This window comes from Coturnix japonica, chromosome 33, assembly GCF_054131305.1.
Source record: "Coturnix japonica strain WE chromosome 33, WE-NBRP24, whole genome shotgun sequence".
NCBI classification, from domain to species: domain Eukaryota; kingdom Metazoa; phylum Chordata; class Aves; order Galliformes; family Phasianidae; genus Coturnix; species Coturnix japonica.
The window spans coordinates 2,109,655-2,253,833 of record NC_140695.1 but is presented as its reverse complement, the minus strand read 5'-3'; the positions used below and the strand labels follow the sequence as shown (position 1 = coordinate 2,253,833).

The window sequence follows — 144,179 nt, the reverse complement described above, 5'->3', positions numbered from 1 at the left end:
GAATTCTTCAAGTGTTCAGGAGTAAAGATCCATGACAGTGAAGATGTCTTCCTTTTGAAAGTCTCTCCAAAGTCTCTGCCACACTCCCTGCCACTCAGTATTCTCTGGTTCTGGGGAAGACTTCCTCCGGATGTTATAAAACCAGATACTGAATGAGATTAATAAAATAACCAACAGTAAGTTCAGGAAGATTAACACAATTGACAGTGTGGTCAACTGGTCCAATTGGTCATTCAAAAACTGCGTAAAAGATGCAAAAAAAGAATGAGGAGAATGATCAAAAACCACCATTTCTGTAAAATTAGTTGCTCCCTTTGGTCTTTATACTGCTCTATATGCTGGTACCAGGTACCACACCCTCAAGGAAAAATTTCACAAGGAAAAACATTATTTATTTATTTGTTTGTTTGTTTGTTTTCTTCAATGGAGTAGGAAAAAAAAGAAAAAACAGAGCTCAACAATGTTTACAAAATATTCTGGGGTATTGGCAGTCCGCCTGGACTTTCAAGGTCAAGCTCGCAGGTGCAGAAACATAAACCTAAGATAGCTCCTTAACGAAAAAAAAAGCAAACTCGTAGCTCTGTAAAGAGCTAAAAGAGCAGCAGAAGGAAAACAAAAAAACAGCAACTAATTGCCCACATTCTCAACCAAAATCTGTCACAGGTAAACCAAGAATCTACCTGCACCCGTGATAGGGGGGGTAGCTGACCTGCAAGGGCCGCTAGCCCAAAAGGAAAAGGGAAATGTTAATTAGGAAAAGAAAACAGCGGCAACAATCTAAGGAGGCACACTTATTTACTAAATATTATATCGAAGTACAGGAAAACACAACATAAAACAAAATAACTGAAATTAAGGTTAGTAAATCAAGCAAAATAGGAGAGAGAATGAGTCCCAAAACCGAGAGGCCTACTGTAACTTTAGGCGAAATGGCTGGAAGGCTCCCACATGCTCCCATAGATGCCAGGACACAAAGAAAGGTCAGTCCAGCCTGGGAGTGAGATAATATTGTGTTTTGGTCCTGTGACTTACCTCTGACCGTGAGGTTCTCTGGGATATGTAGTCTTCTTCTGTAAGCTGAACATTTGACACAAGTTTTATATGATGTTGTGATATGGAATACTGATAGCAAAATAACAAAATTATAAAACCATGACACCTCCGTTCAGCTGCAGCTCATCCCAGTTCTGCCATGCCATGTGCAGGGTACCCTCCATCCAGATGCAAATATACCCAATGCTGCCATGCCATGTGCAGGTTGCCCTCCATTCATCTGCACCTCAACCCAATGCTGCCATGCCATGTGCAGGGTGCCCTCCATCCAGCTGCAGCTCAACCAAATAAAGCCATGCCACGTGCAGGCTGACCTCCATACAGCTGCAGCTCAACCGAATGCTGCCATGACATGTGAAGGGTGCCCTCCAACAAGCTGCAGCTTGAACCAGTGCTGCCATGCGATGGGCAGGATGCCTTCCATCCAGTTGCAGTTCAACCCAAAGCTGCCATGCAATGGGCAGTGTGCCCTCCAGCTGCAGCTAAACCCAAAGCTGCCATGCCATGGGCAGGGTGCCCTCCATCCAGCTGCAGCTCAACCCAATGCTCCAGTGCCATTGGCAGGGTGTCCTCCATGCAGCTGCAGCTAAAATCAGTGCTGCCATGCCATGTGCAGGGTGTCCTCCATCCAGCAGCAGCTCAATCCAATGCTGCCTTGCCATGTGCAGGCTGCCCTCCATCCAGCTGCAGCACATCCCATTGCTGCCATGCCATGTGCAGGCTGCCATCCATTCAGCTGCAGCTCAACCCAATGCTGCCATGACATGTGAAGGGTGCCCTACATCCAGCTGCAGCTCATCCCAATACTACCATGACATGGGCAGTGAGCCATCCACCCAGCTGCAGCTCAACCCAGTACTGCCATGCATTAGGCTTGGTGCCCTCCCTTCTGCTGCAGCTCAAAACAATGCAGCAATGAAATGTGCAGGGTGCCCACCATCCAGCTGCAGCTCAACCCAGTGCTACCATGATATATGCAGGTTGCCCTCCATCTAGCTGCAGCTCAACCCAATGCTGCCATGCCGTTGTCAGGGTGCCTTTTATCCAGCTGCAGCTCAACCCAATGCTGCCATGCTATGTGCACGGTGCCCTCCATCCAGCTGCAGCTCAACCCAGTGCTGCCATAGCATGTGAAGGGTGCCCTCCATTCAGCTGCAGCACAACACAATGCAGCAATGAAATATGCAGGGTGTCCTCGATCCAGCTGCAGCTCAACCCAATGCTGCCATGCCATGGGCAGGATGTTCTCCCTCTACAGCTCATCACAATGCTGCCATGCCATGTGCAGGGTGCCCTCCAGCCAGGTGAAGCTCAACCCAATGCTTCCATGGCATGTGCAGGTTGCCCTCTGTATGGGAGATTGGTAATCACAGCCTGAACCACTGATTAATCAGCTGAGGCAAGTGTTGAGCACAGGTGAGAGTAATGTAGCTGTGCTCCCGGAAGGGGTGGAGCTCGACTCCACCTCCTCTGATATCTCATTTAATGGCTGGCCTCACTGAGGCAGCATCTGTTGGAGATTGCTCATCAGTGAAGATCACCCCAGCTTCTTTAGCAAAGGCATCACCACTGGTGAGTTCCTCTCTTGCTTATACCTTCTGTACATTTGTTACCATCCTTGTTAACATCCATATGGTTACCACCTATACATTTGGCGAGCCAGCCAGGAGTCACTGACTCAGCACCTATAAATATAAGAGAAAAAATGTCTTTTGTCTTGAATATCTTTAGTTGGTTAAAGGGGGAGAAGACCACCCCTTTAGTAAAGATCCTCCCTGGACAAATCCCAGGGTTTGAGGCATCCCCATATTATCAACTGGCAACAATTATTGAACAACGGAACTCTTTACGAGTAACAAATAATATGGGCCCCTATCATCTAACTGCATATTTCCAGGGACTGCAAAAAGATACTTTGATTACAAAAGAAAGAAGAATGGCTGCGTCTTTGGCAGCTTGGCCACTACTAAATGCCTTAAATCAGGCAGAGATAAAATCAAAACAATATTGATCATGAAAATAAATTATTAAAGGCCCACATTGAAAAACTGGAGGGTGAGATCAATCTGTTGACGGGGAAGAATCCGTCATTTTTTTTCATCCAACCCTCAAATTAGATATATTTCATTAAATGATGATCAGGATCCTGAAAGAACAGATCAAAATAAGATTACTAAATCTGACCTAGAGGAGCCACCTAAGACAGACTTACTAAAGTCCATCCGGTAGTAACTCAGAAAACAAAGAAAATTCAAGACTGACCAGCAGGGGTGCCCCCCGAACAATGGCCCCCTGCTGAGTCTTATTTACATGTAACTGCCCGTCCATACACACCCACCGAACTCATGGGCCTAGTGCAACAATTCAGGCAAAGGCCGAGGGAAAGTGTTCCAGCTTGGTTATTACGGTTATGGGATTCGGGGGCAGAAAGTGTACTGGTTAGTGGCCCCGAAGTATCCAAGCTGGCAACGATAACAGTCCATCCTGCCCTTAGGCAGAGATTGTATGCAGGGACCCAGCTCCCTGAGGAAAATCATTCAATCGTAGACTGGTTAATGGCTGCCTGCTGCATGGTGTGGCCAAATAAAATGGATATGCCAGTAAATATGGGGATGTTGTCTTCTATGGAAGACCTTATAAACTATATATGAGAATTAGGCATTTGAGAGGCTATCTACGAAGACACATTTGATAGCCCTGATATGGTAAGATTCTCCGCAGGAATGAGGGACTTAATTTTACAACAAGCTCCCTCGCATATGTATGGAACACTGGTTTTCATACTCAACCCATTAGTAGCCACAGAAGCAGCAGTCCAACAAGCTGTCCAATCGGTAGCAGACCTTGGGGAAACTGAGCGCCTACGAACTAAGCACAATATCAGGGTGACTGAAGATGCTGAGGCTTTTCCAATAGTGCAAGCCAGAAGATCGGCCCCTCAGACTCCTCGGGCAGGACCTGTTAGAGTGTCCCGAAAACAAATGTTCAATGATCTACTCTGAGCAGGTGTTCAATTTTCAAGAATTGATGGTCAACCCAATCATGTTCTCCTTCAGCTGTGGAAGCAGCTGAAGGATGAACAAAAATTTCAGAACAACCCCAAAAGACCAAGGATAAGACTTACAGAGCGGCGACCAACAACAACATGGAATTTAGAAGACTTTGTAGTTCCGAGTAGGAAAAAGAAGCCGCCTCAGGTGCCTCGGGTCACGATACCAGAGGCATCAAAGGTATAAGACTTGAACCTGGCTCAGTTCATGGTGTGACGAGGGACGTCAGTCCCCCTAGGGCCTCTAGATGGGACTGGAGGCCCTACGTAGAATTGACGATATTTTGGTCCCGAAAGAATGTACAGAAGGTTATGGCCCTAGCTGACACTGGGGCAGAGACATCTATAATATATGGAGACCCAACCAAGTTCAAAGGTAATAGAGTGATGATTGGAGGTTTTGGGCGACAGACCATTCCAGTCACCCAAACCTGGGTAAAATTGGGGGTTGGGTGCCTCCCACCACGGGAGTACAAGGTATCCATTGCTCCAATTCCGGAGTATATATTAGGAAGTGGTATCTTGTGGGGTCTCGCTCTCCACACAACGGTGGGAGAGTTCCAGCTGCGGCAGAGATGCATTGGTATCTGGGCAATTCAGACAATACTGAAAGGCCATGCAAAACATGAGCCTATTTGTCTGCTGAAGCCGCGCCAGATTACTAATGTAAAACAGTACAGACTCCCGGGTGGACAGGATGAAATAACAAAAACGGTGCAGGAATTAGAAAGAGTGGGTATTATAAAGCCTGCACACAGCCCATACAACTCCCCAATATGGCCAGTGCGAAAGCCGGATGGAACATGGAGGATGACAGTAGACTACAGGGAATTGAATAAGGTCACGCTGCCCGTTCATGCGACTGTACCCAATATTGCCTCCCTAATGGACACATTAAGCAGGGAAATTAAAACATATCACTGTGTCCTAGATTTAGCGAATGCATTCTTCAGTATTCCAACCAATGAAGAATCGCAAGATTAGTTTGCATTTACTTGGGAAGAGAGGAAATGGACTTTCCAGGTCCTACCACAAGGGTACGTGCATTCGCCCACCTTTTGTCATAATTTAGTGGCACGTGATCTGGCTAAGTGGGAAAAGCCAAATAATGTCAATTTATATCATTATATTGATGACCTCCTGTTAACATCCGATTCATTAGAGGCAGTGAGACAAGCAGCAGATTTGTTGGCAGCTTATCTGCAGAAAAGAGGGTGGGCTATAAACCCACAGAAGGTGCAAGGTCCGGGGTTATCTGTAAAATTCCTGGGAGTAACTTGGTCCGGGAAAACCAAAGTACTACCCAGTGCGGTAGTAGATAAAGTCCAAGCATTTCCAGTTCCTACAACATCAAAACAGCTGCAAGAATTCTTGCGTACATTGGGGTATTGGCGCTCCTTTATACCTCATTTAGCTCAGCTATTGAGGCAATTGTATAAGCTTATGAAGAAAGGTCAATCATGGAATTGAGGGAAGGTAGAACAGGATGCTTTCCAACAGGCAAAACTGGCAGTTAAACAAGCTCAGGCATTGGGTATATTTGATCCAACCCTCCCAGCTGAACTAGATGTTCATGTTACCCAGGATGGTTTTGGCTGGGGCCTGTGGCAACGCCAGAGTTCTGTTCGAATCCTAATTGGATTCTGGTCTCAGGTTTGGCACGGAGCAGAAGAAAGATATAGCATGATTGAGAAACAGTTATTGGCTGCCTATTCAGCGTTACAAGCGATAGAACCGATAACACAAACGACAGAGGTCATAGTTAAAACTACATTACCAATCCAGGGGTGGGTAAGAGATTTGACTCACCTTCCTAAGACAGGGGTGGCCCAAGCACAAACAGTAGCACAATGGGTCACCTATCTAAGCCAGAGAAGCAGCCTGTCTTCATCTCCACTTAAAGAAGAATTACAGAAGATCCTAGGCCCAAAGACATATCACAGTGATACACCAAAAGAACCGATGGTTGCTCCACCAGAGAAGAGTCCCATTCAGGAAGGAAGATATCCTATTCCTGAAGATGCCTGGTATACGGATAGGTCCAGCAGAGGCAACCCGAGCAAGTGGCGAGCAACAGCATACCATCCCTCTACTGAGAACATCTGGTTTGATGAGGGGGATGGTCAGAGCAGCCAATGGGCAGAATTGTGAGCCGTGTGGATGGTCATAACTAAAGAACCTGGTGACGGCGTCCTGAATACCTGTACAGATTGTTGGGCTGTGTACCGGGGGCTCACTCTGTGGATTACACAGTGGGCTACCTAGGAATGGACTATCCACGCCCGACCGATTTGGGGTAAAGACATGTGGGTAGACATTTGGAATACAGTCAAACACAAGACAGTATGTGTCTACCATGTCTCTGGTCATCAACCCCTGCAGTCACCAGGAAACGATGAAGCTGACACACTGGCCCGAATCCAATGGATTGAAAATTCACAATCTGAAAATGTTGCCCATTGGTTACATCAAAAGCTACGGCATGCTGGACAGAAGATAATGTGGGTGGCCGCTAAAGCATGGGGGCTGCCTGTACAACTATCTGATATCATCCAAGCATGTCAGGATTGCAACGCTTGCTCAAAGATGAGACCAAGACCATTGCCTGAAACAACATCCCACATTGCTAGAGGATATAGTCCTCTTCAGAGACGGCAGGTCGACTACATTGGGCCCCTCCCTCAGTCTGAGGGGGCGAGATATGCCCTGACCTGAGTTGACACCGTAAGTGGACTGCTGCAAGCCTATCCTGTACCAAAGGCAAATCAAGCGTACACAATTAAGGTGCTTACTAAACTGATGTCTGTGTACGGGACACCTCAAATTATCAAGAGTGACCAAGGGACTCACTTTACTGGAGCGATGATACAGCGCTGGGCAGAAGAAAACAACATTAAATGGCAATTCCACCTGCCATATAACCCAACAGGGGCAGGCCTTATTGAACGCTACAATGGTATCCTTAGGGCTGCCCTGAAGACAGACTCTCAGTCCCTGCAGGGGTGGATGAAAATATTATATGAAACCCTGCGGGACCTGAAGACCTCGGGATGGCAGACCCAGTGACCTGAAAATATTACAAACTATATGGGCCTCCCCACTTAGATCCAAATTACAGGTACTGATAATGAGGTAAAACCGCAGGTTGGTAATGAAAACAATCTTCTGCTCCCTGCCCCTGATAATTTAAAACTGGGAATCCGTAAGATAAATTGGCCCTGGAAGGTGCAGGTAGGACCCAAGTGGTGTGGCCTACTTGCACCTTGGGGGAGATTATTGGAGGTGGGAGGTTCAGTCACCCCCTCGGTGATAGGTACGTGGCATACTGACATCGTGGTCAATACTCCGGTCTTTATTGCTAAAGGGACACCTATCATGTCCCTATGGCAGATCAAGACTCCTCCTCTGGTGCCAAATATAGTTATATAGCCGCAGATATCTGGCTAGAGGGTATGGTATCGGAGGCCGGGACACAATACAGTACAAGCAGAAGTATTGACCCAAGATAAGAATACGGCCTGTATCTTGCCCTGGAGGGCGGATCTTCCTCTCCAGGTATCTTTGAAGCATTTGTATTATTCTCCTTAAGATTCTAAGCCTCTAGGACCATCAGAGAACGATTCCTTTGGACTGATGAAATGCAGATGGACTTGCACCTTAAGATGGTGTTTCTGTTGGGTTTGGGGTAGGGTTGGTTTTAGGATTGGGGTTTAGGGTTTGTGTCTGTGTGTGGTTTGGGTTTGGGGTGGGGTTGGTTTTAGGTTTGGGTATGTGTCTATGTTGGGTTTGGGTTCTTTAGGGTTTGTTCTAGGTTTGGGATTTGGGTTTGTGTCTCTGATGGGTTTGGTTTCTTTTGGGTTGGTTTTAGGTTTGTGTTTTGGGTTTGTGTCTATGTTAGGATTGGGTACTTTAGGGTTGGTTTTATGTTTGGGGTTTGGGTTTGTGTCTATGTTGGTTTGCTTTTGGTGTATGGTTGGTTTTAGGTTTGGGGTTTCAGTTTGTGTCTATGTTGGGTTTGGATTTGGAGCAGGTTTGGTTTTATGTTTGTTGTTTAGGTTTGTGTCTATGTTCGCTTTGGGGTAGGTTGGTTTCAGGTTTGAGGTTTGGGTTTGTGTCTCCACTGGGTTTGGGTTTTGTCTTGGTTTGGTTTTAGGTTTGGGGTTTGGGTTTGTGTCTCTGTTGGGTTTGGGGTTGGGTTAGTTTTAGGTTTTGGGTTTGGGTTTGTGTCTGTGTTGTTTTGGTTTTGGTGTAGTGTTGGTTTTAGGATTTGGGGTTTAGGGTTTGTGTCTGTTGGGTCTGGGTTCTTTAGAGTTGGTTTTAGGTTTGAAGTTTGTGCTTGTGTCTATGTTGGGTCTGGGTTCCTTAGGGTTGTTTCTAGTGTTGGGGTTTTGGTTTGTGTCTATGTTGGTTTGGGTTAGGGTTGGTTTTATGTTTGGGGTTTGGTTTTGTGTTTATGTTGCATTTGGGTTCTTTAAAGTTGGTTTTATGTTTGGGGTCACATTGGTTTTAGGTTTGGTGTTTGTGTTTTTGTCTATGTTGTTTTGGGTTTGGGGTTGGGTTAGTTTTAGTTTTGGGGTATAGGGTGTGCTTCTCTGATGGGTTTGGGTTTCAGGTAGAGTTGGTTTTAGGTTTGGGGTTTGGGTTTGTGTCTATGTTCGTTTGGGTTCTTTAGGGCTGGTTCTAGTTTTGGGGTTTGGGTTTGTGTCTATGTTGGGTTTGGGTTCTTTAGGGCTAGTTTTAGGCTTGGGGATTTGGTTTGTGTCTATGTTGAGTTTGGTTTCTTTAGGGTTAGATTTGGGTTTGGGGTTTGAGTTTGTGCCTCTTTTGGGTTTCGGTTCTTTACAGTTTGTTTTAGGTTTGGGGTTTGGATATGTGTTTCTGTTGGGTTTGGTTTCTTTAGGGTTGGTTTCAGGTTTGGGGTTTGTGTTTGTGTTTATGTTGGGTTTTGGTTAGGCTTCGGCAATGAATTAGGGTTAGGGTTTGATGTAGGGTTTGGGATAGCGTTTTGGTTAGGTTTAGGGTTGTGAATCAAGAGAGCAGCTGTTCTACATTTTGAGAACAGCCTCTTGCACAACTTAAGCAGATACAGCTTGGGGGACAAGGGGCTGGTGTGAATGTCAGCTAAGGAACAGAACTGGGAGTGGGTCGCAGAGTTTGCTGTCAAGGGAAGATTAGAAAGCAGAATAGATGTGCTGCTGTTGAAGATAAGATGGCAGAACAGATGCCTCAGCTGGACGCAGCATCAGTGAAAACCAGCCTGGGCAGCCCCCCTTAATTGGTTGGGCATTTATAGCGAGAATGGCTATTAGCATTCATCCCACCACCACCAGAGATGTTAATTAATGCTTAGAATTTCTGCCCATGTCCTTGGAATGAATGACCACGGATAAGCTATGCCTATCAATGGAATGAATGACCACAAATAGGCTATGCCTACCTATGGGTATTCGCTTTTTCTCTGGGTGTGTGGGTTGCTGCAGCGATCCCCATGCACCCAGCGCCACAATAAAGGGAGCAGAATCCATTGGCGTGTCACATTCCTGTGTTGGTTTTCTCAGCTGCACTATGACCATGGCTTTAGGGTCATTTGGGGGCACTTATGGGGTCATTTTTGGGTCATTTAGGGTCTTTTGGGGTCATCTGGGCGGACTTGGGGTCACAGATCTTCTTCCAAAGTCCCTTATTTTAAAGGAGATGTCACGATCCAATGAGAGGAGTTGCTGAGCTTCTTTTACCTCAACTGGCTATCTGTATAGGAAGAAACAATAATTAACGTGTGTTACATATACACACACCTATATGCATATATATTCATGGAATCACTGACGGCACTCCCCCAGCATCAAATTCCCTTGTGGTACACACTGGACGTCCCTGTGTTTCTCCAGCACACACTGAGTGCACCCAGCTCCTTGCGCGAAAGCAGTTCCATGGAGAGATTTGCCCTTTCCAGAGGCTGGAAAGTCCCAAACTGCTTTTCCCAACATGTTCTTTACATGCACTACAGGGACCTCATCTCCCTCTGCAGTATGCAGGGGGCTGGATTGGGTTGGATCATCACAAGTGACAGATCCTCTAGTACTGACCTACCAAGTGGCTTCTGACCAATGCTTCTCCCAGTGCTTCAATGTTCCACCACCTGTTGTTTTCAACATAGCTTTCAACAACCCATTGTATCATTCAACTTTACCAAAGGCTGGTGCATTGTAGGGGATACGATAAACCCACTCAATGCCATAATTTTTGGCCCAAGTTTTTATAAGGGAATGTTTGAAAGAAGACCCATTATCAGACTCAGTTCTTTCTGGGGTGCAATGTCTTGTTTCTTGTTTCTCAAGACCCAATATGGTGTTTTGGGCGGTAGCATGGGGTACTGTGTATGTTTCAAGGGCGTATTTCTTTTCTAGTAGTTCACTGAATGGTGGGGCCTCTTTAGCATGTGACACCGCTTCTGCTGGTGATATTCCAAATTTTTTACCTTCAGGCCAGTCCATGATCACCTCTAATATTCTCTGAGGTCAGTGCAAAGCAAGTGGATGACACTTGGTAGCAATTTCATATGAAATGTTCTCCTCAGGAAACCCACTTGGTTCGTTTGATGACATCTAAAAAGAAATACTCAGGCTTTTGTAACAGTCAAACTCTGAGCAAGTGAAATGTAATGAGGTCTGAGTTCTCTGGCTGCTCAACCAACAGCCTCCCCTGCAGAGATCTCCCCATCATGGCATCATTTATGTTAGAAGTGACCTCTCAGGCCATCCAACTTTTAAGTCAGATAAGATCTGCTGTGGGAATACAAAAAAAGCTGTTCAGAGCAGCAGCTGTGGAGCAAGATAAACAGCATGAGAACCAAGGACACCTCTGCAAGGAGAAGAGTCTCACAGCTCTCATTGGATATGTGCCTGCACGGACAGTTGAAAAGTGTTTTGTAGAATGCTTTGTTGACATGTAAAGGTGTTTGGGAAAGTTGTAAGGGCGGATGGGAAAGTTAGAAAATAACAACTTGTGAAGGTATATAAGGGATGTGAGAACTTGTAATAAACGATTTGGATTGTTCACATCTGAGTCCGTGCCTGAGACGCTGCAAATGGCGCCCACAATGTGGGGCAAATCAACCCGCGGCTGAGCGAGCCCGGTCCGGCAGCGTCGCCTGACTGAACTTCGGAGAGACTGTTTCGTGCGCACCCGCCCCGTTCTGCAGGACAGAAGGTGAGCAGTAGGAACTATGGGGAGCTCACTAACGAGGGAGCAATGAGTACATCTCGAAGTATTACGGTCAGTGTTACTGTATCAGGATAAGACTGTGTTTACTTCAGCATTAGCTACTCTTCTTAAATGGATAAGCAAAAATGTCCCTGAATTTCCAAAAACTGAGTTCTCTCTCGATGGAGAACTTTGGGACAAAATCGGCTCAAAACTCTATGAGGCTTCTCTCGCTAAAGACAGAACGGCTGCTAAGCTGTTGCCCGTTTGGAGCCGGATAATGGAAGGGATTAAGCAATCACGACGGGAAAGAATTTCTTCAGACCATTCCCTGCCGCCCTCCGTCCCAATCCCGCCGCTGCCTCTCGCTGCGGGAAGCGGCCTGTGCCCGGATCTCACTGGCGGCTCCAACCCCCTCCCCCCCCCGATTCGGGGAGACGAAAAGCCGCAAAACCCCCCCCTCGCACTCCCGCCGTTCGCTCCTCCCCCGACGTTCGCCGCGTTGCCGCCCTCTACGGCGCCCCCACCCTTCGCCTCACCTACGACGTTCGTTGCGCTGCTTCCGCCTCCCGTTCCGCCCACGACGCTTGCCCCGCCCCCGCCCGTCGCTCCGCCTACGACGTTCGTCACCCCGCCCCCGCCCTCTGCTCTGCCCATGACGCTCGCCGCGCCTCCGCCCTCCGCTCCGCCCACGTTATTCTCTGCGCCTCCGCCTTCCGCCCCCCCCCACGTCGTGCGCTGCAGCGTCTGTGCAGCTGACGTGTAACGTGATTAAAGACACGGATGGATCAAAACCAGGGGATCGTTTTGACACTGGTCCAGTATATCCGGAATGTTAATCGGGCACATTTCCTCCTGATGATAATTTGAAGGGAGCAGTAACGACAAATTTCCCTACAGCGTACTGTGGTGTCTTAGAGCAGTGCAGAAAAGAAGCAATATTAAGGGGTGATGCTGACACGTTGCAAACCTTTCCTGTGTTGTATCAGCCGAATCAGGTCCCCCGTTAGGAATCCCTGCCTTATGAGGCAGTGAAAGAGCTAAGGAAGTCAGTGAGAACATACGGAGTTCAGTCTACCTTTACATATAATCTTTTGGTTGCAATTGGTGATAGTTATGTTATGACCCCTCATGACTGGAAAAGTGTGTTACGAATGATCCTCTCTCCCATGCAATACACCGTGTTCATGACTGAATACCGGGAACAGGCTGCCGTCCAGGCCTTGAATAATTTGAACAACCTAAATCATATTGGCCTAGAGGAACTCATGGGGGAGGGGGCCTGGGCACCACCTCAGGCACAGGCACAGCTGGACAGGCAATGCCTGGAGCAAGTTAAGACTTTGGTGTTGCATGCTGTCCGTCAGGTTCCTGATATTAATTCACCCGATGCTTCATTTACTTCAATTAGGCAAGAGGCTACTGAGCCTTACATTAAATTTCTTGACCATTTATAAAATTCATTAGAGAGACAAGTAGAAAATGAAGCTGCCCGAAATGTCTTGCTTAAGCAATTAGCAGTAGAAAACGCAAATGCAGACTGTTGAAAGGTTTTACAGTCCCTAAAGAATGCAGACCCATCAATTGCTGACTTGATTAAAGCCTGTCAAGATGTAGGCACAGAAAGTCATAAAATGGCCCTGCTAGCAGATTCATTGGCAACCCAACTTGATGCAGGGACAGCTCAAAAAGTAAAGTGTTACAATTGTGGGGAACCAGGTCATGTCCAACAGGACTGTAAAAAGCCCAAGCGAGCAAATAACAATGCTTCTGCTGTTCCAACTTGACCCTGTCCATGGTGCAGGAAGGGGCTACACTGGGCTAGAGACTGCCGATCCAAACTTCCTGTTGCTGCACAGCCCTGCGATCTGCTGGGAAACAGCAAGAAGAGAGTGAGACCGCACGCTATGACAGCAAATACGGTCCCGACTCAGCCAGATGCTGTCTGGCTAGCTCACTCAGACCAGCCACCGTTGGCAGCGCAGGAGTGGATTTGTCCACTGCCCAGTCAGTGACACTGACTGATAGCACCGTGACTCTCATTCCAACAGGGGTAATGGGTCCCCTTGGGTACGGGTGTAGCGCCCTCTTGTTAGGACGTTCTTCTGTTACAAGGATGGGACTTTTTGTTTTACCTGGAGTTATAGATGCTGACCATACCGGGGAAATTAAGATAATGGCATGGACACCCTCACCCCCCTGTTTTATTCCAAAAGGCCAAAAAATAGCACAATTAGTCCCTTTTCATTCTATGACCAAACCTGGTATTAGAGATCGAACCGGTGGATTTGGGAGCACAGATAAACCTGTTGTGCTATGGACCACACAACTGTCAAAAGACAAACCATTATTACCATGCTTAGTAAATGGCAGACAGTTATTAGGACTAGTGGATACTGGAGCTGATGTTACCATCATTAAGTCCAGTGGTTGGCCCTCTGAGTGGCCACTAAGAGATCCTAATTCTGCTATTGTGGGGGTTGGGGGCCTACAGCAGCCAAAACAAAGTGCCCAAATTTTATCTTTTGAAGGGCCTGATGGTCGCATTGCTCACGCTGCTCCTTACATTTTGCCAATTCCCTGTACTTTGTGGGGTCGTGATCTCTTAAGTCAGTGGGGTATGATTTTGCAGACCAATTTTCAGTGAGGGCCATTGATCGGCAGCAACCTATACCCTTAGCTTGGAAAACAGAACAACCTATTTGGGTAGATCAGTGGCCCTTAAAAAGAGAAAAGTTGCTGCACTTACATGAGTTAGTTCAAGAACAGCTAGCTGCTGGTCACATAGTGCCTACTACCAGCCCTTGGAATACTCCGGTTTTTGTTATCCTCAAGAAGAGTGGAAAATGGAGACTTTTACAGGACTTGCGTGCTGTCAATGCAGTAATTGAGACTATGGGAGCGTTGCAGCCTGGCCTTCCTTCACCCTCAATGTTACCTTCGGATTGGCCTATAGCAGTCATTGATTTGAAAGACTGTTTTTTTTTTACCATTCAGCTTCATCCAAAAGATGCACCACGATTTGCTTTCTCAGTGCCCTCCATCAACCTACAAAGCCCTGCTCAGCGGTATCATTGGACAGTGTTACCACAAGGAATGCTTAATAGTCCAACGATATGTCAATTGACTGTAGCAAATGCATTACAACCAGTACGAAAGGCTAGACCTCATGTCCTTATTTATCATTACATGGATGATATTTTAATAGCAGCAGAACAAGAAGAGGGTCTAAAGGACGCTTTACTGCTCGTCCGGGAGGCAGTCCAATCTATTGGCTTACAAATAGCAGAAGAAAAAGTGCAACTTAGTTCTCCATGGAAATATTTAGGATGGAAAATTGCATCTCACGCTATCCAGCCACAAATCCTCAAAACAGTACCTCACGTACGGACATTAAACGATCTGCAAAAGTTATTAGGAACCATTAATTGGTTGCGGCCACTTTTGGGAATTACTACTCAAGAGCTGCATCCTTTATTCAAACTACTGAAAGGAGACCCAGATCTAACTTCTAAAAGACAATTAACACCAGAAGCACAACAATGCTTAGACTCTGTAATAACATCAGTGCAAAATCGATATAGCCATCGTGTTTGTTTATCACTTCCAGTACATCTCATAATAATATCCAACTTCTATCGGCCATATAGCTTGTTATGTCAATGGGATACCTCAAGAAAGGATCCTCTCATTATTCTTGAATGGGTATTTTTACCTCATACATTTTCAAAAACTATTACATCATGAGTGGAAATGTTTGCTATGCTAATACAACGAGGTCGACATCGTCTACAAATTCTACGAGCTCTTGACCCTGATTGCATATATGTACCTGCTACTAAAAAAGATTTAGATTGGATGCTTGCGCAGTCACTTGCTTTTCAGGCTGCTATGGCAGACTATACTGGACAATTGTCCACTCATCCTCCCAAACATCAGTTACTACATAATTTGGCTGATATCCCCATTGCTACTAATACTTTACTTTCACATGTTCCAATACCTAATGCTGTTACTGTATTTACAGATGGCTCTGGCAAGACACACCAAGCAGTGATTCTCTGGCGTGAGACTGCTACACAATGGCAGTCAGACGTACATGTTGTTGACGGATCACCTCAAGTTGTAGAACTCGCTGCAGTAGCTCGAGCTTTCCAAATTTTTTCAGACCAAAAGCTTAATATAATAACTGACTCTTTGTATGTTACAGGTATCATTCAGCAGATTGAAGGATCCTTTCTTAAGGAAGTTAATAATCCGGTTTTGTTTGTACAGCTCAAGCGAGTCTTGCATTATGTTTCTCACCGTACTCTTCCTTATTTTATTATGCACATTCGATCGCATACTACATTGCCTGGTCCTTTAACTGAGGGCAACCATAAGGCTGATCAAGCCACAGTTGCTTTTGCTACTCCTCAATTATTTGAGCAAACACAACTCTCCCATCAATTTTTCCATCAGAACAGGAGAGCATTACAAAAACAATTCCAACTGACAGTGGATCAAGCCCGTAACGTTATTCTAACATGCCCAGACTGCCAGGCAATTGCCCCTTTGCCTCAAACTGGGACAAATCCACGTGGAACAGCCCCTCTTCAACTCTGGCAGACAGATGTCACTCACGTTCCTGAATTTGGCCGTCTAAAATACATACATGTAACGATAGATACTCATTCTTCTTACATATTTGCCACAGCACATACAGGTGAACGCAGTCGCGACGCCCGTAAACACTGGTTATCTGCTTATGCTGCTATGGGAATCCCTCATACGATAAAAACAGATAATGGGCCCGCCTATACCTCTAAGGCCACTCGAACTTTCCTTCAAGAATGGGGGGTTAGACATATTACAGGTATCCCTCATTCTCCCACTGGACAAGCTATCATTGAGCACACTCATCAAACACTGAAATCTGTTCTTAATAAACAAAAAAGGGGGAATACGGGAGACACACCACAAGAAAGATTATGTAAGGCTTTGTTTGTGCTGAATTTTTTGAATCGTGATCATACAAATACAACTCGTGTGGATCGTCATTTTGGGGCCTCTCCAGTGCTCAAGGAACGGCCAATGGTTAACATTCGAAATATGGCCACAGGGCACGGGGAAGGTCCCTTACCATTGATAACCTGGGGTTGTGGATATGCTTGTGTTTCTACAAGGACTGGCCCTACATGGGTTCTGGCAAGATATGTTCAGCCTCATCTCAAGGCAGAAAATAACACCCAGCCTTAATAATGCTTGTGATTATACGCCTTTTACTTCATTGATATTGCTTTGTAATTTGTTGTATTGCAAATAATAATTTTAGTAATGGTAAGACATAGCAGGTAACTCTTCCACATTACTGGTATAAATTTAAGAATTAGAATTATTAAGCATTATTTAGATTATTGTGTGTCTTCCCTATTTTGGCAGTAGATAGAATATAAGTTAAATAGGATTTGATGTTACCAATGCTGGAAATTATGGGAATAGCTCTTTTAGTGTATTAGTAATGTTCAGTTATGATTTTATTAGCCTATCAACTAGCCTCTTCTCAGTTTGTAAGAATAAGACCCTGGAAAAGAATCCTGGACAAATGGATGATTCTTAAACATAACAATTATTAACTCTTTTTCATCTCACTAATTGGGATTTTCAAAATATGACCATGCATCAATTGAAACAAAGGTGCTTGCTAAAAAAGCTAACCTCGGCAATTTATTCTGTTTTGAAAGCAGGTGTTCCACTTGGGCTCTGTTCCACGCACTGGCCATGCGGATGCAGTGTACAAATGGAAAATACCATTCAGACCCTGAGTAGGAAAAGAGCAAGAGAGAATCCGTGGTGGATGAGAAAGGGAAAGTGCACCTTGAAGAAGGGGACGCCCTACTGGCACTGCCTATCGCATCCACCGCCAACATGATCCTTCTCTCTCCTTTTCTGCAGTTTTCTGCCTCTCCAGGGACAATAAGTAATAATGTGCTAGCTTAGGGGGTATTTGCTTCATGCTAACGGGATGGTCTAAAATGGATAACACAAAATTGAAGTCTTTTCTAACCCATTTCAGATTTACACAGAATTGGATTCTCAGGGATTCTTTTCCAGGTTGTAGGAACTTAGGCCGCAGGCAAAATGCATCTGATATTTTAGTGGATTTAACCATATATTTTGTCATTTGCCTTATCTCCTTTTTCATTTTCAGAATATTGTCAATCGAGGCCTTGATTGAGTTATAATGATTTTTATTAATATAATTAGTGTTATTATTTTATAGTATGGTAGTAGCTTGTCAATAAACAAAAAAGGGGGAATTGTGGGAATACAAGAAAAGCTGTTCAGAGCAGCAGCTGTGGAGCAAGATAAACAGCATGAGAACCAAGGACACCTCTGCAAGGAGAAGAAGAGTCTCACAGCTCTGATTGGATATGTGCCTGCACGGACAGTTGAAAAGTGTTTTGTAGAATGCTTTGTTGACATGTAAGGTGTTTGGGAAAGTTGTAAGGGCAGATGGGAAAGTTAGAAAATAACAACTTGTGAAGGTATATAAGGGATGTGAGAACTTGTAATAAACAATTTGGATCGTTCACATCTGAGTCCGCGCCTGAGACGCTGCAATCTGCTTCAAATGTAATGCCCCCTCTTCTATTACCTGGGCCATAAGGTCAGAGGTGGATGTAGGAGATGTGGCTGTAGAGGTTGTGACATGTGGAATCAAACTCTGTATCCAGAATTAGGTTATAAAGCAGGTACGTGCTTATTCAGCACTGGGCACATGGGGATCACTCCTCCTATCATGCGCATCAGTGGACAGAAGTGTTAGAAAGTTACAGAGCAAGCATATACATATTTAACAGATTTCCAAGATATCATTATCACATTCATTGTTTTTCTGGGAACTCATTTACATGCTGTCCCTCCTACTGACACGTGCGCAGTCCACAGTGGGGGTCTCACTCTGGTGGTCGTTGGGATGAAGTCAGGTTGCTTTCCTCAGGTTGCTTTGACCCAGCTCCTCCACTCAATCAGTCAAAACCAGTTTCTTTGGCTACCTTTCCTTTATTTATACCCAGCTGTATTGTCTTAACTATAGACTCAGCTGTATTGTAACTATAGGAATGTTGACGTGTCCCACTGGTCCTTTTCTTCTGACATTCCCCAAAGCCTAGGATACTTAATCTTCAAGAAAGGCCCCTATTAACCTGATTCCTACTTTTATACGGATTATGGGACAAAGAAATAAAGTAGATGTCACTGTGGGAGTCTACTATAAGCTGCTCAGCCTGGACAACGATACCAATTATTCTTAATTCTTTAAAGGAGTATCTCAAGAAGACCCTCACTTGCCCTAACATTTCACCAGCTTCCTAGAAATTGACATGGTGTAGCACACAGACAGTGGGCTCCGTGGTTTTTATGGCCAACTGAGTGTATATGAAAAACTACAAAATGAGAAGTTATTCAAGGAGTGTCTGGTGTAACTTACTACCCTTCATCAACAGTAGCAGTAGAAAGCGTGAAGGTCTGACATTAACAAACTTCTCTTCGTACTTTGCCAACTGAGAAGAGAGAATAGCCAACAACATCACAGTCAAACCAGGTGTGATTGCCAGGCTACCATCTCTTGGTGCTGTGCTCATCATCTTGAACTGAAGTTTATAGCCCACTTCCCCATAGTAGTGGTGCTAAGCAAAAAGATGAAGGCCTGCCTGTAATCACAGCCTCCAGTTATCTGCTCTAATATGGCTGTAGGGAGGCTTTGTTGGTAATGGTTCCACAGGGACCAATTGCAGCTCCAACACTCTCGAACATTTCTGAACAACATTTTGACTGCACCTCCATCATTTGCTTACAGCAGTCTTCTCTCGGCCCCCAAAGTTCACGTACACCACATACGCTGTGGGTCTCATTACTGTGCAGAAAGACCTAACGAGCCATTTCCCTCAAGTCTTCAAGGCCTGAACTGCTCCTTAGGGAGGTCTCAGTGTTGCAGATTGAGGTTTCAAAGACTGCTATCCAAAAAAGGAGATGTCCTCTTTAAGGGTATTTTGTCTTACAGCAGTCACTGAGATGTCACCAAGTGCAGCACAACCCGTGTGACACAGATGGCAGCTCTGTCAGGGAGAGGGAGGTACAGCCAGCATGGGGGTAGCATTGGGGATCCAAGAGGGAAATGTACTCAGTGAGAGCTGATAACTGGAGAGTGACTGCAACAGGCAAAGATGGGAATGAATGGTGATGGAGGAGAAAGAAGGCTGTGCAAGAGGAGGGATGCAGGGGAGCAGTTGCTTGTGGCCAGATATGTGGTCAGTGCTGGTCCAACTGGGTGTGTGGGAGGCATGGGAGGGAGCTGAGTCCCCTCCAGGAGCCAGGACTACAACCTCAGGATAAGATGCCTGAATGGATTCAGCTGAATCCCTTCCCTATGGAAGTGTAAAGGTGTCCTGCAGAGCCAGGATCCGTGCATCCCAAGGCAGTGTGCTGGGTCAGGGACTCAGCAGCCAGCCAGGCTTGGCACTCAGCCTGCCTGGGGAGCTGCCCAGGTAGCTGTAGGGAGATGCAAGGGGGGGGGGAGGGGGGGGAGGGGGGAGGAGCCCCCAGTCTGCACAGAGGCCTTTTGCTGCTCAAGGTGCTGCATGAGGCTGGAGGCTCACAGCAGCACTGCATGCTCGGGGCATTGCAGAGAGAATTTTAAAAAAAAAAAAAAAAAAAGAGGACCAAACATGGGAATTCCTGCCCTTTGTTCATTTTCCTACTGTTAGGGTAGGAATGACCGGAGAAATGGGAGACAAGCTGTATATATTAACATAGCACTGAGACTGCTGTGCTGTAGCTTTGGAGATGAGTAGGTTTGTGAGCAGTATCCTTGTGTTCCATCATCGTTTCCTGGCTCGATGGACAGAATGAACATCAGCTTTGCTTATCCCATTAAGGTTTGAACTGCCTCCTCTGCAGCCAGAGCTCCAGCAGAGCAGAGCTGCATCTCTCCAGGCATGAGCTCATTTCCTTCTGCAGCACACGGTCTGAGAGCGGCTGCTCAGGGCTGTGGACAACACATTCTGTGCGGCTGAAAAACTTGCTGAATTTCTTTTAATGAGACTCCATCATTAGGACACTTGTCTCTCTCTCAGAGAGATGTCCTTCCAAGCTGTGAGCTGCCCTGTAGGATGCAAATCTTTGCCTTAGCATCTCTCTGTTACCTGAAAGCCCAGGGAGATGATGTGGTGAGATGCTAAGAGGCATGTCACATTCTACAAGTAAATCTGAGCACTCCTGCCACTTTACAGTGTACCCACCTGGGTGGCTCAGGATCACCTTCTCCAGAGCCCACGGGCAGAGGTCTCTCCTCTTCCATCCACATTCCAACTCATGACAACAATCTTAGGCTGTGGATCTGAACCAATATTACCCTCAGAGGAAGAGAACGGATAGGATTATACGGCAGGAGGAAGGTCACCAAGGAACAGTACAGGTTTGTGCTAAGAGAACTCTCACCTAACTTGACTTTCTTTCTCCTGGAGTGATTCCTCATGTCCAGGATCAGTAGATGCCCAACAGCAGCTCCATCAGTGAGTTCCTCCTGCTGCCGTTGGCAGACACACGGCAGCTGCAACTCCTGAACTTCTGTCTCTTCCTGGACATCTACCTGGCTGCCCTCCTGAGCAACGGCCTCATCAGCAAAGCCGTAGCCTGCGACCGCCGCCTGCACACCCCCATGTACTTCTTCCTCCTCAACCTGGCCCTCCTCGACCTGGGCTGCATCTCCCCAAAGCCATGGCCAACACCCTCTGGGACAACAGGGCCATCTCCTACGCAGGATGTGCTGCACAGGTCTTTTTCATTTTCTTCTTCCTCTCCGTGGAGTATTCCCTTCTCACCATCATGTCCTATGACCGCTACGTTGCCATCTGCAAGCCCCTGCACTACAGAACCTTGATGGACAGCAGAGCTTGTGCCACTATGGCAGCAGCTGCCTGGGGCGCTGGGGCTCTCAATTCCCTACTGCACACTGCCAGTATGTTTTCACTGCCTCTCTGCCATGGGAATATTTTGAACCAGTTTTTCTGTGAAATCCCCCAGATCCTCAAGCTCTCCTGCTCAGCCTCCTACCTCAGGGAAGTTGCGCTTATCATTTTTATTGTCTGTTTAGTCCTTGGGTGCTTTGTTTTCATAGTTGTGTCCTATGTACAGATCATCCTTGCCGTGATGAGGATGCCCTCTGAGCATGGACGGCACAAAGCCTTCTCCACGTGCCTCCCTCACCTGGTTGTGGTTTCCCTAATACTCAGTACTGCCTTTTTTGCCCACCTGAAGCCTCCCTCCATCTCCTCCCCCTCTATGGACCTGATGGTGGCAGTTCTGTACTCCGTGGTACCTCCAGCAGTGAACCCCCTCATCTACAGCATGAGAAACCAGGAAGTCAAGGATGCAGTGAAAAAAGTGATGATCAAATGTGTTTCAAAAACACTGAGCTGCCTATCTTTTGGAATTCATGGTATGTAATGCAGGTTTTACTGATGCATGCTCGTGTTGTTTTGTTTTGTTCAGTTTTTATAACTGAAATGTATTAAATCTCATTATTATTTTTTTAAATATTGTAATGTTTTTCACTAAAATATCATTACACATACCAATTCTTCTTCAGCTTGTAACTTTGTAGTGTAGCGCAGACGCACTGTACATAATGAACTAGACTCTCTGTGAACCTTAACAGAATAAAGGATGTGCAGTCACTCTGTCTTTCCTCCTTCTTGTGAGACATTTCTAAAGCTGTTGGGGTTGGATGTTCTCAGAAACACACAGTCCAGCAGGAAGCCCATGGCTGATTGTCAAACTGTCATGGTTTAATAATTTTGTAATTTTGCTATCAGTATTCCACATCATAACATCATATAAAGCATGAATAATTTTACTGAATCTGCTACTTACAGAAGAAAACTACATCTCCCAGAGAACAACACGATAGGTCACGGGACCTGGACTCTATATTAACTCGGTCGCAGACTAGACTGATCTCTGTCTTTCGAGTTCTGGCGTTCAGGGGAGTGTGTGGGAGCCTTCAGCCGTTCGCCTAGATTCACAGTAGGCCTCTCGGTTACGGGACTCATTCTCTCTCATATTTTGTCTGATTCGTTAGCTCAATTTTCAATTATATTATATTATATTTTATTATCCTGTATTTCGATATAGTATTTAGTAAATAAGTGTGCCTCCTTAGATCGTTGCCGCTGTTTTCTTTTCCTAATTAACTTTTTTTCCTTTTGGCCTAGGGCCCCCGCGGGGCCCACGGCCCCCTGTCACAGGTGCAAGTAGATTTTTCGTTCAAACCGTGACACAAACTGTGAGCTGACTTCAGCTTGCAACAGTTGACTGGCCATCCCTGGGCTCCTGGCTGGGGTCTGTGCTTTCAGGCTCACATCTGTCAGTGCCTCTGAGAGGCCAGCAGCTGCAGCTGGTTTGCACGATGATTGTCAGGTTCCCACTTACTCATTCCCTGTGTGACTCTGAACAGGACAAGTTCTTGGATATGAGTTATGAGGACAGAAGTGTCCAAGCTTCCTTCAGGGTGTCACGGTTTGAACTAAAAATCCACCTGCGTCCGTGACAGGGGCCGTAGGCCCCGGAGGGGCCCTAGGCCGAAAGGAAAAAGTTAATTAGGAAAAGAAAACAGCGGCAACGATCTAAGGAGGCACACTTATTTACTAAATACTATATCGAAATACAGGATAACACAATATAATACAATATAATTGAAAATTGAGCTAACGAATCAAGCAAAATAGGAGAGAGAATGAGTCCCGTAACCGAGAGGCCTACTGTAAATCTAGGCGAACGGCTGAAGGCTCCCACACACTCCCCTGAACGCCAGAACTCGAAAGACGTCAGTCTGTTCTGCGACAGAGTTAATATAGAGTCCAGGTCCCGTGACCTATCGTGTTGTTCCCTGGGAGATGTAGTCTTCTTCTGTAAGTTGCAGATTCAGTAAAATTATTCATGCTTAATATGATGTTATGATGTGGAATACTGATAGCAAAAATTACAAAATTATTAAACCATGACATTCCACCCCTTATTCTACATCATTACATTATGTTTATACATACATACACACTCATATGTATAATTGTGAATAATCAGCAACCTTATTTTTCTCAACAATTTATATTTATTCCATACAAATCCCTAAGTTGAGAACAAAACTCTATAACCTAACCTACTATTTATTAATTTTGAGAAAATGGCAAAACTGCCAGAAAAAGGAAAACATGTCAGCGGTAGAGGGGAAAGGCAGCGCTAGCAGGGCGTCCCCCACATCAAGGTGCACTCATCCTTTCCCAGCCACCACAGCAGATTTCCTTTTGACTTATACTTCTTTCCATGTGTGCTCTACACATGCATGGCCAGTGCAGGATATAGAGTCCAGATGGAAAAACTTGCTTACAAAATGTCCAATTAAGGTATATAGAGAAAAGTGTTTCCTTAACATTAATCCACTCTATCTTAAGTCCTATACCTAATTGAACTATTCTGTACCTAATTGAAATATTTTCTGAGACTCTACCTATATATTTACAGGAAAATCATTGGCTGCACTCCCAACATCAAATTCCCTTGTGGTACACATTGAACATTCCCATTTTTGTCCATCACCCACCATGTGCACCCAGGTCCCTGGGCAAAGACAGTACCCCGGAGAGGTTTGCCCTTTCCAGACGCTGGAAGGACCCAAACCGTCTTTCCCAACACGCTCTTTATGTGTACTACAGGAACCTTATCTCCCTCCACGGTACGTAGGGAGCTGGATTGGTTAGGACCATTGCGATTACTAGATCCTCGAGTGTTGACCAACCAGGTGGCTTCTGCTAAATGGTTCTCCCAATTTTTATACGTTCCGCCACCCATTGCTTTCAACATAGTTTTCAACAACCCATTGAATCGTTCAATCTTACCAGAAGCTGGTGCATGATAGGGAATATGGTAAATCCACTCAATGCCATGATTTTTGGCCCAAGTGGTTACAAGGGAATTTTTAAAATGGGTCCCATTATCTGATTCAGTTCTTTCTGGAGTGCCATGCCGCCACAGGATTTGCTTTTCCAACCCTAATATGGTGTTTCGGGCGGTAGCATGGGGTACTGCGTATGTTTCGAGCCACCCAGTGGTTGCCTCCACCATGGTGAGTACATAACGCTTACCATTGCGAGATCGTGGCAAGGTGATATAATCAACCTGCCATGCCTCCCCATATTTATACTTTTGCCATCGCCCTTCCCCCCAAAGAGGTTTCATCCTCTTGGCTTGTTTAATTATGGCGCATGTTTCACAATCATGAATAACCTGAGCAATAGCGTCCATAGTAAAGTCCACCCCTCGGTCTCTGGCCCACTTATATGTTGCATCCCTTCCTTGATGACCTGAAGTCTCATGGGCCCACCGAGCTAGGAATAATTCACCCTTGTTCTGCCAGTCCAAGTCAATTTGAGCCACCTCAATTTTGGCAGCTCGATCAACCTGATGGTTATTTTTATGTTCTTCAGTAGCCTTACTTTTAGGCACATGAGCATCTACATGGCGCACCTTTACAACAATGTTCCTTATTCGGGCAGCAATGTCTTTCCACAGTTCAGCAGCCCAAACAGGTTTACCCTTTCGTTGCCAATTATCATCCTCCCACTGTTGCAACCACCCCCATAAGGCATTTGCCACCATCCATGAATCAGTATAAAGATGAAGCATTGGCCACCTCTCCAGTTCAGCCACATCTAAAGCCAGCTGAACAGCCTTTACCTCTGCGAATTGACTTGATTCTCCTTTACCTTCAGTGGCCTCTGCAACTTGTCGTGTGGGGCTCCATACAGCAGCTTTCCATCTGCGATGCTTCCCTACAATACGACATGATCCGTCTGTGAATAGGGCAAATTTCTTTTCGTTTTCTGGTAGCTCATTGTATGGTGGTGCCTCTTTAGCACGTGATACCTCTTCTGTAGGTGGTATTTCAATTTTTTTACTCTCAGGCCAGTCCATGATCATTTCTAGAATTCCAGGACGGCTGAGTTTTCCCATTTGAGCTCGTTGAGTAATTAATGAAATCCACTTACTCCAAGTGGCATCAGTAGCATGATGGGTGGAGGGAACCTGTCCTTTAAACATCCAGTTTATTACTGGCAAGCGAGGTGCTAGAAGAAGCTGAACCTCTGTCCCAACTACTTCAGAAGCAGCCCGAACCCCCTCATACACGGCTAAGATTGCCTTCTCAGTCGGAGTGTAGCGCTCCTCAGACCCTTTATATGCTCGACTCCAAAATCCTAGGGGTCGGCCTCGGGTCTCTCCTGAGGCTCTTTGCCACAAACTCCAGGTGGGACCTTTCTCTCAAGCAGCAGTGTAGAGGATGTTCTTCACATCCTGTCCCGTCCGTACTGGCCCCAAGGCCACGGCACGGGCTATTTCTTGTTTTATCTGCTCAAAAGCCTGCTGCTGCTCAGGACCCCATTAGAAATTATTCTTCTTCTGTGTTACCTGATAGAGGGGGCTCACTATGTGGCTGTAGTTTGGGACATGCATTCTCCAAAAGCCCACTACTCCAAGAAAAGATTGGGTCTCTGTTTTATTTGTGGGCGGAGACATAGCAGTGATTTTGTCAATCACATCTGCTGGGATGTGACGACGTCCATCTTGCCATTTTATGCCTAAGAACTGGATTTCCTGGGCAGGCCCCTTCACCTTGCTGCGCTTAATGGCAAAACCAGCTTTCAAAAGAATTTGGATTATCTGTTTCCCTTTCTTGGAAACCTCTGCTGCTGCATGGCCCCACACCACAATGTCATCAATATACTGCAAGTGCTCAGGAGCATCACCCTGTTCCAAAACAGCTTGGATCAATCCATGGCAAATTGTTGGGCTGTGCTTCCACCCCTGGGGTAAACGGTTCCAGGTATACTGAATACCTCTCCAGGTAAAAGCAAACTGTGGCCTACATTTTGCAGCCAATGGGATGGAAAAGAAGGCATTAGCAATGTCAATGGTGGCATACCACCTAGCTTCTTTTGACTCCAATTCATACTGGAGTTCTAGCATGTCTGGTACAGCAGCACTTAATGGAGGTGTGACTTCATTCAGGCCACGGTAATCTACCGTCAGCCTCCATTCCCCACTGGTTTTACGCACTGGCCATATGGGGCTGTTAAAAGGCGAGTGCGTTTTGCTAATCACTCCCTGATTTTCTAATTGGCGAATTAGCTTGTGAATGGGGAGCAATGAGTCCCTATTGGTGCGGTACTGCCGTCTGTGAACCACTTTGGTGGCAATTGGAACCTCTTGGTCTTTTACCTGGAGCAACCCCACAGCAGAAGGATCATCTGACAGACCAGGTAAAGTTGACAGCTGCTTAACACCATTTGTGTTTACAGCAGCTATCCCAAAGGCCCATCGATACCCCTTGGGATCCTTGAAATATCCCATCCTAAGGTAATCGATTCCCAGTATACATGGAGCCTCTGGACCAGTCACAATAGGGTGCCTTCGCCAGTTTTTACCAGTGAGGCTTATTTCGGCCTCCAACATAGTCAATTCTTGGGAACCCCCAGTCACTCCATGGATATATATTGGTTGTGTCCCTTGGTGACTTGAGGGCATTAGGGTGCATTGTGCACCAGTGTCCACCAAGGCTTTATATTTCTGTGGTTGAGATGTGCCAGGCCACTTAATCCACACAGTCCAGTATACTCTGTTGTCCCTTTCCCCCCCCTGGCTGGGGGCAGGGCCCCTCTATTGTTTACCTCGTTGACTTGCAGCAACTGGAACTCTCCCCTTCTTGGAAGAGTTCACCTTGGTAGTTGTTTCACCTTGTAATTCTTTCACTCGTGCCTGAAGTGCAGAAGTGGATGAATTACACCACTTCTTCATGTCCTCCCCATGACTACAGAGGAAAAGCAACAAGGCAAGACGTGTAGTCTCATTGTTGATTCGAGGTGACTTATCATCGTCATTTGCTTGAATACGAGAACGTCTCTTTTTAATGGTTGAGATTTTCGATGATACAGGTGGAGAGGAACTCATGTTGTTTAGCTTCCTCAATAGGCGATTGTGGAAATCCTGGTTTCCATCATCTTGTACCACCGTGGATTCATCTACATCAGGCACATTAGCCAATTTGTCAATAATATCATTTTGTGTTCCCTCCACTTCGTTTAACCTTTCCACAATTTTGACAATGGCTGAAGTATACAGATTAACTTCTGTGGCGCTTATAAATAATTCAAGTTCCTGAAGTCTGCCAATTAGTTCATTCACAAAGGGTTTCCTGTCCCCTTTGCCATATACTAATGCAAGTGCACTGGCATGCTTTTCTGGAGCTGCTTTTGTAAAGTCACGCCACATTTGTTGTGGAACGCGGACTGCTTCGGGATCATGTAATTGGTCTGGATCGTTACGATTGAACTCGCGGCTGTATAGCATTTCCACCAGAGCATTTTCTCTCAAAAACTGGATACCTTTCTCAATATCAGTCCATTTCTTTCTCTCAGGCTCCAAGTCCCGTTTAAAGGGGAATCTATCTCTTACCGCTATCAACATCCGCTTCCAGAGGGTGTAGGACCGATTTTGGCATGTGCCAATACCTCTGTCCACACGTGGGTCCCTGGAAATGCTACCCAGTTGGCGAGCTTCACTGCCATCGAGCCACGCACTGTTGGCACCATTGTCCCAGCAGCGAAGTAACCAAGTGACCATATTTTCTTTTGGCTGACGTGTGTAATCCTTTCTTAGATCTCGAATTTCACTCAGTTTAAAAGATCGATCAATAATGGTCGTAATACTTTGCTCACCTTTTGCTCTATCAAGAGTCCCAGGTGTTGATGATGGCAACTGTGTTGATGAGGCTGCCCCATCTACAAGTTTGGACTTGAGAAATTCTCGTAAAGAAAAAGTAGCTTTTGGCTCCTCTTCTGACTCTGACCCTGACCCTGATGCTTGTGTTATTTCCTCCAGGTAACCCTCCTTTTTTTTCCTCTCTCCTAACTTTCTCTGCTCCTCTAACTTCTTCTGCTCCTCTATCATCTTCTGCTCCTCTATCATCTTCTGCTCCTCTATCATCTTCTTATACCCCTCTAACATCCTCTGCTCCTCCAACTTCTTCTGGTCTTCTGACTCCCCCTGCTCCCCTGAGTCTCCTGAGTCCTGCTCTCCTAACTCCCTCCGCTCTTCTAACTCCTTCTGCATTTTCTCTAACTGAGTTGAAACTTGTTTTGTCTTTCGCCCTCTTACAGGGGCAACCAACATTGTATCTGGTGTCCCAGATGGTTGGTCCAATTGGACTACCTGTGCCCCCTGTGGCTGGTCAAATTGGACTACATGCGCCCCCAGTGGCTGGCCAAATTGGACTACATGTGCCCCTGGTAGTTGGTTAAATACATTCAACTCACCCTGGAGGGCACATAGCTGGTCTCGGAGAGCGTTCCGCTCACACTGGACAGCACCAAGCTCAGTCTGGAGGCTGTTGTAGTTGGACTGGAGAGTGTTGTACCCGAACAGGAGGACGTTACGCTCGGCCTGGAGGACAGTTTGCTCAGTCTGGAGAGTGTTGAGCTTGGTCTGGAGGGCATTGTGCTCGGTCTGAAGAGCGTTATGCTCGGACTGGAGGGCATTATGCTCGGACTGAAGAGTGTTGTGCTCGGTCTGGAGGGCATTGTGCTCAGTCTGAAGAGCGTTATGCTCGGACTGGAGGGCATTATGCACAGACTGAAGAGTGTTGTGCTCGGACTGGAGGGTGTCGCAGTTGGATTGGAAGGCATCATGCTTGGCCTGGAGGGTGCCGCACTCAGACTGGACGGCGTCATACTTGGACTGGAGAGTGTTGTGCTCGGTCTGGAGGGCATTGTGCTCGGTCCGGAGGGCATCGCGCTCAATCTGGAGAGTGTTGTACTCGGACCGGAGGGCGCTGTGCTCGGACTGGAGAGTGTCGTGCTCGGACCGGAGGGCATCGCGCTCAGTCTGGAGAGTGTCATGCTCGGACCAGAGGGCGCCGTGCTCGGACTGGAGAGTGTCGTGCTCGGACCGGAGGGCATCGCGCTCGGACTGGAGAGTGTCGTGCTCGGACCGGAGGGCGCTGTGCTCGGACTGGAGAGTGTTGAGTTGGGATTGCAGGGAGCTTTTCTCATCCCAAAGTTTTTCTGCGTCAGCTCTAAGATTCTCTTTCTTGTACCAGATTGAGTCTCGTTGGTACAGGAGATCTTTTCTCTCAGCTTCAAGAACTTTTTCTCTCTCTACCTTCTCATCCCAAAGTTTTTCTGCGTCAGCTCTAAGACTCTCTTTCTCGTACCAGATTGAGTCTCGTTGGTACAGGAGATCTTTTCTCTCAGCTTCAAAAACTTTTTCTCTCTCTACCTTCTCATCCCAAAGTTTTTCTGCGTCAGCTCTAAGACTCTCTTTCTCGTACCAGATTGAGTCTCGTTGGTACAGGAGATCTTTTCTCTCAGCTTCAAAAGCTTTTTCTCTCTCTACCTTCTCAGTCCAAAGTTTTTCTGCCTCAGCTCTAAGACTCTCCTTCTCGGCCCTGAGACTCTCTCTCTCAGCTTCAAAAACTTCCCTCTCAGGAATGGTATTGACTAAGGCCCGATAAGCATTAGCTAGGCCCAAAATCATTTGTGCCTCCTGAGATCTGCCTGAGCCACAACATTCCTGCCTCAAATATGCAATCAAACTCTCAGGATTCTTCAAGTGTTCAGGAGTGAAGCTCCATAACACTGAAGATGTCTGTCCTTTGAGAATCCCTTCAATTCCCTGCCACTCAGTATTCTCTGGTTCTAGGGAAGACTTCCTCCGGATGTTATAAATCCAGATACTGAGTGAGATTATTACAATAATCAACAGTAAGATCAGGGAGATTAAGAGTGTGGCCCACTGATCATTCAAGAACTGCATAAAGGATTCATAGAAAGAAAAAGGAGCACGCTTAAAAATCACCATTTCTGTATAATTAGTTGCATTAGTTGCTCCCTCTGGAGCTGTATACAGATACGAAGTGAGCATTGCTAACCATGCTTTCAATCCATTATACAATTGTATAGCTCCATAAGAAAAAGTGGCTAGCTTAAACATGACCCAATATGTTCGGAGCGTCTCAAAAAAGGAACCAATGGCACACAGTCCCTGGTAAAACAAATTTAGTAGAGAAAACATATTTTTTCCTCCAATAGAGAGAAAAAAGTAAAAGAAAACAAAGCTCAGCAGTGTTTATAAAATATACTGGAGTATTGGCAGTCCGCCTGGACTTTCAAGGTCAAGCTCGCAGGTGCAGAATCGCAAACACGAGATAGCTCCTTAACAGGGAAAAAAACTCGTAGCTCTGTTAAAAGCTAAAAGAGCAACAGAAGAAAACACAGAAAAACAGCAACTCAATTTGCCCGCATTCTCCACCAAAATCTGTCACGGTTTGAACTAAAAATCCACCTGCGTCCGTGACAGGGGCCGTAGGCCCCGGAGGGGCCCTAGGCCGAAAGGAAAAAGTTAATTAGGAAAAGAAAACAGCGGCAACGATCTAAGGAAGCACACTTATTTACTAAATACTATATCGAAATACAGGATAACACAATATAATACAATATAATTGAAAATTGAGCTAACGAATCAAGCAAAATAGGAGAGAGAATGAGTCCCGTAACCGAGAGGCCTACTGTAAATCTAGGCGAACGGCTGAAGGCTCCCACACACTCCCCTGAACGCCAGAACTCGAAAGACGTCAGTCTGTTCTGCGACAGAGTTAATATAGAGTCCAGGTCCCGTGACCTATCGTGTTGTTCCCTGGGAGATGTAGTCTTCTTCTGTAAGTTGCAGATTCAGTAAAATTATTCATGCTTAATATGATGTTATGATGTGGAATACTGATAGCAAAAATTACAAAATTATTAAACCATGACACAGGGCTTCTTCCATTTTGTACACAGAGTTGGTCGCTGCCTCCAGGATGGTCTGTGGCAGAGGAGTCCTGCACAAAGGTCTGATAAAAGTTACCCAGCACCTACAGGAGCCATTCTGGAGCATAGGCTGTTAGGCAGAAAGCTGCCCCTAATGAGATGACTGATATGAGGAGGTCAGGAAAAGGAAACTCTTCCAGCTGGCTGCTCCCCGGGCAATTTCCAAAGTAAACATTCAAGTGTTGTTCTCAGAGCTGACCTACAGCAGCTCTCCTGTTTATGGCAAATGCCCCCTGAAAGCTGTGACCAGCTGGCTGTTCTGTCAGATGAAGCACTTCAAATTGGCATATCGTTTTTCCTTTTAGAATCCTTGAGTTGTTTGTAGTTCTAAGACATTTATCAGCATGTCCAGCCTGGCCTTGATGGCCCCATCTACAAACTTCCAGGTCCCTGTCAGCAAGCATCTCCAATTTGGCCGCATGTCCCCATTTCCCCATATCTCCATGATGTCTCCGTACTACCATGATATACTCATATCCCCATGATGTTCCCGTATCTTCATGTCCCCATATCCCTGTGACCCCTTGTCTTCGAAGTATCTCTATAATTTCATCACTGCCCATGTCCCTATTAGTCTTTTACCTCCCAGTGTCCCCAAATGCTGTGCCACAGTTCCCCAAAGGATCAGCATCACACTGTGCAGCCTCACAGGACTGGACAGGACTCAGTGATGAGTCCTTGGACAAAGCCTTGATATGGGGACAGTGTCATCTCTGGGTGGTCCTGGAGGACAAAAAGTCCATGTGTGCTGAATGCTGGGACCTGGGGGCTTTGGGCTCAATGCCATTGGGATCCCAGCACTCAGTGTTCTTCCTCTGATCCCTGGCTTCCTCCTGTTTCCCTTGGCCAGGGCAATGGATGGCTGCATGCCAGGGCTCAGTCCATGTCATGGGAGTCTGCCAAGCCCAGGGGCATCTGGGGAGTGGGAGGGGCTCTGGAGGATAAATGCAGACCTTGCCTCCTGCAGCCTCACCCAGCTCCCAGAGCACAGAGGAAGATGAAGGCAGCTGTGCTCAGCCTCGTGATGGTCCTCGCTGCCCTGTGCTGCACAGTGGAAGCTCAGGTGAAGCATCCGTGGGGGATGTGGGCTGGGGCTGGAGGTGATTGGCCATTGGGGATCCCCGATGCGAGCATCTCTCTCACGCTCTCTCCTACTCCTCTCCCCACAGCCACTTGTGCAATTGCCGGACTCAGATGTTGCTGTGGTGAGTGTCCAGGCAGCCATGCTGATTGTGCTCAAGGGTGGCCCTCAGGCAGCTCTGCAGGAGTAGGTGGGGTCTGTCCCTGCCTGGCAGAGGCATCCCCTTTCTTCTCCTTTCTTTGGCAACCCAGTTCTCACATCTGTTTCGGTCCCCAATCCCTTGTGTTTCATTTTCCCCCATTCTCTGTTCCTCCCTGATTAGCACCCCCAAGACTCTTGGCACCCCTATTCCCCTCCTTTGGGCCACCCTACCCCTACCCCGTCCCTATACCCAAACACAACACTGGGCTCCTCCATTGGAGAGGCGCACAAAGACCTTGGCAACCCTGAAGTTGGGGGCATGACCATGGCATTGAGTGGATTTATCATATCCCCTATCATACACCAGCCTCTGGTAAGACTGAATGCTTCAAAGGGTTGTTAAAAAAAGTGTTGAAAGCAATGGGAGGTTGAACATTTAAGAATTAAGAACATGGCTAGTTAACACAAGTGGATCTGTCAGTAGAGATGGTGCTACACAATCCAGCTCCCTACATAATGTAGAGGGAGATAAGGTCCCTGCAGTGCATGAAAAGAACATGTTGGGAAAAGCTGTTTGGGTCCTTCCAGCCTCTGGAAAGTGCAAACCTCTCCTTGGAACCATTTTTGCCCAGGGTGCACTTGGTGGGTGATGCAGAAAGGTGGGGATGTTCAATGTGTACTACAAGGGAATGTGATGTTGGGGGATTGAAGACAGTAATTCCATGACTATATATGTATACAGACTTGTGTGTGTAATGCATTTTATTTATTGTTTATTTGTACACAGATATGTTTTCTAAGTATGATATAGTGATATACAATTAAGGGTGGAATGTCATGGTCTTGTAATTTTTCCTATTGGTATTCCACATATCACAGCTAGTAAAACAAGTTTTCCTCCTTAGGTCTTTGCCGCTGCTATGTTTGTTTCCTAGAGCCGAGCTCCCACTTCCCTACCCCTTTCCCTTTTCCCTTCCCATTTGTTTGGGGCCAGGCGGACCACGGGTCTACTGCCCCCTCTGTCATGGACATAGACTAACCTAGATAACTCAATGACAGTGCCAGCAAGGAAAACCAGCCCTGACACAGCCATTCATATTGCTGGCTACTGACTGCTGTCCCGGAGTGCTGCTGTAGAGGCAACAGGACTGTTGTCAGACACACAAGACCTTCAGGCCTGCACAGATGCGAGGACCTGAGAGCACTGTGGCAGTGTAAATGAAGCCAGAATGAAAAGAGCACATTGTGCTGCTGTCTGTGTCTGTACCTCCCCCAGACCCAGACAAGGTAGGAAGAGAGAAGAGCTAAGGAAAAGTCTATTTTTAAAGCTTTTTATTTATTTCTTAACCTATTCAGGCATTCTGGTTCAATGTTTACACAAGCTCTTGGTGTAAGAAAGTGGAAAGTATGTAGGAAAGAAGTAGTGAAATAAATAGCAACATATTTACAGATTAGAGTATTAAACAAAATCAAAAATACAAACAAGAATAAAACATAAAGAAACATCACAGTGAATTGTGTGATGAAGATGTGCAGTTTATGAAAGCTGAAAGTGCGTATTGCAATAACTTCCTGAGAGCCTGCTTGATCTCCCTGTTCCTCATGCTGTAGATAATAGGGTTCAGTGTTGGAGGCACCAGTGAGTACAGAAGTGCCACTGTCAGATCCAGAAGTGGGGAGGAAAAGGAGGGGGGCTTCATGTAGGCATAAATGACAGTGCTGACAAATAGGGAGACCACGGCCAGGTGAGGGAGGCACGTGGAGAAGGCTTTGTGCCGTCCCTGCTCAGAGGGCATCATCTGCACAGCAAGGAAGATCTGCACATACGACACCACTATGAAAACAAAGCACCCAAAGGCTAAACTTACACTAAAAATGAGAAACACATCTTCCCTGAGATTTGATTCTGAGCAGGAGAGCTTGAGGATCTGGGGGATTTCACAGAAAAACTGATTCACAACATTCCCATGGCAGAGAGGCAGTGAAAATGTACTGGCAGTGTGCAGCAGGGAATTGAGAACCCCAGTGCCCCAGGCAGCTGCTGCCATAGTGGCACAAGCTCTGCTGTCCATCAAGGTCCCGTAGTGCAGGGGCTTGCAGATGGCAATGTAGCGGTCATAGGACATGATGGTGAGAAGGTAATACTCCGCTGAGAGGAAGAAGAGGAAGAAAAAGAGCTGTGCAGCACATCCTGCGTAGGAGATGGCCCTGGTGTCCCAGAGGGCGTTGGCCATGGCTTTGGGGAGAGTGGTGGAGATGAAGCCCAGGTCGAGGAGGGCCAGGTTGAGGAGGAAGAAGTACATGGGGGTGTGCAGGCAGTGGTCGCAGAGTATGGCTGTGCTGATGAGGCCGTTGCACAGGAGGGCAGCCAGGTAGATGCCCAGGAAGAGCCAGAAGTTCAGGAGCTGCAGGTGCCGTGTGTCTGCCAACGGCAGCAGGAGGAACTCGCTGATGGAACTGCTGTTGGGCATGTGCTGTTCCTGGGCTTGGAGTCCTGTTCAGAGTGCAGAAGATAATGACAAGTCCAGACCATTCTCAGAGACACTCCTTCTGCTATACTATAGATGTTGTCCTTTCTGCTTTCTGCTGTATTGTAAAAGATTTTCTTTCCCTTTGCAAAATGTTCATTTAACTCCAGAATTTGAAGTTATTTTCATGAGCTTCGCCATCCCTTAAGTAGCAGAAGTTGAGGGAGCTCTAACTTGCTTCTCCTTTCCTAATCATATCAAAGCCTCCTGGATATTTTCCTGTTTAGCCCAACTGCTTTTCAGGACTCCAGCCCCTATCTCTGTGCACTACAACTTCTCATAGAGAAGTCAGCCTTTTTGCAATATAAGTGAACTATTAATGTCTGCAGAAAAACACAAGAACTGAATGTGACTGTATCCTTTTAGGAAAGAGAGGCTGAAAGCACAACTTGTGTGACTGTTCACAAAACAACTGATGGACTGAAGAAATTCCGGGGAGTCTCAGAACTGTGTTTTAAATTTTACAGCCCATATTAGATTCCTGCCTCCAATCCTTTTTCCTTCCCTAGGAACAGGACATGGAAAATCCCTGCCTTGACTCTGCTCTTGCTGAGAACCCTTACAAACATTCTGCTGTGCAGTGGAGCTGTGATCCCCCTGCCCCAGGCAGCAGCTGTGGCAGCACACGCCCTGCCGGGGGGCTCCTTCCCCCCACACCACACGTCTCCCCGCAGCACCCTGGGCAGCTCCCCAGGCAGGCTGAGTGCTGAGCCTGGCAGGCGGCAGAGTCCCATACCTGGCACACAGCCCCTGAGGCACAGCAGGGACCCTGCTCTTCAGGACAGCCCTGGGCACTTGCCTGCAGCCCTGGCTGCACAGCCTGCAGCCATGCTGGGACACGCAGCCCTCAGGGCTGTGTTCTGACGCTGAAGCACAGAAGCCCTCTTTTAAAGCAGAAGTCTTTATCCACAATAAAGAAACATGCAGTTCTTGCAGCCATGTCTTCTATGGGATGTCCCACATTAATATAACCCTCTATTAAAAGCAGCTTCATTACCTACTGCAAGAGACTTACTGTGGCATGATCTGTGTACAATGTTCCAGCAGTGATCTCACAGCTCAATCACACAGTACACATCCTGTAAGCTCACTCCAATTTCTCTCCTCTGCTTCTGTCACCTGCAGGCTGTGCTGTGCACAAGAGCTGCTCCTGGGCACAGCTGTCTCTCTGCAGCTCTGCCCACTTTTATGAGCTCTCTGTGTCCCAGGAGCCCAGCCCAGCTTGGTAGCAGATGATGTCATTTTTATCCTTCCCATTCATGTCCCCTGACACGTCCCTGGGTCTTCAAGGCCAACAGCTCCTGAAAGACAACGGCATTAATGACTGTGCTTTGAAATTTGATGAATTAACCATCCAGTGATAAGTGACTAATTACAGATACCTGGGGCTGAAATGGAATTCAGTTCCCCACGGACCCACAGGAGATGGGATTCCTCTATTTCTGCTCAGATGTGCACAAGGAGATTCCTGCATGTGAGCTCCTGCTCTGAGTCCTTGACCCATCAGCAGGGAGTTGCACACACACAGACACTGCGTGATGTCCAAGGTACCTGGGGTGCTCCTGGATGTGTGTCAGTGTTTGTAAACTGTGTGGGAAATCCCTGAGATAGACACCTCCATCCTGGGCATCAGCTGAGGATCTGAAAGGGGAAAGACCTATTGTTGGCCATTCTAATGACAGCAGATCCCAATGTTTAGGGCACGGCAAAGTGCCTTTGTCACCCATCTCCAGGGAGCATGCAGAATTACACAGCTGACTGAATGGGTGAGCTCACAAAAGAAGAGCCAGATCTTTCTCTGTTCTCCACCTGCTGCATATTCTGGAGCAGAAGGCAATACAACGCTAACACACATAAATGGACATAACCATAACCTCAGTGTCATGGTTTAATAATTTTGTAATTTTACTATCAGTATTCCACCTCATAACATCATATAAAGCATGAATAATTTTACTGAATCTGCAACTTACAGAAGAAGACTACATCTCCCAGAGAGCAACACGATAGGTCACGGGACCTGGACTCTATATTAACTCTGTTGCAGACTAGACTGACGTCTTTCGAGTTCTGGCATTCAGGGGAGTGTGTGGGAGCCTTCAGCCGTTTCGCCTAGATTCACAGTAGGCCTCTCGGTTACAGGACTCATTCTCTCTCCTATTTTGCTTGATTCGTTAGCTCAATTTTCAATTATATTGTATTATATTGTGTTATCCTGTATTTCGATATAGTATTTAGTAAATAAGTGTGCCTCCCTAGATCGTTGCCGCTGTTTTCTTTTCCTAATTAACTTTTTTCTTTTGGCCTAGGGCCCCTGTGGGGCCCACGGCCCCTGTCACGGACGCAGGTGGATTTTTAGTTCAAACCGTGACAGATTTTGGTGGAGAATGCGGGCATATTGAGTTGCTGTTTTTCTGTGTTTTCTTCTGTTGCTCTTTTAGCTTTTAACAGAGCTACGAGTTTTTTTTTCCCTGTTAAGGAGCTATCTTGTGTTTGCGGTTCTGCACCTGTGAACTTGACCTTGAAAGTCCAGGCGGACTGCCAATACTCCAGTATATTTTATAAACACTGCTGAGCTTTGTTTTCTTTTACTTTTTTCCCCTCTATTGAAGAAAAAAAAAAGAAAAATGCTCCCTTTCCTAAGTTTGCTTTATAAGGTACTGCATTTCATTAGTTCCACTTTTACGATGCTCCAAACATACTGGACCATGTTTAAGCTAACCCTTTTTTCCTATGAAGTTATAGGAATGTATAATAGATTGAAAGCATGGTTAGCAACGCTTACTTGGTATTTGCATGCAGCTCCAGAGGGAGCTATTAATGCAACTAATGCAACCAATAGTACGGAAATGGTGGTTTTTGAGCGTGCTCTTCCTTTTTTCTTTGCATCCTTTAAGCAGTCTTCGAATGACCAGTTGTCCCAGTGGACCACACTGTCAGTCGTATTAATCTCCCTGAATTTACTGTTGGTTATTGTAGTGATCTCACTCAGTATCTGGATTTATAACATTAGGAGGAAGTCTTCCCTAGAATCAGAGAATACTGAGTGGCAGGGAGTGTGGAGAGACTTTGGAGAGACTTTTAGAACATCTTTAGTGTCATGGAGCTTTACTCCTGAACACTTAAAGAATCCTGAGAGTTTGACCGCATATTTGAGACAGGAATGTTGTGGCTCAGGCAGATCTAAGGAGGCACAAATGACTTGGGGCCTAGCTAATGCTTATCGGGCCTTATTCAATACCATTCCTGAGAGGGAAGATTTTGAGGTTGAGAGAGAGAGTCTCAGGGCCGAGAATGAGAGTATCCAATCCAAACTCGACACTCTCCAGTCCGAGCATAACGCCCTCTGGTCAGAGCACAGCGCCCTTCGGTCTGAGTGTAACATCCTCCGGTCAGAGAACAACGCCCTCTGGTCCAGCTACAACATTCTCCATCCAAATACGACGCTGTCCAGTCTGAGTGCAGCACTCTCCAGCCCAAGCACGATGCCTTCCAACCCAAGTGCAACACCCTCCAGTCTGAGCACAACGCTCTTCAGTCCGAACATAATGCCCTCCGGACCGAGCACAACACTCTCCAGACTGAGCACGATGCCCTCCGGTCCGAGCACAACACCCTCCGGTCTGAGTACAACACTCTCCAGTCTGAGCACAATGCTCTCCAGACTGAGCACAATGCCCTCCGGTCCGAGTACAACACTCTCCAGACTGAGCGCAATGCCCTCCGGACCGAGCACAACACTCTCCAGTCCAAGTATGACGCCCTCAAGTCTGAGTGCGGCACCCTCCAGGCCAAGAACGACGCCTTCCAACCCAACTGCGATGCCCTCCGGACCGAGCACAACACTCTCCAGACTGAGCACAATGCCCTCCGGTCCGAGCACAGTACTCTCCAGACTGAGCACAATGCCCTCCGGACCGAGCACAATGCCCTCCAGACTGAGCACAATGCCCTCCAGTCTGAGTACAACACTCTTCAGACTGAGCACAATGCCCTCCGGACTGAGCTCAACACTCTCCAGACTGAGCACAATGCCCTCCGAACCGGGTACAACACTCTCCAGACTGAGCACAATGCCCTCCGGACCGAGCACAATGCCCTCCAGACTGAGCACAATGCCCTCCAGTCTGAGTACAAAACTCTCCAGACTGAGCGCAATGCCCTCCGGACCGAGCACAACACTCTCCAGACTGAGCACAGTGCTCTCCAGTCCGGGTACAACACTCTTCAGGCCAAGTATGATGCCCTCCAGTCTGAGCACGGCACCCTCCAACCTAAGCACGATGCCCTTCAACCCAATTGTGACACCCTCCAGACCGAGCACAACACTCTTCAGTCCGAGCATAATGCCCTCTGGTCCGAGCATAACGCTCTTCAGACTGAGCACAATGCCCTCCGGACTGAGCTCAACACTCTCCAGACTGAGCACAATGCCCTCCGGACCGACCATGACACTCTCCAGACTGAGCACACTGCCCTCCAGGCCGAGCATAACGTCCTCCGGTTCGCGTACAACACTCTCCAGTCCAACTACAACAGCCTCCAGACTGAGCTCGGTGCCGTCCAGTTCAAGCGGAATGCTCTCCGAGACCAGCTATGTGCCATCCGGGGTGAGCTGAATGTATGTAACCAACTACCAGGGGCACGTGTAGTCCAATTTGACCAGCCATTGGAAGCACATGTAGTTCAATTTGGCCAGCCACTGGTGGCGCATGTAGTGCAATTTGACCAGCCACCGGGGGCACATGTAGTTCAATCTGACCAGCCACCGGGGACACACGTAGTCCAATTGGACCAACTATCAGGGACACCAAATACAATGTTGGTTGCCCCTGTAAGAGGGCGAAAGACAAAACGAGTTTCAACTCAGTTAGAGAAAATGCAGAAGGAGTTGGAAGAGCGGAGGGAGTTAGTAGAGCAGGACTCAGGAGAGCAGTGGGACTCAGGAGAGCAGGGGGAGTCAGAAGACCAGAGGAAGTTGGAGGAGCAGAGGATGTTAGAGGGGTACAAGAAGATGTTAGAGGAGCATAAGAAGTTAGAGGAGCAGAGGAAGTTTGGAGAGAGGAAAAAGAAGGAGGGTTACCTGGAGGAAATAACACAAGCGTCAGGGTCAGGGTCAGAGTCAGAAGAGGAGCCAAAAGCCAGATTTTCTTTACGAGAATTTCTCGAGTCCAAACTTAGAGATGGGGCAGCCTCACTGACACAGCTGCCACCATCAACACCCGGGACTCTTGATAGAGCAAAAGATGAGCAAAGTATTACGACCATTATTGATCGATCTTTTAAAATGAGTGAAATTCGAGATCTAAGAAAGGATTATACACGTCAGCCAAAAGAACATATGGTCACTTGATTACTTCGCTGCTGGGACAATGGTGCCAACAGTGCGTGGCTCGATGGCAGTGAAGCTCGCCAACTGGGTAGCATTTCCAAGGACTCACGTGTGGACAGAGGTATTGGCACAAGCCAAAATCGGTCCTACACCCTCTGGAAGCAGATGTTGATAGCGGTAAGAGATAGATTCCCCTTTAAACGGGACTTGGAGCCTGAGAGAAAGAAATGGACTGATATTGAGAAAGGTATCCAGTTTTTAAGAGAAAATGCTCTGGTGGAAATGCTATACAGCCCCCAGTTCAATGGTAATGATCCAAACCAATTACATGATCCTGAAGCAGTCCGCGTTCCACGACAAATGTGGCGTGACTTTACAAAAGCAGCTCCAGAAAAGCATGCCAGTACACTTGCATTAGTATATGGCAAAGGGGACAGGAAACCCTTTGTGAATGAACTAATTGGCAGGCTTCAGGAACTTGAATTATTTATAAGCGCTACAGAAGTTAATCTGTATACTTCAGCCATTGTCAAAATAGTGGAAAGATTTAAAAAAATGGAGGGAACACAAAGTGATATTATTGACAAATTGGCTAATGTGCCTGATGTAGATGAATTCACGGTGGTACAAGATGATGGAGACAAGGATTTCCACGATCGCCTATTGAGAAAGCTAAACAACATGATTTCCTCTCGACCTGTATCATCGAAAATCTCAACCATAAAAAAGAGACGTCCTCGTATTCAAGCAAATGACAACGATAAGACACCTCGTATTCAAGCAAATGACAACGATAAGACTACACGTCTTGCCTTGTTGTTTTTCCTCTGTAGTCATGGGGAGGACATGAAGAAGTGGTGTAATTCATCCACTTCTGCACATCAGGCATGAGTGAAAGAATTACAATGTGAAACAACCACCAAGGTGAACTCTTCCAAGAAGGGGAGAGTTCCAGTTGCTGCAAGCCACCGAGGTAAACAATAGAGGGGCCCTGCCCCCAGCCAGGGGGGGGAAAGGGACAATACAGTATATTGGACTGTGTAGATTAAGTGGCCTGGCACATCTCAACCACAGAAATATAAAGCCTTGGTGGACACTGGTGCACAATGCACCCTAATGCCCTCAAGTCACCAAGGGACACAACCAATATATATCCATGGAGTGACTGGGGGTTCCCAAGAATTGACTATGTTGGAGGCAGAAATAAGCCTCACTGGTAAAAACTGGCAGAGACAACCAATTGTGACTGGTCCAGAGGCTGCATGTATACTGGGAATCGATTACCATAGGATGGGATATTTTAAGGATCCCAAGGGGTATCGATGGGCCTTTGGGATAGCTGCTGTTAACACAAACGGTGTTAAGCAGCTGTCAGCTTTACCTGGTCTGTCAGATGATCCTTCTGCTGTGGAGTTGCTCCAGGTAAAAGACCAAGAGGTACCAATTGCCACCAGAGTGGTTCACAGACAGCAGTACCGCACCAATAGGGACTCATTGCTCCCCATTCACAAGCTAATTCGCCAATTAAAGAATCAGGGAGTGAATAGCAAAACTCACTCGCCTTTTAACAGCCCCATATGGCCAGTGCATAAAACCAGTGGGGAATGGAGGCTGACGGTGGATTACCGTGGCCTGAATGAAGTCACACCTCCATTAAGTGCTGCTGTACCAGACATGCTAGAACTCCAGTATGAATTGGAGTCAATAGAAACTAGGTGGTATGCCACCATCGACATTGCTAATGCCTTCTTTTCCATCCCATTGGCTGCAAAATGTAGGCCACAGTTTGCTTTTACCTGGAGAGGTATTCAGTATACCTGGAACCGTTTACCCCAGGGGTGGAAGCACAGCCCAACAATTTGCCATGGATTGATCCAAGCCGTCTTGGAACAGGGTGATGCTCCTCAGCACTTGCAGTATATTGATGACATTGTGGTGTCGGGCCATACAGCAGCAGAGGTTATCAAGAAAGGAAAACAGATAATCCAAATTCTCTTGCAAGCTGGTTTTGCCATTAAGCGTAGCAAGGTGAAGGGGCCTGCCCAGGAAATCCAGTTCCTAGGTATAAAATGGCAAGATGGACGTCGTCACATCCCAGCAGATGTGATTGACAAAATCACTGCTATGTCTCTGCCCACCAACAAAACAGACACAATCTTTTCTGGGTGTAGTGGGCTTTTGGAGAATGCATGTCCCAAACTACAGCCACATAGTGAGCCCCCTCTATCAGGTAACACGGAAGAAAAATAATTTCCCATGGGGTCCTGAACAGCAGCAGGCTTTTGAGCAGATAAAACAAGAGATAGCCCGTGCCGTGGCCTTGGGGCCAGTACGGACGGGACAGGATGTGAAGAACATCCTCTACACTGCTGCTGGAGAGAAAGGTCCCACCTGGAGTTTGTGGCAAAGAGCCTCAGGAGAGACCCGAGGCTGACCCCTAGGAATTTGGAGTTGATCATATAAAGGGTCTGAGGAGCGCTACACTCCAACTGAGAAGGCAATCTTAGCCGTGTATGAGGGGGTTCGGGCTGCTTCTGAAGTAGTTGGGACAGAGGTTCAGCTTCTTCTAGCACCTCGCTTGCCAGTAATAAACTGGATGTTTAAAGGACAGGTTCCCTCCACCCATCATGCTACTGATGCCACTTGGAGTAAGTGGATTTCATTAATTACTCAACGAGCTCGAATATCAAAACTCAGCCTTCCTGGAATTCTAGAAGTGATCATGGACTGGCCTGAGAGTAAAAAAAAATTGAAACACCACCTACAGAAGAGGTATCATGTGCTAAAGAGGCACCACCAAACAATGAGCTACCAGAAAATGAAAAGAAATTTGCCATATTCACAGACGGATCATGTCGTATTGTAGGGAAGCATCGCAGATGGAAAGCTGCTGTATGGAGCCCCACACGACAAGTTGCAGAGGCCACTGAAGGTAAAGGAGAATCAAGTCAATTTGCAGAGGTAAAGGCTGTTCAGCTGGCTTTAGATGTGGCTGAATGGGAGAGGTGGCCAATGCTTCATCTTTGTACTGATTCATGGATGGTGGCAAATGCCTTATGGGGTTGGTTGCAACAGTGGGAAGATGATAACTGGCAACGAAGGGGTAAACCTGTTTGGGCTGCTGAACTGTGGAAAGACATTGCTGCCCGAATAAGGAACATTGTTGTAAAGGTGCGCCATGTAGATGCTCATGAGCCTAAAAGTAAGGCTACTGAAGAACATAAAAATAACCATCAGGTTGATCGAGCTGCCAAAATTGAGGTGGCTCAAATAGACTTGGACTGGCAGAACAATGGTGAATTATTCCTAGCTCGGTGGGCCCATGAGACTTCAGGTCGTCAAGGAAGGGATGCAACATATAAGTGGGCCAGAGACCGAGGGGTGGACTTTACTATGGACGCTATTGCTCAGGTTATTCATGACTGTGAAACATGCGCCATAATTAAACAAGCCAAGAGGAAGATACCTTTCTGGGGTAAGGGCGATGGCAAAAGTATAAATATGGAGAGGCATGGCAGGTTAATTATATCACCTTGCCACGATCTCGCAATGGTAAGCGTTATGTACTCACCATGGTGGAGGCAACCACTGGGTGGCTCGAAATATACGCAGTACCCCATGCTACCGCCCGAAACACCATATTAGGGTTGGAAAAGCAAATCCTGTGGCAGCATGGCACTCTGGAAAGAACTGAATCAGATAATGGGACCCATTTTAAAAATTCTCTTTTAACCTCTTGGGCCAAAAAACATGGCATTGTGTAGATTTACCATATTCCCTATCATGCACCAGCTTCTGGTAAGACTGAATGATTCAACGGGTTGTTGAAAACTATGTTGAAAGCAATGGGTGGCGGAACGTATAAATATTGGGAGAACCATTTAGCAGAAGCCACTTGGTTGGTCAACACTCGAGGATCTAGTAATCGTAATGGTTCTAACCAATCCAGCTCCCTACGTACTGTGGAGGGAGATAAGGTTCCTGTAGTACACATAAAGAGCGTGTTGGGAAAAGCAGTTTGGGTCCTTCCAGCGTCCAGAAAGGTCAAACCTCTCCGGGGTACTGTCTTTGCCCAGGGACCTGGGTGCACATGGTGGGTGATGGAGAATAATGGGAATGTCCAATGTGTACCACAAGGGAATTTGATGCTGGGGGAGTGCAGCCAATGATTTCTTGTAGGTATATAGGTAGAGTTTCAGAAATTTTTGACGAATGTCCAGTTAGGTACAGGACTTAAGATAGAATGGATTAATTTTAAGGAAACACTTTTTCTCTATATACCTTAATTAGGCATTCTGTAAGCAAGTTTTCTATCTGGACTCTGTATTGTGCAATGTCCATTCATGTGTAGAGCACACATGGAAAGAAGTATAAGTCAAATGGAAATCTGCTGTGGCGGCTGGGAAACAATGAGTGCACCTTGATGTGGGGGATGCCCTACTAGCGCTGCCATTCTCCTCCACCGCTGACATGTTTTCCTTTTTCTGGCAGTTTTGCCATTTTCTCAAAATTAATAAATAATAGTGGTTTAGGTTATAGAGTTTTGTTCTCAACTTAGAGATCTGTATGGAATAAATATAAATTGTTGAGAAAATAAGGTTGCTGATTACTCACAACTATACGTATGAATGTGTATGTATGTATAAGCAGAATGTAATGATGTAGAATAAGGGGTGGAATGTCATGGTTTAATAATTTTGTAATTTTGCTATCAGTATTCCACATCATAACATCATATAAAGCATGAATAATCTTACTGAATCTGCAACTTACAGAAGAAGACTACATCTCCCAGAGATCAACGCGAGCAGAGAGATAGGTCACGGGACCTGGACACTATATTTACTCTGTCGCAGGCTAGACTGATGTCTTTCGAGTTCTGGCGTTCAGGGGAGTGTGTGGGAGCCTTCACCGTTTCGCCTGGATTCACAGTAGGCCTCTCAGTTCCGGGTCCTCGTTCTCTCTCCTATTTTGCTTGATTTGTTAGCTCAATTTTCAATTATATTGTATTATATTGTGCTATCCTGTATTTCGATATAGTATTTAGTAAATAAGTGTGCCTCCTTAGATCGTTGCCGCTGTTTTCTTTTCCTAATTAATTTTTTCCTTTTGGCCTAGGGCCCCTGTGGGGCCCACGGCCCCCTGTCATAGACGCAGGTGGATTTTTCATTTAAACCATGACAGCAGTGCTGTGGAGAGACAGCTGTGCCCAGGAGCAGCTCTTGTGCACTGCACAGCCTGCAGCTGACTGAAGTAGGGGAGAGAAATTGGAGTGAGCTTACAGGATGTGTACTGTATGATTGGGCTGTGAGATCACTGCTGGAAAATTGTACACAGATCACGACACGGTAAGTCTCTTGCAGTAGGTAATGCAGCTGCTTATAATAGAGGGTTATCTGTATGTGGGCCATCCCATAGTGCCACAGGCACTACATATTTCTTTACTATACAAAAAGCTTTCTGCTCCAGCTGAGGGCTTCCGTGCGGCAGCACCAGAGCACAGCCCTGAGGGCTGCGTGTCCCAGCATGGCTGCAGGCTGTGCAGCCGGGGCTGCAGTTGGGTGCCCAGGGCTGTCCTGAAGAGCAGGGTCCCTGCTGTGCCCCAGGGGCTGTGTGCCAGGTATGGGACTCTGCCGCCTGCCAGGCTCAGCACTCAGCCTGCCTGGGGAGCTGCCCAGGTTGCTGCGGGGAGACGTGTGGTGTGGGGGGAAGGAGCCCCCCGGCAGGGCTTGTGCTGCCAAAGCTGCTGCCTGGGGCAGGGGGATCACAGCTCCACTACACTGCAGAATATTTGTAAGGGTACTTTGCTAGAGGAGAGCCAAGGCAGGGATTTTCCATTTCCTGTTCTGAGGGAAGGAAAAAGGTTTGGAGGCAGAAATCTAATACACGCTGTAAAATTTGAACACAGCTCTGTGGCTCCCCGGTATTTCTTCAATCCATCAGTTGTTTTGTGAACAGTCACACAAGTTGTGCTTTCAGCCTCTCTTTCATAAAAGGGCAAACTGATAGAGTAAAGCAGTTAATCTGAGTCAAAAGTTAGGTACGTGGGCCAATAAACAAGTAGGATGTGTTGTTAACATAAAGGAAGAACATCCTGCTTACTAAAGGGAACATTGCCCAAGAAGCCGTCCAGGACCAGACTACCTCTATCAAACATGACAGGGTTAAAAGGACAGAGTGAGAAAGACTTTGAGCCTTTGCGAAAAATATGTCTTACTTTATCCCCACGTCCACTGGAGGGAGACCCCCCACTACAAACTGTGCATTTGCCAGAGGGAGAGGTGGTATGTAAAAGTGTTACTGGAAACAATGAATAAGTAGTTGGGTTCCTGAAAATTTATTGAATACGTATGAGCTTGGCTTTGAAATATGTAACGCTTTGGCTTGCTGGTGTGCAAGACAGAAAAAGTGATCCTCCTTGAACCCAGCATTGAATAAATGCATACCTGCTTTATAATATAAAAACTGGGTTATGGAGTTTAATTCCTCAAGTCAATTTAGCGGCCCAGATGAGACCAGCTCTAATTGGCAGCTGGACCAGCTGAGAAGGGGAACACTTTTGGTGCACCCTGAGATTTCTCTGAAGGACTCCCTTCCTCACCTGATCACTGCAGAGACAGACAAGGACCATCCATACATGGACCAAGTATGCGTATGGTAAGGGGAACTCATAAGTCCCAAGGAGACATCTTACACAGTTTACAGCCATACGTGCTGCTCCTAGGGAGGTGAGCTCATGGCTTTGGTTGCCAGCTGGGGTAGGAAGACTCCTTGGGTGAGTTCCTAGGAAAGCGAACTGTCTGTCATATGAATGGAAACAAGAGCGAGAACTCTCTCAGAGGTGGTTGGCAATAGGACAGACCTAGGTTGGACTCTCCTACGGGTATGGGATATAATGGATATCCTGTCAAATGGTAACCTGAGTTCTCCAAGTTGTAATCATGGGGTTTATAGGTTGCATGTCCAATGTTATCATCTGCTGTAAGTGTTTGGTACCGTGTGTCAAGCTGACTCTGGAAAAAACCTTAAAGTTTGCAACTGGTTGACCAGGGTAACAGGCTGCCCAGGGAGGTGGTGGAGTCTCCTTCTCTGGAGATATTTAAAACCCTCCTGGACGCCTACCTGTGTGACATGGTGTAGGGAGATTGCTTTGGCAGGGGGGTTGGACTCGATGATCTCTAGAGGTCCCTTCCAACCCCTACAACTCTGTGATTCTGTGATTTTGTAATTCCAGCTAGAAGACGTTGTCAGCATTGTGTGTTATGAATAAACCATGGTTTTTGATCTAAATGTCAGAGTGAGTGTAGTGTGAGTGAGACACAGAACAGCTGCAGGGCGAGTGCCGAGTCCTGATCCATATTTCCTTCCTCCTGTGAGGGAAATGGCCAGAGATGGACAAAGTGAGAGACCCTGTGTTGTCTGTCCACTCATATGTGCTTTCTGCTTGTATATAAGAAGATGGGAATTTGTACTCTATAGATTAGGAAGAAGGTCCTGAGGAGAGGTGTAGATTCCACCCAAACAATGAGTGTCAGCCCATTTATGTCATACTATGTACTGCTTTCAAGGAAGTATGAGAGAGATGTTGGCCAAACAATGCTGGTTCTGTGGCGAGGACTTTATAACTGAACAATACAGATTGTGAATAGAAAGATATATGGTATTAAGGGTGTTTAAGGGAATTAAAGAACTGAATTGTTTGACAAACCGTTTTGAAGGTATAAGAAAGTGTAATTGTTAATGGCATATGGAAGTTTACTTGATGATATGTGGAAGTGTAAATGAGGGTAGAAGTAGTGCAATAGTGGAAACTGGCTTTGACTGATGGAGTACAGGAGCTGGGTCAAAGCAACCCAGAAGTCTGAGGAAGACTTCTGGCTTCATCCCAACGACCACTGGGGCAAGACCCCCCACTACGGACTGTGCACGCATCAGTAGGAGGGACAGCATGTAAACAAGTTCCCAGATAAACAATGAATATGTTAATGATATCTCAGAAATTTGATGAATATCACAGTATCACAGTATCACAGTCTCGTGCGGGTTGGAATGGACCTTAGAGATCATCGAGTCCAACCCCCAGGATTTGAACCTCCTGTGTAGCAGAGTGGCACTTCTACCACCTGTGCCACAGGGGGGATTCGAACCCAGGCTCCAGTGTTGCAAAGCAGCATTCCTACCACTGTGCCACCGGGGCACACATATGTATACACTTGCTATATAACTTTGTAACGCTCCTTCCTTTCGGTGTGCATGATAGGAGGAGTGATTCCCCATGTGCCCAGTGCTGAATAAACACATACCTGCTTTATAACCTATCTCTGGTTATAGAGTCTGATTCTGCATGTCAGTTTTGGTGACCCAGATGGAACAATCTCTGCTTGGCTGTGGGACCAGCTGAGAGAGGGAATGCCTTTGGCATGCCCCGAGATTTCTCGGAAGGACTCCCCTTCCTCACCTGATCACCACAGGAGCAGACAAGGACCATCCATCGGCAGAAAGGTATGTGTATGGGATAAGGGTAGCCCGTAAGCTGTAAGGAGACGTCCTACGCGGGATATAACAAAGCGGTTGTTGCTTCCCCTGGCCGAGTGAGCTCACAGATTTGGTTGGTTGCCAGCTGGGGTAGGAAGACTCCTTGGGAGTTCCTACAAAGGGACCCATAAGTCGTACATGGGGAACATAAGTCGTATGTGTGGAACATAATTTGTACGCAGGGAACATAAGTTGTATGCAGGGAAAAGGCATCTTGTGGAATGATTTGTGAATTTCTGGGACCATAGTAGTGGGAGCTACAGGTTGCCTTATTACTGTTATCATCAGTGAAAATTATAAAGTTGTTATTGCTGCTATTACCACCTATTGTTTGTGGCCAGTTACCGTGTATTTGAGTAACTGCTATCAAAGCGCTAGTAAAAGGGTCTGCAGCTCTGACTCAGTGAAGTGTGAAGCCGGCAGTGTATGTGATTGAGAGTATGAAATACATGGTTGTCTGATTGTTTGTTTACATATGATAGATAAAATTGCTGCTAATACTCATAATAGTTTGCATACAAGTGTGAGTGAGTTGGAGTTCTTGCCTTGTAAGTTGGTTTTCCCGTAAGAGAAATGGTTGGCGTGTTTTAGGGAGGAACTGAAGTGATTGTGTGTGTTATATGAGTAAATGAATTATTTGGAGTAGAATGAGAATGGAAGAGTATAGTTTATAAATTATAGTGACAGACCAGAGGAACAGTGTCATTTTCACAGAACTAGAGAGTGTTATCCTGTATACGTGATAATTTGTTTAGTCTGTACAGAAATATATTAAGGTTGTTGGTGTCATTTGTACCCAGAGTGCAGGTGCGACTGGTGGAACGAGTTTGCAGAATTGTTTTGGGGAAATTTTGAAGTACGAGGAGTTATCTGTGGGGACTCCTAGAGGATAGTGAACCAACAGAGGAGCACAATGTGGAGTTTGCAAGGAAAGGACATACCTGAGAAAACTCCCCTCAGGTGTATTTTAGCACACTGGCAAGAAATTGCAGGAGAGCCAGGGGGTAGCCTGAGTAAAAAGACGCTGATAAAGTACTGCAATCAGTGGTGGTTATTGTGTGAGTTAGAATATGGGGAAAAGTGGCCCCTGAATGGCACTTCAGATTAACAGCATTGCAGGAGGTGGGGCCAAGGGCAGTAAGAAGGCTGCTTGAGAAAGAACAGTGTGCCATCTGTAGGGAAAAAAAAAAAAAAAAAAAAAGGACAGTGGAAAAAGAATGCCCACAGAAAAGGGAGGGGGCCTGGGTTAAGATCCAAGCCCCAGTGAAAAGGGACTGACATGAACCTGGGGAATCTACCCTAGCGGATCCACTGGATAAAATAAAGCTAGGGAATGAAAAACAAAGAGGAGAATTTTTGGTGCATACAGGAGCTACTTATTCTGTTTTAAATGAATCCTCAGTGACACTGAGTGAAGATTTTGTGATGGTAAAATGGGCCACAGGTCAAACAGAAAGGCATATATTTCTAAACTATTGAAGTTTGACTTGGGAAAACAGATGGGAATACATAGATTCCTATATATGCCAGATTCACCAAAATGTCTTCTAGGGTGAGACTTATTGGAACAGCTGGAAGCAGAAGTGAAATTTGAAGAGGGGAAAATAACATTTAAAGTAAAGGAAGAGCCTGCAATAGAACTACTTAGCTTGGCCTTAATAACTACCCCAACAAGTACAGAGATACCAGAATAAGTAAGGGACCAGGTTTACCTAGGAGTATAGGAAGTTGAAACCCTAGGCCAAGCTAAAAATGCATCCACTGTAGTAATAAAAATCAAGCCAGGGAGTCAGCTCCCACGAATTAAACAATACTCCCCAAGGACAAAAGATAGAGAGGGACCAATAATTGACCGATTCATAAAGCATGGCCTGCTGGTAGAGTGTGTAACCAATGTTACCAGTCAAAAAGCCTGATAGAAGTTATAGAATTGTCCAAGACCTAAGGGCAATCAATAAAATAACAGAGGACTTATACCCTCTGGTAGCTAATACATATACTCTGCTCACCAAGTTATCCACTGAACTAATACATGGTTTACTGTCTTGGATTTGAAGGATGCTTTTTCTGCTTACCACTAGCCATGGAAAGCAAGCTGTTATTTGCTTTTGAATGGGAAAATCTGAGTACAGGACAAAAATCGCAGCTTGCATGGACTGTGCTTCCACAAGGATTTAAGAACAGTCCTGTGATATTTGGGAATCAGTTGGCAAAGGACTTGGAGCAGTGGGAGCGCCCATCTGATGCAGGGGTATTATTACAATATGTGGATGATCTTTTAATAGCTACAGAAACAAAGGAGTCATATCTGAAGTGGACAGTTAGTTCGTTGAATTTCCTTGGACTTAACCAGTATCAAGTTTCCCCACAGAAGGCACAGGTTGCTCAACAGCAAGTGACGTACCTGGGATATGAGATGGCTGCAGGGATGCGGATGCTGGGACCTGCCCGGAAGGAGGCTATTTGTCAAACCCCTGAGCCACACACCTCCAGAGAGTTGCGGACATTCCTCGGAATGACAGGATGGTGCTGTTTATGGATACCTAACTACGGAATAACGGTAAAGCCGCTCTACGCGATGCCAAAATCTTTCCCAAAGGATCTGATTTGGGATGGGGAGGCCAGAAGTGCATTTCAGCAGTTGAAACAGGAGTTGATGAAGGCCCCAGTATTGGGACTCCCAGATGTCACTAAGCCCTTTCTGCTATACTCCTATGAAAAACAGGGGATAGCCTTGGGAGTTCCAGCCTAAAATCTTGGACAATATCGGAGGGCAGTAGCTTACTTCTCTAAACAGCTTGATAAAGTAAGCAAAGGATGGCCTGGAGTCCTAAGGGTTGTGGCTGCCTTGGTAATCAATATCCAAGAGGAACGGACGTTTCCAATGGGGCAGAAGATAACTGCATTGGTATCCCACATGGTCTCTACAGTGCTGGAGGTAAAAGGGAGACATTGGCTTTCCCCTCAGAGATTTCTGAAATATCAAGCCATTCCAGCAGAACAAGATGATGTAGAAATAACAGTAAAAAATATTGTAAATCCAGCTGCTTTTCTTAGTGGAATTACAGGAGAACCCATGTCTTGCAACTGTTTAGAGACTATTGAAACAGTATATTCCAGTCGCAGAGACCTGAAAGAAGAACCATTGGAGGATGCGGAAGACACCTGGTACACAGACGGGAGCAGTTTTGTTCGGCATGGAATTCATAAAGCAGGATACGCAGTAACAACCATTGATAAGGTAATAGAGGCTATGTCCTTGCCTCCAAACACCTCAGCACAGAAAGCTGAAATAACAGCCCTCACAAGGGCCCTAGAATTGGCAAAAGGGAAAAAGATAAACATATGGACTGATTCAAAATATGCCTTTAGTGTTGTTGATGCACATGCAGCGATATGGAAAGAAAGAGGACTGTTGTCAACACAAGGGAAAGGTATTAAACACGCTGAAGAAATACTCAGACTCCTGGAGGCAGTACAACAGCCAGAGAAGGTTGCTATAATGCACTGTCGATCCCACCAAAGGGGAGACAGTGCTGAAGGAATGGGAAGTGTACTGGCCGACAGAGAAGCAAAGCGAGAGGCAGAGGGTGAGGTGGTGGAGGCTTCCTTGATTCCAGATGGTAAAATTCAGGTGGATGGTGAGCCAAAGTACTCAAAAGAGGATTGGAACTTGATAAACGATTTGGAAGGGCACGTAAAAGAGGAAGTATGGGCCTTTACACCACAAAGGAAAAGTAATTATTCCAGCAGCCATATTATGGGCTGTGGTGATGACTGAACATAGGAAAACTCACTGGGGAGCAGAAGCATTATATAAATATCTTGTTCAACGAGTGGTCACCCGAAATTTGTATACTACCATCAAAGAAGTGACCCAACAATGTGAAGTTTGTTTACAAAATAATCCTAAAACAGGCCATAAAGTTCAGTTAGGGCAAATAGGAAGAAGAAATTATCCAGGACAACAATAGCAGGTGGATTTTTCAGAGCTCCCAAGAAATGGGTGGTACAGATACATGTTGGTTTTAACAGATACCTTTTCAGGACGGCCTGAGGTATACCCCTGCCAAGCTAACAAGGCTAGGGAAGTAACAAAGGTTTTGTTACAAGAAATAATTCCAAGGTTCGGGGTGCCAGGAACAATCTCTTCTGATTGAGACCCACATTTTATTGTTAAAGTGGTTCAACATATCAGTACTTTATTGGGAATCAAGTGGCAATTGCATACACCTTATAGGCCACATTCAAGTGGCCAGGTGGAAAAGATGAACCACTTGATTAAGCTGCAAATAATAAAACTTGACAAAGAGGCTGGGATTCCATGGCTGCAAGCACTGCCTCTGGATCTTCTGAAAATTCAAACTAAACCCCGAACTGAGGAAGGATTAAGCCCGCATGAAATTCTCTATGGGCGACCTTATGCTGTACAACAGGGAATCTCTGCACAGGTGGGGGATGAGGTGTTAGGACAAATATGTGATCAGCCTAACAAGGCAAATAAAGAGAACTGAAAGAGTGGTATTTGGTGCTAGAGCACGGTGCCTGGACGGGCCAGTACATGATGTATTACCTGGAGATTATGTTTATGTTAAATCCCTCTCAGATTCACCTTTGGAACCGAAGTGGGAAGGACCCTACCAAGTGCTACTGACTACACATACAGTGGCTAAGGTGGAAGGACTGATCCCATGGATACACCACACTCGCCTGAAGAAGGCTGCTTAACCATGGTGGACTGCTGAAGAGAAAGAACCTCTTAAGCTTAGGCTTACGAAGAAAACATGAATGTATTAGTTTTTTGTATATATATAGGAGTTGCTTTAGCTTGGCAGGATAATGCTTTTATACAAATGACAGAAAATCTTACTTGAATTATGAATATTTCAGATTGCTGGGTATGTACGGCCTTGCCAAGGGATGGAGGAATGGAACTCCCTCAATATGGGATTCCGTCCACCAATTAGACATTGTGGAAAGGAGCAGGAGGTAGACGTAAGTGTATGAATGAGAAAGTAACTTCAGAAATACAGGGTATTAGGTAGAAAAACCTAAGTTTGAGTTACAACTCTTGGCAAAACATATCATCACAATGCTTAGGAGATGTGGTATAGGTAGACCAGTAAGTGTAGGGGAATTTAATGTGTTCCTATGGAATGGAGTACAGTTTTGTAATCTTGAGAGCCCCAGACAAAGTGGGAAAGATGACCCTTGCTATAATATCACCTTTTATAAACGATCATAGAAGTGCCCCTTAGGACCAGGGTTGTGGTGGCTTTGTGGTGATGGACAGGCAAGGAAGACTTTACCAAGTAAATGGAGGGGACATTGTGTAGGGGGATATTTGGTACCACATACTTCATTTTACAACAAAACTATTCTCCCTCCTGGGATACTAAGAACTCCTTGGAAGAGGATGAAGTGTGTAAATAACCCCTTTATAGACAGGCCAACTGGCTTTCATAGTTTTGTTAGATGTTTCTTTCCGAGCTTAGGCATAAGCAAATTTAGAGAAAGCAATTATTAATATTTCAGCTATGTGGGAATACAAGAAAAGCTGTTCAGAGCAGCAGCTGTGGAGCAAGATAAACAGCATGGGAACCAAGGACACCTCTGCAAGGAGAAGAAGAGTCTCACAGCTCTGATTGGATATGTGCCTGCATGGACAGTTGAAAAGTGTTTTGTAGAATGCTTTGTTGACATGTAAGGTGTTTGGGAAAGTTGTAAGGGCGGATGGGAAAGTTAGAAAATAACAACTTGTGAAGGTATATAAGGGCTGTGAGAACTTGTAATAAACAATTTGGATCGTTCACATCTGAGTCCGTGCCAAGTCGCTGCACAGCTACATTAGAGATAATAGAAAATGCAACTACTGATGCAATACAAGCGCTAAAAGTAGAAGTTTCAATGTTAAGTAAGGTAGTACTGCAGAATAGAATGGCACTGGACTTAATAACATCAAAGGAAGTTTGTGTAATGATAAATCAGAGCTTCCGGGCTTATATAGATGAGATGCAAAGAGTAGAGATTCATTTGCAGGCTATGTGGGAACGTACTAGAGTGCTCCATCAGGTTTCATTAGATGATACATCCCTTGGTTTTACAGGGTTGCTGGAAAAGTTAACTGATTGGTTCCCCAACTTTGCCTAGTTAAAACAATTGTTTCTGGCTTGCGTTGCAATATTGGCCTTGCTTGTTTTGATGTGTATAATGTCACGATGTGTGATGTGGCTTTGCAAAGATACAGGAAATAGATACGAGGATTGGAAAAGACATAGATTATGGCAGAAGATGGAAAATTGAAGTTATTTTAGAAATTCAGTTTCTAGAAATGGAATCATTTAGTACAAGATTTTGCTAGATTCAAGAAAAGGGTGGAATTGGAAGTAGGGATCAGGTAAATAGGGGTCTTTCATGAAGATTATGTATCCCAGGCTTTAGAAAATGTCAGAAGAAAAGGACCAGTGAGACATGTCAACATTGCTATAGTTACAGTACAGCTGGGATAACGAAGCTGGGTGTATAGTTAAGACAAAACAGTTGGATATACATGTGCCGGCAGGCCGGCTTTTGGCCTGGCAGGGCCCACTCGAGCCACCCGGTTGGCATTTGACATGGTATGGCGCTACTTTGTGGTTATGGAGTTTGATACCATCATGAATCATATGTCATAATTATTATCCTTTTCTTTTTCTCTGTCTTACTAAATAGCTTTAACCGAGTAAATTCTAATCTGGAGTAGTGCGCTGATTCCCTTACAGATCTCCTTGGGACGCTTGAATCTGACCCAGTCACGCAGTGAATAACACGAGGAGATCTCAAGACCTTCTCAGGGAGCAGCTCCTGAGGTATATTCCTTACACCAGCTTTGGAAGAGACCTCCAGTTCTCTGGTCCTGCTCTGAAGGGGCCCTCCTGTTATGGCAGTGCCAGCAAGGAGACCAGCTCTGACACAGCTGTTCATATTGCCGGCTACTGACTGCAGCCCCGGAGTGCTGCTATAGAGACAACTGGACTGCTGTCAGACACACAAGACCTTCCGGTCAGCAGAAATGAGAAGACCTAAGAGCACTGTGGCAGGGTAAATAGAGAAGGAATGAAAAGAGCCCATTGTGCTGCTGTCCATGGCTGTACCTCCCCCAGACCCAGACAAGGTAGGAAGACAGGAAGTGAAAAAGATATGTCTACTCTGAAAGCCTTTTATTTATCCCTTAACCTATTCAGGGAATCTGGTTCAATGTTTATACGAACTTTTGGAATTAGCAAATATAAAAGAGTTAGAAAAAACTATGAAATCATATGCAACATTTTTCTGCAAATTTCTGTATCACACAAAATCAAACCGTCAATGTCACAGAGTTCTCTCTAGAGCTCACTCCGGGACAGTGGGAAAAAACCCGGGGGAGCAGGAACAAAAATCCCCCCTCCCCCTTTTCTCTAGCGGCACTGTACGGCACTGCGCGGCACAGCCTGGCCACGTGCGTTTAGGAAGAGGGGAAGGGAAGGGAGATTGCGATTGAGTCTAACAAAAAATGAAGGAGAAAAACGTGATCTGAGAACGAACGGCAGTTTAATAACCTAATAACGCTAAACAACAACAAGAGAGTTTCAACAAAGAGAATACCAAGTCCCCAATCTCACTGATGGAGCTGTGGAAGGCAGGAAGTTCCGACCACGTTGTCTCCTCGCAGGGAGCCGGGGCAGCAACCCCATCCCCTTCCCCACTTCCCTTCCGGTGTCCCTCCCCACATGCCCATTTAAGGCAGACCACAGAAAAAAAACTTGTTCCCTTTACTCCCATTATTAGGCGTGGTGTTCTGATGTGGAATACCAACACCAACCAAATTGCAAAACCATAACAATCAAATATGCATAAAAGATAAAGAACCACCACAGGGAACCATATGAGGATGATGAACACTTTATGGAAGCTGGAATAGTGCTTATTACAACACCTTCCTGAGAGAGTTCTTGATCTCCCTGTTCCTCATGGTGTAGATAACAGGGTTCAGAGTCGGAGGAACCACTGAGTACAGAACTGCCACCATGAGGTCCATGGATGGAATGGAAAAGGAGGGGGGCTTCAGGTAGGCATAAAGGACAGTGCTGAGAAAGAGGGAGACCACGGCCAGGTGAGGGAGGCACGTGGAGAAGGCTTTGTGCCGTCCCTGCTCAGAGGGCATCCTCAGCACGGCCATGAAGATCTGCACATAGGACACAACTATGAAAACAAAGCACCCAATGACTAAACTGATAGTAAAAATGAGAAACACAACTTCCCTGAGGTAGGAGGCTGAGCGGGAGAGCTTGAGGATCTGTGGGATTTCACAGAAAAACTGATTCACAACATTCCCATGGCAGAGAGGCAGTGAAAACGTACTGGCAGTGTGCAGTAGGGAATTGAGAACCCCAGCGCCCCAGGCAGCTGCTGCCATAGTGGCACAAGCTCTGCTGTCCATCAAGGTCCCGTAGTGCAGGGGCTTGCAGATGGCAACATAGCGGTCATAGGACATGATGGTGAGAAGGGAATACTCTGCTGAGAGGAAGAAGGTAAAGAAAAAGAGCTGTGCAGCACATCCTGTGTAGGAGATGGCCCTGGTGTCCCAGAGGGCGTTGGCCATGGCTTTGGGGAGAGTGGTGGAGATGCAGCCCAGGTCGAGGAGGGCCAGGTTGAGGAGGAAGAAGTACATGGGGGTGTGCAGGCAGCGGTCGCAGGCTATGGCTGTGCTGATGAGGCCATTGCCCAGGAGGGCAGCCAGGTAGATGCCCAGGAAGAGCCAGAAGTGCAGGAGCTGCAGCTGCCACGTGTCTGCCAGTGGCAGCAGGAGGAACTCGCTGATGGAGCTGCTGTTGGTCATCTGCTGTTGTTGGGCTTGGAGTCCTGCTCAGAGTGCAGAAGATAATGACAAGTCCAGACAGTTCTCAGAGACACTTGTTCTACTGTACAATGAAATGTTTTCATTCTTTTATGAGAATGTTTATTTAGCACAACAAATATAATTGAATTTCATTAAGTTCAGCATTCTGTAAGTAGAAGAGCATATGAAGCTTTAACCTTGCTTTCCTCTTCTAATCTTATCCCATCTCCCTGTATTATTTCATCTGTTTCGTGTCTCATATCTTTACCTTCACTGCTCTTAAAGCCCTCAGTCCCAACCTTTGTGCCCTTCACTTTCTGTTCAGGAAACCTGCCTATTTGCAATGTAAGTGCATTATTCTTGTCAACAAAAATGATAATTTCAACTAGTTCCACCCTTAGAAAGGGTCCTTTTCGTGAAAGGAGTGGCTGAAAACACGTCACTTGTGACAGTTCACAAAACAAGCAATTGACTGAAGAAGAATTGGGAGTCTCAAAGCTGTGTTTATATTTGACAGCCCCTTTTAGATTTCTGCTTCCAATCCTTTTCCCTTTCTTCCAAACAAGAAATAGAAAATTGCTACTTTGGCTGCCCACTTGCAAATGGCCCTCACAAATATTCAGTTGTGCAGTGGAGCTGTGATCCCCTGCCCCAGGCAGCAGCTGTGGCAGCACAAGTGCTGCTGGGGGGCTCCTTCCCCTCACACGTCTCCCTGCAGCACCCTGAGCAGTTCCCCGGGCAGGCTGAGTGCTGAGCCTGGCAGGCGGCAGAGTTGCATACCCAGCACACAGCCCCTGGTGCACAGCAGGGACCCTGCTCTACAGGACAGCCCTGGGCACCAGCCTGCAGCCCCAGCTGCACAGCCTGCAGCCGTGCTGGGACACACAGCCCTCATTGTTGTGCTCTGACACTGCAGCATGGAAGCCTTCAGCTGGAGCAGCAGGCTTTTTCCACAATAAAGAAACTTTCAGTGCCTGCAGCCAGATCTGCTATGGGATGTCTAAGTTTAGTTAACACTCTATGACAAGCAGATCACGGTCAGCAGTGACACTTACCATGTCTTGGTCTGTGAGCAATGCTCCTGCAGTGAGCTCACAGCCCACTCACACAGTGCACATCCTGCAAGCACTCTCCCCTTTCTCTTCTTTCCTTCTGTCACCTGCAGGCTGTGCTGTGCACAAGAGCTGCTCTTGAGCACAGCTGTCTCTCTGCAGCTCTGTAATCTTTTATGAGCTCCCTGTGTCCCAGGAGCTCAGACAAGCAAGCAGCAGATGATGTCATTTTTATCCTTCCCACTCATCTCCCCTGACACATCCCTGGGTCCTCATGGCCATCAGCTCCTGAAAGACAACAGTTTCATGAGTTTGCTTTGAAATCCGCTCAATTAACCACCACATGTCCAGTGGTCCATGACTGATTGGAGACATATGGGGAGTGCTACCAGAGATCGTTTGATAAAACACAAAGGGCACCCAGACAAGGACAGGGAGGGTTGGACTTCCCCTGTGCAGGGCAGTGATCCAGCTGAGGCAGTACAGGCACCTCGTCCCCAGATGGAAACCCTGGGGCTTAAATGAGATTCAGTTCCTCACAGACCCACAGGTGCTGGGATTCCTCTCGTTCTGCACAGATGTTCACAAAGAGTTGTACAGTGCTGCTTTAGTATCTTCTTTAAACCCAACTATAAATAAACAGACAATAAATGTATTTTGGATTCTTCCTCTTTAAGCTCTCTCCAGATACCTCTGCATTTTGATGAACAAGTTCTGAAAACCTGAAGAAGAGAACAGGAAGGCACAAGGCACAAGAGGCTCATTAGGTTATAATGGGATCCAGGGCACATGTGATGCTGAGTCCATCAACCTCCAGTGCAGAGAGAAGTTTACACAGAGTACTCAGCAAGACAAAGTCAGAAGTAACAGTGAAGTTTCTTGGAGTATTAATGGGCCCACTGAGGAACATTACCAAGCAAGCTTCCCAAGGGACTTGTTAGAGCAGATAATTGGAAGCCATGACTACAGGCAGGCAAAGGCACTGGCATGGTGGCTCTGATGTTAAGAAACCCCTCCTTTCTCTTACAATTCCTGACCCCCAGACCCTTGGTAGGGAGATCTGGTCTCTCATGTTGGCTCAGGACCCTTCCTGGGGCAGTGGGATGGAGCTGTGTATAATGTTAAATGAAAGACATGGGGACAGAAGATCCCAGGCTCTGCATGGGGTGCAAGGATGCTGTGAAGTTCATGTCCCATGTGTGCCCTGTTTCTCATCACAGGATGTGGGATGTGAGAAAGGCTCAGTCTGAACAAGCAGTCAATCCCACTGAAACTCTGAACTTCAGATCTCTCAGTTCCAGTGCCCTCTTTTGCACACCATCCCATAGTTTGATGTCCTTTCTATTCTGTGGTGCCCAGAAGTGCACCCAGTGCTCCAGGTGAGGCTGCAGCAGTGCAGAGCAGACAGGGATGATCCTTTCCATTACCCACCTAGCAAGAACTTGTTTCCTGTGCTCCCAGTCCTTTCCAGTCAGACTTCTCTCCAGTGTTCCATATCCAGTCAGTGTGTATGTCCAGGGTTGCCTCTACCCAGGTGCACAATCAGGCACTTGTTCTTGTTATGCTTTATGTACCAACTCGTTCTCACTTCTCTCTGCAAGTCCTCTCTACCCTTGTCATGGTTTTGTCATCTTTGCTATTGGTATTCTGCATCATAACACCATGTGGAGCTCAGAGAAGAAGAACTAGACGTCCCAGAGGACCTCACAGTCAGAGAGGGAAACACGTCACGGAAGTGTCGCTAGCTCTCTCTCTCTCTCACTGACTGGCAGCTAGTGGGAAACCTCTCTCTTTCTCTTTTATTTCGCTTGATTGATTAGCTTCAATTTCAAATAGATTGTAATTAGTCAAATAAGTTTTCCTCCTTAGATCATTGCCGCTTCTCTGTTTGTTTCCCTGAGCCCAGCTCCCATCTCTCTACCCCTTTCCCTTATTCTGTTCCTGTTTGTCAGGGGCCGGGGGGCCCACGGGTCTACTGCCCCCCGTCACGGACAGAGACTGATCTAGATAACACCGTGACACCATGCAGTGTTCTCAAAGGTGATTCAGTGTATCGAGAACTTTCCACTCAAGCATTTCCAAACCAGTTCAAATGCTGAGAGATAGAAATGCTGGTTTGTAAGTTCAACAACTGTGGTGGTCTGCTGAACTTCTCAAAGGGCAGTGTGTAGGACACCCCACGGTAAGAACCATCAGGGGGGTAATCCCACAAACACACACATCTCTTACCAACACTCAGACCATTTCCAACAGCCACGTTTTGGATGCTGCTCCTGGACTGATGTGACACTGAACAGCGACAGTGCCAAGGGCTTTACGAAGCGCTTCTTTTCTGAGCACACCTAACAGATATCAGGTGGGTCCCTTGGCTCATTTCCCAGTTGGTTGGCAATTTGGAAGCACCGTGGATGAGTTCCACCCAAATCATCACCTGTTTGACCAAAAGGGGTGACAGAAGGGCTCAGAAGGGATGGTGTCACTGTGCAAAGAGCACTGGAAAGACAGGATGAGCTGAAAACACCCTGAGCCCAATGGTGGAGTTGAGCAGATGCAAGGACTGATATAAATCACAACCCACAACCACAACAAACCAAGATATAATACTATGACACCAGAACATGTGACACAGAGGTATATTCAAGATTCCGGCACGGTCAAATCTTTGGTTTTTCTGTCACAACACACAAATGGGTAAAGGCAGCTCTCAGCCATTCTGTGTTCAGTCAAGGTCCCGCGGGGATCTTCTTTGAAATAGAACAAGACCCCAACTCGCCCTTTTGGGGGCTTTGTTCATATGGTTAAAATGAGGGAATAACCCAGCAAGTGTTAATTTTAGATTCCTTTTTGGGGGTGTCCTGAGCCTCCCAAGGGTATTTGTTAAGGGATTTCATTAAGGCGAGGGAAGCTGGCCTCAGGTTGGCTGGATCAATCCACACAGGCTGGCCAGGGAGAGAAGTGTTTCCCTGGCTTCTCAGCAACTGGATGGTAGCTCACGGGGGCAAATGGCAAGGGTGTTTTATATATAAAGTATATATATATATAAAGTTTTATAAACTTTAAATTCCTGAATCTGGGCGGATGGCCAATACCTCGGATTATTAGTAAACACTTTTGAGCTATGTCTTTTTACTTTTTTTCCTCTATATTGGAGAAAAAAAAAAGGAAAAAAAAAAATTATTTTCCTCTATTAAATTTTTTTTACAAGGGACTGCGTCTCATTAGTTCCTCTTTTGAGATGCTCCAAACATATTGGATGTTGTTTAAGCTAGCCACTTTTTCCTATGGAGCTATAGAAATGTATAATCGATTGAAAGCATGGTTAGCAATGCTTACTTGGTATCTGAATACAGCTCCAGAGGGAGCAACTAATGCAACTAATAGTACAGAAATGGTGGTTTTTGAGCGTGCTCCTCCTTTTTTCTTTGCACCCTTTAAGCAGTCTTCGAATGACCATTTGGCCCAGTTGAACACACTGTCAATCTCCCTGAACTTACTGTTGAATTTTTAACTTATTGGTTCTTGGATTTATTACATTTGTTACATCAGGAGGAAGTCTTCCCTAGAATCAGAGAATACTGAGTGGCAGGGAGTGTGGAGAGACTTTGGAGAGACTTTTAGAAGACAGACATCTTTAGTGTCATGGAGCTTTACTCCTGAACACTTAAAGAATCCTGAGAGTTTGACCGCATATTTGAGACAGGAATGTTGTGGCTCAGGCAGATCTAAGGAGGCACAAATGACTTGGGGCCTAGCTAATGCTTATCGGGCCTTATTCAATACCATTCCTGAGAGGGAAGATTTTGAGGTTGAGAGAGAGAGTCTCAGGGCCGAGAATGAGCGTATGCAATCCAAACTCGACACCCTCCAGTCTATGCACAGCACTCTCCAGTCCAAGCACAACACTCTCCAGACTGAGCACAATGCCCTCCGGACCGAGTACAACACTCTCTAGACTGAGCACAACACCCTCCAGTCTAAGAATAACATCCTCCAGTTCGAGTGTAAAACCATCCAATCCGAGTGCGACACCCTCCAGTCCAACTACGACAGCCTCCAGACTGAGCTCAGTGCCATCCAGTATGAGCGGAACACTCTCCAAAACCAGCTATGTGCCCTCTGGGGTGAGCTGAATATATTTAACCAACTATTGGGGGCACATGTAGTCCAATTTGAACAGCCACTGGGGGCACATGTAGTTCAATTTATCCAACCATCGGGGGCACCAGATACAATGTTGGTTGCCCCTGTAAGAGGGCGAAAAACAAAACGAGTTTCAACTCAGTCAGAGAAAATGCAGAAGGAGTTAGAAGAGCTGAGGGAGTTAGGAGATCAGGGGGAGTCAGAAGAGCAGGGGGAGTCAGAAGAGCGGAGGAAGTTGGAGGAGCAGAGATGTTAGAGGAGCAGAGGAAGTTAGGAGACAGGAAAAAAAAAGAGGTTTACCAGAAGGAAATAATAGAAGAGTCAGAGTCAAAAGAAGAAGAGGAGCCAAAAGCTACTTTTTCTTTACGAGAAATTCTTAAGTCCAAAATTTTAGATGGGGTGGCCTCATCAACACAGTTGTCACCATCAACACCTGGGACTCTTGATAGAGCAAAAGGCGAGCAAACTATTACAACCATTATTGATTGATCTTTTAAAATGAGTGAAATTCAGGATCTAAGAAAGGATTTCACACGTCAGCCAAAAGAACATATGGTCACTTGATTACTTTGAAGCTGGGAAAATGGTGCCAGCAGTGCGTGGCTAGATGGTAGTGAAGCTCGCAAACTGGGTGGCATTTCCAGGGACTCACGTGTGGACAGAGGTACTGGCACATGCCAAGATCCTACACCCTCTGGAAGTGGATGTTGATAGTGGTAAGAGATAGATTCCCCTTTAAACGGCACTTGGAGCCTGAGAGAAAGAAATGGACTGATATAGAGAAAGGTATCCATTTTTTGAGAGAAAGTGCTCTGGTGGAAATGCTATACAGCTCCCACTTCAATTGTAGCGATCCAAACCAATTACATGATCCTGAAGCAGTCCGTGTTCCACGACAAATGTGGCGTGACTTTACAAAGGCGGCTCCAGAAAAGCATGTCAGTGCACCTGCATTTGTATATGGCAAAGGGGAAAGGAAACCCCTGGTGAATGAACTAATTAGCAGATTTCAGAAATTTGAATTATTTATAAGCGCTACAGAAGTTAATCTTTACACTTCAGCCATTGTGGAAAGATTAAACAAAATGGAGGGAACACAAAGTGATATTATTGACAAATTGTCAAATGTGCCTGATGTAGATGAATCCATGGTGATACCAGATGATGGAGACAAGGATTTCCACGATCGCCTATTGAGAAAGCTAAACAACATGATTTCCTCTCGACCTGTATCATCGAAAATCTCAACCATAAAAAAGAGACGTCCTCGTATTCAAGCAAATGACAACGATAAAACACCTTGTATTCAAGCAAATGACAACGATAAGACTGCACGTCTAGCCTTTGTTGTATTTCCTTTGTAGTCATGGGGAGGACATGAAGAAGTGGTGTAAATTCATCCACTTCTGCACTTCAGGCATGAGTGAAAGAATTACAATGCAAAACAAACACCAAGGTGAACTCTTCCAAAAGGGGGAAAATTCCAGTTGCTGCAAGCCGCAGAGGTAAACAATAGAGGGGCCCTGCCCCCAGCCAGGGGGGGGAAAAGGGACAATAGAGTATACTGGACTGTGTGGATTAAGTAACCTGGTGCATCTCAACCACAGAAATATAAGGCCTTTGTGGAAACTGGTGCACAATACACCCTAATGCCCTCAAGTCACCAAGGGACACAACCAGTATATATCCATGGAGTGACTGGGGGTTCCCAAGCATTGACTATGTTGGAGGCAGAAATAAGCCTCACTGGTAAAAACTGGCAGAGACAACCAATTGTGACTGGTCCAGAGGCTCCATGTATACTGGGAATCGATTACCATAGGATGGGATATTTTAAGGATCCCAAGGGGTATCGATGGGCCTTTGGGATAGCTGCTGTTAACACAAACGGTGTTAAGCAGCTGTCAGCTTTACCTGGTCTGTCAGATGATCCTTCTGCTGTGGGGTTGCTCCAGGTAAAAGACCAAGAGGTACCAATTGCCACCAAAGTGGTTCACAGACAGCAGTACTGCACCAATAGGGACTCACTGCTCCCCATTCACAAGCTAATTCGCCAATTAGAGAATCAGGGAGTGAATATCAAAACTCACTCGCCTTTTAACAGCCCCATATGGCCACACCTCCATTAAGTGCTGCTGTACCAGACATGCTAGAACTCCAGTATGAATTGGAGTCAAAAGAAGCTAGGTGGTATGCCACCACTGACATTGCTAATGCCTTCTTTTCCATCCCATTGGCTGCAAAATGTAGACCACAGTTTGCTTTTACCTGGAGAGGTATTCAGTATACCTGGAACCATTTACCTCAAGGGTAAAAGCACAGCCCAACCATTTGCCATGGGTTGATCCAAGCCGTCTTGGAACAGGGTAATGCTCCTGAGCACTTGCAGTATATTGATGACATTGTGGTGTCGGGCCATACAGCAGCAGAGGTTTTCAAGAAAGGGAAACAGATAATCCAAATTCTTTTGCAAGCTGGTTTTGCCATTAAGCGTAGCAAGTTGAAGGGGCCTGCCCAGGAAATCCAGTTCCTAGGTATAAAATGGCAAGATGGACGTCGTCACATCCCAGCAGATGTGACTGACAAAATCACTGCTATGTCCCTGCCCACCAACAAAACAGACACAATCTTTTCTGGGTGTAGTGGGCTTTTGGAGAATGCATGTCCCAAACTACAGCCACATAGTGAGCCCCCTCTATCAGGTAACACGGAAGAAAAATAATTTCCCATGGGGTCCTGAACAGCAGCAGGCTTTTGAGCAGATAAAACAAGAGATAGCCCGTGCCGTGGCCTTGGGGCCAGTACGGACGGGACAGGATGTGAAGAACATCCTCTACACTGCTGCTGGAGAGAAAGGTCCCACCTGGATTTGTGGCAAAGAGCCTCAGGAGAGACCCGAGGCCGACCCCTAGGAATTTGGAGTTGATCATATAAAGGGTCTGAGGAGCGCAACACTCCAACTGAGAAGGCAATCTTAGCCGAGTATGAGGGGGTTCGGGCTGCTTCTGAAGTAGTTGGGACAGAGGTTCAGCTTCTTCTAGCACCTCGCTTGCCAGTAATAAACTGGATGTTTAAAGGACAGGTTCCCTCCACCCATCATGCTACTGATGCCACTTGGAGTAAGTGGATTTCATTAATTACTCAACGAGCTCAAATGGGAAAACTCAGCCTTCCTGGAATTCTAGAAGTGATCATGGACTGGCCTGAGAGTAAAAAAAATTGAAACACCACCTACAGAAGAGGTATCACGTGCTAAAGAGGCACCACCAAACAATGAGCTACCAGAAAATGAAAAGAAATTTGCCCTATTCACAGACGGATCATGTCGTATTGTAGGGAAGCATCGCAGATGGAAAGCTGCTGTGTGGAGCCCCTCACGACAAGTTGCAGAGGCCACTGAAGGTAAAGGAGAATCAAGTCAATTTGCAGAGGTAAAGGCTGTTCAGCTGGCTTTAGATGTGGCTGAATGGGAGAGGTGGCCAATGCTTCATCTTTGTACTGATTCATGGATGGTGGCAAATGCCTTATGGGGGTGGTTGCAACAGTGGGAAGATGATAACTGGCAACAAAGGGGTAAACCTGTTTGGGCTGCTGAACTGTGGAAAGGCATTGCTGCCCGAATAAGGAACATTGTTGTAAAGGTGCGCCATGTAGATGCTCACGTGCCTAAAAGTAAGGCTACTGAAGAACATAAAAATAACCATCAGGTTGATCAAGCTGCCAGAATTGAGGTGGCTCAAATAGACTCGGACTTGCAGAACAAGGGTGAATTATTTCTAGCTCGGTGGGCCCATGAGACTTCAGGTCATCAAGGAAGGGATGCAACATATTAGTGAGCCAGAGACCGAGGGGTGGACTTAACTATGGACGCTATTGCTCAGGTTATTCATGATTGTGAAATATGCGCCATAATTAAACAAGCCTAGAGGATGAAACCTTGTTGGGGGGAAGGGCGATGGCTAAAGTATAAATAATGGAGAGGCATGTCAGGTTGATTATATCACCTTGCCACGATCTCGCAATGGTAAGCGTTATGTACTCACCATGGTGGAGGCAACCACTGGGTGGCTCGAAACATACGCAGTACCCCATGCTACCACCAGAAACACCATATTACGGTTGGAGAAGCAAATCCTGTGGCGGCATGGCACTCCGGAAAGAATCGAATCAGATAATGGGACTCATTTCAAAAATTCTCTTGTAACCACTTGGGCCAAAAATTATGGCATTAAGTGGATTTACCATATTCCCTATCATGCACCAGCTTCTGGTAAGACTGAACGATTCAACGGGTTGTTGAAAACTATGTTGAAAGCAATGGGTGGCGGAACGTAAAAAAATTGTGAGAACCATTTAGCAGAAGCTACCTGGTTGGTCAACACTCAAGGATCTAGTAATCATAATGGTCCTAACCAATCCAGCTCCCTACGTACCGTGGAGGGAGATAAGGTTCCTGTAGTACAACTAAAGAGCGTATTGGGAAAAACAGTTTGGGTCCTTCCAGCATCTGGAAAGGGCAAACCTCTCCAGGGTACTGTCTTTGCCCAGGGACCTGGGTGCACTTGGTGGGTGTTGCACAAAAATAGGAATGTTCAATGTGTACCACAAGGGAATTTGATGTTGGGGGAGTGCAGCCAATGATTTCTTGTAGATCACAGAATCACAGAATGTCACAGAGATCTCTCTAGAGCTCACTCCAGGACAGTGGGAACAATCCTGGGGGAGCAGGAACAAAATTCCCCCTCCCCCCTCCCCTTTTCTCTAGCGGCACTGTACGGCACTGCGTGGCGCGGCCCGGCCACATGCGTTTTGGGAGAGGGGAAGGGAAGGGAGATTGCGATTGAGTCTAACAAAAAATGAAAGAGAAAAACGTGATCTGAGAACGAACGGCAGTTTAATAACCTAATAATGCTAAACAACAACAAGAGAGTTTCAACAAAGAGAATACCAAGTCCCCAGTCTCACTGATGGAGCTGTGGAAGGCAGGAAGTTCCGACCACGTTGTCTCCTCACAAGGAGCCGGGGCAGCAACCCCATCCCCTTCCCCACTTCCCTTTCGGTGTCCCTCCCCACATGCCCATTTAAGGCAGTCCACAGAAAAAAAACTTGTTCCCTTTACTCCCATTATTAGGCATGGTGTTCTGATGTGGAATACCAACACCAACCAAATTGCAAAACCATAACATTCCACCCCTTATTACACATCACCACATCATGCCTAACTTTTATCAACATATAAACAGAACAGTAGTTAACATGCATTACATATGTACATACAGATATATATATATATATACACACACATGGAATCACAGGCTGCACTCTCCCAGCATCAAATTTCCCTGTGGCACACACTGAACATCCCCATCCTTCTGCATCACCCACCAGGTGCACCCAGGACCCTGTGCAAAGACAGTTCCACGGAGGGGCCTCCCCTTTCCAGAGGCTGGGAGGACCCAAACCGCTTTTCCCAGCATATTCTTTACATGCACCACAGGAACCTTGTCTCCCTCCACAGTTTGCAGGGAGTTGGATTGTGTAGGGCCGTCTCGGTTGGCTGATCTTCGGGTGTTTACCAGCCTGGTGGCTTCGGCTAGATGTTTCTCCCAGTTCTTAAATGTTCCACCACCCATCGCTTTCAGCGTGGTTTTCAGCAAACCGTTGTGGCGCTCGATCTTACCAGCGGCTGGTGCGTGATAGGGGATGTGATAGATCCACTCGATGCCATGTTCTTTGGCCCAAGTGCTTACCAGTGAATTTTTGAAATGAGTCCCATTGTCTGATTCGATCCTCTCTGGGGTGCCATGTCGCCACAGGATTTGTGTCTCTAGGCCTAATATGGTGTTTCTGGCAGTGGCATGGGGCACCGCATATGTCTCAAGCCACCCGGTGGTTACCTCCACCATGGTGAGTACATAATGCTTACCATTACGAGTCTTTGGCAGGGTGATATAATCAATCTGCCATGCCTCCCCATATTTATACTTTTCCCATCGCCCTTCCCCCCAGAGAGGTCTCATCCTCTTGGCCTGTTTGATCATGGCACAGGTGTCACAATCATGGATGATCTGCGCAATAGCGTCCATTGTTATTTCCACCCCTCAGTCTCTAGCCCACTTATGTGTTCCATGTCTGCCTTGATGGCCTGAGGTCTCATGGGCCCACAGAGCTAGGAATAACTCTCCCTTATTCTGCCAATCCAGGTCTATCTAAGCCACCTCAATTCTGGCAGCTCGATCTACCTGGTGGTTATTTTGTTGCTCCTCTGTCGCTCGACTCTTGGGCACGTGGGCATCTACGTGACGCACCTTTAGGACCATGTTCTTTATTCGGGCAGCAATGTTCTTCCATAGTTCAGCGGCCCAAATAGGTTTACCTTTCCGCTGCCAGTTGTTTTGCTCCCATTGCTGCAACCACCCCCATAAGGCATTGGCCACCATCCATGAGTCAGTATAGAGGTAAAGCACTGGCCATTTCTCCCGCTCAGCAATGTCTAGGGCCAGCTGGACAGCCTTTACCTCCGCAAATTGACTCGATTCTCCTCTTCCTTCCGTGGCCTCTGCAACTTGTCGTGCGGGGCTCCACACTGCAGCCTTCCATCTGCGATGTTTCCCAACAATGCGGCACAATCCATCAGTGAACAGGGCAAACTTCTTTTCGTTTTCCGGAAGTTCATTGTATGGGGGAGACTCTTGGGTGCGTGACACCTCTTCTGCTGGTGGTGCTTCAAACTTTTTACCTTCGGGCCAGTCCATGATCACTTCTCTGGATCCCTGGACGGCTGAGGTTCCCCATCTGGGCCCACTGTGTGATTAGTGCAACCCACTTGCTCCATGTGGCGTCTGTGGCATGGTGAGTGGAGGGAACCTGCCCTTTAAACATCCAATTCAGCACTGGAAGTCGAGGTGCTAGGAGAAGCTGTGTTTCGGTGCCAATTACCTCAGAGGCAGCCCGGACCCCTTCATATGCGGCTAGGATCTCCTTCTCAGTTGGAGTGTAGCCCTCTTCCGACCCCCTGTATGCTCTACTCCAGAATCCTAGGGGTCGGCCTCGGGTCTCATCTGAGGTTCTCTGCCACAAGCTCCAAGTGGGACCTTTCTCCCCAGCAGCCGTGTAAAGGATGTTCTTCACATCCTGTCCCATCCGTACTGGCCCCAGGGCCACAGCACGGGCTATCTCTTGCTTGATTTGCTCAAAGGCCTGCTGCTGTTCAGGGCCCCACACGAAGCTATTCTTCTTTCGGGTCACCTGATAGAGAGGGCTCACAATGAGGCTATAATTTGGGATGTGCATCCTCCAGAAGCCTACTACACCCAGGAAGGACTGTGTCTCTTTTTTGTCAGTGGGCGCAGACATTGCAGTAATTTTGTTGATCACGTCAGTTGGGATGTGGCGACGCCCATCTTGCCATTTCACCCCTAGAAACTGGATTTCTTGGGCAGAACCCTTCAATTTGTCTCGCTTAATAGCAAAACCAGCAGACAGGAGGATTTGGATTATCCATTCTCCTTTTTTAAAAACCTCCGTCGCTGTATCAACCCACACAACGATATCATCTATATACTGCAGGTGCTCTGGAGCACCGCCCTGTTCCAACATGGCTTGGATCAGCCCATGGCAGATGGTCGGGCTGTGTTTCCACCCCTGGGGCAAACGGTTCCAAGTGTACTGAACACCCCTCCAAGTAAAGGCAAACTGTGGCCTACACTCTGTGGCCAAAGGGACAGAGAAGAATGCATTGGCAATATCAATGGTGGCATACCATTTTGACTCTTTTGATTCCAGTTCATACTGGAGTTCCAACATGTCTGGCACTGCAGCGCTCAATGGGGGTGTGACCTCAAGGCCACGATAGCCCACTGTCAGCCTCCATTCTCCACTGGCTTTGCTCACTGGCCATATGGGGCTATTGAAAGGTGAATGGGTCTTACTAATTACTCCCTGACTTTCTAGTTGTTGAATGAGCTTATGGATAGGGAGCAAGGAATCCCTATTAGTACGGTACTGTCGTCTGTGTACTGTTCTCATGGCAATTGGTACCCGTTGTTCTTCCAGCCATAGTAACCCCACAGCAGACGGGTCCCCTGATAGGCCAGGCAAATCAGACAGCTGCTTAATGTTGTCTGTTTCTATAGCAGCTATTCCAAAAGCCCATCGGTATCCTTTAGGGTCCTTGAAATGTCCCCTTCTTAGGTAATCTATTCCAAGTATGCAAGGAGCCCCCTGGCCAGTCACTATATGATGTTTCTGCCAGTCTCTACCAGTGAGGCTTATCTCGGCCTCCAACACAGATAGTTCCTGCGAACCCCCATGTATATGTATCCGTTCTGTTCCTTTGAAACCTGAGGGTATCAGAGTGCACTGCGCACCGGTATCCACCAGTGCTTTATATTTTTGTGGTTCTGATGTGCCAGGCCATCGAATCCACACAGTCCAATACATTCTATTATCCCTCTCCCCTCCCTGGCTGAGGGCAGGGTCCCTCTATTGGTTGTCTGAAGCGGTAGAGGCAATCTCAGTAGTGGTTGACCTCTTTTGTAATTCTCTTACCCGTGCTCGCAGTGCAAAATTGGGTTCATCATGCCACTTCCTCATATCCTCTCCATGGTCACACAGGTAGTTCCACATGGCGCCACGTGACATAGGCTCACTGCGGTCATTCACTCGGACAGGTGTGCGTTTGCGTCTGACGACTCAGACTGCCACAGGTTCACTGTGGTTCCTTGCTGCAGACCAGCTCTTCTGCATGTTGTCTTGTTTTCTCTCCATTCGGTCCAGTCTATCCACCATTTGACAGATGGCTGCGATGGTGGTACGGTGTGGCAGTAGTGTGTTTTCGGTATTTTGCAGTGAAAGGATGAGCTCAAAAATTGCAGGTCTTCTATCCAGATCATCATACCTGTTAGAGTTCGTTAACAGTATACTGGAATACTTCCCTGGTGCTGACCGTATGAGTTTCTTGCATATTTCCTGAGTACAGCTCACCTTTTCTGGGTCATGGCCATCCTCTGGGTCCCCAGGGACAAACGTGGGATCGAACAGCATTTCTGCCACAGCCATTTCTCTCAGGTACTGGATACCTTCCTCAGCTGTACTCCATTTTTCCAGTACAGGCTCCAAATCACTTTTGAGAAGACAGGTTGCCTTTACAGCTGATAGCATCCTCTCCCAGAGAGTGGCGACTCCATCGAGACATCTGCTGATCCCTCTATCAATAGATGAGTCTCGAGCAATGTTTCCTAATTGACGAGCCTCATTGCAGCTTAGGGACATGCAGGCGGCCCCATTGTCCCAACACCGGAGCAGCCAAGTGACAAGGCATTCACCTGGGAGTCGGGCAAACTCCCTTCTCGTACCTTGGATTTCAGTAATTTTAAGAGGTTTACGAGTAGAGGAAGCGGTGACTTTTCCCTCATCATCACTATCCTCTCCGTGTCTGTTAGTCTTCCGAGTTGCCTTCCTTGGTGGTTTTGGGGAGGGTCCCTCGCCAGGATCTTCCTCTACTTCCTCCATCCGTTCCAGACGTGAGGACACACGTTCCCATCTCAGGCCTTCCACTGGGGTGACTGACACTGATGCTGGTGCTTCCTGTGGTCGGCTGAGATTAACTTGGCACCTTCCCTTTACGGTTTGGATCTCATTCTCGAGACTCTCTATCTTTTTCATAAGCCGTTCGTTCTGAGATCCCCCTGATCTCCCACCCTCACTCACCAGTTCTTTTAATCTCTCATTCAAAAGTTCTATTAATTTCCCAAGGTCCCTCTGGTGTTCAGGGGTGAGATTACCTGATACTGGGGGTTCCGATGCTTCTGTCCCTTTTCCTGAGTCTCTCTGCACTATTCTTTGCAAGTCTCTCCGCACGTTATAGTAAACTACTACAATTAGAGAGACTAACAACACAGTATCCCATTTGACACTCCAGTCATACTTAAGGAATTCAGAGCATTCGTGAGCCAGTTCGAGCACAGTGCCTGTGATGTTCGTTAGTCTGGAAGGGAGCCAGGCAGGTATCTCTATCCCTGCCAGCCGTCGGCTTAATATATCTACCCCTACCCCCATCATCAGGATGTTCTGAAGCCAGGACCTAAGGAACCTAAGGACCTTCAGTCCTACATACAGGGCTGTTGAAAAAAGCCACCTAATTACTGCCCAAAACTTTGCCCGGAGCATTGCCCGCATCCTCCACCAAAAATGTCATGGAGTTCTCTCTAGAGCTCACTCCGGGACAGTGGGAACAAACGCGGGGGAGCAGGAACATAAACACCCCCCCCCCCCTTCCTTTTCTCTAGCGGCACTGTACGTCACTGCGCAGCGCGGCCCAGCCACCTGCGTTTAGGGAGAGGGGAAGGGAAGGGAGATTGCGATTGAGTCTAACAAAAAATGAAGGAGAAAAACGTGATCTGAGAACGAACAGCAGTTTAATAACCTAATAACGCTAAACAACAACAAGAGAGTTTCAACAAAGAGAATACCAAGTCCCCAATCTCACCGATGGAGCTGTGGAAGGCAGGAAGTTCCGACCACGTTGTCTCCTCGCAGGGAGCCGGGGCAGCAACCCCATCCCCTTCCCCACTTCCCTTCCGGTGTCCCTCCCCACATGCCCATTTAAGGCAGACCACAGAAAAAAAACTTGTTCCCTTTACTCCCATTATTAGGCATGGTGTTCTGATGTGGAATACCAACACCAACCAAATTGCAAAACCATAACACAGAATGACCCAGGTTGGAAGGGACATCAAAGAGTATGCAGTTCCAACCCCCCTGCCTATCAGGGCCACAAAACATACACCTTTACTAGATAAGGTTGCCCAGGGCCCCATCCAACCTGGTCTTGAACACCTCCAAGGACGGGGCATCCACAACCTCCCTGGGCAGCCTGTTCCAGGACCTAACCACTCTCCTAGTAAATAACTTCCCCTTAACATCCAACCTAAATCTTCCCTCTTGTAACTTAAAACCATTTCCCCTAGTCCTGCTATTATCAGCCCTTTCCAAGAGTTTACTCCCCTCCTGGGAGTAAGTTCCCTTCAGGTATTGAAAGGCTGCAGTGAGGTCACCCCGCAACCTTCTCTTCTCCAGGCTGAACAAACCCAACTCCCTCAGCCTGTCCTCATAGGGGAGGTGCTCCAACCCCCTGATCATCTTCGTGGCCCTCCTCTGGACCCTTTCCAAAATCTCCATGTCTTTTTTTTACTGAGGGCTTCACACCTGGACACAGTACTCCAGATGGGGCCTCACAAGAGCCGAGTAGAGAGGGACAATCACCTCCCTATCCCTGCGGACCACCCCTCTCCTGATGGATCCCAAGATCCCATTTGCTTTCCGGGCTGCCAGAGCGCACTGCTGGCTCATGTTAAGTTTCTCATCTATCAGGACCCCTAGGTCTTTCTCTGCCAAGCTGCTCTCAAGGATTACTCACGGCAAAGTGCAAGGTTTTGCACTTGGGCCAGAAGAACCCCAGGCACCTGTACAGGCTGGGAGGAGTTGTCCTCCAATTTGGAGATGAGGATGTGATGGGAGACCATGTCAAAGGCCTTGCTCAGGTCCAGGTTAATGACATCAGTCGCCTTCCCTTCGTCCACCAACGCTGTCACTCCATCATAGAAGGCCACAAGATTAGTTAAGCATGACCTTCCCCTAGTGAAGCCATGCTGGCTGTCTAGGATTACGTGCTCGTTCTTTATGTGATCAAGCATGTTGTCCAGGAGGATCTGTTCCATCATCTTCCCAGGTATGGAGGTGAGACTCACCGGCCTGTAGTTACCCGGGTCCTCTCTGCTCCCCTTCTTGTATATGGGAGTGACTTGACCCTTCCTCCAGTCATCTGGGACCTCACCTCACAGCCACGACTTCTCAAATATGATGGAGAGCGGCTCAGCCTCAGCCAGCTCCTTCAGCCAGCTCCTTCAGGACCTTGGGATGCACGCTGTCTGGCCCCATAGACTTGTATTCATTCTGTCTAAGGAGGCACTCTAGGACTTTCTCTACCCTTACAGTGGGGAGGGATTTACCTCCATGGTCCCCACATAGAGGTATGGGGGTGCAAGACTTAGGGACGTGAAAAAGACTAGAATCCTGGCCACCAGTGAAGACCGAGGTGAAGAACTCATTCAGCACCTCAGCTTTCTCTTCATCTGTTGAAGCCATTTCTCCTTTTAAATTTACCAAAGTAGGTACGCCCGTTTTGACCCGTCTCTTCTGGCCAATGTACCTGTAGATGGTTTTCTTATTGTTTTTCATGTCCCTTGCCAAGTTCAGTTCTGCCTGCGCCTTGGCTTTCCTGATCCCACGTCTGCAAGTCTGGATGGCATCCCTGTATTCTTCCCAGGTGACATAGCCTTGTTTCCAGAGCTTGTACACCCCTTTCTTGGCCCTCAGTTCTCTCAGCAGGTCCTTGCTGAGCCATGCTGGTTTTCTATCTCTCCTGCCCACTTTCTTAATCAGGGGAATGGAGACCTCTTGTGCTGCCAGGAGGGCATCCTTGAAGAGCAGCCAGCTCTCCTCAACGTCCTTGTCTTTGAGGGCAGCACACCAGGGGAACTTGGCCAGCAATCCATTGAGTAGCTTGAAGTCTGCTCTTCTAAAGTTCAGTGTCCTGGTCCTGCTCTTTGCCAGGCCCACATCGCTTGAGATCACAAACTCAACCAGGGCATGATCGCTGGAGCCCAGGCATCCTCCAACCTTGACGCCTTTGATGATCTCCTCAGCGTTGGTGAGCAGCAGGTCCAGCAACACTTCACCTCTGGTTGGTCTGTCCAATACCTGAACCAGAAAGCTATCATCAATGGATTTCAAGAGCCTTCTGGAGCTCTTGCAGCTCGCCATGTGGTTTTCCCAACAGATGTCCGGATGGTTGAAGTCCCCCACCAGGATGAGAGCCCGTGAGCCAGATGCCTCACGCATCTGGAGCAAGAAAGCCTCGTCAACAGCTTCCCCTTGATCAGGTGGCCTGTAGTATACCCCAAATACCAGCTGACCTTTATTAGTCCCATCTCTAATCCTAACCCACAGGCTCTCAACCTGTTCTTGACTGTTTCTCATGGGGAGCTCCTCACAGTTTATCCAATCTCTGACATAGAGAGCGACTCCCCCACCCTTCCTACCTCGCCTATCTCTCCTAAATAGTCTTTAGCCGTCGATGGCAGTATCCCAATTGTGGGAGTCATCCCACCATGTTTCTGTGATAGCAACAATGTAATAACTTTCAGAGTGTATCACAGTTTCCAGTTCCTCCTGCTTGTTCAACGAATGAACCGTTCAACCCCAGTAGCCCTTATTTTGCCCCCTTCCCCCTTCGTTCCTAGTTTAAAGACCTGTCAATGAGTCCCGCTAATTCTTCAGCTAATACCCTCTTACCCGTCAGGGACAGGCTGCTTGCATCAGCAGCCATCATGCCAGGTGCAGTGTAGATTGCCCCATGGTCAAAAAAGTCGAAATTCTTGTGTCTGCACCAGCTCTTAAGCCATCTATTTAGGAGTTGGTTTTTTTGGATCCTCCCTGTACCTTTTCCTGACACCACGGGTGTAGAAGAAAAGATCACCTGCACCCCGGCTCCTTCAAGTATTCACCCCATTCCCCTGAAGTCTTTCTTGATGGACCTCAGGCTTTCCTTGCCAACTTCCTCGCTGCCAGCCTGAATTATTAAAAGTGGGTAGTAATCTGAAGTCTGAATCAACCTAGAAATTTTCTTTGAAATGTCCCTGACCCGTGCCCCAGGAAGGCAGCACACTTCTCTGCGGGTAGGGTCGGGCCGGCATATAGGGCCTTCTGTTCCTTGCAGAAGGGAGTAACCTACAACAATCACCCTTCTGTCCTTACGTGTAGAAGCAGTCTTGAGGCTTCAGGGTGACCGCTTCACCTGAGGCAACCTCATGGGTGAACCTGTCTCCACACTCTCACTAGTCCCCCCCTCAAGTTCCAGGGCCTCAAACTGGTTTCACAGAGGCACCTGGGGAGCCGGGGATGGTCGGGATGGGGGATGCCCCTTCCGCCCAGCAGGTACCCGTTTCCATTCCTCATCCCTTCTCAAATTGCTGCTGGGGGGAAGAGAGGACAGGGGGCTCACTGCAGTGCTGCCAGCTGGCTGGTTACCCTTTACCACCTGTTTGTGAGGTGGCAGGGGCTGACATGCTCCATTAGGAGCCTCGGCTGTATGCTGAGAACTTGAGGCTGAGAGGGACTGACACCACAAGTCAATCTCCCTCTCACACTCTTTTATAGTCCACAGCCTCTCCACTTCCTCCTTCAGGTCAACTACGAGGCTGAGCAAGTAGTTCACCTGGTCGCAGTGAACACAGTCACTGCCTCCCTCACCCAGCACTGCAAGGGCCAGGCTCTGGCACTCAGTACAGCCAGAGACCTGCACACCAGCATCACGGGTTGGGGGCTCAGTCTGAGTCTCCTCAGACATTTTGGCAGCAGCCTTCCTATAAGGCATGTGCAAGACCTCAGTCTGGGTCTCTGCAGTCTTCTTGGTTGCTGTCTCCCATTTCTGAGGGATTGGGACCCTTGTCTGGGCCTCCTCAGTATTTCTGGCAGCAGCCTTCTGCCGGGGAGCAACCATGTCAATCGGAATACTTACCAGAACTAAAACAGGAAGTCACGAGGTGCACGAGCCCTGCCTCCTCCTGTCCGTCTACTGGTGGGCAGCGACTAGTTGCTGCCCTCTCTGTGCCCATTTAAATCTCCCTCCGTAGCCAGGGAACACCCACACTCTGCGTCAGCGGCTGCATCAGCTGCTCCCGTGAGAGCTGCCAGGCTTCTCCTCTACCCAGGGGTTTCCTGGTTGAAGGAACCGCCCGAGATCCCCCTTGAACCACGCGGTCAGTCACTGCTGATCGGTCCGGGACGGCTCCGAGTCAGGCGACTTCGGTGATCAAAAGGATGTATCAGAAAGCTTACAACAAAAGGAGAAGATCCTCGATCTAACACCTTCTATCCCACCCTTGCCACTTGCCCCTGTGAGTCACCATCCAGTTGATCCAGCCAACCTGAGGCCAGCTTCTGTCACCTTAATCCCTTATCAAATACCTTTGGAAGGCTAAGGACACCCCCCAAAAGGAATCTAAAATTAACACTTGCTGGGTTATTCCCTCATTTTAACCATATGAACAAAGCCCCCAAAAGGGCGAGTTGGGGTCTTGTTCTATTTCAAAGAAGATCCCCGCGGGACCTTGACTGAACACAGAATGGCTGAGAGCTGCCTTTACATATTTGTGTTTTGTGACAGAAAAACTGAAGATGTGACCGTGCCGGAATCCTGAATATACCTCTGTGTCACATGTTCTGGCGTCATAGTATTATGTCTTGGTTTGTTGTGGTTGTGGGTTGTGATTTATATCAGTCCTTGCATCTGCTCAACTCCATCATTGGGCTCAGGGTGTTTTCAGCTCATCCTGTCTTTCCAGTGCTCTTTGCACAGTGACACCATCCCTTCTGAGCCCTTCTGTCACCCCTTTTGGTCAAACTGGTGATGATTTGGGTGGAACTCATCCACGGTGCTTCCAAATTGCCAACCAACTGGGAAATGAGCCAAGGGACCCATCTGATATCTGTTAGGTGTGCTCAGAAAAGAAGCGCTTCGTAAAGCCCTTGGCACTGACGCTGTTCAGTGTCACATCAGTCCAGGTGCAGCATCCAAAATGTGACTGTTGGAAATGGTCTGAGTGTTGGTAAGAGATGTGTGTGTTCGTGGGATTATCGCCCCCCCCCCCCCCCCCCCCCCGCGACAGTTCTTACTGTGGGGTGTCCTACACACTGTTTTGTGAGAAGTTCAGCAGACCACCACAGTTGTTGAACTTCCAAACCAGCATTTCTATCTCTCAGCATTTGAACTGGTTAGGAAATGCTCGAGTGGAAAGTTCTCAAGACACTGAATCACCTTTGAGAACACTGCATGGTGTCACAGTGTTATCTAGATCAGTCTCTGTCCATGGCAGAGGGGCAGTAGGCCTGTGGGCCCCCCGGCCCCTGACAAATGGGAAGGGAATAAGGGAAAGAGGTAGAAAAATGGGAGCTGGGCTCAGGGAAACAAACAGAGAAGTGGCAATGATCTAAGGAGGAAAAGTTATTTGACTAATTACAATCTAATTGAAATTGAGGCTAATCAATCAAGTAAAATAAAAGAGAAAGAGAGAGGTTTCCCACTCGCTGCCAGCCAGTGAGAGAGAGAGAGCTAGCGTCACTTCTGTGACTTGTTTCCCTCTCTGACCGTGAGGTCCTCTGGGACGTGTAGTTGTTCTTCTCTGTGCTCCACGTGATGTTATGATGCAGAATACCAATAGCAAAGATGACAAAACCATGACAAGGACTAAAAGATGTTCTGAGCAAGTTTGCTGATGATTCCAGTTTAGGAGGAGCTGTTGCCTCCACCAAGGGTGAAGAAGACTTGCAGAGAGAAGTGAGCACCATTTGGTCCATAAAGCACAACAAGAACAAGTGCCTGATTGTGCACCTGGGTAGGGACAACCCTGGACATACACACTGACTGGATATGGAACACTGGAGAGAGGTTTGACTGAAAAGGATTGGGGATCCTGGTAAACATCAAACTGAATGTGAGTCAGCAGTGTGCCAAGGCAGCCAGGAAGACCAACGGTCCCAAGGAGGGCATTAAGGAATTTATTGCCAGCTGGGTGAGGGAAAGGGTTGTCCCTGTCTGCTGTGCATTGCTGCAGCCTCACCTGGAGAACTGGGTGCACTTCTGGGCACCACAGAATAGAAAGGACATCAAACTATGGGATGGTGTGCAAAAGAGGGCACTGGAACTGAGAGATCTGAAGTTCAGAGTTTCTGTGGGTTTGACTGCTTGTTCAGACTGGCCCTTCTCACATCCCACATCATGAGATGAGACACAGGGCACACGGGGAAAGTGAACTTCACAGCATCCTTGCACCCCATGCAGAGCCTGGGATCTTCTGTCCCCATGTCTTTCATTTAACATTATGCACACATCCATCTCATCACCCCAGGAAGGGTCATGAGCCAACATGAGGGACAGGATCTCCCTACCAAGGGTCTGGGGGTCAGGAATTGTAAGAGAAAGGAGGGGTTTCTTAACATCAGAGCCACCATGCCAGTGCCTTTGCCTGCCTGTAGGCATATCTTCCAATTATCTGCTCTAACAAGTCCCTTGGGAAGCTTGCTTGATAATGGCCCTCAGTGGGCCCATTAATACTCTTAGAACCTTCACTGTTACTTCTGGCTTTGTCTTGCTGAGTACGTTGTGCAAACTTCTCTCTGCACTGGAGGTTGATGGACTTAGCATCAAATGCGCCCTGGGGCCCATTATAACCTAAAGAGCCTCCTGTGCCTTGTGCCTTCCTGTTCTCTTCTTCAGGTTTTCAAAACTTGTTCAGCGAAATGGAGAGGTATCTGGAGAGAGCTTAAAGAGGAAGACTCCGAAATACATTTATTGTCTATTTATTTATAGTTGGGTTAATAGAAGATACTAAAGCAGCACTGTACAACTCCTTGTGCACATCTGAGCTGAACCAGAGGAATCCCAGCTCCCATGGGTCTGTGGGGAGCTGAATCCCATTTCAACCCCTGGGTTTCTATCTGGGGATGAGGCACCTGCACTGCCTCCTCTGGATCACTGCCCTGCACAGGGAAATCCAACCCTCCTTGTTCGTGTCTGTGTTCCCTTTTTGTTTAATCAAACACTCTGTGGTAGAACTCACCTCATGTCAGGAATTGACTGGTGGAAAATTGAGCAAATTTCAATGAACAGTTATGATATTGTTGTCTTTCAGTAGCTGATGGCCATGAGGACCCAGGGAAATCTCAAGGGACACGAGTGGGAAGGATAAAACTGACATCCTCTGCTGCTGAGCTGGGCCAGGCTCCTGGGACACAGGGAGCTCATACAAGTGGGCAGTGCTGCAGAGAGACAGCTGTGCCCAGGAGCAGCTCTTGTACACAGCACAAACTACAGCTCCCAAAATGAGAGTAGAGAAAGGGGAGAGAGCTTCCAGGATGTGTATGGTGTGAGCAAGCTGTGAGCACACAACAGGAGCATTACTCACAAACCATGACAAGGTAAGTCTCACTACAGACCATGCAGCTGCTTTTCATAGAAGATTAACTTAATCGGGAACATGCCGTAGCAGATCTGGCTTCAGGCACTGCATATTCCTTTGCTGTGTTAAAAGCCTTCAGCTCCAGCTGAGGGCTTCCGTACTGCAGTGTCAGAGCACAGCCCTGAGGGCTGCGTGTCCCAGCACGGCTGCAGGCTGTGCAGCTGGGGCTGCAGGCGGATGTCCTGCAGAGCAGGGTCCCTGCTGTGCCCCAGGGGCTGTGTGCCGGGTATGGGACTCTGCTGCCTGCCAGGCTCAGCACTCAGCCTGCCCGGGGAGCTGCCCAGGGCGCTGCAGGAAGACATGTGGGGGGAAGGAGCCCCCCAGCAGCACTTGTGCTGCCACAGCTGCTGCCTGGGGCAGGGAATCACAGCTCCACTGCACAACTGAATGTTTGTGAGGGCCCTTTGCGAGTGGACAGACAAGGTAGCAATTTTCTATTTCTTGTTTGGAAGGAAGGGGAAAGGATTGGATGCAGAAATCTAAAAGGGGCTGTCAAATATAAACACAGATCTGAGACTCCCAAACTCTTCTTCAGGCAATTGCTTGTTTTCTGAGCTGTCACATACGATGTGCTTTCAGCCTCTCCTTTCATGGAGAGGAACATTTCCAAGGGTGTAACTAGTTGAAATTATCAATTTTTTTGACAAGAATAATGCACTTACATTGCAAATAGGCAGGTTTCCTGAACGGAAATTGAAGGGCACAAAGGTTGTGACAGAGGGCTTTAAGAGCAGTGAAGGTAAAGATATGAGACAAGAAACAGTTGTAAAAATCCAAAGAGATGAGATAATTTTGAAGATGAAGAGAAGGTTAAAGCTCCATATGCTTCTTCTAATTATAGAATGCTGAACTTCATGAAATTCAATTCTATTTGTGGTGCTAAATAAACATTGTCGTAAGAGAATGAAAACATTTCATAATACAGTAGAAACAGTGTCTCTGAGAATGGTCTAGACTTGTCATTACCTCTGAACAGGACTCCAAGCCCAGCAACTGCAGATGCCCAACAGCAGCTCCACCAGTGAGTTCCTCCTGCTGCCATTGGCAGACACGCGGCAGCTGCAGCTCCTGCACTTCTGGCTCTTCCTGGGCATCTACCTGGCTGCCCTCCTGGGCAACGGCCTCATCAGCACAGCCGTAGCCTGCGACCGCCGCCTGCACACCCCCATGTACTTCTTCCTCCTCAACCTGGCCCTCCTCGACCTGGGCTGCATCTCCACCACTCTCCCCAAAGCCATGGCCAACGCCCTCTGGGACACCAGGGCCATCCTCCTACGCAGGATGTGCTGCACAGCTCTTTTTCTTTGTCTTCTTCATCTCAGCAGAGTATTCCCTTCTCACCATCATGTCCTATGACCACTACGTTGCCATCTGCAAGCCCCTGCACTACGGGACCTTGATGGACAGCAGAGCTTGTGCCACCATGGCAGCAGCTGCCTGGGGCACTGGGGTTCTCCATTCCCTGCTGCACACTGCCAGTACATTTTCACTGCCTCTCTGCCAAGGCAATGTTGTCAACCAGTTTTTCTGTGAAATCCCCCAGATCCTCAATCTCTCCTGCTCAGCCTCTTACCTCAGGGAAGTTGTGTTTCTCATTTTTAGTGCCAGTTTATTCTTTGGGTGCTTTGTTTTCATAGTGGTGTCATATGTGCAGATCTTCATGGCTGTGCTGAGGATGCCCTCTGAGCAGGGACGGCACAAGGCCTTCTCCACGTGCCTCCCTCACCTGGCTGTGGTCTCCATGTTTCTCAGCACTGGTGCTTTTGCCTACCAGAAGCCCCTGACCATTTCCTCCCCACTCCTGGATCTGACAGTAGCAGTTCTTTATGCAGTGGTTCCTCCAACACTGAACCCTATTATCTACAGCATGAGGAACAGGGAGATCAAGCACGCTCTCAGGAAGGTGTTGCAGTACACACTATTCCAGCTTCCATAAAGTGCACATCTTCCTCACAGGATTCCCAGTGATGATTCTTTTTGTTTTATGCATCTTTGATTGTTTGATATTGCGTGATAAAGCAACCTGCAACAAAATGTTATTGAACTTATAAATAAAAAATAATTTCACTTCTTTCTTACCTAATTTCCATTTTCTCACTCCTAGAGCTCATGTAAACATGGAACCAGATTCTCCGAATAGGGTAAGAGATAAATAAAAAGCATTCAAAATATGCTTTTCCTTAGCCCTTCTTTTATCCAACTTTGTCTGGATTTGGAGGAGGTACAGCCACGGACAGCAGCACAACGTGCTCTTTTCATTCCTGTTCTATTTCCAGTGCTGCACTGCTCTCAAGCCCTCTCATTTGTGCAGTCCTGAAGCTCTTGTGTGTCTCACAACAGTCCTGTTGCCTCTACAGCAGCACTCTGAGGCTGAAGTCAGTAGCCGGCAATATGAACGGCTGTGTCAGAGCTGGTCTCCTTGCTGGCACTGCCATAACAAGAGGGCCCCTTCAGAGCATGACCAGAGAACTGGAGGCCTCTTCCAAAGTTGATGTAAGGAATATACCTCAGGAGCTGCTCCCTGAGAAGACCTTGAAATCTTCAGGTGCATTTCACTGACTGGCAGGGATAGTTTCAGATGTCCCAAGGAGATCTGTAAGGGACTCAAGGCAGTGCTGAGGTTTAGAATCTGTGGTCTAAGGTCAAGATAAAAAGAAAACGATTATAAATATGATGTATGCATATATACATATATATATAGTATATTTTCACATGTATGCAATACAGGCAGTTGCTAACATTTATGCATATACTAATACACATACATATCATACATAGATGATAATAGCTTATATGCATATCTGTTTGCAAGTCCAGGACTAGTTGCAGGGGTTTTAACAGCCTCAAGTTTCACTGTAGGAACTGGAGAGGCTGTTTTCCTATTACAGGAGTTGGAGCAACTGCAGAGCTCATTGCCAGAGCAGGAATCACCGCAGGACCTGTGATTGAAGTTGGAGCACCCACTGGGCTCATCGGAGGGGTTGGAGTGACCACAGGGCTGTACCTCCTGGCACAGTGCACCTCCCCTGGGAGGCATTTGTTTCATTTTCTTGTAGCAATAATTGGAACAGCTACAGGACCTGTAGCAGGAGTGACCGCAGAGCTCCTTATGAGGAGTGGAGTGACAGAGGGATCTGTCCAGAGCTTGGAGCAACTGCAGGATGTCTATCAAAAACTTGGAGCTATTGCAGGGTCGGTGCCGGAGTTGCAGAGGCTGCAGCACTGTCAGCAGATCCAGCTCTCTTCCCCTTGATGATGTTGAAGAGTGTTGAACACAGCTCAGTAGGTGTGGGCCAGGCCCTGGCACACTGCAGTCATTTGTGCCTGTTTAGGATTACCAGTGCTACAGCAGGCCTGTCTCCAATATTCTACCAATTTCTCAGGATCCTGCAGTTGCTCGGAGATGAAGTTCCAAAGCCCTGGGGGTGCCCACCGCTCCAGGCAGCTGCCCAGACTGTCCCACACCCCCTGCCATGCAGAGCCTTCTCACCTTGGGGCAGATCTCTCACTGATATTCCTGAATAAATGTTTAATCTCAGTCATAGATTCATAGAATCACCAATGTTGGAAAAGGCCTAAAAGATCATCCAGTCCAACCGTTCACCTATTACCAATAGTTCCCAATAAACCATGTCCCTCAACACAACATCCAGTCACTCCTTGAACACCCCCGGGCTCACAGGGGCGACACTGTAAATTGTGTAATTCCTAATCATACTGACAATATTACTTCTAAAACCCAAAAATGGCCACAGAGCTGAAAGTGCACAGAACTTCACTTTGTCAGCTGCCAATTTTATCATGGTACAAACTGAGGTCAAACAGCATAGCAAAATAAATACCCTAATCCAGCATCCAAGCACAAAGGAGCTGTGCAGTGAAGCTTCATGAGAAGACTCAGCAAGCTCCACAAATAGGGAAACAATCAGCATCATGGCCAGCACTTTTCCAACTCCCACAAAGCCCTCAGAGTTATCTCACTCTGGACAGTTGTGCTGTTATCTCAACCCTTGGAGCCTCACATCGGGCACCAAAATGACAGTGGTTGTTGAACCCAACATGTGGCTCAGCAGCTCACAGTGCTTGGTGCACTGCCCTATTCCCAGTGGGATGGGGAAGAGAACTGGGAAAAAAAGTACAACTTGTGGGTTGTAACAAAGCAATTTACTAAGAGAGATAAAAGCAGACGTGTAATAATTATCACTATATATCTGTTGATATGGAATTGTATGTAACAACTGATGCACAAGCACTTGCTCAGCACCACCAGACTGATGCTCAGTTGGGCACTGGGAAGAGAAGAGAGTGAGATGAACTCCCACCCCTTTCAATACAATTTCTGCTTGCTGTCAGCTGATAGAGAACGTCCCTTTGGCCACTTTCAGTCAGCTGTCCTCACTCTGTTCCCCCCCAGCTCCACGTGCCCTCCACTGACCATGGCCTTGGCTCTGTACAGCACTGCTTAGCAGCAGCTGTAAACATCAGAGTGTTATCAATGGCTTTCTCCTAGAACTAAAACACTGCACCATAGCGGAATGTCTGAAGAAAACAATTCCATCTGAGCTGTAACTCAGATTCCTGCCTGTCCTTCTCCTCTTGTTCTTCCTGATCAGGAAGCAAGGAACAGAATCTGCTGCTCTCCTCTTTGTGCCTTTTCCATCAGTTCTCAGCTGGCTCCTCTGCCATCCCCAGGCAGAGCTCAGTGCACTCTCACAAAGGGCAGCAGCTTTTCCTCATCTTCCTTGCCCATCCGTCATGAAGTGTCAGTAAATAGTGAAAAAGGACCCCATAGTAGATGAAAAGGGAACACTTTGCTACAGAAAGGGAAAGGGGGCCTCACTAAGGCAAAGTTCAGTTACAGATAGATAGTTTATGTTAAGGGGGTCAGAGAGAGGGGGAATTGCAGACAGTTTGATCCATTGCTGGATTGACTGGAGTCCCCCACGTCCTGGTGGGACACGGAGGCCGACAAGTCCCTCCTCATCCGGGTCTTCAAACACGGTATTTTGGGTCTGAAAAACAGAGACTTTGGGTCATCACGGGGTGTATTTTGGGATTAAAAACGGGGTCTATGGGGCTTTTTGTGGGATTCAAATATGGTTTTTAATATGAAGGGGGAGGGTGGATTTTGGGCTTAAAAACGGCATTTTGGGGTCTTTTTTTGTGCTTCAAAAGGGGTTATATAATATAGGGTGGGGGGGCAATGGATTTGGGGCTTAAAAACGTGTTTTGAGGCCTGTATAGGGTCTATGGGTCTTATATGCTGTTGTGGGGCCTTTATGAGGTTTTGGGGCCTGTATGGGGTCTATGGGGCCCATATGGGGTTTTGGGGGCTAGATGGTGTCTATGGGGCCCATAAGGGGTCTATGGGTCCCATATAGGGTCTATGGGTCCTATATGGGGTTGTGGGGCCTGTATGGAGTTGTGGGTCCTGTATGACGTGGTGGGGCCTCTACGGAGTCTTTGGGGCCCATATGGGATTTTGGGGTCTGTATGGGGTTGTGGAACCTGTATGCTGCTGTGGGGCCCACATGGGGTTGTGGGGAATATATGTGGTTGTGGGACCTGTATGGGGTCTGTGAGGTCCGTATGGGTTTGTTGGGCCTATATGTGGTTGTGGGGCCTGTATCGGGTCTATGGGGCTTGTATGGGGTTGTGGGGCCTGCATGGCATCTTTGGTGCCCATATGGGATTGTGGGGCCTATATGGTGTTGTGGTGCCTGTTTGGGGTCTATGGGGCCTATATGGTGTTGTGTCTCTTACGTGGTTGTAGGGCCTGTAGAACATTGCGGGGCCTTTATGGGGTTGTGGGGTCTATATGGGTTTGTGGGTCCTGTATGGGATTCTATGGGGCCCACATGGTGTTGTAGGTCCTATATGGGGTTGTGAGGCCTGTATGGGGTCTATGGGGCCTGTATGGTGTTGTGGGGCCTGTATGGCGTCTTTGGGGCCCATATGGAATATATTGGGCCTGTATGTGGTTGTGAGGCCAATATGAGGCCTATGGGGCCAATATGGGGTTTGGGGGCTGGTATGGGGTCTATGGGGTCTATATGGAGTTGTGGGGCCTATATTGGGTTTATGTGTCCCATATGGGGTTGTGGGGCCTGTATGGCATCTGTGGGGACAATATGGGGTTGTGGGGCCTATATGGGATCAAAATGGCCCATATGGGTTTGTGGGGCCTTTATGGGGAATGGGGCCGGTATGGGTATGTGGGGCCTTTATGGGGTCTATGGGGTCCATATGGGTTTGTTGGGCCTATATGTGGTTGTGGGGCCTGTATGGGGTCTATGTGGCTTGTATGGTGTTGTGGGACCTGTATGGTGTTGTGGGGCCTGCATGGGGTCTATGGGGCACATATTGCTTTGTGGGGCCTTTATGTGCTCTATGGGGCCCATATGAAGTTGTGGGGCCTGTATGGTCTCTATGGGGTCCAAATGGGGTTGTGGGCCCTATATTGGCTTGTGGGGTCTGTATGGTTTTGTGAGGCCCATATGGGATTTTGGCACCTTTTTGGGGTCTATGGGGTCTATATGGTGTTGTGGCTCTCATATGTGGTTGTGGGGTCTGTATAAGGTTGTGGGGCCTTTATGTATTTGTGGGGCCTGTATGGAGTTGTGGGGCCTAGATGTGGTTGTGGCACCTGTATGGAGTCTATGGGGCCTGTATGGAGTCTATGGGGCCTGTATGGGGTCTATGGGGCCCATATGGGGTTGTGGAGCCTATATGGGTTTGTGAAGCCTGTATGGGGTCTTTGGGGCCCACATGCGTTGTGGGGCCAGTATGGGGTCTATGGGGCCTGCATGGGGTTGTGGGGACTGTATGGGGTCTTTGGGGCCCGTATGGGATCTATGGGGCCTGTATGGAGTTGTGGCACCTATATGAGGCCTATGGGGACCATATGGGGTTTTGGGGTTGGTATGGGGTCTATGGGATCTATATGGAGTTGTGGGGCCTGTATGGGGTTGTAGGGTCTATATGGGGTCTATGGGGCCCATATGGGATTGTGGGGCTAGTAGGGGGTCTATGGGCCCATATGGGTTTATGGGGCTTCTATGGTTTTATGCGGCCTGTATGGCGCCTGTGGGGCCCATATAGGGTTTTGGGGTCTATATGGGGTCTATTGGGCAAATGTATGTGGAATTGTTATTAAGGGTATGTATAAGATTAATAATAATAATAATAGAGTAATAGAGGTTATGTGGAAGTGTAACTATGATGTTTTGCTAGAAAGCATCATTCTGTAAAGAAAATGTCTTATTTTGCAAATGAATACCAGTATTTTGTTTAGAAAATGCTATTTTTAGGCCTGATAAGTAATATTTTGGAAACAAAATCAAATCATTGCAAGGAGATTTTTTTAGTTTTGTTATATGTATTGAACGGCGTGCGTTAAAATCAAAAATTGTAACTGATACTGGTATTTCAGGGGAAACGCTCTTATTTTGTAGAGGAATTGTGGTATTCTAAAAGTAGTGTGTCATATTTTGCTGCCATATATCATTTTGTGGAGATAATGTCATCTTTATGATGAATATGAATGTATTTTGGGGATACAGTGCAATTCTAAGGGATTAAAAACATCATTTTGGTAAGTAAATTATATTTTTGAAAGGATAAAGAGTGATTCTTAAATCAGAACTTTAATTTTTTGAAAATAATCACTCACATTAAATCATAAACTCACCCTAAATCAAACCCACAAGCGCCACAACCCCATATGGACCCCATAGGCCCCATACAGGCCGCACAACCTCATACAAACCCCACAACCCCATAAATGCCCCCACAACCCAATATGGGCCCCATAGACCCCATACAGGTCCCACAACCACATGTATTCCCCACAACCCCATGTCGGCCCCATACACCCCTCTCAGGCCCCACAACCGCATACAGTCCAAACAACCCCATATGGGCCCCAAAGACCCCATACAAGTCCCACAATCCCAAGCAGGCCACACAACCCCATATATGCCCCACAACCCCATATAGGCCCCAGAGACCCCATACAGGCTTCACAATCCCATATGGGCCCTATAGACCCCTTACAGGCCTCAAAACACCATACCAGCCCTACAACCCCATATGGGCCTCATAACCCCATATGGGACCCACAACCCCTTATGGGCCCCATAGAACCCATACAGGCCCCACAACTCCATATGGGCTTCATGGACCCCATACAGGCTCCAAAACCCCATATGGACCCTATAGACACCATACAGTTCCCAAAACCCCATATAGGCCAGACAACCCCATACAGGCCCCAAAAACCCATATGGGCACCATAGACCCTATACAGGCCCCAAAACACCATAAAGGTCCCACTACCCCATATGAGACCCATAGACCCGATACAGGCCCCACAACCACATATGGGCCCCACAGACCCCATACAGGTCCCACAACCACATATATTCCCCACAACCCCATGTGGGCCCCACAACAGCATACAGGTTCCACAACACCATATGGGCCCTATAGACCTGATACAGGTCCCACAACCCCATATGGGCCCCACAGATGTCAGACAGGAACCACAACCCCCATATGGGCCCCATAGACCCCATACAGGCCCCAAAACCTCATAAAGGCCCCACAACAGCATATAAGACCCATAGACCCTATACAGGCCTCAAAACACCATATGGGCCCCATACACCCCATACAGGCATCACAACCCTATATGGGCCCCATAGATTCCATAAAGGCCCCACAACCCCATATGAGCCCCACAACCCCATATAGGACCCATAGACCCCATATGGGACCCATAGACCCCTTATGGGCCCCATAGACACCATCCAGCCCCCAAAACCCCATATGGGTCCCATAGACCCCATACAGACCCCACAACCCTATATGGGCCCCATAGACCCCATACAGGCCCCACAACCCCATATACTTCCCACAAACCCATATGGGCCCCAAAATCCCATATATGCCCATAGACCTCATAGGGGCTCCATAGACCCCATACAGGCCCCACAAGCACATATGAGCCTCATAGAGGCAATACATTCCCCAAAACTCCATAGGGGCCCCATAGACCCCATAAATGCCGCACAGCCCCATACAGGCCCCATTAACCCCATACGGGCCCCATTAACCCCATACAGGCCCCACAACCCCATATGGGCCCCCATATACCCCATACAGACCTCACAACCCCATATAGTTCCCACAACTCCATATGGGCCCCATAGACCCCATAAAGGCACTACAACCACATATGGGCCCCATAGACCCCATAAAGGCACTACAACCACATATGGTCCCCAAAGACCCCATACAGGCCCCACAATCCCATATGGGCCCCAAAGACTCGTTAGAGGCCCCACCACCCCATACAGGACCCACAACTCCATACAGGCCCCACAACCCCATATGGGACCCATAGATTCCATAAAGGCCCCACAACCCCATATGGGCCCCACAAACCCATATAGGCCCCATAGACCTCATATGGGACCCATAGACCCCATACAGGCCCCACAACCCTATATGGGCCCCATAGACCACATACAGACCCCACAACACCTTATGGTCCCCATAGACCCTATACAGGCCCCACAACCCCATATGAGCCCCATAGACCCTATACAGGCCACCCAACCCCATATGGGCCCATGGACCCCATGCAGGCCCCACAACCCCATATGGGCCCTATAGACCCCATAATGGCCCCACAACCCCATATAAGCCCAAAACCCCATATAAGCCCCACAAACACATATGAGTCCCATAGACCCCATATGGGCCACATACACCCCATACAGGCACCACAACCAATATTGGCCCCAAAGACCCCATATAGGCCCCACAATCCTATATGTGCCCCATTGACCCCATTCAGGCTACACAACCCCATAAAGGACCCACAACCCCATATGGGCCCCATTGACCCCATTGATTCTGCAAGCCACCTGGAAGTGTTCTAGGAATGACTGGATGTTGTGTTGTGGGACATGGTTTAGTGGGAGCTACTGGTGATAGGTGAATAGCTGGACTGGATGATCTTTTAGGACTTTTCCAACCTTGGTGACTCTATGATTCTAGGATTCCCTGTCCTTGTCTGCGTACCCCTTTTGTTTCAGCAAACACACTCTGGTAGGACTCACCACATGTCTGGAATTAGTCACTGACCACTTGAAATATGGTGTTTAACTTAACAGATTTCAAAGTACAGTCATGATGCTGTTGTCTTTCAGGAGCTGTTGGCCATGAAGACCCAGGGACATCTCATGGGAGACGAGTGGGAAGGATAAACATGGCATACTCTGCTGCTGAGCAGGGCCAGGCTCCTGAGACACAGGGAGCTCTTACAAGTGGGGAGCGCTGCAGAGAGACAGCTGTGCCCAGGAACCACTCTTGTGCACAGAACAGCAGGGCTGGGTCATGATCTGCAGGTGATATGAGGACAGAAGAGAGGGGAGAGAGAGCTTACAAAGTGTGTATGGTGTGAGCAGGCTGTGAGCTCACTGGAGGAGCATTTCTCACAGACCACGACATGGTAAGTCTCTTGCAGTAGGCAGCACAGCTGCTTTTTCAGGAGGGATCACCAATCTGGGGACATCCCATAGAAGATCTGTCTGTAGGCACTGCATCTTGCTTTACTGTGGAAAAAGATTTCTGCTCCAGCTGAGGGCTTCTGTGCTGCAGCATCAGGATGGCTGCAGGCTGTGCTGCTGGGGCTGCAGGCAGGTGCCCAAGGCTGTCCTGTAGAGCAGGGTCCCTGCTGTGCCCCAAGGACTTTGTGCTGGGACAAGGACTCTGCTGCCTGCCAGGCTCTGAGACTCCCCAATATTTCTCCAGTCAGTTGGCTGTTTTGTAATCAGTCACACAGGTTATGAGTCAGCCTCATCTACCTAAAAGGATATAACCAGCTTAGGTTATAGTTTCTTTGTTTTCTGCAGATATTAATAGTTCACTTGTCCTGCAAACAGGCAGATTTCTCTAAGACAAACTGAAGTGCACAGAGGCTGGGGCTGGGGTGTCGAAGAACAGCTGCAGTAAAGAGGAAAATATCCTGGAGGCTGGGGTATGATTAGGAAATGAGGAGAAAGAGCTCCCTAATCTTCTCCTAATGGGATGGTGAAGCTCATGGAAATAAATACAAGTTATGGTGTTAAATGATCATTTTCCAGAGGGAACAGAAAATTTTATAGCATAGCAGGAGTGTCTCTGAGAATAGTCTGGACTTGTCATTACCTTCTGTTCTCTGAACAGGACTCCAAGCCCAACAACTGCAGATGCCCAACAGCAGCTCCACCAGTGAGTTCCTCCTGCTGCCGTTGGCAGACACGCGGCAGCTGCAGCTCCTGCACTTCTGGCTCTTCCTGGGCATCTACCTGGCTGCCCTCCTGGGCAACGGCCTCATCAGCACAGCCGTAGCCTGCGACCGCCGCCTGCACACCCCCATGTACTTCTTCCTCCTCAGCCTGGCCCTCCTTGACCTGAGCTTCATCTGCACCACTCTCCCCAAAGCCTTGGCCAACACACTATGGGACACCAGGGCCATCTCCTACACAGGATGTGTTGCACAGCTCTTTTTCTTTGTCTTCTTCATCTCAGCAGAGTATTCCCTTCTCACCATCATGTCCTTCTCACCATCATGTCTCTCTATGTTGCCATCTGCAAGCCCCTGCACTACGGGACCTTGATGGACAGCAGAGCTTGTGCCACCATGGCAGCAGCTGCCTGGGGCACTGTGCTTCTCTATTCCCTGCTGCACACTGCCAGTACGTTTTCACTGCCTCTCTGCCAAGGCAATGTTGTCAACCAGTTTTTCTGTGAAATCCCACAGATCCTCAAGCTCTCCTGCTCAGTCTCCTACCTCAGGGAAGTTGTGTTTCTCTTTTTTGGTTCCAGTTTATTCTTTGGGTGCTTTGTTTTCATAGTTGTGTCCTATGTGCAGATCTTCATGGCTGTGCTGAGGATGCCCTCTGAGCAGGGACGGCACAAGGCCTTCTCCACGTGCCTCCCTCACCTGGCTGTGGTCTCCATGTTTCTCAGCACTGGTGCTTTTGCCTACCAGAAGCCCCCGACCATTTCCTCCCCACTCCTGGATCTGCCAGTGGAACTTCTGTACTCAGTGGTTCCTCCAGCAGTGATCCCCCTCATCTACAGCATGAGGAACAGGGAGGTCAAGGATGCAGTGAGGAAAGCGATGACCAATTTCTTTCAAAAGCAGTGAACTGCCCATCTTGTGGAATTCATGGCTTGTAATGCAGCTTTTTACTGAATCAAGCTCTCTTTTATTGTTGTTTTTTTTTTTTTTGTGCCATTTTATATGTGTAATTTATTCTTATCCTTTTTTAAAAAATACTGCAATCTTTTCACTACTAAGTCGTAATTGAAACCCTTTGTAGTGTAGCCCAAACACAGTGTACATAATGAACTAGGCTCTTTGTCAACCTTAACAGAATAAAGGAAATGCAGTCGCTCTGTCTGTCATCATTACCACTGCTGAAACACACCTCCCTCTCGCTCACTCTGCTCACATCCACTGTTTGGTCTCCAGAAACATTCAGCAAGTATTGGTCAATGTCAATGAATGTAACTTTTTTCCACTTGTAGTTATTGAATGACACACTTTTGCTTCATATGCACTTCCACGTCAGATGCCATTCTGTCAGGCTGCCCATCTGCTGACAACTGTCTCCTGGCAGCAACACGTAATGAGATGCTGTTGGGAAGGTTCAGCCCCTACAGTCACATCTCCAGCATCCGCCTTTGATTTTACAGCCCAGGTAACATAAGACGAGGCATTACTTCTGATGCAGCTCTTATCTGAGGTAACAGTTGGTTGACCTGAGAGGTCATTTCTAACCTAAATGATGCCATGATGGGGAGATCACTGCAGGGGAGGCTGTTGGATGAGCAGCCTGAGAACTCCAACCATGTCACATTTCACTTGTTCAGTGTTTGACTGTTACAAAAGCCTGAGTGTTTCTTTTTAGATATCATCAAACCAGCCGAGGGGTTTTCCCAAGGAGAACCTTTCACATAAAATTGCTATCAAATGTCACCCACCTACTTTACACTGATCTCAAAGACAGCCTGTACCTCACCTCAGTTAAGATTCCTCACTGATGGCAGCACGGGCAGTTGGTTGGTTCTTTCCAAAAGCACCTCAGAGTAGGGATAATGCCACGTTACATTTAAGTGTAGTGAATGAGGCAGCACTGATCAGCTCTGACAAATACTGCACAGAGCAGAAGCAGCCCAAAGGAAACTCTTCCAGCTGGCTGCTCTCTGGGCAATTTCCAACGTAAACATTCAAGTGTTCTTCTCAGAGATGACCCACAGCAGCTCTCCTGTTTATGGGAAATGCCCCGTGAAAGCTGTGACCAGCTGGCTGTTCTGTCAGATGAAGCACTTCAAATTGGCATATCATGTTTCCTTGTAGAATCCTTGAGTTGTTTGCAGTTCTAAGCCATTTATCAGCTCTCTATTATTTCTTTCCTTTCATCCAGATACAACAAGACTCACTTTCTTTGAAGCTATGACAGGAGGCTGGACCATCATGGGAACAAAACCCATAGGACACCTTTGTTCTCTGAAGTTCAGGCACACAGCCCAGTGACTTCAGATCTTATTCAGGTACCTTCAGCCAATTTTCACCCTCAGCCTTGGATTCTGTGCCTGCGTGTCCTAATGGCAAACTGTCCTCATGGACAGAGGCAGCACTACTGCCATCTCAGACATGCAATGCAGATATCTGGATGTAACATGGGGACTTCTGCTCTTGGCTATGTAAAGACAGCAGAAAATGCATGACACATCTCCTGACGTGACTTAAGTGGTCTTGTCCCACCTGAATGATGCCATGATTCTATAGTTCTATGGTGCTGTGATTTCATGGCTCTGTGATTCCATGACTCGCTGATTCTAGTCTGTGATTCCATGGTTCAGGTATTCCATGATTTTGAGATTCCATGATTCTAAAAGGCATGGTCTTTGGGTTTTGAAGCAATAAATGAGGAGGAAACCAATCAGCCATAGCCAAGTTCTGTTATTCACTCCTGATCTCCAGCATGATGACAAAGCAACTGAGTGAACACTGCCAACCTTCCTGTGTCTATGTTTCCCTATCACCCAACTGTCCCCACTGCCCACACAGAATCATAGAATGGCCTGAGTTAAACGTATCATAATGATCATCTAGTTTCAATCACCCTGCTATGTGCAGGGTCACCAACCACCAGACCAGGCTGCCCAGAGCTACATCCAGCCTGGCCATGATGGCCCCACCTACAAACTTCCAGATCCCTGTCACCAAGAAGTTCCCATTTGGTTGCACGTCCCCATTTTCCCATATCTCCATGACTTCCCCAAACTGCCGTGACATACTCATGTTCCCATGATGTGTTCGTATCACATGATGTTCTCATATCTTCATGTCCTCATATCCCTGTGTCCCCTTGCCTTCCAAATATCTCCATAAGTTCCTCACTACCCATGTCCCTATTACCCTCTCACCTCCCAGTTTCCCCAAATGCTGTATCCTAGTTCCCAAAAAGAATCAGCCTCACACCTTGTAGTTTCACAGGACAGGACAGAACTCAGGGATGAGTCCTTGGACAAAGACATGATATGAGGACAGTGTTATCTCTGGGTGGTCCTGGGTGAAAGAAAGGCTGTGTGTGCTGAGTGCTGGGACCTGAGGGCTTTGGGCTCAGTGCCATCAGGATCCCAGCACTCAGTGTTCTTCCTCTGATCCCTGGCTTCCTCATGTTTCCTGGGGCCAAGGAAGGGGACGGCTGCATGCTGGGCTCAGTCCATGTCAGGGGAGTCTGCCAAGCCCAGGGGCATCTGGGGAGTGGGAGGGGCTCTGGGAGGATAAATGCAGACGTTGCCTCCTGCAGCCTCACCCAGCTCCCAGAGCACAGAGGAACATGAAGGCAGCTGTGCTCAGCCTCGTGATGCTCCTTGCTGCCCTGTGCTGCACAGTGGAAGCTCAGGTGAAGCATCTGTGGGGGATGTGGGCTGGGGCTGGAGGTGATTGGCTACTGGGGACCCCCGACGCAATCTCTCACTCTCTCTCCTACTCCTCTCCCCACAGTCACTTGTGCAAGTGCCGGACTCAGAAGTTGCTGTGGTGAGTGCCTGGGCAGTCATGCTGATTGTGCCCAAGGATGGCCCTGCAGGGAGCTCTGAAGGAGCAGGTGGGGTCTGTCCCTGCCTGGCAGAGGCTGCCCCTATATTTGGCACATCCAAATTTCTTCCATTTGCACCCTAGTCATCTTTTCTCTGGCTCCCCCAAATCCCTTTTCTTGGCTGTTCCAAATGCCATCTCTTTGGGTCCCCACATCCCATCCTTTTTGCACCAACAGATCTCCTTTAATTGGCAACCCAATTCTCATCTCTTTAGGTCCCCAATCCCTTGTGTTTCATTTTCCCTCATTCTCCATTCCTCTCTGTTTAGCACCCCCAAGACTCTTGGCACCCCTATTCCCCTCCTTTGGGCCCCCCAAAGCCCTGCCCTGTCCTTATGCCCAACCCCAGCCCTGGGCTCCTGCCCATGGGCAGAGGTGCAAAGACCTTGGCAACCATGAGGTTGGGGGCAGCCTTGGGACCAACCAGGCTGCTTGGATGGGGTCACCCTGTGATCCCCCAGACTCACAGTTCCCTCATTGCTGCCTCATGGCTCTTCTTCCCCAGGTGCCACCACCTGTTGCTGTTGCCCTTCCTGGATTGGTGAGTTGGGTGACCCTGGGGCAAGGATGGGGCTGAGATGTCTTGCTGTTCTCAGTTCCCCTGAGACTTGGGGACACTCCTGCCGCCCCAAGGCTGCTGTTGGGCTCCCTCCAGATGTGGGAGGGCAATGGTCAGGGGAAGGAGGCAATGGGGGGCAGTTGGGGCTGAGCTGGCTACAGGACCATGCCTTGGCCATGCTGTTCTTGTGCCCACAATGGGTCCCTGCACCTTCAGGGTATCCCACTGTGTCTTATTGCCCACAGTGTGTTCCATTCTCCCCATACCCTCTGTGTATCCCTGACGGCCCCTTTTTCCCCAGGATGTGCTCAGCAGGACTGAGGAGAATCCCCCGCGCGTGAGACGTGTGGCCCTGGATTTACATGTCTAGGTGAGCAGCACGGGGATGCTTACAACCCCACGGGGGACTTAGGGGACCCTGGCTGTATCTGGAGCCCTGAGGACTGGGCATCAGGTGCTGGGAATTGATGTTATGGAGGGGACTGTCCCTGACCAGTTCCAGGGGGACCTGGCCACTCTTCACCTCCAGCCTTTCGCTTGCAGTCTACAGAGATGTGCAGAGGAACAGATCTGGAGGGGGCAGGCTCAGGGTGCCCTATGGATGGCCCAGAGTCACCATGCAGCTGGGACAGGGGCTATGGCTTCTGTCCCCAGGGGACCCACATCCTGCCCTGGGTCTCTTGGCTGCTGCCAGTCCTTCTCCTGCCCTAAGTCCTTGGGGACAAACCCTGCAGGGACAAGGCTCCTCCTTTCCAGTGATGCCCTCTGACATCCTCTGATGACCATTGCTGCCCTCTGATGACTAGCGTTGCCCTCTGATGACCAATGAAGACCTTGATGATCAATGACACCCTCTGATGATCAATAAATCCCTCAGCAAAGCTACACTCTGTGTGTCTGTGTCCTTGTTCTCATGCTCAGCATGGACTGCTTGGATCTGTCCCTGCCTGGCAGTGGTCACCTCAAAGTGCTGGGAAGCTTCCCCAGCTCCATGCCATGCACACCATGTCCTGCACCCCTGTGGGCTTCACCACCCTCTCTCATCATCTGCCTCAAAGTCCTAAAGGATGGAGATCCTCATGCTGCCAAGCAGTTCGAGTACCCTCCCTCTGCTCTCTCTCAGCTCCTCCATACAATTCATCCCAAACTCGTTACACTTTGACCCATGGACACAGTGTGACTACATCACCCTCCTTTTACCCCCAGTCTTACTGCAGCCACTTGTCCCTCCTTTGGGTTTGCTTTAGTCCTCTTGCATCAGTGCCCCATCTCCCAGAACAAGGTCTGCACATCCCCTCCCATGGACGCCTCAAATCTCCTGATGACCAATGAAGCCCCCTGATGACCAGTGACACCCTCTCTTGATCAGTGATCACTAGGAAGAGTGGGGAGTGAGCAGATGAGCATATGTTGCTCAAGCACCTGCTGGATTAAAACACAACTCCCACAGAGGTTCTGCTCGCCCACCTTGAGCTCTGGATCCAGAAGAGGCACAGAGACAAGGCTGGAACATCTTCCATCAGTGTAAGATAGCTGCAGCCTAAGCCAATGGCCCTGTGGGTTACCTTGTTATCCCTGCCCAGCTGGGCTGGGTCGGGCACACCTGGCTGGGCATTGACTCCTGCCATCAGCTCTGCCTGTACTAGGGCCAAAATTTCTATGTAGCTAACTCATCACCACAGCCATAAGGCCCATGTAAACTGACAGCAGTCCCAAGAACAAGTGACAGTCATCCTGCAAGTCTGTAGAATCATGAAATCATAGCACAACCTGAACCTGAACAGTTAATGAGGATCATTAACTGCCACTCCTGATTTCGTGCAGGACCACTCAAAGCTCAAATCATACCGCTGAGAGTGTGTTCCTAGTGCTTTTTCAACTCTCTCCAGCAGGCTTTCCTTGGTAATAAGATGGGTGGACTTGTCTCAGCAGAGAGAGGGAGGGGATCTGCTCCTCTGGTCTGTGCTGGCGAGATTTCCCCAGCAGCACTGTGTTCAGATGTGGAGTCCTCAGTGCAGGAGAGACATGGGGCTGTTAGAGTGCCTCCAGAGGAGGTCCACAAATAGGAACCCAGGGATGAAACAACTCTGCTACGTGGACAGGCTGAGAGCTGGGGCTGTGTAGCCTGGAGAATGGTGTGAGGTGACCTGAGTGTGTCCTTTCAATATCTAAAGGGGGTCTGTAGGGATAGGACAAAGGTAAAGAGCCCTGACCAATACCTTCTAGGAGCAGACATTCTCCTTCCGCACAGCCTTTACAGATATAAGCCTTGGAGATAAAAACTCCACTTTCTAGACTGTCTGTAATTCATTAGGAATAGCCCAGTCTAAAAGATTTTAACTGCTTGCAGAGCAGACTACCCAAAACATCTCTGAAATCCCAGCTGACTACAAGGCAAGACACAGTAAGCTCTGGAGATAAATTCCGCAAAAAGTTTATCTTTTAGCAGAACATTACTATTATTTCTACTGGCTGGGAGATGCTTAACTAATGTGCAAAGCTGAAAGGATTACGTAGGAATAAACAGAACCCATTAAGCAGAGCTTGGAAATGAGGAATGTGAGCACAGTGTTATTTCTCTCAGGAAAAGCAAAGCTGGGTGACACGTGTTTTGCTCCATACTTGTCATTGCTCACATTCTGTGGCAGGCAGAAACCTTCAAAAAGAAAGCACCTTTGCTAAAAAAGGTGCCTGAGGAGAGGGAGTAGTTCTCAAGAGACACAATTCTTCCTACACAACCAGCAAGGAAACCTAGACGGGTGGCTGGACCTGGGCATTTTGTGGATGAGGCCATACAAATGCAGAACGAACTTCTACAAAGGTTAGGTGCTGCTTCATTTGAGCTAGTGATGCAACTGCTTGGTACAACTTAGTATACCGTCATTCTTACATTATTAGTTTTTGGAATATTCCTCACAAAGCAGATTACAGTGATGGGGATCATACTCTTGTGTTGGGAATGGACTTCTGCCTTATTGCTACAGCTGCTTGATGACTTTCTGTACAATCCTGCCATATCCTATACACAATTTCTTCTCAGTACAAGAAAATCATCTCTATTTACCTGACATTTCTTTCTCTGCTTTGGGTGTCTTCAGAAAGCTACTCCTTTCCAGCCCTTCACCTCAAAGATGCTTAGTAACACTGGATATCACAACATCTGGCTTACAATAAGACATCAGGAAGGTTTTTCACCCTAAGTCCTTATTTCTTCTGCTGTGTTCCTCAGGAGCATAGCTGGATGTTCAACAGCCTGTGGGAGTTGTGGAGACTGCAGTGAGCCTGTGGGAGGAAACTGGGATCTGTCTCTCAGGACCCCAACTGACATTTTCTGACAGTGAAGACAACTGATGGGTGTTAATACTGTGGCTGGACTTTCTCTCTGCTGACTTACTTCTGAGGAGTTCTATGCCAAGGGAAATGAAAGAGCAGCGTGCTGTCTCATTGAGGTTCCCTGCTGTTTTCGACAAGATGCAAGTTATACTCTGTGTAGTCACCTCCTAATCTTACATACCTTCAGATTTGTTCCATGAGAGGATTTTACTTATTGACAAATGCTTTCTGTATCAACCTCCTCAGGGCATCCTTCACCTCCCTGTTCCTCAGGCTGTAAATCAGGGGCTTCACCGCAGGGATTACCAGTGTGTAAAACACAGCTGCCACTTTGCACTTGATCAGCAGAGCTGCTGAGCACGGGTATTAAGTAGATGAAGAAGAGAGTCCCATAAAACAGGGTGATAGTAGACAGGTGGGAGGCACAGGTGGAAAAGGCTTTCCACCTTTCTCGGGCACCATGAATCTGCAGGACAGCAAAGATGATGCACAGGTAAGAAATTAGCATGATGCTCACAGTGCCCGAGCCTGCCACTGCAGCAAAGGCCACGTGTAACCCTTGTGCAAAACGCTTGTCAGAGCAAGAGAGCTGCTGCAGTGGGGAGATGTCACAGAAAAAGTGATCGATGACACGGGACCCGCAGAAGGACAGGCTGAACAGGGAAGCTGTGTGGGCAACTGAACTGATGCATCAACACAGGTATGAGACAGAGACCAGCTGAGCACACTTCTGTCTGGACATAAGGACTGCATACCACAGTGAGTTGCAAACAGACACAAGCCAATCGTACGCCATCACGGCTAAGAGCACAACTTCAGCACTGATGGAAAAAGAGTGAAGAAAAAATTGCACAGTCCAGCCCAGAAATGAAATTACTTTCTTCTTTGCTAACAGATTGGCCAGTGTCTTGGGAGGAATCACAAAGGAGTAGGTGATGTCAATGAAGAACAGGTTACAGAGGAAAAAGTACATGGGGGTCTGCAGGTGAGAGTCAACTCGGGTTAACATGATGATGGTGAAATTCCCCTCCAGGCTGGCAGTGTAAATGAGGAGCAGCAGAGTGAAGAGGAGGGCTCATACCTGAGGGTTGTCAGTGAAGCTTAGCAGAACAAACTCTGCCACCTCGGTGAGATTTCCCTCCAGCATCCCTGTCAGGCACACTGTACACAGCTGGAAGCAAGCAGACACATCAGTGAGCAAAGCAGAATACTCCTTATCGGAGTCTTACTCTTTGATGGGAAAGTAAATAAATAGAGATCTCAGGCACTAAAAAATATGTAGATGAGGTTAAAAAAATAAGAAGTTGTTTTCCTGTCCTCTTTCTTCCTATCTTGTGTGCCCCGGTGGTGCAAGTGGTAGGAATGCCGCACTGCAACACCGGAGGCCCTGAGTTCGAATCCCCCCTGTGGCGCAAGTGGTAGAAGTGCCGCTCTGCTACACAGGAGGCTCGAATCCCGGGGGGTTGGACTCGATGATCTCTAAGGTCCCTTCCAACCCGCATGAGACTATGATACTATGATGATCTTCTTTTTATCATGTGGGGATGGAAAACAAAATGCATTTCAGAGAATTCGTTCCCTCAGGACAGCGTTCCAGCAGCTGGGATAAGATCACACTTGCCAGAAAACTTGTCACCTCTTGAGAAGTTGCAGGGGTTTCATATTGAAAGCAACCAGGCAAACGTCCTGTAAAGTTGTCACAGAGATCAGCTCAGAGGAAGAGAGGTGACAAGAATCCCAATCTCAGTCTGAAGTATCCTATAGTGCTCCAAGGTGGAAAAGCCTGAAGAACTCCTGACCCTACAGCCCTTCTACAACAGGGATTGGAAGGCAGCTCTGTTTCCTGACCACAGACCTGTTCAGTCTGCATTTCAGGATGAATGCCTGTCTCTGTGCCTGGACTTCTCCCTCACTCTGGGCACTCATTCCTCCACAGGGTCTCCACCACATCCTTCCTGACTTCCCCTCCTCCTTTGTCCAGCCTTAAAAACTGGAGCACACCTCAGAGAAAAGCACAAAGGCGCACCAAGACAGGGCTAGAGGCATCCGACTGATGAAAACCAATCCTGTACAGCACTGAAATGAGACAGATATCTGCTGTCTTACAAAAGTTGATCACAATCAGAGATGCCCCTAAATGCAATAAATAAATAAAGAAATAAAGAAAAGTGTTGATGTTCCATCATCTAAAATCTAGGAATAAAACTAACTCCAGTGTGGTGTCACAGAGTGGTATTCCTTTATTCCCCAGATACGTGACAAGCAAGCATGCTCTCTCAAAGTTCAAAGTTCAGGTTCTACATTTGAACTTTTGAACTGTTCCAACATGCACAAGCAGTACACGGGCATACATATTCATTCTTTTCCAAGAAATTATTCATATATGCTAATGTCCTTCTGGACACGCTCAGTTGCATCTGTGAGGTCATATGTTCATTTTCTTAATCCCCATTTTTCCATCCTCAGCCTCATCACAGAGGCTTCTGGCTGATCCTCGGTTGTTTTTCCCCAGTTTGGTGGATTTCCATTTTTTGGGATGCAACAGTGAGCAACTTTCCACCTTGGTGCACTCTAATCCAAAACAATATATGAGAAACCTGAGGAAGAAGTCCTTGCATCTGATGGGTACAAAGATAAAAGCAGCCTATTATGACTCCAGTGTGTCTTGTGAAGCAGAACTGGCAAGAAAAACAAGGCTGTTCTCACAGATAGAGATAATATAGATATAGATAATATTAAGTGTAAAGTGATGAATCAAAAAGCTTAACTTTTCTGAGATTGGAGATCATTAGAGTTGAAGATAAAGACATAACAATATTAGCACTTTTAGGATCTAGCTGGGTGTTGTACTTCTGCCTTCCATCTCAGAGGCCTCTAGGAAGACTCGGCGCATATTGCAACATTAAGCATAACTCATAATAACTTACACAGTCATTCTAGAGGGAGATTAAGTGCAGCACGAGCACCTCCTTCCTTGATACCAAATTCACTGAAATGCCGTAAAAAATGCTTATGCAGGAATAAAAGGCTCATGGTGTTTTAAATCACCAATTTAAATGGAAAGATGGGAAATCAGTTAGGTAGGATACAGTGAGAAAGGCTGACAGTAGCAGGACTAGGGGAAATGGATCCAAGTTGAAGGACGGAAGATTTAGGGTGGATGTTAGGAGGAAGTTCTTCACTAGGAGAGTGGTTAGGCCCCGGAACAGACTGCCCAGGGAGGCTGTGGACGCCCCGTCCTTGGAGGCCAGGTTCAAGGCCAGGTTGGACAGGGCCCTGGGCAACCTGATCTAGTAAATGTGGATGTTTGATGGCCCTGCTAGGCAGGGGGGTTGGAACTACATGATCCTTGAGGTCCCTTCCAACCCGGGTCATTCTGTGATTCTGTGAGAACCACGTGGAAATACTGCAATGAGGGGTTCATTACAGGTGATATACTGCAGTCTGCACCTCCAGGAAACCTGCCTGTCCTTCTGTTCCTTTCTACATCCAGTTAGAAGATCTGTGTGACAGAAAAATGATTCCACGGGAGATTTCAGAGCACCAGTTTATTAAGGAAGAGCTGTGTCCTGATTTAGTAGAAAAAGAATTTTCTCACGTAGAGTCACAGATGGACTTGTATTGGAAGAGACCTTAAAAGACACATGAGCATCAGCCAGAACTCTAGCCCATGTGCACGAGTAAGTGTCTTTTCATCAATAAGGTGTCATAATTATATGCTGGGGGTGTACCTAGGGAGGAGTGTCTCTGAGGTTTTCTTGGGCACACATACAAGGCACTTTAAGAGTGCAAAGAGTTGCAGGGATGTGGCAATGCAATAAAACAACTTCCTTGCCCTGAATCTTTGGATTCCAGTTACTTGGGTGTTGTAGAACATTCCCATTGAGCTGCAGTTCCGTACCTGAGTCTACTTTCAGTACAAGGGAATAGAAGGCATCGTTCTCAATGGGTCCTTACCACTACGCCTCAGGGACCACTCCAGATAGTGGAAATTTTATGTATCACATGAGTACAGAGTTTTGATTTCTTTAAGCCACACTTCTGTCACCTTTACAAAGTCTTTATCACTGTTTTCCAACCACCTTACCTTGGTCTTGTGCCTGCATGTAATGGGGCAAAAGTAACTTCTGCAACGGCTCTCCTGCAGAATTAGGTTGAGAAACCACAGGCCTGTCCTGCTGTGCATGTGCAGACCTTTGGGTATGCCCACCTGTTCCAATTCATCCCCTGTGTACAGCCACCAGCACAACTACACCAGAGGTTGGCAGTACATAGAATACAAGTGTCTTTGTAGTATTTTGTGTTCAGAGTGTGGAATGTTGGAATTTTTATATATTCACATAATGATTTTGGAGTGATTCCACTAAAAATATTCTTTGAAACTGAAATGAATGATCGATTTACTCATGGAACCATAACAAATCACCAAGGTTGGAAAAGATCTCCAAGATCACCCAGGCCACCTGTCCACCTGTCACCAATTGGACTTGTGCTTCAGACTTTGCTGTGCTGGGGAGCATTCCTTCCATTTCTTTAATGATGATCACAGTATTCTCTGCTGGGCAGAGTAACTCCAGCAGATCCAAGGAGTTACAAGTGCTTGGGGGTGACGTAATAGTTTTATTTGTCTATTATTGTCCTTTCACTTGACGAAAAAAAAAAAAACTTAGAACTGATCATAAGGGGAATCACAGAATCACAGAATCAAGAATCACAGAATCACAGAATGACCCGGGTTGGAGGGAATCTCAAGGATGTAGTTCCAACCCCCCTGCCTAGCAGGGCCACCAAACATACACCTTTACTAGATCAGGTTGCCCAGGGCCCTGTCCAACCTGGTCTTGAACACCTCCAAGGACGGGGCATCCACAACCTCCCTGGGCAGCCTGTTCCAGGACCTAACCACTCTCCTAGTAAAGAACTTCCCCCTAACATCCAACCTAAATCTTCTCTCTTGTAACTTAAAACCATTTCCCCTAGTCCTGCTATTGTCAGCCCTTTCCAAGAGTTTACTCCCCTCCTGGGAATAAGTTCCCTTCAAGTACAGAAAGGCTGCAATGAAGTCACCCCGCAACCTTCTCTTCTCTAGGCTGAATAAACCCAACTCCCTCAGCCTGTCCTCATAGGGGAGGTGCTCCAGCCCCCTGATCATCTTCGTGGCCCTCCTCTGGACCCTTTCCAAAATCACCATGTCTTTTTTGTACTGAGGGCTCCACACCTGGACACAGTACTCCAGATGGGGCCTCACAAAAGCCAAGTAGAGAAGGATAATCACCTCCCTATCCCTGCTGGCCACCCCTCTCCTGATGGAGTCCAGGAGTCCATTTGCTTTCCGAGCTGCCAGAGCTCACTGCTGGCTCATGTTGAGTCTTTTGTCCATCAGGACCCCCAGGTCTTTCTGTGCTGAGCTGCTCTCAAGGACAAGCTCATCTCCTTCTTTAATTAATCATGGGATAATTAAGATAATTAGGCAACACCGAATGCTGTATTTATGCAGTTGAGCTCTGCTCTGAATGTCGCACTGACTCCCAACTCTGTCTTTAAGCGGATTAATTGCATTAAATGCACCTCTGAGTTGATTCCTGGAATTGATTACCCCACAGAAACCCATAGAGACCCACAGAGACCCACAGTGTTGGAGTTTGGGCTGCAGTTGGAGGGTCCTTACAGATCACAGAACAACAGAATTGCCTGGGTTGGAAGGGTTTGTAAGGATCACAGAACCACGGAAAGGTTGGGTTGGAATGGTCCTTAAAGATCATAGAGCCTTGGAACAGCTGGATTGGGTTGGGTTAGGTTGAAAAGGTACTGACAGAATGGCATGGGTTGGAAAGGGCCTCCAAGTGATCCATCCACACCGTTGTCCTGTGCTGGGAGAGCAGCACAGCCTGAGGCACTTTCCTTCCTCACTGAGCTCGCTTTCTGAAGCCCATCCCATGCAGACATGCATCATCAGCTTCAATACATACCTCCCTTTCAGGACCTTGTGGGCAGTCCATCAGCCTGCTCTGAAGCCTTCTCTCTCTTCCTTTCCCACACACTCATGCATTCAGCAGTGCTGTGCACAGAGTTGATGACTGCTGAGCTCTGGACTCATTCACAGCCACATCTCCCTCCATGTGTGGATCAGTCCACAGCTGGCACTGCCCCACTGATAGGGGCGGATCACTGCGTGGCAGAGGATGGAGATATCCTCCCAATTGTGCTCTCTTGGGATTCTTTATCTCTTTAAGGGATTACTGAGACTGCAGTGTTTGTTTGGCTCCAATGGTGGTGGTTTATAATTACGTCACGCAGCTGTGCTGACAGCTCTGATTCCTGTGGGCCTTAATAAAAGTCATCAGATGTTTGTCCGATAGCAACTGTTCATTAATACTTATTGTTATCTTTTATTTTGCCTTACATGAATCTCAACCAGGCATTGCATTCATGGGTAAAGAAAAGCTGTTTAGAAAATGATAGAAAATCAAAGCCCCTTTGCATTGCAGTTGAGGCTTCCACCCATGGAGCGGTGGAGTCACCGTCCCTGGAGGTGTTCCACCAGTGTGGGGCAGCGAGCAGTGCTGGTGGGCAGTGGGTGGTTGGATGAGGGGATCGCTTGAAGTTCTTTTCCAGCCATAATGACTCAGAGCTGGGGCTCAGTGAGGGCTGGCTGCCCCTGAGAGGTGGGTGGTCTTTGGGATGCAGTTGTGTTTTGCCATTAGAATCAGATTGTAATGAGAAATAATTACCCATGGAGGTAATTGTTAGAGTTATAGTTAAAGTTAGGGTTAGGGTTAGGAAGCCATCTCCATTGGTCTCTCCATACAAAGTGCCACATTGAGGTCCCATCCAATGCATGATTTTAAGATGGAGAGCCTACCAGGGGTGGTGCCCTACTTGACTTCTTCTTTGCCCATGGAAGTAGTGGGATCACTGTCCCTGCTGGTTTTTGAGGCACTGGGATGAGGTGCTATGAGATATGTTTCAGTAGCTCAATGGCAGTAATGATGATGTAAGGACGGCTGAACAGGATGGTCTTCTATGTCCTTTCCAACCTTGTGATTCTATGATCCTATGTTTATATCTGCTTAAGTGGATTATAATCTATGCTTCTGATATGCAAATGAGCTACCAGCCTCAGCCTTTCAGATTCTGAATGTACAGTTGGATCTGGGGTTGCACAGAATGGAAACCCATCATCCACAGTTCTCCTCATCAGTTCATTTCCTCTCATAGAATCAAAGAATCACGAGGTTGGAAAGGACCTACAAGATCACCTAGTCCAACAGTAATCCTCCCATTACTGTAGCTACAACAAAGCATTAAACCATATCTTGTAGCTCCTCATCCAGACACCTCTTGAACACTGCCAGGGATGATGACTCCACCACTTCCCTGGGCAGCCATTCCAGTGCCTGACCACATTGACACAAAAAGTTCCTTCTTATGTCTGGTCTAAGCCTCTTCTGGTACTAGTCTGCTGGCAAAGTCGCGTGCTTCAAGGAAGTGTTAAATGAACGCAATGTTTTTTGTTGGTTATTGGTTGGTTTCTCCCTTTCTCTCTTTCCCCAAGAATCTGCCCCACCGGGCAGGGACAGGCATTGCCCACAGACACTGAGGCTGCTTCGTGTGATTTAAACAGCTCTGGACCCATGATCCCTCCCTGCACTGTGGGGTTGTTTCCAGTGATTCAGAGGAGATGGGAGATAAAGCTTATAAGCTTTTACAGTCATTTGAGTACTGAAAAATTACAGTGAGATCGCCCTGCAGTCCTCTCTTCTCACTGAGCTTCATTTGGTTTATGTGGGTGACATTTTGGAGCCTGGCCTGGTCCTTTTGGGTGGCATCCCTTCCTTCTACTAGCTGCACCGCTAAGCATGATACCATCAGTAAACACTGAATCTCGCTGTCTGCCTCATTGATAAAGATGCGGAAGAGCCTTGGTTTCAAGATAGGGATTGGGGGACCAAACTCATCATCAGACCCCACCTGGATGACACCAGCTTGCCCTGGAGAATCTACCTTGGCAGGTCCATGTGCTAAGGAGCTGGACAAAACATGTTTTTGGAGAGTCAAACAGACAGGTTTAACAAGTACCCAAGGTGGCCTTGCAAAACCAACTGGTTCTAGACTTTTTCTGTTAAAAGAATATGGGGTGTGAGGGACGTTGAACTGAGCTGAAGGAGAATGCTGTATCATCATCCACAGTGCCACCACTACCATAACTGAGTCCCATCAAGACACAAAGGCAATCACCAAAAAGACTGGAGTGCTTTTTCGAGTGATGCAGCAAAATGACTGATTTGATGGACTGATCCGCTGGCCATGGATCACATCCCTGCTGAAATCATTGGGATGCGGAGGGTGGGAGAAATGGCTTGTGAATATCAGTCTTGGGATACGGTGTGGGTTTTTGTTTCTAATGGTAGACCTTCTCATCTCTCTTTCTTTTCATCTGCTAACTGCTACATGCAGATCACCATTATTGAAGGAAACCACAGAATGTTTGAACCATAGGTTGGTGTATGGGATGAGATGTGTCTGTTCATGTGAGCTGGAACAATGCCCTGAGAGACAATTAAGTCACATGGAGCAGCTGGGTGTCCCTTCCCTTTATTAGATTGATGTATCAGCCACTCCTGGAAGAGTCCTGAACAACAGCTCTGAAATGGTCAGGTTTCAGGACAAGGCCTGGTGTGACTTCCTTTGATTTGGATATAGCCCAGTGTCCAGGAATTAAGGCAACTCCAGTTCCAAATAGGGGCTGATGGTATCTGATCTGCTTCCTTTGATATTATAACTAGTTGCTGGTGGGGAGGTCGGATTTGCCCTGCCTCAACTGCTGGCCCTGCTTCTAGGTGTAGTTGTTTCCACTCTATGCTATGTGGAACATCCCTATCAGTAGGCTTGGTGCTGGATTCAGCACTGGTGATCTCATCACCCCCTTTAATTCCCCTTCTTCCTTTTTTTTTTTTTTTTTTTTTTTTTTTTTGCTACCTCTAATTGTTTTTACTAGCTCAAGTCTTACTTGAAGTTCCTATAAACCTGACAAGATGCCTCTTAACAAGGGACCAGCACGGCTGGACTTCAGTGCCTAGGGCAAGTAATGCTGTTCCAGACATATGCTTTTATTCCTAAAAGAATAATTAACTGGTATCATCCTCCTGGCTGGGTGGCTTATAGTCGACTCCCACTTTACTTCCTTGTCCGTTAGTCCATGCCCAGAGCTTCTCAGCCATGTCCCTGTCAACTGTAAGCTCCATGCAGAGGTCAAGTGGGACACAGAGGGCACAGCCTTCTGCTGGGTGGATACAAGTGTTGGTTGAACTGGATGGGACAAGCTCTCACACCATGCCCTCCTGGGAAAATGGCCACCCCAAGAATGGCAGTCTGCCTCCTCCATGACCCCATCTGAAATGCTCCTGCACTGATTGATTAAAGGGCTTTAAACCAGGTCCAAAGGGCGAAGGGAGGGGAACTGGATCTGACAGGGAAGGGCTGAGGGATGATGTTGGTGTTGGAGATTGCAGGGAAAGCCTCTGAGTTGTTCCATAGGACTGTGGGAGGATTCCTCAGAGAAGGTCTTGTTGCCAATACCCCGTCCTAAATCTTACTGTGTACCCTCTGGGGGTAACCCCAACCTGCTGCTGCCCAAAATTGCCTGTAGACCAGTGCGGGTAGCATGAGAAATAAATGGGACAACTCAAGAGAAAACCACAGAGCATTTCCTTTCATGCAGGCTTCTGCTTCTGAGCAAGGCCCTGAACACCAGTACCACAGTGTAGATGCAAGGCCCAGCCAGGCTAAATCAAAACATGCTTCTGGAAGGGGATGCTTTCTGAAGGGTCTTTACGCTAATGAGACAACCACAAACATTCACTCAGCGAACTCCAAATCTCTGTGCCTTTGCAGGCCTAGGGTCTTGTTTGTCTCACAGAGACATGGTGGAATGGTTCTCACCTCTGAACTGTAGCAGAGCAGATACCAATTCTTTATGACGGATGGCCAAGGACAATTAGGAAAGGCTGCTGCCATCTGTGAGAGTGCACTGAGCTCTGCCTGGGGATGGCAGAGGAGCCAGCTGAGAACTGATGGAAAGGGCTCAGAGAGGAGAGCAGCAGATTCTGTTCCTTGCTTCCTGATCAGGAAGGACAAGAGGAGGAGGGGAACAAGCAGGTATCTGAGTTACAGCTGGGATGGAATTGTTTTCTTCAGGCTGCCTACTATGGTGCAGTTTTTTGTTTATAAGAGAAAAACAACGGTGATAACACTCTGATGTTTACAGCTGCTGCTAAGCAGCATTGTACAGAGCCAAGGCCATGGTCAGTGGAGGGCTCAAGGAGCTGGGAGGGAACAGACTGCGCACAGCTGACTGGAAGTGGTCAAAGGGACGTTTTGTAGCACCTGACAGCAAGCAGAAATTGTATTGAAAGGGGTGGCAGTTTATCTCAGTCTCTTCTCTTCCCAGTGCCCAACTGAGCATCAGTCTGGTGATACTGAGCAAGCGCTTGTGCATCAGTTGTTACATACTACTCCGTATAAATAGATATATAGTGATAACTATTACACCACTGCTTTTATCTCTTTTTTCAAATTGCTTTGTTACAACCCACAAGTTGTACTTTTTTTCCCCAATTCTCTTCCCCATCCCACTGGGAATGGGGCAGTGCACAAAGCACTGTGAGCTGCTGAGCCACATGCTGGATTCAACAACCACCATCATTTTGGTGCCCGATGTGAGACTCCAACGATTGAGATAACAGCACATCTGTCCAGAGCGAGATAACACAGGGCTTTGTGGGAGCTGGAAAACTGCAGGCCATGATGCTGATAGTTTCCCTATTTGTGGAGACTGATGAGTCTTCTCATGAAGCTGCATTGCACAGCTCCTTGCTTGCTGCTTGTTTTCCCTGCTGCATCATTTGTCAACTCGGGATGCTGGATTAGGGTATTTATTTTGGTATGCTGTTTGACTCTGGTTTATATCATGATAAAATTGGCAGCTGACAAAATGAAGTTTTGTGCACATTCATCTCTGATGTCATCTTTGAGTTATGGAAGTTATACTGTTGATAAGATTAGTAATTACACCCTTGACTTGGACTCCTCAGGGAGTCTTGCTACGGAGGAGAGAAGGGATGACACTTTCCAGTAGTCCCTCAGACTCACTCTCACTTCTTTTTGTCCTGGAGATTGACAGCTAGTTCCAATAGCTCTTGAAAATTTTCACTATCCGTGGGGTGCTCACACCAGCACACTCCCACTGTTACGTGTCATTAATGTGTTTCAGCTTATGTTTCAGATTAAACAGTTATTCAGAAATATCAGTGAGAGATCTGCCCCAAGGTGAGAAGGCTCTGCATGGCAGGGGGTGTGGGATGGTCTGGGCAGCTGCCTGGAGTGGTGGGCACCCCCAGGGCTTTGGAACTTCATCTCTGAGCAACTGCAGGATTCTGAGAAACTGGTAGAATATTGGGGACAGGTCTGCTGTGGCTCTGGTATCCCCCAAGAAACACACATGACTGCAGTGTGCCAGATCCAGAGAGCTGGAAATGCTGACAGTGCTGCAGCCTCTGCAACTCCTGGCACAGACCCTGCAGCAGCTCTAAGGTTTTGCCACATGTCCTGCGTTTGCTCCAAGCTCTGGGACAGATCCCGCTGTCACTCCATCCCTCATAATGAGCTCTGCAGTCACTCCTGCTACGGGTCCTGTAGCTGTTCCAAGTATGGTAATAAGAAAATGCTACAAATTCCTCCCAAGGGAGGAAGTACAGCCCTGCGGTGGCTCCAACCCCTCCAATGAGCCCAGTGGCTGCTCCAACATAGTCACAGGTCCTGTGGTGGTTCCAGCTCTGGCAATGAACTCTGAGGTCACTTCAACTCCTGCAACAGCCTGACAGCCACTTCAGCTCCTACAGTGAACCCTGTGGCTGTTAAAACCCCTGCAACTAGTCCTGGACTTCCAAACAGATGCGCATCGGGATTAGTTCATATATGTTTGCAACTGCATATGTTGTATATGTGTGAAAATATACTAAATATATTATATGTGTATAAATACATTTGTCCTTTTCTTTTTCTCTTTGTCTCAACCCATAAACCTTAAACCACAGCACTGCCCCGAGGCACTTACAGATCTCCTTGGGACTATTCATTCTGATCTGGTCACACAGTGAAGAGTACCTGAAGATCTCAAGGTTTTCTCAGGGAGCAGCTCCTGAGGTATATTCCTTACACCAGCTTTGGAAGAGGCCTCCCTCCAGTTCTCTGGTCCTGCTCTGAAGGAGCCCTCTTGTTATGGCAGTGCCAGCAAGGAGACCAGCTCTGACACAGCTGTTCGTATTGCTGGCTACTGACTGCAGCCCTGGATTACTGCTGTAGAGGCAACAGGACGGTCGTGAGACACACAAGACCATCAGGACTGCACAAATGAGAGGACTTGAGAGCACTGTGGTGGTGTAAAGAGATCAGAAATGAAAAGAGCACGTTGAGCTGCTGTCTGTGGCTGTACCTCCCCAAATCCAGACAAAGTAGGAAAAAAGAAAAGCTAAGTAAAAGTCTATTTTGAAACCTTTTTAGGTATATTTTAACGTATTCGGGGAATCTGGATACATGTTTAAATGAGCTCTTGGAGTGAAAAAAAGGAAATTAGGTTGGAAATAAGTGTAATACATTTTTATTTATAAGTTCAATAACATTTTTTTGCACGTTGCTATATCTCACATTATCAAACAATAAAAGATAAATAAAACATGAAGAACCATCACTGGGAATCCTATGAGGAAGTTGTCCATTTTATGGAAGCTGGAATAGTGCTCACTGCAACACCTTCCTGAGAGCGTGCTTGATCTCCCTGTTCCTCATGCTGTAGATAATAGGGTTCAGTGTTGGAGGAACCACTGCATACAGAAGTGCCACTGTCAGATCCAGGAGTGGGGAGGAAATGGAGGGGGGCTTCAGGTAGGCAAAAAAGGCAGTGCTGACAAATAGGGAGACCATGGCCAGGTGAGGGAGGCACGTGGAGAAGGCTTTGCGCCGTCCCTGCTCAGAGGGCATCCTCAGCACAGCCACGAAGATCTGCACATAGGACACAACTATGAAAACATAGCAGCCTACGTCTAAACTGATAGTAAAAATGAGAAACACAACTTCCCTGAGATTTGATTCTGAGCAGGAGAGCTTGAGGATCTGGGCGATTTCACAGAAAAACTGGTTGACAACATTGCCTTGGCAGAGAGGCAGTGAAAACGTACTGGCAGTGTGCAGCAGGGAATGGAGAACCCCAGTGCCCCAGGCAGCTGCTGCCATGGTGGCACAAGCTCTGCTGTCCATCAAGGTCCCGTAGTGCAGGGGCTTGCAGATGGCAACGTAGCGGTCATAGGACATGATGGTGAGAAGGGACAACTCTGCTGACATGAAGAGGAGAAGGAAAAAGAGCTGTGCAGCACATCCTGTGTAGGAGATGGCCCTGGTGTCCCAGAGGGCGTTGGCCATGGCTTTGGGGAGAGTGGTGGAGATGCAGCTCAGGTCAAGGAGGGCCAGGTTGAGGAGGAAGAAGTACATGGGGGTGTGCAGGCAGCGGTCGCAGGCTACGGCTGTGCTGATGAGGCCGTTGCCCAGGAGGGCAGCCAGGTAGATGCCCAGGAAGAGCCAGAAGTGCAGGAGCTGCAGCTGCCGCGTGTCTGCCAACGGCAGCAGGAGGAACTCGCTGATGGAGCTGCTGTTGGGCATCTGCTGTTGTTGGGCTTGGAGTCCTGCTCAGAGTGCAGAAGATAATGACAAGTCCAGACCATTCTTAGAGACACTACTCCTGCTATATTATGAAATGTTTTTATTCTCTTACAACAGTGTACATTTAGCACCATTTCTTGCATTTAATTTCATGTATTTCAACATTCCTTAAGCAGAAGCAGCATATGGAGCTCTAACCTTCCTCTTATTTTCTTATGCCTTCTCCCTGGATATTTTCATCTGTTTCAAGTCTCATATATTTACCCCAAGTGCTCTTAGAGCCCTTTACCCGAGCTTCTGTGGCATTCAGTTTCAGTTAGAAAATGCTGCCTGTTTGTAGGATAAGTGAATTATTCATGCCTACAGAAAATGATGATAATTCCATCCTTTGAGAAAGGGGAGACTGAAAGCACATCATGTGTGACTGTTCATAAAACAAGCAATTGATTGACAAAAAATTCTCATAACTCTTATTGTCCCTTTTAGATTTCTGACTCCAATTCTCTTTGCCTCAGAACAGGAAATGGAAACCCCCTGCCTTGGCTCTCCTCTTGCGAAGTGCCCTCATAAACATACTGTTGTGCAGTGGAGCTGTGATCCCCTGCCCCAGGCAGCAGCTGTGGCAGCACAAGCCCTGCCGGGGGCTCCATCCCCCCACCCGTCTCCCCGCAGCGCCCTGGGCAGCTCCCCGGGCAGGCTGAGTGCTGAGCCTGGCAGGCGGCAGAGTCCCATACCCGGCACACAGCCCCTGGGGCACAGCAGGGACCCTGCTCTGCAGGACAGCCCTGGGCACCCGCCTGCAGCCCCGGCTGCACAGCCTGCAGCCGTGCTGGGACACGCAGCCCTCAGGGCTGTGCTCTGACACTGCAGTATGGAAGCCCTCAGCTGGAGCAGAAGGCTTTTTCCACAGTGAAGAAACTTGCAGTGCCTGCATCCAGATCTGCTATGGGATATCCCAAATTAAGAAAATTTATTTTCTTTTATTTTAAAAAAATTTATTTTAAAATTTATTTTAAAAAAATTATGAAAAGCAGCTCATGGTCAGCTGTGAGACTTACCTTGTCATGGTCTGTGAGCAATGCTCCTGCAGAGAGCTCACAGCCCGCTCACACCACACACATCCTGCAAGCTCTCTCCAATTTCTCTCCTCTCCTTCTGTCACCTGCAGGCTGTGCTGTGCACAAGAGCTGCTCCTGGGCACAGCTGTCTCTCTGCAGCTCTGCCCACTTTTATGAGCTCCCTGTGTCCCAGGAGCATGGACAAGCAAGCAGCAGATGATGTCATTTTTATCCTTCCCACTCATGTCCCCTGACACATCCCTGGGTCTTCATGGCCAACAGCTCCTGAAAGACAACAGCATCATGACTGTGCTTTGAAATCCACTCAATTAACCACCACATGTCCAGTGGTCAGTGACTGATTGGAGACATATGGGGAGTGCTCCCAGAGTTCGTTTGATGAAACAATAAGGGCACCCAGACAAGGAAGGCGAGGTTTGGACTTTCCCTGTGCAGGGCAGTGATCCAGCTGAGGCAGTGCAGGAGTCTCATCCCTTGACAGAAATCCTGGAGCTGAAATGGGATTCGGCTCCTTACACACCCACAGGAGCTGGGATTCCTCTGGTTCAGTTCAGAAGTGCACAAGGAGTTGCCTGCATGTGAGCTCCTGCTTTGAGTCCTCGGTTCTTCAGCTGGGAGGCAGTTGCTCACACACAGACACTGGGTGATGCCCAAGGTGCCTGGGCTGCTCCTGATGTGTGCCAGTGCTTGTAAACCGTGTGGGAAATCCCTGAGACAGACACCTCCTTCCTGGGCATCAGCCGAGGGCCAGAGAGGGGATACACACTACTCCCACTGCCCTCCAGATTTCTCCATCCCTTGCTCTTTGTTCAGTCAGATACCTCCCAATTATCTGTCTGATTTCTGACTTTCAGGGGGATTACTGGAATTTGTTCCATCTCCCCAAAGTCTGATGGAATGTGTTGTCAACTCCTTCGCTGTGATTTGATCTATCCCTTCCTATCTATTCTTTTTCTTTTTCTTCTTATACTTTTTTTCTCAATCACTGTCTCTTTTTTATTAAGGCACGAAGTCTGAAAGATGTTCATTAATGTCAGTAAAAGTGAAAAGCAGAGTTGGAGACAAAGATAGAAATCAATGAGAATGTGTTAACCCATCTCAATGTGTGAAATACTCACAAGTCCTGATCAATTTTAAGTTGATACCTCTCAACTACCTGGCTGATCTATCCCAGGGAGATTACTGGAATTTGCTCCATCTCCCAGAGTTTGATGGCCTCTGTTGTCAACTACTTCACTGTGATTCAATCTATCCTATGCTACCTCAGTATAAATCATTTCTTTTAAAAATATTCCATATGAAAGACAAACTTCAGTAGATGCAGCTTGAACATGGCATGCAGTTGATCACTGTGTTTTACTGTTCATTCAATTGCATCACCTTTCCTTCCATTTGCTGGCCAGATAAAAAAGAGAAATCTTTCCTTTTCCATGTGCAGCTGGTTCTCTAAGGAAAGCCAGAGAGAGTTGGTGCAAAGCAGTTTTAACACTGAGCGGATGAATGCAGAGGAGAAGAGTGATGTGAAGAAAAGTGATGCAAGTCCCATAGGTCCAATGTGAGCAGAAATCGTGTGGGGAGGTTGAGAAGGACCTTTGTCAACACAGTAACAGTACAGAACTCATTGGGACATCCTGGATTGGTATCAGTTGCACAGTGCTGCTTTAAAACCAGATATAAATAAAGAGAAAATAAATTTATAATGGATTCTATCTCTTTAATCTCTCTCCAGATATCCCTCCTTTTTGCTGAACAAGTTCTGATAACCTGAAGAAGATAACAAGATGGCATAAGGCACAGGAGATTATTTAGGTTATAATGGTCCCAGGGTGCATTTGATGCTGAGTTCATCAGCCTCCAGTGCAGAGAGAAGTTTGCACAAAGTGCTCAACAAGACAAAGTCAGAAGTAACAGTGAAGTTTCTTGGAGTATTAATGGGCCCAGTGAGGGCCATTACCAAGTAAGCTTCCCAAGGGACTTGTTAGAGAAGATAACTGGAAGCCATGACTACAGGCAGGCAAAGGCACTGGCATGCTAAGAAACCTCTCCTTTGCCTTACGAAGCAAACAGGACAAGCCCTGATTACAAGACCAGTGGTAGAGAGATCCTGTCTCTCATGTTGGCTCCTAGCATTTCCTGGGGCAATGGGTTGGAATTTTGTATGATGTTAAATGAAAGACATGGGGACAGAAGATCCCAGGCTCTACATGTGGTGCAAGGACGCTGTGAGGTTCATGTCCCATATGAGACCTATGTTTCATTGCAGGATGTGAGAAGGGATGTGAGAAGGGCCCAGTGTGAACAAGCAGTCAATCCCTGTGAAACTCTGAACTTCAGATCTCTCAGTTCCAGTGCCCTCCTTTGCACATTCTCCCAGAGTTTGATGTCCTTTATGTTCTGTGGTGCCCAGAAGTGCACCTAGTGCTGCTAGTGAGGCAGTAGCAATGCAGAGCAGAGAGGGATGATCCTTTCCCTCACCCAGCTGGCAATAAGTTGCTTCATGCACTCCAGGGGACTGTTGGCTTTCCTGGCTGCCTGGGCACACTGCTGACTCACATTCAGTGTGATGCTGACCAGCACCCCAATCCTTTCCAGTCAGACTCCTCTCCAGTGTCCCATATCCAGTCAGTGTGTATGTCCAGTGTTGCCCCTACCCAGGTGCACAATCAGGCACTTGTTCTTGTTATACTTTATGCACTTGGTGCTTAGTACCAACTGGTACCCACTTCTCTGACTTGTCCACATCTCTCTGCAAGTCCTCTCCACCCTCAGTGGAGGCAACAGCACCTCCTCATCTGGTCTCATCAGCAAACTTGCTCAGAACGTCTTCTAGTCCTGCATTCAAGTCATCTGCATAAACACGAAAGGAAAGTGGCCCCCAAATGGAACCCTGGGGACCCCTGATAGTGACCATCTACCAGCCTGATGGAACCCATGGACTATAATCCTTTGGGACTGACCTACTGGCCAACTACTCACCCACCACATTGTGTTTCTGTCTAGCCATATGCAGAACATTCTGTCCAGAAGGTTGTTGTGAGAAACAGTATCAAAATTTCCACTGAAATCCTCAAGGATTACATCAACTGGCTTCCCTTGGTCAACTAAATGGATAACTGTGTCACAAAATGAGCTTAAATTAAACAGGACCTTCGCCTCACAAACTTGTGTTGGCTGTGACCAATGACAGAATTGTCCTTCAGCTGTTTTTCCATAACTCCCACCATCATTTTCTCCATAATTTTACCAGGCTCTGGACTGACAGGTCCATAATTGCCCATGTCATCTTTCTTGCTCTTCCTTACAACGAGACAACATTTGCCAGCTTCCTGTCAGCTGGCATGACCCTAGACTTCTATAGATGCAATTGAAATGAGAGCCCAGAGCACACTAAGGTGTCATCATTGAAAGAAAGTAGATGTGCCATAGCTTTGCAATGCCTTGAACTCCAGAGTATGCCACAAATGGAGTAGAGGGGAAGATTTGCCTCTTCTGTAGTGAACTCATTCATTTGGTAAGCAGAATAACACTACCTGATACATGGGGACTGTGTCTCTGCTCTGCTCTGCTCAGCTCACAGGGCAGAGGTTCAGGGTGTTGCTCTCATGTCAGTGCAGGTAAACTCACTTTAACCCTTTTTCCTCTGTAAATGCTTCCTCTGTTTCTATGCTCAGATACACTTCCACATTCCCTCAAGTACACTTTCATAAATAATTAACAATTACACTTTCTTATACCATCAAAACAGTTTGTCAAACAGTACAGTTCTTCAGTTCACATAAACTCCCTTAATACAGTCTGTATTCTTCAGTTATAAACACTGTGCCACAGAACCAGCACTGACTGAATCACCTCCCTCACACACTTCCTCGCAAGCAGTACATAGTATTACATAAATGGGTTGACATTCATTGGTGGTGGAATGTACACCTCTCCTCAGGACCATCTTACTAATCTACAGAGTATGAACTCCCGTCTTTTTACATACAAGCAGAAACTGCATATGAGTGGACAGACAACAGTCTTTCACTTTGTCCGTGTCTGGCCATTTCCCTCACAGGAGGAAGGAAACATGGATCGGGACTCGGCACTCACCCTGCAGCTGTTCTGTGTCTCACTCACAGCACACTCACTCTGACATTTAGATCAAAAACCATGGTTAATTCATACTACACAATGCTGACAACATTTTCCAGCTGGAATCTTAATAACACTCATACTCTGGTCGACCAGTTGCAAACGTTAATGTTTTTCCCAGAGTCGGCTTGACACACGGTACCAAACACTTAAAGCAGATGATAATATTGAACATACAACCTATAAGCCCCATGATTACAACTTGGAGAACCCAGGCTACCATTTGACAGGCTATCCACTATATCCCATACCCGTAGGAGACACCAACCTAGGTCCCTCCTATTGCCAACCACCTGGGAGAGAGTATTTGCTCTTGTTTCCATTCATATGACATACAGTTCCCTTTCATAGGAACTCACCCAAGGAGTCTTCCTACCCCAGCTGGCAACCAAAGCCATGAGCTCACCTCCCTGGGAGCAGCACGTATGGCTGTAAACTGTGTAGGATGTCTCCTCAAGACATATGGGCTCCACTTACCATACACATACCTGGTCCACCTAGGGGTGGTCCTTGTCTGTCCCTGCAGTGATCAGGTGAGGAAGGGAGTCCTTCAGAGAAATCTCAGGGTGCGCCAAAAGTGTCTCCCTCTCAGATGGTCCTGCAGCAAACAGAGCTGGTCCCACCTGGGCCGCCAAATTGACTACAGGAATTGAACTCTATAACCTCTATAACTGATACAGTCTCCCATGACATACTTATACCAAAGCTGAGGAAGTATGGGATAGATGAGCGGACAGTGAAGTGGGTCGAGAATTGGCTGACTGGCAGAGTGCAGAGGGGTGTCGTTGGCGGTGCAGTGTCTGGCTGGAGGCCTGTAACTAGCGGCGTCCCCCAGGGGTCTGTGCTGGGTCCAGTCTTGTTCAACATCTTCATCAATGACCACCCGCAGCAAGTTTGCTGAAGACACGAAGTTGGGAGGATTGGCTGACACACCTGAAGGCTGTGCTGCCATTCAGCGAGACCTGGACAGGCTGGAGAGCTGGGCAGTAAGACACCGGATGAGGTTTAACAGAAGCAAGTGAAGAGTCTTGCACCTGGGTAGAAATAATTGCATGCACCAGTACAGGCTGGGGGAAGAGCTGCTGGAGAGGAGCTCTGCTGAGAGGGACCTGGGCGTCCTGGTGGATGACAGATTGACCATGAGCCAGCAGTGTGCCCTTGTAGCCAAAAAGCCAATGGCATCCTGGGGTGCATTAAAAAGAGCGTGTCCAGCAGGCCGAAGGAGGTGATCCTCCCCCTCTACTCTGCCCTGGTGAGGCCTCATCTGGAATACTGTGTCCAGTTCTGGGCTCCCCAGTACAAAAAAAGACAGGGATCTCTTGGAAAGAGTCCAGCGGAGGGCCACAAAGATGGTGAAGGGCCTGGAGCATCTCCCCTATGAGGAGAGACTAAGTGAACTGGGTCTGTTTAGCCTTGAGAAAAGAAGGCTGAGAGGGGACAGGATCCAGGTTAATAAATACCTGAGGTGTGGGGGTCATAGTGGTGAGGCTGGTGTCTTTTCAGTAATGCGTGGGGACAGGATTAGGGGTAATGGGATGAAAGTACAGCATAGGAAGTTCTGCACTAATGTGTGCAATAACTTCTTTATGGTGAGAGTGACGGAGCACTGGAACAGGCTGCCCAGGGTGGTTGTGGAATCTCCTTCTCTGGAGATATTCAAGACCTGCCTGGATGCCGAGCTGTGAAACGTGGTGTAGGGAACCTGCTTTGGCAGGGGGACTGGACTCAATGGTCTCTGGAGGTCCCTTCCAACCCCTACAATTCTGTGATTCTGTGAATATCAATGGGGTGGTTTGGATGGGGAAAGACTACCCCTTTGAATGACCTTTTGTCAGGGCATGTCCTGGGATTCCTAGGATCCTCAAAATGCAGCACTGCTTCTGTCACTGAAAAATGGGGCCCTGTGTGGGACGGAGGGAGGGTCCATGAGTCCCTGGCCCACCTGACTGAGTATTTCCATGGTCTTAGCAAAGACATACTTACAACTTGAGAATGACAGTTAGCTGCGTTCATGGTGGCATGGCCACTGCTGATGGCCTTGAACTGTCTAAACATAACTGAAGAGGCTCAGGCTGATGCAAATCAGCTATTGAATGATAGTGTTGAAAAACTGGAAAGACAGGTGGAAGATTTGATGGGGAAAAAACCTAATTCAATCATTCTCCTATGGAAGATCAGGAACATCTCTCTGGAAGACCATGGGGACCCTGTACAGGGAATCTGTATAAAATGGACTCTGTAAATGAAGGCACTAAAAGGTCAGATTTTGAGGTTCCATTTGGACTAGATCTATTTGAGATCTGACTGATTGTAACCCAAAAATGAAAAAAAAACAATAATGCAGGATAGGCTGGTGGGAGTGCCCTGACCAGTGTCCAACCCCCCAAACCCTGCTGCCCATAATACAGCAGCTGAACTGTTGGATATAGTACAATGGTTTAGACAGAAACCAAGAGAGCATGCCAGCATAGCTGCTCTGGTTATGGGACATGGAGGCAGAAAGCGCTGTGGTGAATGGACTGGAAATTTCAAAACTGACATCCATTACTACTCACCCTGCCCTCAGGCAAAGACTGTATGCTCTGTCCAACATAATGAGGATAGCCATTTGATCAGTGAATGATTTTTGGCTGTGTGTCATATAACATGGCCAAATAAGAATGACATACCATTAAATATCAGCCTGTGGTCCTCTATGGAGGACTAACAAAATTATATTAGAGAATTAGGCATGAAAGAGGCAATCTATGAAGATGATTTTGAGAGCCCAGTCAATAAATTTTTCATCAGGAACGAGGGATCTCATCCTACAGCCATCACCTTTACATCAGGATGGGTCTATGTTATCCATACTGAACCCCCCAGTGGCCCTCAGGTGCTGTAATACAACAGGCTGCCCAATTGATGAGGAGACAAGAGTGCCTATGGCCAGATGCAGGCTCTGAATGGTGGTGGAAAGGTCAGAGAACCATCTGCTGCCATGACTTAGGCGTCCAGCCCCTAAGGTAATCCAGTCTGGACCCATTAGGGTCTTGAGACAACAAATGTTTAAAGACCAGATTAGAGCAGGAGTTCAGTTTAAAAAGATCAATGGACAGCATAATCAGGAAAAAATATCTGTTAAACAGGCCCAAGCACTGAGTATTTATAGTCCAACCTTTTCAGCCAAACTAGATGTGAATGTAACTCAAGAAGGGTCTGGATGGGGGCTCTGGCAGAGCCAGAGTTCTTTGTGAACCCCTATGAGGTTTTGGTCACAGGTTTGGCATGGAGCAGAATAAAGATACATCACAGTTGAAAAGCATTTATTGGCTACCTATTCTACACTGCAGGTGGTAGAACCAGTAACTCAGATTTCAGAGGTTATCGTTAAACAACAAGGCCAGTCCAGGGGTGGGTAAAAGATCTAACACACATCTCTATGATGGGGGTGGCCCAATCACAAGCAGTGGTGCGCTCAGTTGTTCTGCTTGCCTGCTCCTCAAGGAGTTAGGAGAAATCTATGCCTGCTGCGTGTTCGAGTGCGCGCGCAATGCCATGTGGAGGGCTTATCACAATAAAGATTGGCGGATTTGCTGCGTAGACCGGTCAGAACTCAGATCTGCGTTGTGCTTCCTGCGGCACCAAACGCCCAACAGTGGCAGTTCCGTGTATTGGCCAGCAGGTGGCAGCAGAGACCACGGAAAGAACGTCTGCGGGACAGACCCTGGGGATCCGTTCTCTTTTGATTATAGGGGAAGAACACAAAGATGGAAGAGGAGGGAAGGGGGAAAAAAAAGAAAAAAAGAAAAAACCAAACCACAGCAAACAAATAAAAACTTCTCCAAACGTAGCAAACGTGAATGTCTGTCAATAAATAAATGAGTAATTGAATTGATGTCCCTTTCCCACCATCTCCCCGCCCCCCCCGCCCCCCCTCCCTCCAACATCTGAGATGAAAAAAAAACACCTGGTATCAATTGGACAGATGCACACAGTGAAGCCAGGGATGGTCTGAAACGCAAAGCAGCTGAGCAGCTTTTAGAAGAAAACAGAGTAGTAACAACTTCTGTACCTACATTCACCACTCTGAGATCCTGTCTGGGTCACCCAAGGCTTGTAAATAACCACTGGGTCGGTTCTGATGTCGAGTGATTTGTTGTCAGTTCTCTCATGGTTCTCCGGTCAGTTCTCCGGTGCCAGGATCTGCCACAGGGCATTCTGACCACGGGCATCATGTTTCTACGCTGCCGCCTGCATTTAACAGGCAATGGGACTGCCCAGCATGTGCAAGGCAGCACCTCTTTCACACCACCAGAATGTTTAAGGCTGTTGGGATTGTTGTTAGCGTCCCATTAACACTGAGGCTAGAGATACCCTTAGGATTGACATTACTATTAGCATTACTTTGATGGTGCCCTATCTGGGTCATTTCCAGGGGATGTCAGGAGTAAGGCACAGTGTCAGGAGAAAAAGAACAGACTCTGTTACTTTATAGACGTGATAATAGAGAGAGTTCATTGGAAAAAATACAACTCTTAAATAATACAAAGCATGCTTCTGATTGGATGCAGGCATCATCTGGGCTCTGATTAATATTACTTTTAAGGTAAAGATTATTGTTACCTTAATGATTGTTTTTTGGATTATGATCAGGGTTAAGGTTCCTTTTGCTACAAACTTCTAGCATCAGTTTTGTTGTTACATTTGGAGTAGGGACGATTTTAGAATCAGGGTAAGGGTTAGGATTAGAGTTACATTGCGGGTTAATGCTGTTATCTTTACAGCTCCTGTGAGAGTTGGGGTCTGGGTCAGGTGTTTAAAAACTGAAATGAGAAAAGAATAAAAAAAATATATTGAAAGCTTCAGATTTCCTTAGTCTTTGTGGAAATCATATAATGTGCAACTCAGATCTACCTTTGTGCAGTGACTGCCTGTAAATTTGCTAGAGCCTAATATAATATGGCCTTGTGCTTTCCGCTAACTCACCTTCATTTCATTTTCATTACATTTGCTTGGTAGTCAGATTTTGGTGTGTGGATTTTTTAAAACAATCTAACCGACATTGGGTAAAAATTAAAAATAATTTAAAAAAATCACGACAGCATCAATTGTATCAATTTTTATAGATAAGATAAAGAATAGCAGTTTCCCTTAGTTTTCTGTGCCTCTTTACTTTCTTACCCTCTCCCCTTGTGTGAGAAACTCTCAAAGTCAAAGATTTCTAGTTAGGCAAAGATGGCAGCGATAGCAGCAGTGCTTATTCATTATTGCAATACTGTGCGCACATCTCCTATTGGCAAGGGAGAAACTGCACACCAGTCAGTGAAATCAATTCTGTTCTATGCCCTAAACCCAATGCAGGTGATGCTCTCATGGCTCTCATTGGTTGAGCATCTCAGGCTCACAGACTCCTCGAGACTGTTGCTAGGATTCATTTCCATATAAGGTCAATTACCAACCTCTTGTTTTTAGGTCTGCCTTGTACTTTTCTGCGGAGAGAGAAGGGCAATGTTTCCAAAAGTCAGTACATTCATTCTGTCCTGTGCTGGGCTCTACCCACCCTGTGTATTTATCTTGTGCTTGTCTCAATTCTCCCCATGTCAGAATGCCCCCAGTCTGAACTTAACTCTGTTCAGCAACTTTCTTGGTGGAAAAACTACTTATACAGCTGTTTTACAAGAGGGTTATACATTCAGTTAGGGCCTACACTATGTACTGAAAATACTGGAAACTTCCACTGCAAAAACACAATCTACCTCTCCCATCTGTGCAGCCTTGCAGACCCCGAGCATGCCAGGTTATTTCTGCTTTCATAGCATTTGCGTGCTGTAGGGTGAGCAAAAGGTTCTGCTGCTTGATTCTTCTGCAAGAGCTGCCTACCAGCAAATGGTTGCAGGGATGGAGGATGTGACAGAAAGCATTTGTCTCCACAAGAGCAGAGTTACATTCAGTGCAGAGTGTGAGAGTCAGGTTGGTGTGGAAAAGCACTGACACGCTGGGGATGATGCAGTGCTCACATGTCTAACACTCACAGACATTACTGTCAGAAGGATGGTGCTGTGTTGTGCTTCTACCTTTGGCAGCCCCTGGAGAAATGCTGTGGCACACAGAACACCTTTGTATTGCACTGACTGCTGCCATGCAGCATGGATTTAACACACCAAATCCAGAGGAGCGTGACTGCATCTAACTTCCCTGAGAAAAACTACTGTAGCTGAAGAGATGAGGAGGCAGCTGCTCATCTGCAGAACAAGCAGTACTGCCAGACATTGGGCCAGGTGAGCACCTCCTGCTGCAGCGTGATGATGACAGGGCTGGAGATGATCTGCAAAGCCAGCTTAAAAGTGGGAGACATGAGTCAACATGGCAGGAGGACAGAGGTGTTAGGGAGCAGCCAAGGCATCAAAGAGTATCAAAAGGCTTTGAAAGGTATCACAAAGCAACAGCCAGGAAGACTGGGATTATCATGAGCAGCAACCTGGATGCTAGAGATTATTTGCTCCCATACAAAATGGTAGAGATCTTGCTGCAGACATCCCAAAGCCAGGCAAAATGGGAACCCAGAGCTCTGCCTGCACGAACCCCACAGCCATAGCGTTGCAAGCTGAGCTGCCTTGCTGTTGGTTGCATTCATCCCAATCCCTGTGAATGAAGACTCGGAATGCAGCCAAGGCGATGATTGAGCATGAGAGTGACTTTATTCAATAAAAGACAGGAGGGCTTGAGAGGTCAAGGGTGAAGATGGGACTCCTCTTGTCAAGATGAGAGTGGCTCAGAGCTGGTGCTGCTGCCTGGTGCCTGGGACTGGCAGCCTGACTCTAAGTCCCCATCTAAGATGCTCAGCTTCACCTCACTGATGCTGCCCTGCTCCTGCATGGTGGTGCTGCTGCTGGGGCACTCGGGCTGTGCTTGGGATGGGCAGCACTGCAAAGGCGCTGGGTCACAATCCAGGCAGGTGACTGCTGTGTCTGGCAGGCTCAGGTCAGCATCTTCAGCAGAGCCAGGAGATATGAGATCATGAATGTGGATGAGCCCCTTGTGTCTATCACTGTTACCATGTGGAAGGCTGTCATCCGAATTGCAGCGATTCATGCTTAATAAGAACTCTCCATTGATGGAAACACACTGCACATCACTACTTGGTTTGGATCATTGGGTTTGACAAGGGCTCGAATCACCTAGGAAGGCATAGAAACACAAGGGTTAGTGTCAAACGTTTGCAAGTTGAATCATGAAAGTGGTTGTTGATACTTGGTAATAGAGTGGCGGCAGGAAGAAGCAAATAGGCTTCAAGCAACAGAGCCACTGTCTTGAAAGTGATCCTCGTGCAGGTCCAGCTCTTGTGTTGACAAGAGACTCATTTGGGAAAGACAGGGGTCAACTGAAGATGTCAGGCACAGGCTTGAACGCCAGAAGGAGGTACAAGCCCACTGAAAGCATGAATTCTACCTGTGTTGCTGACAAGCAGTGTTTTGAAAGCTGGATTTGCACCCTTACCTGCCAGGACCAAGACTTCTGCTTCAGAGGGCTCCCTGGCACTGCTCTGCAGTTGGCGTTTGGCCACAGGGGATGGTTTGCCCAGGCAGAAGCAGGAACACCAACTGCCAGCTGCTGACTCTGCCCTCTTACTGGGAGAACTCAGTCTGCAGAGAAAACAGAGCATGCTGTCAGACGTGGTGCAGGGTGAGGGAAGAGCTGCACCGAGCCCTGGCCAAAAGTTGCCTGTTCCGGGCACTGCCTGCTTTCTGCTGAAACACAGCTTAGAAACGCCCTCTGTTTCAAACAGCAGAGGATGCTTCCATTCCTACAGCTCAGCCCTCAAGTCCTGAAGGCTAAATACCTCTCAACGATGTCAAGCAAGGACATGGATCCAGAGAATGTTGGAGGCTCAGGCTGCTTCGCTCTCCCGGGGCTGGCCTTCACCAGAGAACGAAGGCGGTTGATGAGCTTGCCCCATTTCTTTGGCTCTGCGCAACAAAACAAAGAAACCAGTTCATTTCAGGCCTGGCTCGGTTGGACGAAGCTGAGCGCAATGCATTCGACAGAGCATGTAACAACGGGAAGAACATTCCCAACAAGGACACGCAAGAATGGATTTTCCCCATCCCTGGAGGTGCCCAAGGAGATTACTGTAGTTCTCTTTCTAAGCTTGCTGAACTTGGGCATAAACAAACCCCCTGAAAGTAACGTTCTGACCCTATTTGACTAACTCGCGTTGTCAAATGTAAATTACGCACCTGGCTTTGGCAATGAATTGAGGAGGGAATCGGGAACTTTTCCGCTGATGAGTTCCATGCACTCACCAGGGAAAAGCCCAACCTGTAAGTAGAACAAAAAGACAGGTGAGCATTAGCCTGAGCCCAGAGCCAAAGGGAAGGTCCACTGACAGTGACACAGGGCAACTGTTTGCATCCAGCAGCCATCCTGTGCAGGCAGAGCAGCTCCAAGCTGAGATTCCCAACTCTACTGAAGTTGTGCTCTCTAGTCAAAAACGTGTGCCTACCTCAAAGCCACGCTTGCCTCTCCACCAGGGGCTCAGCCTGTTGATATGTCCTCATATCAACAATGCTCACCAGATCTCCGACCTGCAAGAGATTGAAACATCAATCCCAGATTCAGCAAATCTGGTAGGAAAACAAAGCAGAAAGGACTGCCCTCTTCTATGCATGACAACAAGGAATGCCTGGAACTGCTTACCTCCAGAGAGAGCTCATCTGGCCCCTGGGTGACGTGGCTCTTAATAACATGGGCTGCCGCAATCGCTGGTACGTTTAAAGATGACATAGCACGCACCAGCTGCGGCTTCTGCATGTTATCAGCCTGCAAAACAGAGAACAGGCCGTGGTCAGGAGCTGAGGACAAACCAGGAGGATTTCAAGGTGAGGAGCACATCTGCAGAGAAAGCTGCAGCAAATGCGCTCCGTCCTTATCAGGAGCACTTCAGAAGGAGCTGCACGTCTCATAGCTCTGGAGCAGCACTTCTTCCCCACCCTTCACTACTCCAAGCAGCTCCAACAAACTTCTCAGAAGAAATCCAGGCCAGCACAGACCTGGCAGACCAGAACCAAGTGCAGCTTGTGGGACGGCAGAGCCCACTCCTTGCTTCCACCCTGCTCCAGCAGGTTAAGGAGTCTGAGCCTCACTGGCCTTTGACAGCTCAAGACTTTCAGCACCTCATGCCAACATTTCTCACTAAGATACACCTCAGGCATTGAATTCTCTTCTCATACCTCCTCCCAGTCCTCCCCTAGGAACAGAAACCATTCAGATTCTACAGCAAACTACAGCATCTACCCTGCCAAGAGCACACTGAACCACCTGCAACAATGCAACATGGTTTTGGAGAGTGGGTCTGAAAACACACCTCTAGACAGCTGTCTCCCTGTAGCCAAAAGGAAACCAAGAAGGAAAAGAAAAGTCCAGCCTGAAACATGCCCATGCTACTAGCCCAGGTTTTTCACAGTCAATGCAGAATCCATCCTGTCTTGAGGTAACAAATGACCAGTGGGTCTCCTCTTGCTCCACCCCTTCTCCTTCAAAGCCAGAAAAAGAAAAAACAAGCAGAAGAAACCCAGACGTACCTTTCCACACACAGAGCAGAAAGTGGAACAGCAGTTGTCTCCTTCCTGAGACATGGTGGGGAGCATCCCAGAGGAAGCCCAAGTTCTTTGCTTCTCTCCACAGGGACTTCAAGCACTCTTGGCAAGAGCTGCTTTGGTTCTTTCTTCAATTGCTTCCATCACCAGAATCTCCTTTGGAAAAGGAACCCGAATGAAAGAATCAGCAAATGAAAAAGAATGAGCAATAGCCACTTTCCCAGCTTTCTTCTGACACTCAATTTAGACTCTTGACTCAGGCAAGGTCTTAAAATCAGCTGGTTACAAGAACTGTCCCAAAATATATCCAGCTTCTGTACAGCTGCTGTTATTTCTGACAGCGAATGTAATCACAGAATCATAGAATGGCCCGGGTTGGAAGGGACCTCAAGGATCATGAAGATCAATCACCTCCCTGTCCCTGCTGGCCATCCCCTCTTCTGATGGAGCCCAGGGGACCATTTGCTCTCTGAGCTGCAAGAGCACGCTGATGGCTCACGTTCTGTTTTTCATCCACCAGGACCCCCAGGTCCTTCTCTGCGGGGCTTCTCTTAAGGACTGCTCCTCCCAGTCTGTAGAAATGCCTGGGATTCCTCCAGCCCAAGTGCAAAACCTTGCCCTTTGCTGTGTTCAACCTCATTAGATTCACCTAGGCCAACCTCTCGGTTGAGCTCCCTCTGAATGGCATCCCTTCCTTCCACTGCGTCAGCCGCACCACTCAGCAAACAGCAGAGGGTGCACTCCATTGCATCATTGGTGTCTCTGATAACCATGTAAAAAAGCACTGGTCCCAAGACAGACTCCTGGATGACACCACTTGTTATCGGCCTCCACCTGGACATCAAACCATGAATCACCACCCTCTGTCCTCTACAAAACCTCTTTGTCTTCTACTCCTGCTGCAGCTGCAATGGCTGCACCAGCATGACTCACGTGTTTGACAATCCTCCAGCTCTGGCCTAGCCATGCACAGCAGCAGTCCGTCTCCCTCCCAGCTCACTCACCAGTGTGCTGCTGTGCCCCAAATTCAGTGCAGCAGCACTGAGAGCAGGCAGCACCCATCACCCTCCTCTAACTCTCTCTGCCAGCTGCGATGAGGACTAACACAGCACGCCCACCCCAGCCCAGCTTTTCTGCTGAGACACCTCCCAGCAACCACCCAGCACCAATCCCAGTTGCTGCAAGCTGTCTGAGAGCCTGCTGGAGTGCACTGACAATAACTTTGTGGGCCAAGCATTAAGCACACCAAGCAGAAGGGAAGCATTACTGGACACGGTGCACAGCAGGGGTTAAGACTGGAGGTGGTCAGGGCTGTAGTGACCATGCCCTCCTAGAGTTCCTCATCTCAAGGAATGCGGGCCTGGCAAAAAGCAAAGTCAAGACCCTGAGCTTCAGGAGAGTCAGCTGCAGGCTGTTCAAAGAATTCTTGCATGAGAGACACTGGAAAACTGTTTTTAGGGGTAAAGGAATGGAAAAGAGATGGTAACTTTCTCAGAAAACCTTTCTCAGAGCTGGAGCTCTGAGCTCCATCCCGACCACACGAAACACAGCAGAGGAGGCAGGAAAGCAGCATGGCTGAACCTGCTGGTTACAGGGAGCAACAAGAAGGAAATGGAGAAACAGCAGAAACGGAGACATGCAGCCTGGTCGCTTTGGTGGCCTTCTACAGTGGAGTGACAGCATCAGTAGGGAAAGGAAAAGCAACTGACATCACTCAGCCAGACTTTTGCAAGGCCTTCGATGTTGAGCAAGTTTCCTGTTAGAGCTCAGTGTGAACAAATCTACCACTGAGCAACACCCTGAGCCCCCACTCACCTCAGCAGAGGTCAGCCTGCATCCCAGCCTTCCGCCTATTCTGCTCCATTGATGGAAGCACACCGGGCATCATTGCTACTCACCCGACCAATGATGATAGGGGCAGAAAAGGGAATTCCTCTTTACCTTTCAGATGAAAAATTGATGACTGTGTGGAATCTTCCCAGTACAGCTGCAGGGCCTTCCTTTACTTGTATCCTGCTGCTCCATGTCACAGTGGGAGAGCTGCTCTGGCCTCTCCTCTCAGCCTGTGCCTCCTGCAGTGTGAGCAGCTTTGTGGATAGAGGAAACACCCACACAGACTTGGGCCTGGATAGAGAACTGCGCCCTACAACATAGAATAGCCCTTGGTACATTTACATCATGCTCTTTTCCTTGTGTGTGAGCAATCCTTGCTCTTTTCAGATGGTACTATGAGCGTGTGACACCCCAAACACATAGTTAGCATCTGTCCATATCATTAAGGCTCTCGTCAAGGCAGTTATTTCAGCCTTCTGAGGGGTAGTCCCCACGGCTGATGGTTGTGCTTCCATTCCCTGCTCAGTAGCAGTTACTGCATGTCCTGCCTTACAGCCTCCTTGTCTCACAAAACTGCAGCTGCTGGTAAACCAGGCGTCTTCTGCATCTTCTAAGGGTTTGTCCTTCAGCTCCGACCGACTGGATGTAATGTGCAGCATCAGTTGTTTCAAAGCAGTGATGTCATCCTGGTTCTCCACCAGGGGAGTTTTGCTAAGGAAAGATACTGGGTTGGCAATAGTAGTTACAATTATTTCTATATCACCCTGCTCTACCAGGATGGCCTGGTATTTCGGGAATCTTTGGGGTGAAAGCCAATGTCCCCCTTTTGCCTCCAATACAGTAAACACTGCATGAGATATTAAAACTGGTATCCTTTGGCCCAGTGTAGATTGATGGGCTTCTTGAATATTGAGCACCAGTGCACCCTGGATATCCCTTACTCACTTCAAGCTGTTTCAAGTTTACCATCAGTCCGTAGCTGTGTATCCATGGTCGGCACCCTCCTGTCATTCCTGGCAACGTATGGAGTTTCTTGGCAGTTTGCAGCTCAGGGGTTGAGCAGATGGCTTCCTTCTTGGCAGTCCTTAAGGTTCAAAGTCCAGCTGTCATCTCCTATCCCAAATATGTCACTTGCTGCTGAGTTAGTTGTGCTTTCTGTCAACCAAGAAACTCAGCAAACTCTCAGTCTATTATACACAGGCCTTTTGTTGCTGAGGCACCCACGTGCTCCAGTAAAGTTCCACCCTAGGATGGAGGATGCCAGGTCTCAGGCTCACGAGTTGACCAGTTCTCAACAATCATTTAGCTGTTCTCACAACCCTGGGTAACACTGTCCAGGTTCACTGAGTCTCTTCTCCCTCTATTAGGGAGAACAGATACACGCAAGTACTCGTATGCTATCATGAGGAATCCAGTAGGTTACATTTAATTTAGAAGCATGATGCAATCAAAAGCTCGCTTAAATAAAAGCATACCCTTTTTTTTCACTCAAAATAATAGCCCAGAAAAAAATAAAAACAAAACAAAACCCTCATCATAATTGTTAAAGAAATTATCTACTAGATCTCGATGGAGAGTGGAGACACATGCTAGTTTTAGGAACACAGCGCTTATCTCATTATCTGAATGCATCTCAAGGCATGCTCCTTGTGAAACTGTGAGAACTTCTATCATTAACAGACATGTACCGTGCCCTGATATATGGTTAAACCGCTTGCAGTACACTGTCAGATGTACAGGATGGCAGCTGTATGTGCTGTGACCAAATAAACCCCACATTGAAACCTTTCAGAATTTTAGGACCTACAAGTATTGCATTCATATTTAAAGTAAAAAATTCCTAAGCTACACATGTTCTAGGTTTCCATTTGTTAGATACAACATACCTTTGGAAGTAGGCGCCTGAAAGGATATGCCTTCTACTTGCTTCTCTGTCTGGCTCTTCGAAAAGGCCTTTGGAGCAGGAAATGCAAAGGGCAGCTCATTTCTTAACGCTGACTCTGCATCAACATTCTCTGTGTTTGCACGCTTCTTAGATGCCACTTTTCTTGTCACTGGAGTTGACAGTGTGAATTCCATATCACCCAGTTGAGTATCATGCCTCGAATGCTGCCAGAGACGGAACAAAAGGTTTTCTGATCACAGCCGGAGAAGTTACTGTCAAAGAAATTCTAACAGCTGAGAAGGTCAGGCACAATGCTTATAAAAATATCATACATTATTTGGCTATTGAACAAAACAGTTGAAAACTCTGATTCTCTCCTAGAATAAGTTCGTTTCTTATAGACTGTCAAACGCCATTTTTTGATTTGTTCATCTCAATTCTCCATTGAGGATTAACCCTCACCAGCTTATCTAAACATAAATATGAATTATCACTTGGTTTAGTTAAAAATTTGAATAATATCACAGTGGATTTTGTTGTCCAACACAGTAAGATTGAATTTCTTTCGGTACCTTTCAACCTCTGCCTACCTCCAGCCTAACTCCAGAATCTTATTAACTGTGCCTTATCTCTTCCCATTGTGTTTTAAAATCCTCACTGACTCCTTTACTTGTTCCCTTGCTTGCTGTTTCTGTGCAAACCAAACACTGGAGTTAGGGATCACGTCAAACCAACCATGGCCTACAGGTAGAAGGCAACAAAATTTATGCTTAACATACTTCTTTGCTCTATCTTTATCTTCCTTTGGTCAAGGTCCACTAGATACTTAAATATGGAGTAAGCACTAGATACAATGAGAAGCAGATTTCTAGATTAAGAGCTGTATTTTTTCTGTAAGAAACTAGCTGTACATCTTCACACACCTGCTTTGTTTTCTGAGTATTTAGATCGAGTGGAGATTCTTCAAACACTGAAGCTACATCAGAAAATTCCATGGATCCAAACGCATCTGGCACATGGCTGCAGTCTGGCACATCTTCATATGCCAGAGCCTTTTCAGACAGAAATGTTCCACCGAGATTCTTTTGCAGAATTAGAAGGAAGATTTCATCAGAAGATTTCACCACCAAAGTCTAAATAAGATTGGTTTGCAAGTTCCAAACTATGGCTAACAGCTAATGGAAGTCCACAGGCCAGCAGCAACAACTTTTATATTATGTTCTTAATATTCTAATTGTTGATATGACGTTCATATCAAGAGCAGAAGGGAAATTACTCTTAGAGCTCAAGTCATCTTTCACAGCCTGTGTCAACAAGAGCAGCACCTCATAGCCTTTGGTTTCAAGACCTGGACCACAAGCTAGCTAATGATTTTACACAGAATTCCAGAGTTCAAGTCACTGTTTACATTAGGGCTGAAATTGTACTGAAAGCCTTCAAGTTCATCACACTTAATTATCACTGGCACCACACATAACTCCACGTTACATATGTGATCACACGCAACCTGGCAACTTCAGACAATTCCCAAAGCACTCCATGTGCACTTGGCTACTAAAGTACAGAAAAAGGAATTAACATCAGAAATAGCTGCAGTCAAAACCATCTAAGAATCCAAGTCTCCAGGAAACAAGGAAAGCAAATCCTCTCCAGGACTATGTTCTAAAAGGAAACACATCAGAAAGGTGAGTTCTTCCCCCCTTTGACCACCCACTCATGTAACGTCCATGTCATTTCTAAGTATGCTGCCCAGACCAAGACTGAGGATGCTTCAGAAGAAGACCTTCCCTGCTAAGCCAAACAGAACAAGTAAGGTACCAAAATATGTAGAGCCAAACGAGGAAAGGTGCTCTAAGAAGGTAAGCATCACAAGAGACCAACAGGAATACTTACACAATCCAAACAATGCACAATTTCTGTTCCACAAGCTGCCAAGAGGAATGTGTGCAGTACTCACAGCGCACCATGTACACTGCTTACTGCAGTCATACTGCTTCGTAGGACCAGCCCAACTTACTAAAACATTTTAATGAGCAATCCGAACTGTCTGGATCAGCACGGTTCACTTGGAAGGGACCTTCACAGATAAACCTGAAGAGGTGAGGCGACTGCACTATCTAAACCTTAAAGCATATAGGACCTTAAAGCATAAGCTTAAAGCACAGAAGCATGACCAGCAGGTCTAGGGAGGTGGTGCTGCCCCTCCACACTCCTCTCATTGAAACCCCATCTGGAGCACTGCACGCAGTTCTGGAGCCCTCAACACAAGAAGGACTTGGAGATGTTCAGGCAGGTCCAGAGGAGGGCCATGAAGGTGATCAGAGAGGGCTGAAAGCACCTCTACTATGTGCACAGGCTGAGAGAGATGGGGCTCTTCAGCCTGGAGAAGACTCCAAGGAGACCTTAGAGTGGCCTTCCAGTATCTGAAGAGGGCCTACAGGGAAGGCTGGGGAGGGACTTTTCATAAGGGCAGGTAGCAACAGAATGAGGGGAAATGGCTTTACATGGGAAGAAGGTAGATTAGGATTGGATATTAGGAAGAAATGCTTTACTGTGGGTGTGGTGAGACACTGGAGCAGGTTGCCCAGCAAGGCTCAAATATGATTGCTTTGCAAGTTCCAAACTATGGCTAACAGCTAATGGAAGTCCTCAGTCCAGCAGCACAAACTTTTATATTATCTTCTTAATATTCTAATTGTGGATTTGACGTTCATATAAAGAGCAGAAGGGAAATTACTCTTAGAGCTCAAGTCATCTTTCACAGCCTGTGTCAACAAGAGCAGCACCTCACAGCCTTTGGTTTGAAGACCCGGACCACAAGCTAGCTAATGATTTTACACAGAATTCCAGAGTTCAAGTCATTGTTTATGCTAGGGCTGCAATTCTACTGAAAGCCTTCCAGTTCATCACACTTCATTATCAATGGCACCACAGATACCTCACAAAGAAGCATTATGACATCACAAAGGGGCATTATGATGTCAGAAAGGGCATTATGACATCACAAAGGGCATTATGAATCACAAAGGAGCATTATGACATCACAAAGGAGCATTATGACGTCACAAAGTAGCATTATGGCATCACAAAGAAGCATTATGACATCACAAAGGGGAATTATGACGTCAAAAAGGGTCATTATGACGTCTGAAAGGGGCATTATGACGTCACAAAGGGGTGTTATGACATCACAAAGGGGTGTTATGACATCACAAAGGGGTGTTATGACATCACAAAGGGGTATTGTGACATCACAAAAGAGCATTAAGACATCACAAAGGGGCATTAAGACGTCACAAAGGGCATTATGACGTCACAAAGAGGCATTATCACGTCACAAAGGGGCATTATGACATCACAAAGGAGCCTTATGACGTCTCAAATGGCATTATGACATCACAAAGGGCATTATGACGTCACAAAGGGGCATTAAGACATCACAATGGGTCATTATGACATCAGAAAGGTGCATTATGATGTCACAAAGGGGTGTTATGATGTCACAAAGGGGCATTATGACGTCACAAAGGGGCGCTGGGAAAGGATCTCTGTGTGGAGATTGCTTCTACTAGAGGTAGTTCTATAAGACTGTTATATAGAGCTGTGCAGGGGCTGTAAATCTGTCTGCAGAGGGTGATGATCAGTTCCAAGTGTCTGCAGTCAATGCTCATGGACAGAGCCCATCCAACCTGGCCTTGAATGCCTGCAGGCCTTGAATGGGGCATCCACAACCTCCTTGGGCAACCTGTTCCAGTGCGTCACCACCCTCTGAGCAAAAAACATCTACTTAAGATCCAACCTAAACCTCCCCAGTCTCAGTTTTAAACCATTCCCCCTTGTCCTATCATTATCCACCCTCATAAACAGCCATTCCCCCTCCTGTTTATACGCTCCCTTCAAGTACTCAAAGGCCACAATGAGATCTCCCCACAGCCTTCCATTCTCCAGGCTAAACAAGCCCAGATCCCTCCACCTTTCCTCATAGGAGAGCTGCTCCAGCCCTCTGATCATCACAGTGGCCCTCCTCTGGACCCCCCCCAACAGCTCCACATCCTTCCCAGGCCTGGACACAGTGCTGCAAATATGGCCTCACAAGAGCTGAGCAGGAGGGGACAATCACCTCCCTCTCCTGCTAGCCACCCCTTTCTCAGTGCAGCCCAGAACACACATGGATCTATCTTTTCCATACGGATATTCCCATCTGTGTACATATATATACCACACCTACACCCCCGCAATCTGCTACAACTCCATAGAATTTTCAAGGTTGGAAAAGACCTGGATGATCTTATGATCTTATGATCTCAGATCTTATGATCTGGATGATCTTATCATCATCCAGTCCAACCATCACCAATACTTCCCAGTTAAATCACATCCCTCAACACAACACCCAAACTTTTTGTGAACTTCCCAGGGTTGGTGACTCTACATGAGAGAAAAGGGCACTCAGATAAGGGATTCTGCATTTGCTATTAGCAGAGGTGGGATGAGACCGAGCACTGCCCCAGCTCCTGGGATAACGCAGAAGGGCTGAGACCTTCCAGCTGCTTCCACCCAGGGTCACACAGCAAAGCCGACCCTGCAGGAGTCTGCATCATTCTTTGCATGGCATTGCTAAGAGGAAGATCCCCCCCCTACCCTTGGCTCTACACTCCAGCTGCTGTCTGCCATCTGTAAAGCCACCACAGCTCTCCTACTGGAGTTCCCATCTGCACAGTGACAGCTTGGTTTCTTCTTACTGTCAAAGCAGCCACAGCCTCAGTGCTTCTCAAATCTCCCCTTTTCAGCTGATTTCCTCTTTCTAGTGGCTGGGCAATTCCTCCCTCTCACAGTCATCCCTCTGCCCCACTCTGTGCCCACAGACCCAGAGAGGGCACACAGAGCCAGCCCTGTCCCAGCTGCTGCTGCTGCTTCACATCTGACAGTCTCAGGAGCTGAGATCCAGGCCGAGACAGCAATGCCCAGACATGGTTTGTAGGACGTTTGTGATAGGAAATAGGGAGGTTTGTGATTAAACCTGCCCCCTAAAAAGGAAGGCAATGCTGCCTGCAGCCCCAGCAGGCATTACAAAACATCCCCATTTACAGGAGGGTTTTAAATAGCACAATTCAGGAACTACAACTGCACAAATTCCCGCATGCCCTGGAATAAGTTTGGGAATGGACATGGTTCTACCACCAGTGCAATGCCATAGAAATAACAACCATCCACCTGTAAACCTCCATCCTCTCCCCTGCTGCACAAAGGGAAGCTCAACAGCAGTGCACAAATGTCCCAGCAATGTCTGAGCACTGCTCTGTGCATCCCAACCTGCTCATCCCATCCACTCCTGGCTGGGCAGCACGATTGGGGTGGCACATTGCAATGGGCACAGAGGAACATGGAAGCCCCACACATGTGAGGAAGGGGCTGGCTGTGCTCCACACTCACGTTATCAGACGTGATTTGCCCTTCTGTGGGGAGCCTCTGCTCTTTCCCAGCTCATCCTCCAGCGTCTGGGACTCCAGGATCTCATTCAGGCTGTTGTTGGCTGCAGGGCAGCTCCATGAAGAGCCGCCCCTCCACCGACCGGCACACAACAGCCGCTCCCGCGCACTGCGGCTCAGCCAATCGGAGCCGGCGGAGCTGCCGCTGCCCGATGGGAGCCCCCCCCCCACATATTGACCCCCCAGACGAGGAAGAGGAGGAGGAGAGCGACGAGGAGCTGCCGCAGGAGCTGACGTTGGGGCGGGGGGGCAACGCGGGGGGGGGTCGGCAGTGGGGGGTGTTGGAGGGGGTGGGGCAGCATTACCCCCGGACCCCGTGGACCCCCCCCCAGCCAAAGTGCTGCTCTCCGACCCCCGCGGGCTCTTTGTGCAGCCGCTGCCCTCCAGTTATAGGACCCCCCCCCCCCTATATTGCGCTTTGCTCACCCCCACCCCCCAACTCCAGAACCCCCCCCCCCACTCACCACATCGCCCCCTCCCCCCCTGGGTGGGGTTATGGGGGGTGGGGTCGACGATGTGCCGTAAGCCGCGCCGGGGTCATGTGACAAACCCCCCCCCCCCCCCATCAAGATGAATGGGGAGCTGTCGGGGGGGGGCTCAGCCGTAAGGATAAAGCGGGGGGGTTAATGACGGGGGGGGGGGGGCAGTGCTATAGGGAACGCAACTAATCTAAGCCCCCCCCCCCCACATTAACACCCCATTGTGTGTGGGGGTGGTGGGGGTGGGGCACACAATAACCCCCCCAAAGGCCAAACAGCCCCAACCCCCCCCCCTCAATGCCGCTGCCTTACGCTGTGCCCCCCCTGCATGAAGGGCCCCCCCCCATTGATTGAGCCCCCCCCAATCCCATCTATAGTTGAGAGCTGTGCTTTTTGTAACCCCCCCTTTTTAAAGCCCGACCCCCACCCAATGTTGTGCACGTTGTGCTGCCCCCCATGAGCCCCTGACCCCCCCCCTTAAAAGATGGGGTGTGGGGGGGTGGTCTCGGACCCCCCCTCCTTTAAACGATGGGGTGGGGGGGGGATTGTCACTGCCCCCCCCCCCTCCACCAAAATGGACACCCCCCTTTTAAAGGATGGGGTGGGGATGGGGGGGGGGGTGAAGGTGGTCTCGCCCCCCCCCCCAATAAACGGAACCCCCCACCCCTTTAAAGAATGGGTGGGGGTCAGTTACGGGCCCCCCCGGCGCTGTGTGTGTATGTGGCCCCCTCCCCGTTTTGCCCCCCCCCCGTGTCGGAGTGTGCTGGGAAAGGATCTCTGTGTGGAGATTGCTTCTACTAGAGGTAGTTCTATAAGACTGTTATATAGAGCTGTGCAGGGGCTGTAAATCTGTCTGCAGAGGCTGATGATCAGTTCCAAGTGTCTGCAGTCAATGCGCATGGACAGAGCCCGTCTCTGGAATTCCCATGGAGCATGCACCTTGGTAAGCACAAAAACCCCAATGGAAATGGGTCAGTGTGTGCTGAGCAGCTGTGTTAGTTCCCTTAAGATGTTTCCTTTGACTTTAAGGATAGTAGTGCATTAACACACCAAAGGCTTTCCTTTATTCCTAGTTCTCCTATCTCCTATCAACCTCCAGCTACCACTAAAGTGATACAAGTTCTGTTTCTGTGACAGAGACATGAATATCCTTATCTTTTGATATCTCACATGTGCAAGAGGCAGAACTTTCTGTAACAGATCTTAAGCATAGAAATGCTTCTTCCAGCACTCATGCAGAGGGAGAAGTAGAAATGTACCTATGATTTAATATTCCATTTCTAATTGAGATACCAGACTTGCATCTCAAGAGCATTAAGACATCCATGTTGTTCTTCCTCAGACCCAGTCCTAGCTGTGAAATCCCCCTAAAAACTGGTGAAGCTGTACCTAACTACTCACAGCCTAATCATAAAGAACGTCACCAAGAACAATGATGGAGCAGAAGTGAAATTTGTTGCCAAAAGTGTTGATGTCAGCACCAAGATGAGAGTGAGAGGTATTTCCTCTTACAGTCAAGGCATAGTTGCTGTGATGTGATGATTAGAACTGGGGCTGCAGGCATTCACTGACTGTACCAAATACCTGAAATTGCATCCCATGGACTGACGTGAGTCCTGGTAATGACCTAAACATGATAGCACTGAGTGTAGGGTAAGCCAGTCTACCCAGCTGCTTGGTATCTGAACCAGATTGCTTCATGCCAGCTGATGAATGTCTGCAGTTCACAGCTCTTGGCCAGTGCATTCAGTCACCAGGTTTACCACTGCATCACCATAGAGCAGTACTTTCAGCTCCAGGTTCAGACAGCCTTTCTGATTGCACTGGAATAGTTTAGAAGTAGGGGAGCAATAATTCCAATAATAACTCTTTCAATCAGATTTGTGTGACCAAATAGAACAATTAAACATTCATTATGGGAGGAGCTGTTTGTCATTGGGTGGAAACCTCTGCAGAAGCATGTTTAGAGCATTATTAATCAGTAGAAGGAGATGTTTGGTTGATTTTTACTTAGTAAATCCGGCAAGAAGACCAAATGAAATATCTTGAATTGCTCAGCACTGACACAATGATGAGTGCAGGAACAGAAGGTGATACTTTTTCAGAGATGTTGCAGCAAACATTGACCACGTTAGCCTGATATCAATTGAAATAACGAGGCCTTTGCTCCTGACAGGTGCTGCAGTGAGATTTACCAATAAGAGCAAAGATGTAGAAAAGATCTGCGCTTGGCTGCGTGAGGAAGCCAAACTGCAGGCTGAGCTTTCAGACACAGGTGCTACTGTGGAGTGGATGAAGGATGGGAAGGAGCTCAAGGCCAGTGAAAATTATGAACTGCAAATTGTGGGGAAGAAACACACCCTGAAAATTCACAACGTCTCAATGGATGATGCTGTAAGTTGTCAGTGCATCTGTGAGGGGGATAAAATGCTCTATCAGCATTCAGTGAAAGGTATGTGACAGTCTGGGCTGTCCTCTTCCTGCCCAGGGCCAGCAGACTGCATTCACCTGACTCCCCGACAGTCCAGCTGTTGTCAGACAGCATCTGGGGTGTTTTCAGTGGCTGTTTTGACTTGAACTGGCCAATCTGCTTTGTAGAGCCATTTGATTTCTGTGTTCTGTCCTGTGATTCGTCCCTAAGATATAGAGGAAATGAAGGGAAAGATAGGAAAAAGAGCATCCCAGCCTTCCTGCTCTTCTCTCAGGGTGGCCACAAGAGATGATGTCAACAGCTCTTTTTGTAGCAGTGATCCAAAATGTAGAAAACACCTGTGAAGAGTCACAGGGCCTAAATTGATGGAGAGCAGAACTTCCTGCCAAGGCTTGTCAGCTAGTCTTAATTTTGCTTTTCTTCTCTCTCTTTGTCATGTTAGCATAATATTTCATACTGGCAGGTCTGCCCACAGAATTAACTGGCACAGGCTGCCCAGGGAGGTGGTGGGATCCCTGGAGGTGTTCAGGAGCTGTCGAGATGTGGCCCTGATGGATGTTATCAGGGGGCATGGTGGGGTGGGTTGGGGTTGGAATCAAAGGAGGACCCCCATGTATTTCATCAGGAAGCACTACTGGTAATAAGACCTTTGGAGCAAATCCTGGTAGGGCCACGCTCAGCTGGTCCAGTCCGGAGGCTGTTCCTCCTTACTGCAGTATCTGCAGTGAAAACCAGCAGCTGCTTTTGTGTGGTTGGGCTCACATCCAGCAGTGGTGACGGGACTACAATGATAAGAGACAGTTCCTGAAAAAATGAATGAAATTTGACTGTATGATAGGACGGAGTTAAATGTATTGACAGGATCTCAGGCATCCCAGTGTCCATCAGCTGGCTCTCGAGCTCCTAAATACAGGCATTCTGTAGAACGTTGTTGAATTTGTATTATACATGCGTGTTCTTGGAACTGCAGAACAAATGCATGCATAATCCAGACTTTGATTTTAGCAGCTCTGACTGTGCTGTCTCAACAGACCCAACTCAGTTGTGTGTGCTGTTTTGAAATGATATGTTAACAAGAAGTTGGAAAACAAGCTCAATTACCCTCAGTAAAATAGGACCGTGGACTTAGGCTTAACCTTTTGGCTAAGACAGTGGTGAGATTTTGAATCTTTGAAGTCAATTATTCCACTGTGTGTTAATAGGGGCCAGTTTTATCATCTAACTTTTGCGCTCCAATTAATTTCCATAAAGGAATTCTGTTTTTCTTTTCAGTCCTAAGTGATATCTCTATCTTTTAGGCTCGATTTGTTTGCCAGGGGGTTACAGTGCAGTAATAGATACCCCCTCCATTGATTTCCTTCTAGTTTGCTTGTTCCAATTCTTTCCTCAGTTTTCCTATTTTAGACATTTTCTTGAAGCCTTGGGCTTCTTCCTTTGGCTCTGTCCCCTGTACAGTGTATGTCCTTAAACTTGTGGAGATAAGGTAATCTGGTACGTGGTTTATAAAAGCTGCCAATTTGCCAGCATCTGAATTAGAATCTAGCAATTAGAACTAGGAATAAACGTGTATGTTTGGTCTTATGATAAATGAATGCCTCATGGTCACCAATGTCCCTGCAGTTCTTTACCATCATACATATTTTGTGTGTCCATATTTTGTTTCAGCACTGGCAAACTTCATAATCAAAGAGACAACTGGAGGAGTAATCAGGGCCGTTGCTGGAAAGCAAGCTGAATTTGTTTCTGAGACCTCTGAAGCCAGTGTCATGGTGAAGTGGTACAAAAATGGCAAAGAAATCACAACCAGTAAGAAATTCACAATGGAAGATAAAGGGAAACTGCATAAGCTTGTGGCTTCAGTTGTAACGAAAGAAGACGAGGGAACATCTGCAAAATTGGAGATGACACTCTGATTTCTGATTGGAATGTCTCAGGTAAGTTTGTGAGGTAAACATAGGATCACAATCCATGTAAAGCACTTCAGACTTAATTCATTTTATTTGTCCAGCCCTGTGGGTTTCCAGTATTTAGGACAAAGATTGCATAGCTCTATTGAAGCAATTCTGATCTTACTGTTGTCCCTATGCAAATCCACAGCATGAGCAAATAATGTAACTGTGTTGTGATGAATTCAGGACAGCCTTAGCTCCAACTGACGCTGGAGTCACGACTTGAGCCCTCACATCTGGGCTTCATTCTTCTAGTTCATGAATTGCCTCAGCGCTTACATCATCTTTAAACCTCTGACTGAAATGGTCCTAAGTTATTAGCATTGGAATCCTGTCTCCTCTTTGGACAAAGTAAACTCCATATTTGGAGAGTTCAGTGTCTCCTGCTGTACCCGAAGGATGTTGTGATCTCTGAGGTGTCTCCCTGAGGTGCTGTAAGCACAGCCATTAGCTCATAGTACAAGTAAAGCACTGTCAGGTCAAGCCTGGAGGAGTAATGCTTGTCACTGACCTGTTCCTGTTCAGGGTGGAGCTGGAGGGTAAAATAACACAAGAAATTGTCATTGAAATTCAATATCTGTGAAATTCAGCTGGCTGCATTCACAGAACCTGGCGTTAAGATCTGTTTTCTGGTTTCTATCTTGAGCCTATTTTCCATAACCCAGTCCTCATTTATGAACTGAAGCTCTACTGAAAGCCTTTCACTGTGTATGCTCATGCTGCAGTGCAGCCCTTGTGACCTTTAACAGCACATTCACGTTCCTCTGATCACAGGATCCTTAAGGTTGATTAAGACCCTCTAGTCCGACTGCTCACCCATCACCACCATGATGCTCACCATCAGCTAGCTAAAAACTCAGCAGAGATGATAGATCAAGCACAACACTGGATTTGGGATGGCTAGAGATTCCTAAGATATTGAAGGATTGCTTGCAGGTGGTGTTGGCTCAGGTATTCACCCTGCATCCCACCTCCCGTTCTGTTTGGTTGAGAATCATGCATTCTGCAATTTCACTTTGTAATTCAAAGACCCTGGCTTTACCTGTTGACAAACTGATCTAAAACAAGCCAAGAAGACTCCGTTGGAACTGGTTGATGCAGAACAAAGGCATCCCCAAAGGACAAGTTGCACTGTTTGATGAACATTATTGGATGAGAGCTAAGCTAAGATTTAAAAGGTTCTGGGGCTGTCTCTGAGCATCAAATACAGAGGAAGCCTGCATGATTCCCTGAGAATGGATACCTCCTACTTTGGTGTTGGGTTAAGGGAACACTAGCAGTAACTCCTATCACAAAATGTCACATGGCTCAGACAAAAAAGCCATCAAGAGGGCTTAATTAGGAGCACCAAATGGTCACAAGATGGTCTTAGGGCAGGGAAGTAATCTATGTATGTGATATTGGTTGGTGCTATTAATTCTTAACAGCTTGACTCTAGAGGGACTGTTCTTCTTTGGTCACCTAGTTTTAAAAGAATAGATGTCTCCTGTCTATTACAATTTTTAACTCATTATTTGTTCACTGATGCCATAAATGTGCCTGGC

The 144,179-nt window shown here is 47.3% G+C and overlaps 1 protein-coding gene, 1 long non-coding RNA gene and 1 pseudogene across 4 annotated transcripts; 1 reads left to right on the top strand and 2 right to left on the bottom strand.

Annotated features, from left to right (window-relative positions):
* Positions 1 to 32,240: 32,240 nt before the first annotated feature.
* LOC146755352 (uncharacterized) lies at positions 32,241 to 97,617 on the top strand. Of its 3 annotated transcripts, none has more exons than XR_014938139.1 (5): positions 32,241 to 32,323; positions 32,430 to 32,465; positions 96,679 to 96,714; positions 97,034 to 97,102; positions 97,276 to 97,617. It is a non-coding gene; the product is annotated as an uncharacterized LOC146755352 (long non-coding RNA). The 3 variants fall into 3 exon arrangements; XR_014938140.1 differs by lacking the exons at positions 32,241 to 32,323; positions 32,430 to 32,465 and adding exons at positions 95,869 to 95,978; positions 96,080 to 96,115 and having other exon boundaries at positions 97,262 to 97,617; XR_014938138.1 differs by lacking the exons at positions 32,241 to 32,323; positions 32,430 to 32,465 and adding exons at positions 95,872 to 95,978; positions 96,080 to 96,115.
* On the bottom strand, positions 33,386 to 36,681 carry LOC146755353 (olfactory receptor 14A16-like). The gene is made up of 2 exons (XM_085525657.1): positions 36,026 to 36,681; positions 33,386 to 34,976 (listed from the first exon to the last, which is right to left on the bottom strand). Exon 2 carries the CDS (start codon positions 34,951 to 34,953, stop codon positions 33,988 to 33,990), a length of 966 nt encoding a protein of 321 aa, XP_085381783.1. The 5' UTR covers positions 34,954 to 34,976; positions 36,026 to 36,681; the 3' UTR covers positions 33,386 to 33,987.
* Positions 97,618 to 100,272: 2,655 nt separating the features above from the next.
* On the bottom strand, positions 100,273 to 101,212 carry LOC146755351 (olfactory receptor 5AP2-like; annotated as a pseudogene).
* Positions 101,213 to 144,179: the final 42,967 nt, after the last annotated feature.

Bases quoted from the DNA above. Each gene is read 5' to 3' on its own strand.
- LOC146755353 (XM_085525657.1), bottom strand. From the start codon at position 34,953: ATGCCCAACAGCAGTTCCATCAGCGAGTTCCTCCTGCTGCCGTTGGCA.